At 50.2% G+C, this 143,412-nt stretch overlaps 3 protein-coding genes and 1 pseudogene across 5 annotated transcripts; 2 read left to right on the top strand and 2 right to left on the bottom strand.

Moving 5' to 3' along the window:
• Nucleotides 1–23,865: 23,865 nt before the first annotated feature.
• Nucleotides 23,866–40,313, top strand: LOC119963156 (dynein light chain 2, cytoplasmic-like). Of its 3 annotated transcripts, XM_038791854.1 has the most exons (4): nucleotides 27,922–28,095; nucleotides 28,918–29,057; nucleotides 33,527–33,703; nucleotides 39,972–40,313. In XM_038791854.1, exons 2-3 carry the CDS (start codon nucleotides 28,926–28,928, stop codon nucleotides 33,662–33,664), a joined length of 270 nt encoding a protein of 89 aa, XP_038647782.1. In that variant the 5' UTR covers nucleotides 27,922–28,095; nucleotides 28,918–28,925; the 3' UTR covers nucleotides 33,665–33,703; nucleotides 39,972–40,313. The 3 variants fall into 3 exon arrangements, with proteins under 3 accessions (XP_038647773.1, XP_038647782.1, XP_038647764.1); XM_038791845.1 differs by lacking the exons at nucleotides 27,922–28,095; nucleotides 39,972–40,313 and adding an exon at nucleotides 23,866–24,034 and having other exon boundaries at nucleotides 33,527–33,967; XM_038791836.1 differs by lacking the exon at nucleotides 39,972–40,313 and having other exon boundaries at nucleotides 33,527–33,967.
• An 8,525-nt stretch (nucleotides 40,314–48,838) lies between these two features.
• Nucleotides 48,839–49,994, bottom strand: LOC119962739 (SCAN domain-containing protein 3-like). Its single transcript, XM_038791182.1, is given in 2 exon segments — nucleotides 48,839–49,670; nucleotides 49,672–49,994. Coding segments are annotated over 2 exon segments (1,155 nt in total).
• A 26,454-nt stretch (nucleotides 49,995–76,448) lies between these two features.
• Nucleotides 76,449–122,783, bottom strand: coq5 (coenzyme Q5, methyltransferase). The gene is made up of 7 exons (XM_038791770.1): nucleotides 122,590–122,783; nucleotides 113,012–113,161; nucleotides 109,269–109,496; nucleotides 104,713–104,819; nucleotides 104,060–104,148; nucleotides 88,569–88,680; nucleotides 76,449–77,112 (listed from the first exon to the last, which is right to left on the bottom strand). Exons 1-7 carry the CDS (start codon nucleotides 122,762–122,764, stop codon nucleotides 77,011–77,013), a joined length of 963 nt encoding a protein of 320 aa, XP_038647698.1. The 5' UTR covers nucleotides 122,765–122,783; the 3' UTR covers nucleotides 76,449–77,010.
• LOC119978886 lies at nucleotides 105,414–105,623 on the top strand (annotated as a pseudogene).
• Nucleotides 122,784–143,412: the final 20,629 nt, after the last annotated feature.

The raw sequence follows: 143,412 nt of genomic DNA, 5'->3' as shown, positions 1-143,412 counted from the left end.
GGTCGATATTTAATTTCGTAACTATAGGTGGAGAGTTCGATCCTCCACTGAAGGATTTTATCGTCTTTTATTTTGCTCCTTTGCGAGTTGTCGAACATGAAGGCAACCGATCTTTGGTCGGTGATGAGGGTGAACCTCCTACCTGCAAGGTAGTGCATCCAGTGACGAACAGCCTCCACGATGGCTTGTGCTTCCTTCTCGACTGAGGAGTGTCGGAGTTCTGAAGCGGATAGGGTACGGGAGAAAAATGCAACGGGCCTCCCTGCCTGATTTAAAGTGGCTGCTAGAGTTACCTCTGAGGCGTCGCTCTCAACCTGAAAGGGAGTGGATTCATCCACCGCCCGCATGGCTGCTTTGGCGATGTCCTCCTTGATGCAGCTGAAGGCCTGGCGCGCCTCAGATGACAGGGGAAATCATGTGGCCTTAAAGAGTGGGCGGGCTTTGTCCGCATATTGAGGGACCCACTGGGCGTAGTATGAAAAGAACCCCAAGCACCGTTTGAGGGCCTTGGGGCAATGAGGGAGGGGGAGTTCCAAGATATACATGCTAAGATAAGCATACGGTCCGGATCTGGGCCCAGGACTCCGTTCTCCACGACGTAGCCGAGGATGGCCAGTCTGTTTGTGCGGAAAACGCATTTCTCCTTGTTATAAGTGAGGTTTAATTTCTGTGCCGTTTGGAGAAAACGGTGGAGGTTGGCGTCGTGGTCCTGCTGGTCATAGCCGCAGATGGTAACATTGTCCAGATACGGAAACGTGGCCCGCAGCCCGTATTGGTCTACCATTCGGTCCATTGCTCGTTGGAACACCGAAACCCCATTAGTGACACCGAAGGGAACCCGGAGGAAATGGAAGAGGCGGCCATCGGCCTCGAACGCCGTATAGTGGCGGTCCTCCGGGCGGATTGGGAGCTGGTGGTATGCAGACTTCAGATCCACCGTGGAAAATAGCCGATATTGGGCGATCTGGTTAACCATGTCTGCAATTCTGGGGAGGGGATACGCATCTGGGAGCGTAAAGCGATTTATGGTCTGACTATAGTCTACGACCATGCAAAATTTTTAACCGGTCTTGACGACCACCACCTGAGCTCTCCAGGGACTATTACTGGCCTCTATGATCCCCTCACTGAGCAGCCGTCAGACCTCCGATCGGATAAAGACCCTATCCTGTAGGCTGTATCGCCTGCTGCGAGTAGCTACTGGTTTGCAATCTGGAGTGAGATTGGCGAAGAGAGGAGGGGGGGAGATGCGCAGCGTGGCTAGGCTGCAGATAGTGAGTGGGGGCAGGGGCCCGCCGAAGCTGAGGGTGAGGCTCTTGAAGTTGCACTGGAAATCCAGGCCTAATAAGAGTGGCGCGCAGAGGTCAGGCAGGACATAAAGTTTAAATTTCGAATAACTAGTGCCTCGAATTGTGAGCGTAGCGACGGTGCGTCCTTGGATTTGGACTGAGTGGGAGCCCGAAGCGAAGGTGATGGTTTGGCTCACAGGAAAAATAGGAAGCGAACAGCGTTTTACCAGCTCTGGGTGTATGAAGCTCTCGGTGCTCCTGGAGTCAAAGAGGCATGGCATGCTGTACCCATTGATCTGGACCTCCGCCATTGAACTTCGTAGGTGCTTGGGGCGGGATTGATCTAGGTTGACCGCGTTGAGTTGCGGGCCGCGTGATGGGTGCCCGGGTAAGTCGTAGTCTTCCGAGTGGGCATCCGGTCAAGTAGATGCCGGTACGTTCTGGCGAGCTTGATGCAGGATCGCTGCGCTGAGTTGCGGGCCGCGTGATGAGTGCCCAGGGAAGTCGTAGTCTTCTGATGAGCTATCTGAGCATGGAGATGCAGATGGGGCCCGTGGATCGCACGTGGTGAGTGGCAAGGAAGATGGCGTCCAAGATGGCGGCCCCCATGAGTTGCGCGAGGCCGGCCGCGTGGTGGGGGTTTGCCAAGTTGCCAGCCCCCATGGATCGCATGTGGCGGGAGGGGGCGGAGTCGGGGCGTAGGCTGCAGCTTTTCGGGCCCCGCGGGCCCGCTGGTGCTGGGAGCGATTTGTTCTCTCTACTGGAGAGTTAGAAACTGGGGCCCTTTTCGCGTGGCACACTCTGGCATAGTGGCCTTTCTTCCCGCAGCTGCTGCAGGTCGGGGATCGGGCTGGGCAGTGCTGCCGCGGGTGCTAGCTTTGTCCACAGAAATGGCAGGCTGGGGCAGCTGAGTAGCTGGCTGGAGAAGCAGAGTGACTGGCTGGGGCCGCAGAGTAACTGGCTTTGGCAGCGCGGTAGCTGGGGGGCCGTGCGGCACAGGCCTGGGGGAGTTGTTGGTCGGGGGCCCACGATGAGGTCATGGGGTCCGCGGGAAACGAGGTGAGGCTGCGGAAGGAGATTTCCATAGTGGTAGCAGCCTCCACAGTAGTATCTAAGTCCTGGGCCCCCTTTTCTCGCAGTCTTTGGCGCACATAGTTCAATCTAAGGCCCGTTACGAAAACGTCCCGCACAGCAAGCTCCCTATGTTCAGCCGCGGTAACGGCCTGATAATTACAGTCATTAAAGAGATTGTTCAGTTCACGTACAAATTCGGCTAGCGTTTCTGTAGGCCGCTGACGGCGAGTCGTAAACACGTGGCGTGCATAAACCTCGTTAATGGGCCTAACATACATTTTGTCCAATATCGCCAGCGCTGCGGTGTAAGAACCGGCCGGATTTAGCTGTGTGGAGATTCTGTGGCTTACCCTCGCGTGCAGTAGGCTGAGCTTTTGTTCCTCCGTTGTTTCAGCGGTGCTAGCTTCTGCCAGGTAGGCTGGTTTAGCTCACTGGGCTAAATCGCTGAATTTTAAAGCAGACCAGGCAGGCCAGCAGCACGGTTCGATTCCCGTACCAGCCACCCCGGACAGGCACCGGAATGTGGCGACTAGGGGCTTTTCACAGTAACTTCATTGAAGCCTACTCGTGACAATAAGCGATTTTCATTTCATTTCATTTCATTTCAAAACATCTCAGCCAGTGGGAGAAAATTTCTTTAGCCTCTGCATCTTGCGGGTCGAGTTCTAGGCGTCCGGGCTTGAGGGCTGCTTCCATGATTTACTTCGACTGTTTCGTAAGTATATTAAATTGATGGAACCATCAATTCTACGGACACGTGCTTGTAGGATTAGAATAGCGGTTTTAATATACTTACAACAGAGCCAGCCTGTTCGCCGTTGAACTTTTGATGAACTGGCCGGCTGGCTCTGTGGCACGGATCTTTATACAGCAGCTGGAGGAGTTCTGGGCGGAGCCAAGGGGGGAGCCCAGTACAAACTCTCGAATACTCCCAGAGCTACTCCCCCTAGTGGTCAGGTAGTGCAACTGCACTTACAATATCGGTACGTATATACAATGGGAACAGAGTGACATTGGTAACTTATAATACTGTGTGAATCTCATTCACCACACAGGTGATGTCCGGCTGTGTCTCGAAAGAGATTCGGGCACGGTACACCCTAGGCCTCGATCGTCACCTCTGGCGCCCTGGCTCCGCCATCAATGTCTCCTCCTCCTCCCCCCCCCATGCTGCTCGACATCAGTGCCCGCATCCTGTGCTGTCCTCAGCGTTTGGGGGTCAATGTTCCCCTCGGCCTCCCCCGGACATACTGACCATGAGCGCCTGCGGCCTGTACGGCGGCAACGGGCCACTCCGCGGCCATTCCCTCTGCTGCTGCAGCTGCCCCTGCATCCACTGTGGGATGTTGCTGTGGACGCTGCTGGATGTCCAACTGCAGTGCAGCGGCCCCAACTACTGCGCTGAACATAGTCGTTCTGTTCGAATACATTATGGTCATCTACAGAAGGGTGGTGGGGGCAGAGAAACGACATGTCAGACGGAGGTTATTCGACACCTCGGCAGCCGCCTGCCACGGGATACCTGTGTGTCCCAGTGGCCTGGTCGCGCTGCTGACACGCGGACAGCCTAATCCCTGGTCACTTTCTGCGTCCAACGGTCAGTTAAGAGCGTCCTCCTCACCGGTGCGTCAGTGGGCTGCGCCCATCAGCCACAGGGCAACCAGCGGCCGTGTCCTCGTCACCGTCCTGCCATGGCATGGCGGCCGAGATGTTGCATCCGGGGGTGGACGACCCACTCCACTCACTCCCTCTCCCCGCCCCCACTACTCCCTCTCGCCCCCCTCCCACTTCTCCCTCTCTCCCCCCTCCCACTACTCGCTCTCTCCCCCTCCCACTTCTTGCTCTCTCCCCCTCCCACTTCTCCCTCTCTCTCCCCCTCCCACTTCTCCCTCTCTCCCCCCCTCCCACTACTCGCTCTCTCCCCCTCCCACTTCTTGCTCTCCTCCCCCTCCCACTTCTCCCTCTCTCCCCCCTCCCACTACTTGCTCTCCCCCCCACTACTCGCTCTCTCCCCCCTCCCACTACTCGCTCTCTCCCCCCTCCCACTACTCGCTCTCCCCCCCTCCCACTACTCGCTCTCTCCCCCTCCCCTACTCGCTCTCTCCCCCTCCCACTACGCTCTCTCCCCCCTCCCACTACTCGCTCTCTCCCCCTCCCACTACTCGCTCTCTCCCCCCTCCCACTACTCGCTCTCTCCCCCTCCCACTACTCGCTCTCTCCCCCCTCCCCACTACTCGCTCTCTCCCCCTCCCACTACTCGCTCTCTCCTCCCACTACTCGCTCTCTCCCCCCCTCCCACTACTCGCTCTCCCCCCTCCCACTACTCGCTCTCTCCCCCTCCCACTACTCGCTCTCTCCCCCCCTACCGCTCTCTCCCCCACTACTCGCTCTCTCCCCCCCACTACTCGCTCTCTCCCCCCCCACTACTCGCTCTCTCCCCCCCCACTACTCGCTCTCTCCCCCTCCCACTACTCCCTCTCTCCCCCCTCCCACTACTCCCTCTCTCCCCCCACTACTCCCTCTCTCCCCCTCCTCGCTCTCTCCCCCCCACTACTCCCTCTCTCCCCCCTCCCACTACTCGCTCTCTCCCCCCCCCCCCCCCCCCCCACTACTCGCTCTCTCCCCCCTGCAGTGTACACTCTGCACTGGGACTGGTGAACACACCCCGGACTGGGCCTGGTGAACGCACCCTGGATGGGGCTGGTGAACACACCCTGGGCTGGGGCTGGCGAACACACCCTGGACTGGGGCTGGCGAACACACCCTGGATTGCGGTTGGTGCACATACACTGGTTTGGAGCTCGTGAACACACCCTGGACTGGGGCAGGTGAACACACCCTGGATTGGGGCTGGTGAACACACCCTGGATTGGGGCTGGTGAACACACCCTGGATTGGGCCTGGTGAACACACCCTGGATTGGGGCTGGTGAACACACCCTGGATTGGGGCTGGTGAACACACCCTGGACTGGGGCTGGTGAACACACCCTGGACTGGGGCTGGTGAACACACCCTGGATTGGAGCTGGTGAACACACCCTGGACTGGGGCTGGTGAACACACCCTGGACAGGGGCTGGTGAACACACCCTGGACAGGGGCTGGTGAACACACCCTGGACAGGGGCTGGTGAACACACCCTGGACAGGGGCTGGTGAACACACCCTGGTCTGGGGCTGGTGAACACACCCTGGTCTGGGGCTGGTGAAACACCCTGGACTGGGGCTGGTGAACACACCCTGGACTGGGGCTGGTGAACACACCCTGGACAGGGCCTGGTGAACACACTTTGGATTGTGAGTGGCGCACGCAATCTGGACTGGCGCTGGGAAAGCACCCTGAACTGGGGCTGGTGCTCACACTTGCTGGACTGGCGTTGGTGCACACTCTGCACTGCGGCTGTTGAACACACCCTGGACTAGGGCTGGTGCACATACTCTGTACTGGCGTTGGTGCGCACTCTGGACTGGGGCTAATGCTTGCTTTCTGGACTGTGGCTCGTGAACACACGGGGACTGTGGTTGGTACACACACTCTGATGGGGCTGTGCACACGCTTTGGACGTAACTGGACTGGGGCTGGCGAAAGCACCCTGGACTGGGGGTGGTGAACGCACCCTGGACTGGAGACTGGGACTGGTGCACGCACACTGGACTGGAGATGGTACATGCATACTGGACTGGGGATTGTCATATCTGTCCAATTCAGATACTTCAACCAGTTCCTTAATTACAGAGACTGGTTTAGCACAATGGGCTAAACAGCAGGCTTGTAATAGCGAACAAGGCCAGCAGTCCATGGTACAGAGACCCACAGAACCATCTAACCCGGCGCTCACTACCAAAGTTGGTAACGCAGCGGGTACCCGGCATCAACTGGACCATTGGCTGCTGGGACCCCCTCTCGAAACAGCATTGGCAGGAAGCTAGAGAAGTTTCTGGAAAGGCGGGGAGGGATGTAAAAGTAGGCATCTCAGGTTCAATTCCCGTAACGGACTCCATGAACAGGCGCCAGAATGTGGCGACGAGGGGCTTTTCACAGTAACTTCATTGAAGCCTACTTGTGACAATAAATGATTATTATTATAATTATTAAAGTTTACCCAGATGTCTTCATTTATGAATAGAACAAAGTACAGACATGGATATAATGCAACACACTTTATTAAATATAGTTAACCCGTAAATTACCCACTATACATTCAAAAAACACCCAGGATTCCACTATACTACCCACAGAGGTGGCTTGATAAGTTGTAGATCCAATCCTTGAATCTCTTGGTTCCTCTTTGCAAAGGTGATTCTTGCTGGCTGTTTCTTGCTTGCTTCTTTCTGGTCTGATTAGGGTCACCTCGCACAAGTTTTTGCTTCGAGTCATTACCTCGAGTCTTTGCTGCTAGTCTACTGCTAATCTTCGGCTTCTGGTGTCTCTGAGATGCCTACTTTTACCTCCCTCCCCGCCTTTCCAGAAACTTCTCTAGCTTCCGGCCAATGCTGTTTCAAGCAGCCAATGGTCCGGTTGATGCCGGGTACCCGCTGCGTTACCACCTTTGGTAGTGAGCGCCGGGTCAGATGGTTCTGTGAGTCTCTGCACCATGGACGCCAAGGCAGGTGACCTTTTCTGGTTTCCCGGAGTCCTTTTGGCGAGGTCCCTGTCATGATATGCAGACATGCAGATAATGTTATACAGACAGGCACAGATAGGCAGCTAATGAACACGGAGAACAGGACATGACCAATGAGTAGGCAGGACACTCGGGGTGGTATCTCACTATAAAAGGCACAACGCACTCACACTCCACGTCTTTCCACTGATGAACATCTACAGAGTGAGCCAGGGTGTATGTACAGTGTCACACCTCCAGCACGTGGCTAAGAGCTAGTCTGGTTCAGTCAGACAGAGTAACCACACTGAGGTTAGCAGAGAGTCAAATTCATAGAGAACTGTGCTAACTGGTTCAATAAATCAGATTGAACTAACTTCAAGATCTGGAGTATCTTTTGGTTAAAACTACATCCAGTTGCAGCCTGTGTTATCCTAGAGTACATAACACGACAGTCATCTCCGACTAGGCCTTCTTGCTGATGTCCGGTGAATCGAAGCTGGAACCAGGTGGGCAGAATCAATTCCGGAGGTATAGCGTGGAGGTTTGGGGCCTGGAGTACAGGTTGTGGGTTAAGCGGTTCTGGGGGCTCGAAGATCCCCGCTAGTGTGACATAGTGTTGATGGAAGTTCTCTTGCAAGCCAAATGCCTTCATCTGGTTGCTATGATACCATCCGGCTTTCGTAGGGCTCACCAATACCTTGTATACAGAGGGGCTAGTCTTATCTGTCACTGGATAGGGTCCAGTGTATTTGGGGGATAAGAAGGTGCCTGGCTAGAAAACTCGAAGCATTAACTTTTGTCCCACCTCGTACTCAACTGGATTTACTTTCCCGTTGAAGTAGGCCTTGCTCTGCTGTTTCCGTTTGCCCACCTTAATCGCTGCAGCCTCTGGTGCTGCCTGTAAGTTTTGTATTATCCCTTTGACGGCATTCTCGTGTGTGCGGGCCGTGACTTCGGGCCCCGATAAACCTAACCCCAATAGAGGTTCGATTCCTCGCATCGGGCGCCTGGTCATTAAGATGTGGGGAGTAAAACCAGTGGAACTAGACACAGTGTTTCTCACTATCATGAGGACAAAGGGGAGGATTTTATTCCAGGAATGGTTGTTCTGCTGAACGGTCTTGCGGATCATGGCCTTTAGAGAACAGTTCATTCTTTCTCCAATGCCACTGGAGTGGGGGTGATATGCCACGTGGAATCACTGTTTTACTCCAAACAGTCCCATCACCCGCTGCATTACCTGGGCTGTGAGGTGAGTGCCCTGGTCGGAGTCAATGCTGCAGGGAAGACCCCACCTAGTGAATATGTGTTGCACAAGGATGTCAGCCGTGACCTTGGCAGTGTTGGTGCAGGTTGGAAAAGGCTCCACCCACTTGCTAAAGGTATCCACGACGGCCAGGATGTACTTGTGACCCCCTGCACCGGGTAGTAGAGGACTGATGTAGTCGATTTGGAGGTTCGTCCAGGGCCTCTCTACTGGGCGGGTGTGCCTGAGTTCTGCCTTTTGAGCATATTTATCATGGTTATTTTGGGTACAGATTATACAATTGTTGACATAATGTCGCACATCCTGTTCTACGCTGGCCACCAGCAAAATCCTAGGATTCGTTCGCTTGTGGCCCCCGCTCCCTGATGGTGATTTTGGAAAATTATTTGATTTTGGTCTCTGGTCGGAACCATGTATCTGCGATCCTTGAGGACTAGCCCGGCTTGGACGGTGATAGTGCTCCTCTATTTGTCAAAGGGGACGGGATATACCCCTTCCTGAATCTGTGTCAGGTCCTAGTCACTGCTTTGGGCCTGTTTCAGGTCTTTGACCTGACACTAACAGCTTCAATACGTTCAGTGACTGGGGGTTACCAAAATTCTCCCTATCGGGCTCCTTGTTTGGCTAATCTTTCTGCTCTTACATTCCCAAGTAGGGAGGTGCGGTGGTGGGCCTTGACTTTTATTATCTCATACTCTCTGCCTTGGGTGGTCTGGAAAATGAATCTCAATAGTGAGGCTGATGCAGAGGCTTTCCATCCGCCAAGATAAATCCCCTTGCTGCCCATAGGGACATAAAATCCAGTAAACTGCTGCAAACATACATACTATCTGAATGTATGGCTGCTGGCATGGGAAACAGGCTGACTACGCAAGCTATTGCTGCTAGCTCTGCAGCCTGGGAACTCGTGTATGCTGGAGGTTTTAGGGCTTTCTCCCTCAGGGGCTTGCCTTTGTGGTCTTCCACATAGATGCCACATCCTGTTTCCGTCCTCCATGGAGGATGCATCAGCATAAATCTTTAAGCTGTTCTGAGTCTGTCTGGCTCCCCTGCTTTCTCCCCCCCATTCGTTTCGGCAGAAAAGGCCCCTTGTCTGCCATGAAGGTGGCGGTGTGCAGGTATGTTTCACTACAATGTCCCGTCCTTGGAGCGTAAGTGCCCACCTTGCTATCTATTCTGGCTGACTGCCTTGTCCTTTATCTGCCCTTTCAGCGGCAATTGTATCAGGGTACGTTCAGTGAGGATGGTGTGAGTACTTAGGCCAACTATGTAATTAAAATGATGTACTGCCCAAAAGATCCAAAGTAGGTATTCCTCGCATATTGCGAAGCTGTGTTCCACTGGTATTAACTAGCGGGAAGCGTAGGCTACTGGGCCGAGTCATCCCTGCCATTCTTGGAGGAGCACGGGGACTAGTGTGCAGTCAGTGGCCGTTACTTCAAGGGCAAAAGAGAGTTCAGGGTTGGGTGCTTGTAAGGCAGGGGCTGTGCAAGGGATTGTTTGAGGTCTGATACTGCTTGTGTGTGTCACGCAGTCCAGACCCATGGGGTGTTTTTTCACAAGAGTTCAGATGGGGTGCAGCTTCAGTGGCAAAACCGTCAATGTGGTTCCAGCAGCACCCCATGAAGCCTAGAACTGAGCGCAGCGAGCTCACGTCCTTTGGTAAGGGAAGACATGCCTCGTGCTTTTCCTCAGTCACGACAGTACCCAAGTAAGAGACCTGTGGTCTCATGATATGGGCTTCCTTTGGATTTACCTTTAACACTAATGTAGTGAGGAGGTTCAGCAGTTCATCCAATAATTTGAGATGTTCCCCTCTTGTTTCAGTCTGTAAGAGGAGATCGTCTACATATTGTACCAACCATTCTGTTTTGGAAAATCCCTTCAAACCCTTTGCTAAGCGCTGGTGAAATATGGAGGGGGAGTTTTGAAAACCTTGTACTGTTGTCCCTGGAATGTGAAGGCAAATTTGTATTGACAGTGGTGATCGAAGGGAATTGACCAGGAGCCATTACTGATGTCCAACACCGTGTAAAATTGTGCGTGTGGGGCTTGTTTCATCATGGCTTCTGGGCTAGTCGCCACTATGGGGGCTGTGATGGGGTGGTCTGATTTTGGGCTCAGTAATCAATGGTGAGCCTCCAGGAACCGTCTGGTTTCCTTACCGGCCACATGGGGGAATTGTTAGTGGAAGTAACAAGGCGCAAGACTCCTTGTGTTAATAAACTGCTAATCACCTTGGCCACTTCCGCTTGCTTAGGGAAGCTGTACTGTCTTTGGGGTTTAGGGTCAGGACCTTCTATGATTACTTCCCCTGTTATTAAGTCGCAGTCATGTTTTGACTGGTGAACGCCTATGTGTGTTTGGCTAATATACCCTGTGCTTCAGGGTCCTTCATCATTGCTGTGGGGCTGATCCATAATTCTCCAAAAGTGGCGATTCGGTCTATGTATCTGCCGGTGGCAACCTTGACTGGGGCTTCGCGGGTAGCCGGCATGCGTCATATACAAGATTTTGCCGGGTCGAATGATGAGTTGCATTTTCTCATCACATCAGAAATCCGCCACCATATGCCCCTCATATCATTCGCCTCTCTGATTGCACGGCGGTGTATTTTGCTTGAGTGGCAGTCGGGGTCGCCACTCGGGGTAGCTGCTTGGTTGGGTGACCTGTACAACTTCCTGCGATTAGAGAAGATAAAGTTTGAGTTAAGGGGCTCTTCAGTGGGGTTTGAGGAAAGGTGGGAGATGTTTTTGACCGTGTTTGAGGGGCTGTTCGTCACGGGGGTGGCGGGGTGAGAAAGGGGGAAAATCTGTATGGACTGTATAGCTGATTGTTGGGAAGTATGTTTCCCAGGGTGTTTATTCGGTGAAACCTGTTTTGATACATGTTTGCAATAAAATACATTTTTTAAAAAATGATTGTTTTCCAGGTATGCCATGTGCAGTCGAGGTCTCGGGATGTGTTGGAGTAGTGCAGGATCCCCCTGTGTCTTGTGGTGATATGCATCACTGTAAATACACAAGGGGTTAATGTAAATACACTGCGACTAAGTAAACACTAGAGGGAGCACCAGAGTATATAACACAACATGGTACCAGTAGTGCCTGTTATAGTTCAACTCAGCAAGATCTGTGACTACCAGCAACAGCACCCAGGCAAGATGATCGAGAGTCCGGTTCCTCATCAGCTCAGGTACCACGGTAATCTCAGTGCCAACTGGCGTCCATTCAAGCAGAGATTTGAGATTTACATGGTAGCATCCGACCTACACGGCGTGGCCGATGCTGAGAAGATAGATTTTCTACTCACCATTGCAGGTGAAAGTGCAACAGAAATCTTCAACTCCTTCAAGTACTCCAAAGGACAGGACAAGAGAGACTTCCAGACAGTCCTGGACAAGTTTGAAAATTACTGTGAGGTGAACACAACAGAAATCAGTAAAACTGGCACCTATACTCACCACGAGGCAAAGGTAGGCTTGCAACAGAAGCAAACAGCAATTTTGATTGTCAGCCATCTTGCGCAAGGAGCCGCACATGCGCAGTTCCCGAGAAGACGTAAACCGGCGAAACAGTGTTTTGTGCATGTACGAGAAGCCGCGCATGCACAGTTGCGAAAAGAGTGCACAGTGAAGGAAAAGCAATCTGTGCATGCGCAATCCATTCCTACGCTCTATGTCACAAGCGTCATGACGTCAGAGGCCCCGGACCACATCCACTTAAAGGGGAAATGTCCAAAAATAGTGAAAAAAAATTTTAAAACCAGAAAATATAATTCTATTACCTGGAACGACAGCACAATGCCTGAACTTCGACCAGTAGCTGAAAGTAACCTCCGCAGAACCCTGCAACAAGCAGTTAGCACCACCATAAAAGATTATTTAGTCTTTGAATACTCCGACTCAGACGATGATTTCATTATTGGACGTAGCGACTTCAGTACCAAATCCAAACCGCAATGAGATGTGTTGTACATTGAAGCATCCGACACAGTCATGAACGAGTTCTTCGGATTTGCGGATCCTCAGCCCAGCATAGACGACATCCTGACCCATGAGTACAGGATTCTGCTGTGGCCTGACGCCAAGAGACAGAGAGCGGTACAAGCCCACAGAAAGCAGCCTGACGCCAAGAGAGTGGTCCACACACCACGAAGAGTCCCCAACTCCACACAGAGAGTGGTCCACACACCACGAAGAGTCCCCGACTCCGCAGAGAAAGCGAGACCACTGCACGTCTCCACACTGAGAACACAGAAAGACTCCACAGCGAGACCACTGCACAACTCCACACAGGGAACAATGCCAGACTCCACAGAGAGAGCGGTACAAGCCTCCATAGCGAGCTTGTTGACAGATTCCACGATGAAGCAACGCAAGACTCCAGAACACAGTCATAAGAACATAAGAACTAGGAGCAGGAGTAGACTATCTGGCCCCTCGAGCCTGCTCCGCCATTCAATGAGATCATGGCCGATCTTTTGTGGACTCAGCTCCACTTTCCGGCCCAAACACCATAACCCTTAATCTCTTTATTCACCAAAAAACTATCTATCTTTATCTTAAAAACATTTAGTGAAGGACCCTCTACTGCTTCACTGGGCAAGGAATTCCATAGATTCACAACCCTTTGGGTGAAGAAGTTCCTCCTAAACTCAGTCCTAAATCTACTTCCCCTTATTTTGAGGCTATGCCCCCTAGTTCTGCTTTCACCCGCCAGTGGAAACAACCTGCCCGCATCTATGCTATCTATTCCCTTCATAATTTTATATGTTTCTATAAGATCCCCCCTCATCCTTCAAAATTCCAACGAGTACAGTCCCAGTCTGCTCAACCTCTCCTCGTAATCCAACCCCTTCAGATCTGGGATTAACCTAGTGAATCTCCTCTGCACACCCTCCAGCGCCAGTACATGCTTTCTCAAGTAAGGAGACCAAAACTGAACACAATACTCAAGGTGTGGCCTCACTAACACCTTATACAATTACAGCATAACCTCCCAGGTTAGTCCTTGCATGGACAAGACCATGAAGGTCTAGCAACCTTATCTGAGCAACCAGCAGCAGACGATGCAAGTTTGCCACGCTCAAGTGTACAGCAAAAAAACGATGACAGTCTACCCAGATTATTTGAGCCACCAGAAGAAGACTATGACCGTCTACCCAGCTCATCTAACCGGCAAGAAGAAACTGAAGGTCTACCCACTGAATGTGCGACAAGTGAAAAAGGCTTCACAATTCCCATACAAGATGTGCGACATCTCAGCGAGACTGACAGATCTCAGCTAGTATGTACAGAGGCACTTGACAATCAAAATGAGGCTACTAGTGACTCCAGTGACACCACGCTAATTCAAGAAGCGTACCAGAGGCAACAAACACAACAACAAGAACGTCAATAACAATGACAACAATAAAATAACAACTGGTACGACATGGTACAACTCTGCCCTTGAAGGACAATGTTACTGCTCAGCTCAGAACAATGGCGAGAGTGCAAACATACCATGGCATGTTAATGCATCTTACCAATTCACGTTTGCTACACTACGGTCAAGCAAATCACCTTTCAGAAAAGATGTCATCAAGAATTGCTACCACAAGCATTAAAAAAAAAAGAGTCCACCTCAGACAATGACGTGATTTGACCATTTGAACACCTCCTGATGACTTTTTGGTTACGTAAACACCAGGACACTGACGGCGTTCACAAGGGAATGACAACATCAACATCGACACTTACAGAACAGCACAAGAAAGCCATTCGACCGTGTAAATTCATGAACTTAGGACTCATAACTATTATTTGGTATTGTATTATCCTCAATGTCATCGTAACTATTCTTTGATCTTCTATCATCATCACAGTATTCATAACATGTACATGTCATCACTTATTTACCTGTTTTTGTTAAATTTTTCTTTAACACCGTACAGAAAATATCTAACATGAAAAGGGGGGTGTGGTGATATACATCACTGTAAATACACAAGGGGTTAATGTAAATACACTACGACTAAGTAAACACTAGAGGGAGCACCAGAGACGTCATGACATGCAGACATACAGCTAATGAACACAGAATAGGACACGACCAATGGGCAATCAGGACACCCAGAGGTGACACTACACAAGGGGACATTACACAACCCATATATAAGGACAGGGCACACATGCTCTGTCTCTTTCCACAGGCGACACTTAGAGAGGAGGACAGGGGCAGATCAGAAGCATCACACCCACCACATGGCTTAGAGCAGACTGGTTAGTTAGACTGAGTTACTCTCGCAAGATTAGCAGGAGAGTCGAACTCATAGAGAACTGTACTAATGGTTCAATAAATCACATTGAACTTACTTCAACGTCTGGAGTATCTTTTTGTCAAAGCTGCATCGAGTTGCAGCCTGTGTTATCCCAGAATACATAACACAACATATCGCAAAGGAATTCAGCGAGGCGGCCTCCAACCTCTCCTTGTACTACGGGTCTCCCTACACTATCCATTTGGTGTTACACACCCAAGTCAGTGAGGCCGGGCACCGTCATGCATCGGGTCTGTGTTCCAATTGGGGATATAGATTAAAGGGGGTGTCAGAGTTTTCTAGCGGGGTTCTTGTCGGGCCCGTCCTTCGAGGTGCATGGGTCGGGGTCCATCATTGGGGAACCGCTGAGATGGTCGTGTGGGGTAGTTGGTTGGTGCCCTACAGTCCCGGGCAAAATGGTTGGGTTGCCTAGAGTTGTAACAATTTGCTTGTAGGCCTCTGAGCTTGGCTGTATACGGTTCCCTGCGTCGGGGGTTGGGCGTATGTCCTGTGTGGGCTTGTGGTTCCCTGCGTCGGCGATCAGCAGGGGTATACGGCGGCGGGTTTACTGATCCCCTGGTTCTACCTCCCCCCTCGTTTCGCCACACCGGGCTGGTATTTGAGTTGAGGCAGATGGGATTCATTTTTTATTTAGGGGTGTTCATCTGTTTGATGTCCTGCTCCCAAGCGCGAGTCTTCTTCTGGAGAGCCCAAGCCTCATTGTGTGTATCATCTTCAGGGTCGTAATTCTTGCATGCTTTGCAACTGGTGTGCATGACATGGGCTATCAGGGTCCGGATCCATGTGGATCGTTGATGTGGGTGTAATTGGGCTCTGTTTAGTGGGCCGAAAACCCCAATAAGCAGGTTCCACAACCGACCTGCTAATGCTGTCGGGTGTTACCCTTGCTTTTGTTGAGGCCGTTCACTGGGTCGTCTCTATTGTATCCTATGGTGGTCAGAACAGCCGCCTTCACTTGGGGCAAGGTTCCCCCTGTTACATTTTGGGGGTTGGGTAGGCAGAGCGGATTGTGGGACTTAGGCATAGGAGGATGAGCTTGACCTTCTCTGCCTCATCTAACCCATTTAGGATACGGTATTGGGCGATGTTCTCGAAAAGAGCATTTGGGTCCCCAGTGGGTTTGAACACCCCGATCGCTTTTCTGATGTCAGTGAGCTGGGTCACAGTGTAGGGCGTCATGTAGATGACATTGGGGTTTTGTCCGTTCTGTCTACAGGTGGCGACTGGATTCATGGGGATGGGTTCGGTTCCGGGGCCTGTTCAGGAGGTGCGGTGGGTTCTACCTCTTCAAACGGGGAAGGGCCGCCCAGTCGACATTTGGGCTTGCTATCGCATAGTCAGAAGGATCCTCTTTTAGTTCCTGCCATTTTACCCCTGGGTCACTGTCCCCGGAATTTGTGGTGAAGGCGCACATTATTCCTCTTTTAACTGCCAATTGGGACTGTAATCTGCCTATCTCGCGCAGACATTTGGTATGATCCGTAGCGCGGGTCCTGTTTTCTTTCCCTGTTAGGTGTAGGACTTTCACTGCAGCCTGCAGGTCGCTGGATTTTAATTTCAGTTCTTCTAATTGGTACCTCGGCTTCTAGCTGGGGGATTCGTGCAGCGGCGCCCACTAGGTCCTGCTGTAATCTTATTATTTGACTATCCTTGTCTTCTTTAATTTGATTGAATCTATGACAAATGACTACCACAATGGCCATCACCAGCAACATCCCCAAAGAAGGAAGGAAGAGCAGAGCCAGAGTATGACTCCAATAATATTTTCCTTGGGAAGCCAGATCCAGTTTTGGAGTTTCGCCCCACTGTACCCGCCTGGGCCATTTACTGTTTTTATATGTGTGAAGGACATCCTCCCACTTGCCACATAGTTGGTGCACACAATCTGGACTGGGGTGGTGCATAGTTTGGAGTGGGGCTGGTGCACGCACTCTGAACTGGGGCTGGCGAAGGCACCCTGGACCGGGGCTGGCGCGCGCGCGCCCTCTGGACCGGGGCTGGCGCGCGCGCGCCCTCTGGACCGGGGCTGGCGCGCGCGCGCCCTCTGGACCGGGGCTGGCGCGCGCGCGCCCTCTGGACCGGGGCTGGCGCGCGCGCTCTGGACCGGGGCTGGCGCGCGCGCGCCCTCTGGACCGGGGCTGGCGCGCATGCAGCTCCCTCTGGGACACGGGGCCTGGCGCGCCGCGCCCTCGGATGACGGGGCATGGCAGCGCCCGCCGCCCTCTGGACCGGGGGCTGGCGCGCGCGAGGCCCTCTGGACCGAGGGCTGGCGCGGCCGCTGCAGCCCTCTGGGACCGGGGCTGGCCCGCGCAGCGCGCTCTGGACCGGGGCGGCAGCGCGCCGCTCTGGACCGGGGCTGGCGCACGCACTCTGGAACGGGGTCTGGCGCACGCACACTTCTGGGACCGGGGCTGGCGCACGCACTCTGGGACCGGGGCTGGCGCGCGCGCTCTGGACCGGGGCTGGCGCGCGCGCTCTGGACCGGGGCTGGCGCACGCACTCTGGACCGGGGCTGGCGCACGCACTCTGGACCGGGGCTGGCGCACGCACTCTGGACCGGGGCTGGCGCACGCACTCTGGACCGGGGCTGGCGCACGCACTCTGGACCGGGGCTGGTTCACGCACTCTGGACCGGGGCTGGTGCACGCACTCTGGACTGGGGCTGGTGCACGCACTCTGGACTGGGGCTGGTGCACGCTCTCTGGACTGGGGCTGGTGCACGTACTCTGGACTTGGCACACTGGACTGTTAGAGTAAGGTAACCCCTCAGGCTGGCTGGTGGAAGCTGGAGAGAGGTTGCTTGTGCTTGACCTCATATAATCCATACAGTGCAGAAGGAGGCCATTCGGCATTGTTATTCATTTATTGTTTTGCATAAAGTTTACCCACAGTTAATGTTAATAAATCATTTATAGCTTAAACTACAAGTGTTCTTGTAATATAAATCAGACTATCCGCAAAGAAAATTTCAGTGTGTACACCAGCCCGTCCAGAGTGCACGCACCTGCTCCAGTCCAGTGTGCACGCACCAGCCCAGAGTGCATGCACCAGAGTGTGTTCACCAACCCCAATCCATAGTGCATTAACCACACCCAGTCGAGAGAGCATGCACCAGCCCCAGTCCAGAGTGTGAGCACCAGCCCCAGTCCAGAGTATGAGCACCTGCCCCAGTCCAGAGTGTGTGCACCAGCCCCAGTCCAGAGTGTGAGCACCAGCCCCAGTCCAGAGTATGAGCACCTGCCCCAGTCCAGAGTGTGTGCACCAGCCCCAGTCCAGAGTATGAGCACCAGCCGCAGTCCACAATGTGCGCACCAGCCCCAGCCCAGAGTGTGAGCACCAGCCCCAGTCCAGAGTGGGAGCACCAGCCCCAGTCCAGAGTGGGAGCACCAACCCCAGTCCAGAGTGGGAGCACCTGCCCCAGTCCAGAGTGGGAGCACCAGCCCCAGTCCAGAGTGGGAGCACCAGCCCCAGTCCAGAGTGGGAGCACCAGCCCCAGTCCAGAGTGGGAGCACCAGCCCCAGTCCAGAGTATGAGCACCAGCCGCAGTCCACAATGTGCGCACCAGCCCCAGCCCAGAGTGTGAGCACCAGCCCCAGTCCAGAGTGTGAGCACCAGCCCCAGTCCATAGTGGGAGCACCAGCCCCAGTCCATAGTGGGAGCACCAGCCCCAGTCCAGAGTGGGAGCACCAGCCCCAGTCCAGAGTGGGAGCACCAGCCCCAGTCCAGAGTGGGAGCACCAGCCCCAGTCCAGAGTGGGAGCACCAGCCCCAGTCCAGAGTGGGAGCACCAGCCCCAGTCCAGAGTGGGAGCACCAGCCCCAGTCCAGAGTGGGAGCACCAGCCCCAGTCCAGAGTGGGAGCACCAGCCCCAGTCCAGAGTGTGTTCACCAGCCCCAGTCCAGAGTGGGAGCACCAGCCCCAGTCCAGAGTGGGAGCACCAGCCCCAGTCCAGAGTGGGAGCACCAGCCCCAGTCCAGAGTGGGAGCACCAGCCCCAGTCCAGAGTGGGAGCACCAGCCCCAGTCCAGAGTGGGAGCACCAGCCCCAGTCCAGAGTGGGAGCACCAGCCCCAGTCCAGAGTGGGAGCACCAGCCCCAGTCCAGAGTGGGAGCACCAGCCCCAGTCCAGAGTGGGAGCACCAGCCCCAGTCCAGAGTGGGAGCACCAGCCCCAGTCCAGAGTGGGAGCACCAGCCCCAGTCCAGAGTGGGAGCACCAGCCCCAGTCCAGAGTGGGAGCACCAGCCCCAGTCCAGAGTGGGAGCACCAGCCCCAGTCCAGAGTGGGAGCACCAGCCCCAGTCCAGAGTGGGAGCACCAGCCCCAGTCCAGAGTGGGAGCACCAGCCCCAGTCCAGAGTGGGAGCACCAGCCCCAGTCCAGAGTGGGAGCACCAGCCCCAGTCCAGAGTGGGAGCACCAGCCCCAGTCCAGAGTGGGAGCACCAGCCCAGTCCAGAGTGGGAGCACCAGCCCCAGTCCAGAGTGGGAGCACCAGCCCCAGTCCAGAGTGGGAGCACCAGCCCCAGTCCAGAGTGGGAGCACCAGCCCCAGTCCAGAGTGGGAGCACCAGCCCCAGTCCAGAGTGGGAGCACCAGCCCCAATCCAGAGTGGGAGCACCATCCCCAGTCCAGAGTGGGAGCACCAGCCCCAGTCCAGAGTGTGTGCACCAGCCCCAGTCCAGAGTGTGTGCACCAGCCCCAGTCAAGTGTGCGCACCAACCCCAGTCCAGAGTGTGCTCACCAGCCCCAGTCCAGAGGGTGCGCACCAGCTCCAGTCCAGAGGGTGCGCACCTGCCCCAGTCCAGAGTGTGCACCAGCCCCAGTCCAGAGAGCATGCACCAGCCCCAGCCCAGACTGTGTGCACCAGCCCCAGTCCAGAGTGGGAGCACCAGCCCCAGTCCAGAGTGGGAGCACCAGCCCCAGTCCAGAGTGGGAGCACCAGCCCCAGTCCAGAGTGGGAGCACCAGCCCCAGTCCAGAGTGGGAGCACCAGCCCCAGTCCAGAGTGGGAGCACCAGCCCCAGTCCAGAGTGGGAGCACCAGCCCCAGTCCAGAGTGGGAGCACCAGCCCCAGTCCAGAGTGGGAGCACCAGCCCCAGTCCAGAGTGGGAGCACCAGCCCCAGTCCAGAGTGGGAGCACCAGCCCCAGTCCAGAGTGGGAGCACCAGCCCAGTCCAGAGTGGGAGCACCAGCCCCAGTCCAGAGTGGGAGCACCAGCCCCAGTCCAGAGTGGGAGCACCAGCCCCAGTCCAGAGTGGGAGCACCAGCCCCAGTCCAGAGTGGGAGCACCAGCCCCAGTCCAGAGTGGGAGCACCAGCCCCAGTCCAGAGTGGGAGCACCAGCCCCAGTCCAGAGTGTGTGCACCAGCCCCAGTCGAGTGTGCGCACCAACCCCAGTCCAGAGTGTGCTCACCAGCCCCAGTCCAGAGGGTGCGCACCAGCCCCAGTCCAGAGGGTGCGCACCAGCTCCAGTCCAGAGTATGCGCACCTGCCCCAGTCCAGAGTGTGCACCAGCCCCAGTCCAGAGAGCATGCACCAGCCCCAGCCCAGACTGTGTGCAGCAGCCCCAGACCAGAGTGTGTGCACCAGCCCCAGTCCAGAGTGTGTGCACCAGTCCCAGTCCAGAGTGTGTTCACCAGCCCCAGTCCAGAGTGTGTGCACCAGCCCCAGTCCAGAGTGTGTGCACCAGCCCCAGTCCAGAGTGTGTGCACCAGCCCCAGTCCAGAGTGTGTGCACCAGCCCCAGTCCAGAGTGTGTGCACCATCCCCAGTCCAGAGTGTGAGCACCTGCCCCAGTCCAGAGTGGGAGCACCAGCCCCAGTCCAGAGTGGGAGCACCTGCCCCAGTCCAGAGTGTGCGTGCACCAGAGTGTGTTTACCAACCCCAATCCATAGTGCATTAACCAGCGCCAGTCTAGAATGCGTGCACCAGCCCAACCCCAGCTCCAATCCAGGGTGCGTTTGCCAGCCCCAGCCCAGAGTGTGTTCACCAATCCCAGATGTGGGTACGTTTACCAGCCCCAATTCAGAGTGTGTTCACCAATCCCAGGTGTGGGTATGTTTACCAGCCCCAGTCCAGGGTGTCATAATATACACCAGTATATCATGGTGCAGACACATACTGATGGACATACACTTGGGCCAATCAACATGAACAAACACCGCAGCCAATCACCAGTTAGAACACACACTATAAAGGCAGAGGGCATCACTTTTCCCGCTCATTCTGGATGCTGCCTCTCAGAAGCACAAGAACTCATCAAGTTTAGTACAGACTCACACCACGTGCTGAGATTCAACTGGTTCGGACAGGCACAGGTCTCTAGTTAAACTAGCATTGTTTAAACCCACAGTTCTCGTATGTCTATTATTTTATAATTAGTTAATAAAATAGAGTTGAACCTTCTTCAGTGTTGGTGGCATATGTTAGCTTCACAAGTCTACACTGCCCAACACTTCACAGGGTGTGTCACAAGTCCCAGTCCAAAGTGTGTTCACCAGCCCCAGTCCAGGGTGTGTTCACCAATCCCAGGCTGGGTACGTTTACCAGCCCCAGTCCAGGGTGTGTTCACCAATCCCAGGCTGGGTACGTTTACCAGCCCCAGTCCAGGGTGTGTTCACCAGCCCCAGTCCAGGGTGTGTTCACCAGCCCCAGTCCAGGGTGTGTTCACCAGCCCCAGTCTAGAATGCGTGCACCAGCACTCTGGACTGGGACTCGTGCACGCACACTGGACTGGGGCTGGTGCACGCTCTCTGGACTGGGGCTTGTGTACGCACTCTGGGAAATGTTCTTGGTGGATAGTCTGATTTATATTACAAGAACACTTGTAGTTTAAGCTATAAATGATTTATTAACATTCACTGTGGGTAAACTATATACAAAATAATAGATGAATAACAATGCCGAATGGCCTCCTTCTGCACTGTATGGATTCTATGAGGTCAAGCACAAGCAACCGCTCTCCAGCTTCCTCCAGCCAGTCGGAGGGGTTACCTTACTCTAACATTCACTTATATACTAGTGAGACCCCCAGTGGTCAGTCAGTGAATTACAAAACAACCATGTCACTGCACTGGGGCTACTGCCAGCATAGTAATCTGGGGCAGGATTCTCCGACCCCCTGCCAGCGATTCGCCGAAGTCTCGCTCGTTCTATGCAGGTCCCTCCGACGGAAATTGGAGTTGGTCCCTTCCCGGTGGGACCTGGCGGCATGGGCGGGCTCCGGGGTCCTGAGGGGGGTGGGGGCGCGAGGCGATCTGGCCCCAACAGGTGCCCCCACAGTGGCCTGGCCCGCGATCGGGGCCCACCGATCCGCGGGTGGGCCTGTGCCATAGGGGCACTCTTTTCCTACGCGCCGGCCGTGTAAGCCTCCGCGATGGCCGGCACGAAGATGAATGACATCAGCAGCCACTGACGCTCCCGCGCATGCGTGGATCGCGCCGGCCGGTGTAGTCCCTTCGGCCCCGGCTGGCGCGGCGCCAAATGCCTTCTACACTGGCCAGCAGGGCACAAACCACTCCGGCGTCGGCCTAGCCCCTGAAGGTGCGGAGGATTCTGCACATTTGGGGCAGCCCGACACTGGAGTGGTTCACACCACTCTGTCCCGCTGGGACCCCCCCCGCCCCGCCGGGTACAGGAGAATCCCGCCCCTGAACTGAGGTTGGTGCATGCATCCTAAATTGGGGCTAGTGCACAGAGTCTGGACTGGGGCTGCTGCACACACTCTGGACTGATGCTGGTGCGCACACTCAGGACTGGGGTTGGTGTGCAACTCTCTGCACTGGGGCTGGTGCACTCACTCACGATTGGGGCTGGTGCACACACTATTGGCTGTGGCTGCGACTGTGTCTGGTGTATACACTATGTACCAGAGCTGGTGCGCTCACTATTGGCTGTGGCTGGAGTATACACCATGGACTGCGGCTGGTGCAGCACACTTTTTGACTGTGACTAATACACACACTATGGACTGGGGCTGTTGCATGCACTCTGGACTGGGGTCGGTGCACACACTCTGGACTGGGGCTGTGCACATACATTGGGCTCAGGCTGGCTCACACAGCCTGAACCAGTGCTGGTGCACACACTATGGACTGTGGCTTGTGCACACACTCTGTACTGGGGCCTTGCACACACTGTGTACTGATGCTGTGCACCCACTCTGGCAGGGGATGGTTCATGCATCTGGACTGGGGCTGATGGACGCACATTGGACTGGGGCTGGTGCACACAATCTGCACTAGGGCTAGTGCACACACTGCACTGGGCTGGTGTACATACTCTGGACTGCGGTTGGTGCACACAATCTGGACTGGGCTGGTCCACACAGTTTGGAGTAGGGCTAAAAACGAGAACCAGAGGACACTATCTCAGACTAAAGGGTCGATCCTTTAAAACAGAGATGAGGAGGAATTTCTTCAGCCAGAGGGTGGTCAATCTGTGGAACTCTTTGCTGTAGAAGGCTGTGGACGCCAAATCACTGAATGTCTTTAAGACAGAGATGGATAGGTTCTTGATTAATAAGGGGCTCAGGGGTTATGGGGAGAAGGCAGGAGAATGAGAAAATATCAGCCATCATTGAATGGCGGAGCAGACTCGATGGGCCAAGTGGCCTAATTCTGCTCCTATATCTTATGGTGCACGCAGTCTGGACTGGGGCTGGCGAAGACACTCTGGACTGGAGCTGGTGCAACGGTTTGTACTGGGGCTGGTGTACACACTCGGTACTGCGGCTGTGCACATACCATTACTCAGAATGCTACCATGATGACGAGGCGAACACTTAACTCATAAATGTTCTTCTATAAATGCTGAGGGGACCATTATGTTCCCAGCAGGTGCCATTGTGTCTTTAAGGTCAAAAGTTATTTTAAAAATTTCAGTAGACGTGAACTCTATTCACAATATAGAGAATATTTAACACAGTAAATTGCTGATAAAGTGGTTCATTCGGCCTCGTGTCCCAAATGGGTTTGTTGACATGACCATCTAGTTCTTGGTTGGACATGGACAGCCCACAGGGTCAAAGCGGACACTAACTGTAAACCATTCCGGTCACCTGCAGTAGGAAGTATTGGAAAGCAGTGCTTCTCTCTTACAGTGGACTCGGACTGTAGACTGCCGGTTGCTGGACAAGAAGATAAATAAATAAACCAGCGCGGCCATGCGGTTGCTAAGACACGTCCATGCTGCTTGACGACGACGCCACCGCAGCGCGCTGCATGCCGGTCTGAAACAAAACGCCACAGCAAAAGCCGACGGTCACATTGAGCGGCGGAGCCAATGGGCGCGCGTTGCGGCTGCGGGTCGGCCAATGGTGATAGTGAGGGGCGGGGCCGTGCCCGGGCTGCCGCTATGTGACGGTGCCCGGGGGGCACTGGCGGCTCCATTCGGCTGCACGGGAGGAGCGGACACGGCAGGGACCAGGCTGAGGAGAGCTCCGAGTATCGCTGCTCACTGACCTTAGGCGGGGATTTGTTAAACCAGTGAGTGTTCGCACAGGGTCCGATCACTGCGAGGCCCCAAGAATTTGGGGCCATGTCTTCCAAAATAAACCCGTTAAAGACAGGGAAAGAAAACCGCCGTAGGCAGGCGGGCGGGCGCGATAAGGAGATGGTGGCAGTTTTTCAATTTAGTGTTTGAACGGTTTTTTCTCCAAGTGAATGGAGGGAGGCAAAAGCCCTTCTAAGAGAGAAAGACGGTACTCTTACATCGAGACAGTGTTTTGAAAGATGTGCGAGTTTATTTGCCTTTGTGCAGGAGAGAGATGCTGATCTCTCCACCTGATTGTAATTCATCCAACAAGCCATTGATGGGCGTGAGTGAGGATCGCAGACACTCGACAGCTTCCCTTCTCCAGCAGGACTGGCACTCGGCAAGACCTCCCTGTCTGCATACCCTCACTCCACCCTCCCTTCCCCCCCCCCCCCCCCCACCCCCAATCCCCAGCCCCTTTCTCTCTTTCCCCCCCCCCAATCCCCAGCCCCTTTCTCTCTCCCCCCCCCCCCCCATCCCCTGCCCCTTTCTCTCTCTCCCCCCCCCCATCCCCTGCCCCTTTCTCTCTCCCCCCCCATCCCTGCCCTTTCTCCCCCATCCCTGCCCCTTTCTCTCCCCCCCCATCCTCTGCCCCTTTCTCTCCCCCCCCCCATCCTCTGCCCCTTTCTCTCCCCCCCCCCATCCTCTGCCCCTTTCTCTCCCCCCCCCATCCTCTGCCCCTTTCTCTCCCCCCCCCATCCTCTGCCCCTTTCTCTCCCCCCCCAATCCCCTGCCCCTTTCTCTCCCCCCCCAATCCCCTGCCCCTTTCTCTCCCCCCCAATCCCCTGCCCCTTTCTCTCCCCCCCAATCCCCTGCCCCTTTCTCTCCCCCCCAATCCCCTGCCCCTTTCTCTCCCCCCCAATCCCCTGCCCCTTTCTCTCCCCCCCCAATCCCCTGCCCCTTTCTCTCCCCCCCAATCCCCTGCCCCTTTCTCTCCCCCCCAATCCCCTGCCCCTTTCTCCCCCCCCCAATCCCCTGCCCCTTTCTCTCCCCCCCAATCCCCTGCCCCTTTCTCTCCCCCCCAATCCCCTGCCCCTTTCTCTCCCCCCAATCCCCTGCCCCTTTCTCTCCCCCCCCATTCCCTGCCCCTTTCTCTCCCCCCCAATCCCCTGCCCCTTTCTCTCCCCCCCAATCCCCTGCCCCTTTCTCTCCCCCCCAATCCCCTGCCCCTTTCTCTCCCCCCCACTCCCCTGCCCCTTTCTCCCCCCCCAATCCCCTGCCCCTTTCTCTCCCCCCCAATCCCCTGCCCCTTTCTCCTCCCCCCAATCCCCTGCCCCTTTCTCTCCCCCCCAAGCCCCTGCCCCTTTCCTCTCCCCCCCCAATCCCCTGCCCCGTTCTCTCCCCCCCAATCCCCTGCCCCTTTCCTCTCCCCCCCAATCCCCGCCCCTTTCTCTCTCCCCCAATCCCCTGCCCCTTTCTCCCTCCCCATTCCCTGCCCCTTCTCCCCCCCATTCCCTGCCCCTTTCTCCACCCCCCCATTCCCTGCCCCTTTCTCCCCCCCCGTTCCTGCCCCTTTCTCCCCCCCCCGTTCCCTGCCCCTTCTCCCCCCCCCCGTTCCCTGCCCCCCCTTTCTTCTCCCCCCCCCCGTTCCCTGCCCTTTCTCCCCCCCCATTTCCCTGCCCTTTCTCCCCCCCCCGTTCCCTGCCCCTTTCTCCCCCCCCCCCGTTCCCTGCCCCTTTCTCTCCCCCCCCCGTTCCCTGCCCCTTTCTCCCCCCCCCCGTTCCCTGCCCCTTTCTCCCCCCCCCGTTCCCTGCCCCTTTCTCCCCCCCCCCGTTCCTGCCCCTTTCTCCCCCCCCCCGTTCCCTGCCCCTTTCTCCCCCCCCCTTTCCCTGCCCCTTTCTCCCCCCCCACCCGTTCCCTGCCCCTTTCCCCCCCCCCCCGTTCCCTGCCCCTTTCTCCCCCCCCCGTTCCCTGCCCCTTTCTCCCCCCCCGTTCCCTGCCCCTTTCTACCCCCCCCGTTCCCTGCCCCTTTCTCCCCCCCCGTTCCCTGCCCCTTTCTCCCCCCCCGTTCCCTGCCCCTTTCTCCCCCCCCGTTCCCTGCCCCTTTCTCCCCCCTTCCCTGCCCCTTTCTCCCCCCTTCCCTGCCCCTTTCTCCCCCCCCATTCCCTGCCCCTTTCTCCCCCCCCCATTCCCTGCCCCTTTCTCCCCCCCCATTCCCTGCCCCTTTCTCCCCCCCCATTCCCTGCCCCTTTCTCCCCCCCCATTCCCTGCCCCTTTCTCCCCCCCCATTCCCTGCCCCTTTCTCCCCACCCCATTCCCTGCCCCTTTCTCCCCCCCCATTCCCTGCCCCTTTCTCCCCCCCCATTCCCTGCCCCTTTCTCCACCCCCATTCCCTGCCCTTTCTCCCCCCCATATCCCTGCCCCTTTCTCCCCCCCCATTCCCTGCCCCTTTCTCCCCCCCCATTCCCTGCCCCTTTCTCCCCCCCCATTCCCTGCCCCTTTCTCCCCCCCCATTCTCCCTGCCCCTTTCTCCCCCCCCCATTCCCTGCCCCTTTCTCCCCCCCATTCCCTGCCCCTTTCTCCCCCCCCCCATTCCCTGCCCTTTCTCCCCCCCCCCATTCCTGCCCCTTTCTCCCCCCCATTCCCTGCCCCTTTCTCCCCCCCATTCCCTGCCCCTTTCTCCCCCCCCATTCCCTGCCCCTTTCTCCCCCCCATTCCCTGCCCCTTTCTCCCCCCCCCCATTCCCTGCCCCTTTCTCCCCCCCCATTCCCTGCCCCTTTCTCCCCCCCCCATTCCCTGCCCCTTTCTCCCCCCCATTCCCTGCCCCTTTCTCCCCCCATTCCCTGCCCCTTTCTCCCCCCCATTCCCTGCCCCTTTCTCCCCCCATTCCCTGCCCCTTTCTCCCCCCATTCCCTGCCCCTTTCTCCCCCCATTCCCTGCCCCTTTTCTCCCCCCATTCCCTGCCCCTTTCTCCCCCCATTCCCTGCCCCTTTCTCCCCCCCATTCCCTGCCCCTTTCTCCCCCCCCATTCCCTGCCCCTTTCTCTCCCCCCCATTCCCTGCCCTTTCTCCCCCCCATTCCCTGCCCCTTTCTCCCCCCATTCCCTGCCCCTTTCTCTCCCCCATTCCCTGCCCCTTTCTCTCCCCGCCCATTCCCTGCCCCTTTCTCTCCCCGCCCATTCCCTGCCCCTTTCTCTCCCCGCCCATCCCCTGCCCCTTTCTCTCCCCGCCCATCCCCTGCCCCTTTCTCTCCCCGCCCATCCCCTGCCCCTTTCTCTCCCCGCCCATCCCCTGCCCCTTTCTCTCCCCGCCCATCCCCTGCCCCTTTCTCTCCCCGCCCATCCCCTGCCCCTTTCTCTCCCCGCCCATCCCCTGCCCCTTTCTCTCCCCGCCCATCCCCTGCCCCTTTCTCTCCCCGCCCATCCCCTGCCCCTTTCTCTCCCTGCCCATCCCCTGCCCCTTTCTCTCCCCGCCCCCATCCCCTGCCCCTTTCTCTCCCCGCCCCCATCCCTTGCCCCTTTCTCTGCCCGCCCCCATCCCTTGCCCCTTTCTCTGCCCGCCCCCATCCCTTGCCCCTTTCTCTCCCCGCCCCCATCCCTTGCCCCTTTCTCTCCCCGCCCCCATCCCTTGCCCCTTTCTCTCCCCGCCCCCATCCCTTGCCCCTTTCTCTCCCCGCCCCCATCCCTTGCCCCTTTCTCTCCCCGCCCCCATCCCCTTTGCTCAACACAGCCCCTTTCTCTTTCCCCTCCTGTACCTTTGCCCTCCACTGCCTGTGTCCCATCACCTTCCTCTGCCGCCACGCGCGCTGCATGCCGGGCTGAAACAAAACGCGGCGGCATAAGCCGATGGTCTTATTGAGCGGCACAGCCAATGGGCGCGCGTTGCGGCTAAGGGCAGGCCAATGGTGATAGTGAGGGGCGGGGCCTTGCCCGGGCAGTCGCTATGTGACGGTGCCCGGGGGGCACTGGCGGCTCCATTCGGCTGCACGGGAGGAGCGGACACGGCAGGGACCAGGCTGAGGAGAGCTCCGAGTCTCGCTGCTCACTGACCTTAGGCGGGGATTTGTTAAACCAGTGAGTGGAGTGTTCGCACATGGCCCGAATACTGGGTGTCAATCGTTAAAAGCAACTGGAAGGAAAAATAAGTTCCCTGGAGGCAGGGCGGGCGCGATAAGGCGATATTTAGTGTTTGAAAGTGTTTTTTATCCTGTAGGGATGGAGGCAAAAACCCTTCTGGGGAGAAACGGCCGCTTCGAACCACCCTGCCTCTTTCTCTTGCTCCCCATTCCTTGTCTCCCTATTCCTTGTCTCCCTCCCCTCTCCCTGACTCTCCTCTCCCTCCCAGGAAAGGGGCCCCTGCTTCCTCGACCCTCTTCTCTCAGGGATGTTTGGGTGGGTGGGGAGGAAAGAGGGGACAAGGAGCATGTTTAAGGAAGAAAGAGGGGTAAAATTCTAGAGCTTGAGGCCTTGGCAGTTCTCCTGGAGCAATTTAAATGTTGAGATATGGGATAGATTGGAACTGATTTGTTGGAGGGACAAAGAAGTGAACCATTTATTGAAATAATTTCCATTTCTTTTAAAAATACACTTGTAGAATGGTTGAACTCAATCCACGTACCTTTTTTGTATGCATTCTGTTTCTGGTGTGTTGAGAAACAGACGGCAATATCATTTTAAAATGTTTGTAACCCATCCATCTGATTGATACTCCATAGGACAGGGAGCAATCTTTTTGGAAATTAAGGATCCATGTCTGAAACGCCAACCTGTTCTCCCCATTTATGGGGACAGTGGCCAGCATTCATTTTTTCTGGCTTCTAGTGTCCACTTCGATTCTGGATACGTTCAATTGTTTGATTCCATTTGTAATTAATATTTATTTTTGGTTTCTGCCAGGTAAAACCATGTCTGAAAGAAAAGCTGTCATTAAAAATGCTGACATGTCTGAAGACATGCAGCAGGAAGCTGTGGAATGTGCTACCCAGGCACTAGAGAAGTATAATATTGAAAAAGACATAGCAGCTTACATCAAGAAGGTGAGGGCATTGCTACCATAGACTATAAGCTAATTGGGTTGGAGATAATATTGTTGAGAGCAGGCCTTTTCTGCCCCGCAGAAATACTGCTCAGATCTTGGAGTCAGCCAAGCCCTATCTGACTTCGTAATAATGGACTGCAAAATCAATTGGCAGATGTGTAAAATGTACTGGAATTGAATTTAGAATTAAAAAGTCTGTCCTAAAATAAGAGCCAAGTTGTTCCAGTATCCACCTGTAAACAGAGTTGGATTTCTAAGCAATTTGGAATTTAAAGATTTTGATGAACATTTCTCCTCTGACATGAACAGAGATATGTTTTTAGGCATTCATGAGTTCTGGACCTTGGGTGAAATTTTCTTCCTCAGTTATATAAATGACATAGGTGACTTGGGGGGGGGGGGGGGCGGAGAATCAGTAAGTTTGCGGATGACCCAAAGATTGGCTGGGTGGTTAACAGTGAGGTGGAGTGTCTTGGGTTACAGGAAGATGGTCAAATGGGCGGATAAGTGACAGATGGAATTTAACCCTGAAAAGTGTTGAGATGATACACTTTAGAAGAAGTAATTTGACAAGGAAGTATACTATGAAAGGTCTGACACTGGGAAGTTCAGAAGAACAAAGGGATCTTGGCATGTTTGTCCAAGATCTCTGAAGGCATAAGGGCAGGTGGGACACTCGCTTTTATCAATCAGGGCATAGATTACAAAAGCCGGGAGATCCTGTTGGAGTTGTATAGAACTTTGATGAGGCCACAGCTGAAGTACTGTGCAATTTTGGTCGCCACATTATAGGAAGGATCTAATTGCTCTGGAGGTGGTGCAGAGAAGATTCACCAGAATGTTACCTGGGATGGAACATACAAGTTATGAAGAGAGGTTGGATAGGCTAGCGTTGTTTTCTCTGGAGCAGAGAAGACTGAGGAGTGACCTGATTGAAGTGTACAAGATTATGGACAGGGCGGACAGAGAGCAGCTGTTCCTCTGAGTTGAAGGGTCAGTTATGAGAGGTACAAGTTCAAAGTGAGGGGTGGGAGGTTCAGTGGGGATTTGAGGAACAACATTTTTACCCAGAGAGTGGTGACAGTCTGGAATGCACTTTCTGGGAGGGTGGTAGAGGTGGGATGCCTCAAATCCTTTTTTTTAAAAAAAGTACCTGGATGAGTACTTGGTATGCCACAACATTAAGGGCTTTGGGCCAAAAGGCTGGCAATTGGGATTAGGTGGGCAGGTCAGGACATTTCATGCGTTGGTGCAGACTCGATGGGCTGAAGGGCCTCCTCCTCTGCAGTTTAATATTCTGTGATCTTCCCTTTCACACTTCAATCTATACTTCCCTAGACACTGATCTCTACTGAAGGAAATTTGTCCTTCCCATCCATTCTATCCAGGCCCCCCAGTCCTCAGATGTGATTACTCAGCCCCCTCTGTTCCAAGGAAAACACCCCCAGCCAATCTTTCCTCATAGTTGCAATTTTTCAGTTCTGGCAACCTGGTAAATCTCTTCAGTACTCTGGTACAATTAGATCCTTTCTCTAATGAGTTGACAAGAACAGTGCTCAGTACTCCGGTTATGGCCTAGCTAGTGTTTTATAAAGCTCCAGCATAACCTCCCTACTCTTGTATTCTATGCCTTGGCTAATGAAGGAAAGTATTCTATATGCCTTTTTAACTACCTTATCGACTGGTCTTGCTACCTTCGGCAATTTGTGGACATGCACTCCAAGGTGCCCTTACATCTCCACACCTCTGTTCTCCCATTTGTTGTGTATTCCTTTGCTCTGTTTGAGCTCCTCAAATGCATCACATTGCACTTCTCTGCCCACTTTTCCTCAACCAACCATGCTGCCCCTACATTTTGACAATTGTTTGATGCTAGTGTTTAACTTGCTATTAAACTAAACCATAATGATCCAATGATGCTACTTAATGCCCAAAGATTGTGGTAGGACTTCATTATTTGGAAGAATTTGCTGTCAGCAAACAAAGTGTTTTGAACTGTTTTCTTGTTCATGAAAATAGTTCAAGATTATATTGTGATACCAAGGCTTTACATTGGTACATTCATAGGACTTGTAGCTGGAGGAAATACAAATTTGCTTCCCATGATTGTTATTTACTCTATCTCTCCACAGATGTTAAATAGTCGTTCAGTATGTGTGCTTTCGCTGTAGAGATCTACTGTACCTTGTCCCACTGCCTTGATGAGCTCTGACAAAAAGTTGTCTTGGAGTACAAAAAGTCTCCAGAATTTTAAATGTGTTCTATACATTTTCGAATAGCATGAATTGGTATTTTAGATCAGTTGAGGAATAAATTACTACAGATTATCATGGTTAGAACCCCTTTGTAGCTGCCATTTAAATTTCCTCCAGTCTCTGATGGTTTGGTGGAAGCATTAGCAGCTGTTCATGGAATCTATTTCATAGAATCATAACCATAGAAACAAGCCACTTGACCCACAAAATCTGTGCCATTGTTTTATCCATGGTAAGTCCTGCAGCCATATCTCCATCTCCTGCTCACTCTATCACTGTATCAAAAGGGAAAATATTCCCCTTTTGCAATAACGTATATAGAGAATTCCACAATTAAATTACTCTGCATATATTTTTCTAATCTTCCTTTCAATTGTTTTTGTACTTTCAAAATTTTATAGGATTCTTATTACCACCTGGTCAACCAAGAGGAACAATATTACAACCTTCATTCTAAAACTTTGATCAGGTCATATCTGGTAACAATAGAGTGAATCTAAAGTAAACCTTTTTATTTTATAATAGATTTTCGCCACATACTGTACGCCTGAGTGGCCTACCAAAAGGTTCAGCAGGAACTCTTGTTCATGTTCAAAAAAACCTCGTAAATTATGTGTGCCTTTATGACCTTTGTATCTGCAACAATCAGATCCTTTACTTTTCTACTCCACTTCTTTCACCATTGCTTCCAAAGTACACTACTTCACATCATTGAACTTCACTGAACAGCTGTCTATCCATTCTATCACGGTTGCAAAACCCCCAACTTGAGAATGCTGCCTCAATTCTCACCGTGAAAGTGTATTTTGCAAATGGAGCCTCAAATTGCAGTTTACAATATTGAAATCTATAAATTGGCTGTCTTGTGTTGATGTCGGTCCCTCAGGCTTAGGAGATTCAAAAAGGGGGACAATTCAGTTAATTACTTCCATGTTTCTGTCCTCCAGCCAAAAATCCTCTGCCATTATATTTCGCAATCATGATGGTTTTGTGGGCCTATTACAGAAATCAATCACCACCTTTCTTGACCAGAACTCTTGCACATTACATACTGAAATGTGCTTTGGTGAGGCTAACTGCATCATAATTATTCTTCTCCAATTGTTACTGCATCTCCAGAAAGTGTTTTGAATAGTAATGCTAAAAATAAAACTATTTTTCATATGCAACGCAGTGCTAAATAGTTAGGAATATGATTCAATATCCAGTAACTAGCAGTTACTGGACCTGAGGCAAGGAGCAATTATTGTTCATTTTTTGGACATTATCATTTTAGATATCTACCATTTAAGCATTGAGATGAGGCAACCTATTCAATTCTACTCAAACAAGCTACTAGTTAGTGCAAGATCTGGAGAGATTTAATCAACATTTACGATGGAGTACTTGTCCAAGATGAATCATAGAATTTACAGTGCAGAAGGAGGCCATTTAGCCCATCGAGTCTGCACCGGCTCTTGGAAAGAGCACCCTACCCAAGGTCAACAACCCCACCCTATCCCCATAACCCAGTAACCCCACCCAACACTAAGGGCAATTTTGGACACTACGGGCAATTTATCATGGCCAATCCACCTAACCTGCACATCTTTGGACTGTGGGAGGAAACCGGAGCACCCGGAGGAAACCCACGCACACACGGGGAGGATGTGCAGACTCCGCTCAGACAGTGACCCAAGCCGTAATCGAACCTGGGACCCTGGAGCTGTTAAGCAATTGTGCTATCCACAATGCTACCGTGCTGCCCAAATGAAGCACGGTAGTATGTGGGCAGCCCGGTAGCATAGTGGTTAGCACAATTGCTTCACGGCTCCAGGATCCCAGGTTTGATTCTCGGCTTGGGTCACTGTCTGGGCAGAGTCTGCACGTTCTCCCCGTGTGCGTGGGTTTTCTCCGGGTGCTCCGGTTTCCTCCTTGGTCCAAAGATGTGCGGGTTAGGTGGATTGGCCATGCTAAATTGCCCTTGGTGTTGGTTGGGGTTGGTGTTGGTTGGGGTTACTGGGTTATGGGGATAGGGTGGAGGTGTGGGCTTGGGTAGGGTGCTCTTTCATAGAGCCGGTGCAGACTCAATGGGCTGAATGGCCTCCTTCTGCACTGTAAATTCTATGAAATGAAACCATTTTATTATTGCTTATGAGCCATTGTGGGGGTGGTTAATGTTTGTTTAATGCAGCTAATTATCTACCTCATGTTTCACTTTTTTGTTTTGCAGGAATTTGACAAAAAGTACAATCCTACGTGGCATTGTATTGTGGGTAGAAACTTTGGCAGCTATGTGACTCATGAAACAAAACACTTCATCTATTTCTACCTGGGCCAGGTGGCCATCCTCCTTTTTAAATCTGGCTGAAGAGGATGAACAATTTCATTTCAAATGCAGTTGATCCAAGTAAAAGACTACTTTAATTAAAAAAGTAATTTCTGTTTTGACCAACCTACAAAGGAAAACATGAGGAAGAATGTGTCCAGTGTAATTTCCAGCATGGTGAATCCAAATTTAAGCTGCTTTCTTGCCTCTTCCCCCACCCCTGCCAAAACCTCCTACAAAAGGTCGCTGATGTTTTCTGGTGACTTGTATTTATTTTCTTTGTCTTAATTTCCAACATTTCCAATTTCCAACATTTCCACTTCAATAAACCAAGTTTTGATACCACTTTTTGTTTGCAGTTACATGTTTTTGAATTTGCATTCTGCTTTCTGGTTTACATGAATGTATTTCAGTAAATTGTTCATTCTGGATTTGGAGGGCAGAATAATAAACATGCAATGCTGCTAATAACATCATAAATTCCAATTGCAGATAAAATCTTCAGTGGCCCATGAATGAAAATTAGATCACATGGCATAGTTTTGTTTTAGCAGATCATGTTACTTTGTTGCGAGGAAATACTTGTTTACAAATAATAGAAGTATTATTCTGTGTTGTGTAGATAAGCATGGTGGCGCAGTGGTTAGCATTGCTGCCTCACGGCACCGAGGTCCCAGGTTCGATCCCGGCTCTGCGTCACTGTCCGTGTGGAGTTTGCACATTCTCCCCGTGTTTGCACGGGTTTCACCCCCACAACCCAAAGATGTGCAGGGTAGGTGGATTGGTCACGCTAAATTCTCCCTTAATTGGGGAAAAATGAATTGGGTACAGTAAATTTATTAAAAGAAAAATAAATGATGGATCTATCTGGTGCTTGTCCACATATTGTGAATAGTAGTAGTCTCTATCATCAGCTGAACAGATGTTCTAATTTAGCTAGTAATTTATATTTTGTCATTGTGTAAGTTGCACATTTCTACAGGCACAGAATACAAGACAGCTTGATGTTTCACCAATTTGACATCTATTTTCCATACCATCCAGATGATGGAAATTGTTTACTAAATTCTTTAAGAATTTTTTAAAAACAAAATGGTCTGTTTTGTGTCAGTAAAGTTTTGTGTTGGTTGATAATTGAGTGGGCTCAATGGTACAATAATGCAGCAGCTAGAAGGGCCAGATGTTCCAGGGTTTTTGGATTTTACCAGCCTATCTGCATTCTGAATCTTCACCCTGTTAAACTCTCCCAAGTAAAGTAAGAACCACTTACTGCAGTGCATTGGCTGGTAGCTGTGCCCTCAGTCCTATCTGCAATGTCTGAATCTTCACCCTGTTTCAGTTTGCCTAAATTCTCCCAAGTAACGTCCACTTACTGCATTGCATAGGACTGAGAACACTGCTACCGGCTGGTGAACTGCTTGCTGCTGGGCCACCTGGAACAACCGTGCTCCTTTTAAGCCTCTGCTTGGCTGCGGGAGAGACATTTTATCTAATAACTCCTGATAGAAAGCATTGATGAAGAAAGAGGAGATGACGGTGATGCCACGATGTCTTGATTGTCATTGTTATCTAAATATATCTTAAATATATTGACTCACATGAATTGCATTCATAGTGTACATTTAACAAAGTAACTCCAGTCATGTGGTATGTCACAATGGACCAAAAACTAACCAGAGCTTATCTGAAAGCTGGGAATACACACTACAGTCGTGGAATGATGGTGTCCGTGTCAGAATTGAAGGCATATAGGGCGAGAGGAAGTTGTGGATAAATTCTGAGGAGAATTTTGGATCTAGTGATGAGTCCAATAGAGACATACAAGGTTGAACAATGGGATCGCTGGACAGAATGTAGACTGGAGGCGTACCAAGTTGGACCTAGTGTAGAGTGAAATACAGGAAGCTGGTAAAGGAATTTGGAGCCTAGAGATAAACGGGTGAGAGAAATGGTGTAGCCTTATTGAAATATTGCCATTGCCATCATCACTGTCATTTTACACAGCTTCAAAAATAGAATAAAATGCATTACTACATTCATATACATAAACAAGAGTAGTTATATTGTGATAGTTGTCCAGTTCTGAATGTAAAAGGTGTAAGTCATTCCACCTTGTGTAACATGATCTGCAGTCTGTCTAGATAGTTGTATTTTATTACGATGGCAACAAAAGCTTGGCTGGAGGAAATCGTATCTATCTTGGAACAGGTCATACTGCAGGTTTGAAATATTGATAATATGCATCATGTCAAATTAAAGAAAAATGATTTGAATGTACATTTCTCCAAAGCCATTTATGACACTGCAATAGTAGCATCACCTTAAGATACACTAACTTAAAATGACTTTCATTGCTAATTATACTCAATTATCAAGCCAAAATCAAGTTATTCAGATGATGTCTGTAAGGAGCAGTGCTCCAAAAGCTAGTGTTTGAAACAAACCTGTTGGACTTTAACCTGGTGTTGTAAGACTTCTTACTGTACAACAACATACGTAGTTCATCTGGACCTCAACATTGGATTGGATTTGTTTATTGTCACGTGTACTGAGGTACAGTGAAAAGTACTTTTCTGCAAGCAGCTCAACAGTAAAAAGTGGATCTGTTGGGGAGAGCTTGCAGAGAGTCGCCTCACTCCGGCGCCACCTTGGCGTCATCAGATCACTAAGATGGATATAGACAAGATTACTTGGCCATGGCCTATCAAATTGCCACAGAGATCTCCCATCACAGCATCAAATTCACGGGATGATTTGAAGGCTTCTGTCTAGTTTACTGAAAATGTGTTTCCTGACATACCGCTAAATTGGGCTTTTACAAGTTTGTACTTGCCATCTTCAGTTATCTTGTGGCTGCGTAACAGCTTATATAATTTTAATGTAATAAAACATCTTGGGGCATGTAACTTAAAGAATAAAGCTTTTCTAATCTTCACAGTGCCACCACTCCATGAGAGGTGCAGTTATTTTGTGGGGCAGGACTTCAGTCTGGTCTCATCTTAGCCTCATGAATCCTGGTATTCATTCATTTACTGGATGTGGATATCACTGGCCAGACTAGGATTTATTGCCCAGCCCTAATTATCCTTCAGAAGATGGCGGTGAGCAGCCTCATTGAACTGCTGCAGTCCCTGAGGTGTAGGTACACTGAATGTGCTGTTCGGGAAGGGAGTTCCAGGATCTTGACCCAGCAACAGTGAAGGAACAGCAATATATTTCAAAGTCAGGATGGTGAGTAGCTTGGAAGGGAACTTCCAGGTGATGGTGATCCCAGGTATCTGCTGCTCTTGTCCTAGATGCCCGTGGGTTTGGAAAATGCTGCCTAAGGAACTTTGGTGAGTTCCTGCAATGCATCTTGTAGATGGCACATATGATACCACTGTTTTTGGTGGTGGAGGGATTGAATGCTTGTGAAAGGATAGCATTCGAGCAGGTTGCTCTGTCGTGGATGGTGTCAAGCTTCTTGAGTTATTGCAGTTGCACTTATTCAGGCGTGGAGAGTATCCATTGCACTCCTACCTTGTAGATGGTCGTCAGGCTTTGGAGAGTCAAGTGGGGAGTTACAGAAGGATTCCTGCTCTGACAGCCACAGTATTTATATGGCTAACCCAGTTCAGCTTCTGCTCAATGGTAACCCCTGGATGTTGATTGTGGGGAATTCAGCAATGGTAATCCACTGAATGTCAAGGGGCAATGGTTAGATCCTCTCTTGTTGGACACAGTCATTGCCTGGCACTTGTGTGGCACGAATGTCACTTGCCACTTGTCAGCCCAAATCTGGATATTGTCCAGGTCTTGTGTTTGGACATGGCCTGCTTCAGTACCTGAGGAGTCGTGAATTGTACCCCCACCTCTGACATGTGAAGCAGCTGAAGATGCTTGCACCCGATGAACTTAAGTGATACTTGAGAGCTTGTGGAAGAGGCAAACAATGATTTTTCTTAAAATGGTAGGCCATTATCCTCACCAATATAAAAGCGAAACGCTGTGGATGCCGGAAATCTAAAAGAAGAACTGAAAACGCTCAGCAGGTCAGCCAGCATCTGGTGAGAAAAATAGAGTTAACATTTCAGTTTATGACTTTTCCTTCACAGACCTGAAACGCGAACTCTGTTTTTCTCTTAATAAATTCTGCCTGAGTATTTTGGATGTTAACTTTTTATTTCATACCTGCTACCTTTCCCACCTTCTCTGCTGCCCTTACCGCCTTTGTTTTCTTCTTAGCCCACTCGCTTTTCTTCTCTCCCCATTGCTTTCACCAGACTGGAATCGAGCAGCAGTAACAATCTTTTTTTAAATTTAGAATACACAATTTTTTTTCCCCAATTAAGGGGGAATTTAGCATGGCCAATAAACGTAAAGTTAGTGTTTGTACCGTTCTGCCTTGTATATATTTTTTACTGTTTTAATAAAAAGGTATGGCCAACAAACCTACCATGCGCATCTTTGGGTTGTGGGGGTGAGACCAATGCAGGCACGGGGAGAATGTGCAAACTCCATTCGGACAGTAACCCGGAGCCAGGATTGAACCCGGGTCCTTGATGCCGTGAAGCACCGGTGCTAACCATTGGGCCACCCTGGTAATGCTCGAGAGCAGTAACAATCTACCTTCTTACCCATCCTCTCATTGCAAGAGTGCTTGTTAATTTAAGAAATAATATTCACTGTACCAACAGAAATACAGTTCTCTATTCTTTTAATTTCCTCTATTATTTCAACTAACTGCTGTCCAGAAATTTAATTTAGCAGGGTGTACCTGATGCTTTGTAACATGAAGCAAGAATTGGTTAGTAGTCAGGAGATGGAATACTGTACCAAGTGTGTGGAAAAATTGCTGCCATTACTCCAACTAGATATGAATAGACGGCCTTTAAGCAGCAGCAACTGATAAGGTTTTAGTTGCGAGGGAGTCACAACAGAAGGAGGGAGAGGCCATTATGGCAGATGATGCCACAAACTGACTCCATGTAGCAGGACATCTGCACTTGATACTACAACTGCAGGTCATGAATGAATAGCCATTTCTCCATAAACAAAAGATAAGAAGACATTAGTAAATTCCAGAAATGTTAAAGATTTTCACATAATATCTAGTATTAATATCCAGTCCTAGCCAGGGTCTTAAACAGTTCTGATCCATGCGGTCCTGAGATTTAATTTACCAAATATTTATGTCAAGTCGTAAATTTTTTACATTTCAAGTCACTGTATAAGGGAGAAAACCAGCTTTAGAGGGAGCAAGGTGAAGAATTCTATATACTCTGCCCATATTCCATTTCTCCTGAATTACCAGTCATTTGTATCCAGGCATTACAGCTATTTAAATTATTTGGTCCAAAACCAGAAAATTTGTTCAGAGTCTGAAGCATTTTGGTTGGTGACTTTGGTTTAATTGTGGCAGTGGTTCACTATTTAAGAAGTACAATAACAATTTTCAAGATGCACTGCAAGTACGACAGAGGTAGTTAAGGGAGAAGTGGCTTTTTTGTTTCAAAATCTCAATTTGGGGGAATTCCACACCCTTCGTCGTAATTACTTTGATTATGAAAGTCACAACCGGTTAAGTGGCACCACCAAAAAGACCGTTGTGGCTGAATATGAAGCCCTTTGAAACGTTGAAGAAGTGTTTTAAAATGCCATTCAAATTTTTCTTTCACTTTTTAAATAGACATACATACTCAAAAAAGTTAGGAGAGTGCATTGTATGGTTTAAAATTTTTCATATCAGTTTTGAAAATTCAAAATAAATGCAGTTTTGTTTTTGCATTTTGAGCGTCTGATGGAACAAAGCGCTACATCATAATGTTACATTTTGGTATTTTTGATAAATTATTTCTTCAAAGAATTTTATAAAATAATTTAAATGTTAGGTTTTTAAAGCAAATTGTATTCAGACAGTTTTAAAAGAAACAGAAAGGTGGTTAGAATGCCAATGAGCGTAGGCATCGACACTTCTTCCCGCCCCACCCCAAGACAAGTCATTTTCATTTGTACCAGTTTCAGTTATAAAAAGGCCTTGCACCTATTGTGTCAGCAAGTCACTTATTTCTGGGAGTTCAGCAGAAGTTTTTCCACACAGGCCCATGCCTTTCTACATTGAGAAGCTCCTATTATGTCAGGCTTTACAATAAAAAGCCAATAGGATTGCTTTCACCCAAAAGCTTTAACATGCAGAAGACTGATTAAATGTTATTTTGATTAAAGTCAATAATAAGACATGGAGATTTGAGGAAATGCAGCATTATTTTGTACTATTACATGTTACCTTGAAGACAAGTTATACCCAAACATAATTACTTTATATGTTCACTTGCTATTCAAAAGATAAAGACTGCATGTTTTGTTCTAGCCTTGACGCACTGAATCAGGAACAGTCGATGCACTGAAAGACTGGAAAAGAATGTGTGAAGGAACATGCAAGACATTAACCAGTTCAAGTCTCCTGGGTTACACTATTGTACAACTACATATTGGACAGTGAGTTAGCTCTGGAATGCAAGGGATCACCTTACAGAGCACCTGCTTCCAGTGAACCCGAGCAGTTATCTACAACAACCCTGAATTTTGCAACGTATGGTCTGTCTTTAAAGCACAAAATGTCTGCCTGCTCCATGCTATCTGCCTCACTGTCATGTTCTATAATCAAAGAGTGTCTTTGATCTGCTATTAAAAACTTCTTGTCATATATGCAATTAAAAGCTTTTAGAACTGTTAAATTGTGCCTCATGTCTATGCGCAGTGGATTGGAGCTCCTTTGATGGCTTAGTGTGTTTAGTTATTCTGGTGCTTTTTGTAACTTCATTTGGTGCAATATTGTGCTTTTTAAATGATTTCCTACCATTATTAAAATTCAGCTGATCCTCAACTTGTATTTATGAATATTGATTGTCAAATCTGGAGACCCAACTTCAGAAGAAAAACAACAGGTCAAAATTGCATTAAGGCCAGTAAATTGCCAGAGGCCTGGAAGAGAAGAATGGTAGTGCAGCAGCAGTCTTTGAGGTGACGGTTATAAATTGATTAAACAAAATACCTGTTGCTGATGGAGAGACAGTGCAAACACACGATCGCTACCATCTAGAAGGACAAGAGCAGCAAATACCTGGGAACACCACCAGCTGGACATACCTCTCCAAGTCAGTCCCCAACCTGACTTGAAAATATATTGCTGTTCCTACACTTCTCGCTGGGTCAAAAGCCTGGAATTCCTCCCTAACAGCACTTTGGGTGTCCCTGCACTTCAGGGACTGCAGCGGTAGGCAGCTCACCACCTTCTGAAGGGCAACTAGGGTTGGGCAATAAATTCTGGCCTAGCCAACAACACCCACATTCCATAAATAAATAAAAACTGCCTAATCAGAAGGCACACAATCTCTGTGAGTAGAGTTGAGGAATCGCGAAGGTAAAAAGACCCTGATGGGAGTTATGTACAGGCCCCCTAGTCAGGATATAGGGCAGAAAATAAATCAGGAGATAGAGAAAGCATGTAAAAAAGGCAATATCACAATAATCATGGGCAACTTCAATATGCACGTGGACTGGGAAAATCAGGTTGGCAATGGATCCCAAGAAAAGGAATTTGTGGAATGTTTAAGAGATGTTTTTTTTGTGAGCTAGGAGGGATAGAGGCAGGTCTGTGGGCAGATGCCCTAAGCAGGGTTAATACATCCTCATCGTGCCAGGCTTAGCCCGATACAATTCAAGGTAGTCCAGTAGGCACACTTGATGGTGGCCCGGATGAGCAAGTCTTTTGGGGTAGAGGACAGGTGTGAGGTGCACGGGAAGCCCAGCAGATCATGTCCACATGTTTTGGGCATGCCTGAAGCTTAGAGGGTTTTGGCAGGGTTTCACTAAGGCAATGTTCATAGTACTTAAAACACGGGTGGTGCCGAGTCCAGAGTTGGTGATCTTTCGAGTGTCGGAAGAGCCGGGAGTTCAGGTGGCGAAAGAGGCCGATGTCTTGGCCTTTGCCTCCCTGGTAGCCCGGAGACGGATCTTATTAATGTGGAGGGACTCAAAGCCCCCGAGTGTAGAGACCTGGGTTAGTGACATGGCTGGTTCTCAGTCTCAAGAAAATAAAGTTTGCCTTCAGAGGGTCAATGGTTGGGTTCACCTGGAGGTGGCAGTCGTTAGTCTACTTTCGAGGGAAAATTAAAATGTCAGCAGAAGCAGAATTCCAAAGGTGGGGGGGGGGGGGAAGAAAGAGGGCTGGACTGTTGCTTTATGGTTGGGTGTGTGAAGATTGTGATGGGGGTGGAAATGTTTATTGTACCATGTTTATGTCGCGTTATTGTTATAAAAATTTGCAAACACTCTAATAACAATATTCTTAAAAAGAGAAATTTTTTTTGGAGCAGCATGTGGTAGAGCCCACTAGGGAACAGGCAATTCTGAATTTGGCGATGTGTAACGAGACAGACTTGATCAGGGATCTTAAGGTGAAGAAACCCTTGGGGAGCAGTGACCACAATATGATAGAATTTACCCTGCAGTTTGAGAGGGAGAAGCTTGAGTCAGATGTAACGGTATTACAGTTAAATAAGGGTAACTACACAGACATGAGGGAGGAGCTGGCCAGAGTTGATTGGAAAAGGAGACTAGCAGGGAGCAGTGGAACAGCAATGATAGGAGATTTTGGGGGTTATTCGGGAGGCACAGCATAAATTCATCCCAAGGAGGAGGAAACATGCCAAGGGCAGGACAAGGCATCCATGGTTGACAAGGGAAGTCAAGGACAGCATAAATGCTAATGAAAAAGCAAACACAGTGGCAAGGATTAGTGGGAAACCAGAGGATTGGGAATCATTTCAAAGCAAGCAACTAAAAAAGCAATAAGGGGAGAGAAGATGAAATATGAGTGCAAGCTAGCTAGTAATATAAAAGAAGATAGGAAGAGTTTTTTTCAATATATAAAAGGTAAGAGAGAGGCAAAAATAGACATTGGACCACTGGAAAACATGGCTGGAGAAGTAATAATAGGAAACAAAGAAATGGCAGACAAACTGAATAGTTACTTTGCATCAGTCTTCACGGTGGAAGACATCAGTGGGATGCCAGAGCTCCAGGAGAATCAGGGGGCAGAGGTGAGTGCAGTGGCCATCACTAAGGAGAAGGTACTGGGGAAACTGAAAGGTCTGAAGGTGGATAGGTCACCTGGATCAGGTGGTCTATACCCCAGGGTCCTAAAAGAGATAGCTCAGGAAATTGTGGAGGCATTGGTGGTGATCTTTCAGGACTCACTGAGGCAGGAAGAATCCCAGAAGACTGGAAAGTGGCGAATGTAACATCACTGTTTAAGAAGGGAGGGAGGCAGAAGATAGGAAATTATAGGCCGGTTAGCCTGACTTTGGTCATTGGTAAGATTTTAGAGTCTGTTATTAAAGATGAGATCGCAAAGTACTTGGAAGTGCATGGTCAAATAAGACTGAGTCAGCACGGCTTTGTCAAAGAGAGGTCATGTCTCACAAATCTATTAGAGTTCTTTGATGAGGTAACAAGGAAGTTAAACAAAGGAGAATCAGTAGACTTGATTTATTTAGATTTCCAGAAGGCCTTTGTCAAGGTGCTGCATAGGAGACTGTTAAATAAGTTAAGAGCCATGGTGTTAAGGGCAAGATCCTGACGTGGACAGAGGATTGGTTGACTGGCAGAGAGTGGGGATAAAGGGGTCTTTTTCAGGATGGCAGCCGATGACTAGTGGTGTGCCTCAGGGGTCTGTGCTGGGACCACAACTTTTACAATACATTAATGATCTGGAAGAAGGAACTAAATGCACTGTTGCTAAGTTTGCAGATGATATAAAGATCTGTAGAGGGACAGGTAGTATTGAGGAAACAAGGGAGCTGCAGAAGGATTTGGACAAGCTAGGAGAGTGGGCAATGACGTGGCAAATTTAATACTATGTGGAAAAGTGTGAGGCTATGCATATTGGTAGGAGGAATCTAGGCATAGACTATTTTCTAAATAGGGAAATGCTTAGGAAATCAGAAGCACAAAGGGACTTAGAAGTCCTTGTTCACGATTCTCTTAAGGTTAACGTGCAGGTTCAGTCCACAGTTAGGAAGGCAAATGCAATGTTAGCATTCATGTCAAGAGGGCTAGAATACAAGACCAGGGATGTACTTTTGAGGATGAATAAGGCTCTGGTCAGATCCCATTTGGAGTATTGTGAGCAGTTTTGGGCCCTGTATCTAAGGAAGATGAATTAATTAATCTTCTTGGTTAGTAAGGGGCTCGGGGTTATGGGGAGAAGGCAGGAAAATGGGGATGGAAAATATCAGCCATGATTGAATGGCGGAGCAGACTTGATGGGCCGGGCGGCCTAATTCTGCTCCTATGTCTTCTGGAAGGATGTGCTGGCCTTGGAAAGGGTCCAGAGGAGGTTCACAAGAATAATCCCTGAAATGAAGAGCTTGTCATATGAGGAACGATTGAGGACTCTGGGTCTGGAGTTTAGAAGGATGAGGGGGGATCTAATTGAAATTTACAGGATACTGCGAGGCCTGGATAGAGTGGATGTGGAGAGGATAGAACATAGAACATTACAGCGCAGTACAGGCCCTTCGGCCCACGATGTTGCGCCGACCTGTGAAACCCCTCTAAAGCCCATCTGCACTATTCCCTTATCGTCCATATGTCTATCCAATGACCCTTTAAATGCCCTTAGTGTTGGAGAGTCTACTACTGTTGCAGGCAGGGCATTCCTCGTCCTTACTACTCTGAGTAAAGAACCTACCTCTGACATCTGTCCTATATCTATCTCCCCTCAATTTAAAGCTATGTCCCCTCGTGCTAGCCATCACCATCCGAGGAAAAAGGCTCTCACTGTCCACCCTATCTAATCCTCTGATCATCTTATATGCCTCAATTAAGTCATCACTTAACCTTCTTCTCTCTAACGAAAACAGCCTTAAGTCCCTCAGCCTTTCCTCATAAGATCTTCCCTCCATACCAGGCAACATCCTGGTAAATCTCCTCTGCACCCTTTCCAATGCTTCCACATCCTTCCTATAATGCGGCGACCAGAACTGCACGCAATACTCCAAATGCGGCCGCACCAGAGTTTTATACAGCTGCAACATGACCTCGTGGCTCCGAAACTCAATCCCGCTACCAAAAAAAGCGAACACACCGTACGCCTCTCAACCTGAGTGGCAACTTTCAGGGATCTATGTACATGGACACCGAGATCTCTCTGCTCATCCAAACTACCAAGAATCTAACCATTATCCCAGTACTCTGTCTTCCTGTTATTCCTTCCAAAATGAATCACCTCACACATTTCTGCATTAAACTCCAGTTGCCACCTGTCAGCCCAGCTCTGCAGCTTATCTATGATAGATTGGAGATTGGGACTGTGCTCCTTGGAGAGAAGAAGGCCAAGAGATTGGAGGAAAAACTAGAACCAGAGGACACCATCTCAGACTAAAAGGACGATCCTTTAAAACAGAGATGAGGAGAAATTTCTTCAACCAGAGGGTGGTGAATCTGTGGAACTCTTTGTCGCAGAAGGCTGTGGAGCCAAATCACTGAGTGTCTTTAAGACAGAGATAGATAGGTTCTTGATTAATAAGGGGATCACGGGAGAAGGTAGGAGAATGGGTATGAGAAAGACATCAGCCATGATAGCAGAGCAGACTCGATGGGCCGAGTGGCCTAATTCTGCTCCCATGTCTTATGGTCTGATTAGCTTTTTGAAAATTTACTATGCAACATATATAACAACTTAATTTTATTTGGTTAAGGGACAATTTAATATTTATTTGGTATAAAATATACAGTATATCCACAAACTCAGCCACAAAAATGTTGCAAGATGTACGACAAAACATACACAACTAGCAAACATTTTGGCTCATTGCGTCACATTTCATTTTGTCAAACCTCAAAGAAAAGTTCAGTTCTGCCTTACCAGCAGATTAAGCATCTGCATTACCCTTTCCATCCTTAAAATATGCCAAATCAGCCAACTTGCCATGGGCATTACAACAGGGTCTACACGTTATGGGCTGTAAAGCATTTGGAGATGCTTGGTGGTCATGAAAAGCACTGCATAAACGGACAGCCTTTTTTCAGGTAATTAGACAATGTAGTGGTGCTGTACTGAAGTGGCAAAGGTAATCTGCCACCTGAATTGAACTTTCACTTGAATACTGTCAGAAAGATGGCAGAAATCATGACTGTTCCAAATTTGTTTTTCCAAAAAAATGCGTGCAATTTTTAGATGGTTTAGTAGTTACACTGATAATTCTGGTGCTGTGGTGGATTGACGAGCAATCAATAGATTGAGAGTTTAAATCTTACATTACAAAATATTAATTTGATGTGGTGTTACACTGATAAGTCTGGTGCTGTGGTGGATTGATGAGCAATCAACAGATTGAGAGTTTAAATCTTACATTGCAAAACATTAATTTGAATAATGTTGCACAAGGACAACAACTGCCTTGGTAGTAACCCCACCCCACCAATAACCAGACAGTCTACCAGCAGCACTCATGGGAAAAATGCTGGCAAGACACAGAACCAAACCCATCCAGCATGACCTTCTTCCTTCAGAATGGGGGAGGTAGAAAAATGTTTTATTTTGGCAATGTACAGCTGGATTTGCTAGTTTAATGGAATGCGCTCGTGTAGAAAGGTGCTCCATTTTACAAAGAGTCCTCAGCAATACACCAAACACCTTTACTGTCCTAGTAAAGATACATGCTTCAGTATACTTAATTGCAGTAGCAGCATCACCTCGTTCAGCCAATCTGGCGGCAAAGTGGCCAGGTAGGTGAGAAAAACAGACAGCTTACTGTATTGATGTAGCTCCTTTTAGCTGGACAGAGAACTTGAAGCCCTGAGAGCTCAGACTATTCCATTCTGACTGAATAGGTTTGCTTGACAGCAACTGAAGGGAAATGGCAAATGCCCAAGCTCATTACACATGAGCTGCTAAATTTGATAATGAGCTCCCGTTGATTCTGCGAGTTAAAATATCAAGTCTATAATACACAAGACATATGTAAAGGCAAACCCAGGTTGCCGAGACAAAATTTTATTTCCAATTCATGTAGAGTGCGAGTGGTTGCAACTCCTATTTTTTTCCCTTGCCAAGGAAGGATATACTTACCTTACAGTGGGTGCAACAAATGCTCACTGGATTGTTTCCTGGAAGAGGAGCTATCTTAAGAAAAATAGAATAAAATGGGCCAGTATTCTCTGGTGTTTGGAAGAACGAGGGCTGATTTAATTAAGAATTCCATACCTTTCAATTCTATAGGGTAGATGCTGCGATGTTCAAGTCTAGAACTGTGGATCATAGTGTCAGGATAATACTATCATTTTCAGTCCAATTAGACCTGAAAGTTCTTCACTCAGTGGATTGAATATCTTTTGAAATTCTTTACTCTAGGGGACTGCCAATGCTTAATTGAGCATATGTAAGACTGTGAGAGGGTGGCACAGTAGCACAGCGGTTGTTAGCACTGTTGCTTTACAGCACCAGGGACCCGGGTTTGATTCCCGGCTTGGGTCACTGTCTGTGCGGAGTCTGCACATTGTCCCCATGTCTGCGTGGATTTTCTCCGGTGCTCCGGTTTCCTCCCACAAGTCCCAAAAGATGTGTTTGTTAGGTGTGAATTGGGCATTCTGAATTCTCCCTCAGTGGACCCGAGCAGGCGGCATGATGTGGCGACTAGGGGCTTTTCACAGTAACTTCATTACAGTGTTAATGCAAGCCTACTTATGATACAATAGCAAGATTAGATATTTGGTCACAATGAGAGCCAAGGGATATGAGGATAGGAATAGCAAATAAAGTCAAGGAAGGTCAGCTCTGAAGGTGGAAGCTGGCTCGAGGGAATTTATGGCCACTCCTATTAATTGTACTTAAAGGTTTCACAACTTTCAGCTGAATTCCTGTGCCACATTTCTCATCTTTGGTCACCTGGTACAGTGGGATGGGGGCAGGAAGAGGAGTGTGCAGGCAGGTCGGGGGACCTTGGTGTTCTGCTCCTGGGTCTGGTAAAGGCAGCTATTCATAGGTCCAGGTGTTCTGCTCACAGGAAGTTATCTGGCTGCCTGCTTCTTTCCTGGTGTCCCTGGAAGCATCACTGATATTCCAGTAATTTTCCAACGCTAGGCTCAAACCTTCTGGTGACTAATGGATAACACGAGGCATAATTGTCCAACTGCATACACAAAATTATAATTTGGAATGATAGATTTCTTCAATTAGACTTTACATTAGAGCTGCATCCTTAAGGAGGAGGCACTTGTTGAGCAGTACCTCTAGTCCAGTGGTTCCCAACCTTTATTTGGCCATGCCCCACCTAATCACCTCTAAAATCCTGATGCACCCCCCCCCCCATGTGGTGATATATAATTCTTATCATTTAAAAAGTGAACTCCGTTTCAGCTGAAGAAGCTTAAAACGCCAATACCTTGGTTTAAACAAGCTTCAAAAGAACATGGCATCCATGAGAAGAAAAATGAAATAAACAAAAGACAGTTAAAGTTCTGAGCAAGAAATTACTTTAAAAATTGTAAAAAAAAGAAAAAAACATTAAGTGGTATTAAAATAATAATAATGATAAATATGATAATAAAAGAGTATTCACAGGTAATAAAGAGAGAGAAAATTTCTATATTAGAATATTGAAATATTTGTGGATTGTCTCATACGAAAATAGCAAATAAAGTTTCAAAACATATAATAGAGAACTGAAATGTTATACAACACAAACTAATTTGAATGGAAGCTTTTTCTGTAATACTTCGATCATTTTAATTACTGTACAATAAAGTAAAGGTACCTATCAAATGCAAAATACCATTTGAGCTCACCTCAAGATAATTAGAATAAAGTTAGTGAGACCCTTGTGCTTCATGCCTGCTGCAAAGAGATTTTATATTAGGCACTAATTTAGTCAGCTTCAGTCTCAAATCTCCTCGTTTAGTGATATCCAGTCGATTTCTTTTCTTCAGTAGCAAATCATTTACAGCACTAAAACCACATTCAGCTAAATATGAAGATGGGAACGGTAACAACAGTTTTCTTGCAAACCTGGTTGAATTTGGGTATTTAGTTTCTGTCTCATCACAAAGCCATGCCATCGCTCCTTTTATGTTGAATAAAGTTTTAACTGACTCATCATTTTGTATTTCCGAGAGTTCTTCTTGGTACTGCATTGAAACATCAGATAGATCCACTAGCACTGGCTGCATCACTCATGTTGGAAAATCAATCTGTTTTAAATCAGAAAATCTTTCTTTCAAATCAGAGGCCAATATTTTCAGATGATCCACAATGACAAGTACAGCAGCATCAGTCGGCTCACATTTCTTTAGCCAATGAAACTGGTCAAAATTTTTGTCAGAAATATGTTTTTGGCATAACTCGATAAATGAAATAAAGCCAAATATCTTCGCCTTTGCATCAACAAGAGTTTTATTTGTTCCTTGAAGTTGTTTATTCAACACATTCAGTTTTTCAAAAATATCTGCTAAATAACTCACAAACGCTTTTCCATCCACGGTTAGCAGGTGCTTCATTTCAGGCTTATCACTTAAAAAGTCACTAAGCTCATCAAATAGTTCCATGAATCTTTTCAAACAATTCCCCTTCGAAAGCCACCGTACCTCAGTGTGAAGTAAAAGTCTCACATGGTCTGCATTGTTATCTTCACAAAATTGCTTGAAAAGACGCTCACATTTGGCATTAGCTTTGATAGCATTGATAGATTTTATAACTGATTTCAGTACCTCATTAAGTACAGGAGAAATATTTTTCGACACTAAGTTCGCTCTATGAATAACACAGTGCACAAGAAGCATTTCCGGATTCTCATCTTTCATCAATTTTAAGCAGCCATTTTTCTTGCCCATCATAACAGGAGCACCATCAGCTGCACAAGATGTTATGTTTTCCATTGGTATATTATTGACATCTAAGTAGTGTTTTAGTTTATTATATATATCAGTGGCGGTAGTGGTGGTCTCTAACGATTTGCAGAATAACATTTCTTCAGCAAATTCGCCTTTATCAATATATCTTACATAGCAATAAGGCCTCACTGTCTCTCACAGTTGATTCATCCATTTGTACTGAGAATTTTCTTGATTTCAGCTTTTCAACAAGTTGTGTTTCAATATCTTCACTCATTTCATCTATTCTTCTCCTAACAGTGTTGTTACTGAGTGGCATGGCTTTAACATCTTTGTCATCTTTTTCCAGAACTGTTTTAAGAAATGCTGATATTGATGGTTTAATTAAATCCTCCCCTATAGTATGATTTTTTCCAGATTTAGCAATGAGTAAAGAAATTTCATAACTAGCCTCAAGAGTACGACTGACAGTAACAGTTTGTGCAGTGAACAGAGGCATTGGAGCGATGAGGAGTGAAGGATGAGAAGGGTCTCCATGTCTGCCTCCTCGAATCTTGAGGCGGCCCTCCGTGGCTCGACCATCCCTCGCCGCTTCCTCCGTTCTTCTGGCCGCTCGCGCCTTTTTACGGCGTGGAGCGGCGTAATTGTGGCGTCATTCGGGAGTCGCAGCCTTTTCGCGTCATTTGACGCGTGACACCCGCGGCCCCGGTCCTAGCCCATTTCCGGGGCGTGAATAGCTCGGGAGCGGGGCCGTATCGTGCGACGTGCATGAAGAGCGATGGCGCGGTGATTATGTAATAACTACACAATAAAGACCTTTTTTACCCAAAAAAAAATATTTTCTCAAAATAACATCTGAAACATAAACTACATATGTTTACCTGATGGAAAATCCAAAAAAATAAAAATCGAAAATTTGGACCCAGACCTCCTCAGTCGCGCTCAATTGCCCCCCTTAAAAATCAAATTGCAGATAGGGTACAGAGGTCGCAGCAGCAGCAACCCGGGGGGGAGGGGAGGGAGGGGGGGAGGGGGGAGGTGGGGAGGGAGGGAGGGGGGGAGGGGGGGGGGGAGGGGGGGAGGGGGGGAGGGAGGGGGGGAGGGAGGGGGGGAGGGGGGAGGGAGGGGGGAGGGGGGGAGGGGGGAGGGAGGGGGGGAGGGGGGGAGGGAGGGGGAGGGGGGGAGGGGGGAGGGGGGAGGGGGGAGGGGGGGAGGGGGGAGGGAGGGGGGAGGGGGGGAGGGAGGGGGGAGGGGGGGAGGGAGGGGGGAGGGAGGGGGGAGGGGGGAGGGAGGGGGGAGGGAGGGGGGGAGGGGGGAGGGAGGGAGGGAGGGGGGGGTGGCAACAACGGTTGTGGTGGGTTATTTACGGTTGAAATGCGGGCAAATTTGCTCGCAGTTCATGTTTGATGTTGATTGTTGCTTTGTTTGTTTTTGGGGGAGGGGGGAGGGACAACGCGCGCGTGAGTTCGGGCGGGGGGGGGATATTTGTTAAGAGGGAATATTTTGTAATATTCTATAGTTAGTTGGGGTAAATATCTTCATGTAAAACATTTTTTCAATAAAAATTATTTTTTAAAAAAAAAGGAAAAAAAAAAAAAAAAATCAAATTGCCCCCCTATGGGGCGTACGCCCCATGTTGGGAACCACTGCTCTAGTCATAGATGTTTACAGCATGGAAACAGACCCTTTGGCCCGGCTTGTCCATGCTGCCCAGTTTCTATCACTAAGCTAGTCCCACTTGCCCGCATTTGGCTCATATCCCTCTATACCCATCCTGCCCATGTAACAGTCTAACTTCTTTTAAAGGAATAAATTGTACCCGCCTCTACCACTGCTTCTGGCAGCTTGTTCCAGATGCTCACCACCCTCTGTGTGAACAAATTCCCCATTGGTCTCGTTTGTATCCCTCCCCTCTCACCTTAAACCTATACATTCTAGAACATAGAACAGTACAGCACAGAACAGGCCCTTCGGCCCTCGATGTTGTGCCGAGCAATGATCACCCTACTTAAACCCACATACCCGTAACCCAACAATCCCCCCATTAACCTTGCACTACGGGCAATTTAGCATGGCCAATCCACCTTCTAGACTCCTCGACCTTTGGGAAAAGATGTTGACTATCTACCTTATCTATGCTCCTCATTATTTTATTTACCTCTAAAAAATGACCCCTAAGCCTCCTAAGCTTTAGGGAAAAAAGTCCCAGCCTATCCAGCCTCTCCTGATAACTCAAGACCATCAAGTCCTTGTAGCATCCTTGTAAATCTTTTCTGCACTCCTTCTAGATTAACAATATCCTTACTACAATAGGGTGACCAGAACTGAACACAGTATTCCAGATGTCGTCTTACCAATGTCTGGTACAACTTCAACAAGACGTCCCAACAATATTCTGACCAATAAAACCACCCTGTCCACCTGCGACTCCACCTTCAAGGAGCTATGAACCTATACTCCTAGATCTCTTTGTTCTGTAACTCTCCCCAACTCTCTACCTTAACTGAGTAGGTCCTGCTCTGATTGTATCTACCAAAATGCATCACATCACATTGATCCAAATTAAACTCCATCTGCCATTCATCAGCCCACTGACCCAATTGGTCAAGATCTGTTGCAAGGCAGCACGGTGGTTAGCACTGCTGCCTCACAACGTCGAGGTCCCAGGTTTGATCCAGGCTCTGGGTCACTGTCCGTGTGGACTTTGCACATTCTCCCCGTGTTTGCGTGGGTTTCGCCGCCACAACCCAAAGATGTGCAGGGTAGGTGGATTGGCCATGCTAAATTGCCCCTTAATTGGAAAAAATGAATTGGGCACTCTAAATTTATTTTAAAAGATCCTGTTGCAATCTTATATAACCTTCTTCACTATCCACTATGCCACCAATCTTGATGTCATCTGCAAACTTACTAACCATGCCTCCTACATTCTCATCCAAATCATTTATATATATACAACAAATAACAGTGGACCCCGGACCAATGCCTGAGGCACATCGCTGGTCACAGGCCTCCAGTTTCAAAAACAACCTTCCAAAACCACCCTTTGACTTTGTATCCAATTGGCTACCTCACCCTGGATTCCGTGAGATTTAACCCTTTGCAAAAACCTACCGTGCCAAAGGCTTTGCTAAAGTCCATGCAGACAATGTCGACTGCACTGCCCTCATCTACCTTTTTGGTTACCCTTTCAAAAAAAATCAAATTGGTGAGACATGACTTTCCCCTTACAAAGCCATGCAGACTTTCCCTAATTAGCCCTTGCCTGTCTAAATGCCTGCAGATCCTGTCCCTCAGAATACCTAACAATTTACCCACTACAGCAGTAAGGCTAACAGATCTGTAGTTCTCAGGATTATCCCTATAGCCCTTTTTAAACAAGGGCACACCATTTGCTACCTTCCCATCTTCAGGCACCTCACCTGCGGCTGTCGATGGTTCAAGTATCTCAGCTAAGGGGCAGGCAATTTCCTCCCTAGCCTCCCACAACGTCCTGGGATACATTTCATCAGGTCAAAGGGATTTATCTATATTGATGCACTTTAATACCTCCAGCACCTCCTTCTCTGTTATATGTACACTCCTCAAGACATCACTTTTTATCTCCCCAGAAACATTTGTGCCTTTCTCAACAGGAAATATTGATGAGAAATATTCATTTAGGACCTCTCACATCCCTTGTGGATCTGCACATAGATCACCTCGTTTATCGTTAAGAGGCCCTACCCTCTCCCGAGTCACCCTTTATGTATCTGTAAAAGCTCTTTGGATTTTCCTTTGCCTTATCTGCCACTGTCAAAATAAAGATCTGCTTCAAAATGAAGGAAAATTGATGTCACTCTGAATCAGCCTGGTTCTACACTATCACTGTCAACTTGATTGTTTTATTAAAATAGTCAATGATTAAACAATTTAAGAACATAAGAAATAGAATCTGGAATAGGCCATGTCGCCCTTTGAGCCTGTTCCACCATTCAACAAAATCATGGCTGATCTTCTACTTTAACTCTACCCTTGCACAATAATATCCTTCAATTCTCTTAGTACCCAAAGGTCTACTGACCACTGTCTTGATAAGAACATACAAAATAAATGTAAAGGAGAACATAAGAACTTTACTTCTCGATTGCTATTAAAACAGTTACCGTTCTAATGCTGATCTAATCAATATAGGTAATGGTGGTAGAGTCCTGTAGCCATTTGTAATTTGAGTGCCAGAACCAAGAGTGAGACAAAGTGATGGATTCTGGCTTTCCATTTGTGCAGCCCCACTACTTCAAGAAAGTCCATTACCTTATTGCAATGTGATGACTGCATCGGAATCCTGCATACTCACACTGGCCAATTCACTATGGAGAGGCTCTCCTGTGTTGTCCACAACACAACCCAGTAATATCCACAGAAACTGCATCTTCTTTATCCAGCCTTTTCTTAAATGAAGGTGCAGCCTCTAGTTGCTGTAAAACTCCAGTCGCCTCCTTGTTCTTGGGCAAGTAGTCACTCTTAAGGCAGTTAGCATAGTTCAATGAATTAAAACGGCATTGTCTTTGTTCCCTCCTCCAATGTTCAGCTCAGTATAACTGCCCTTACCTGATGGTAACCAGACCACCCTACAGCTGCTCTTCCTGCAACACACACACTGTTCAGGAGGATCCATCCTTGGCCCATCCTCATTTAAATGCTCCCTCTAGGTGACATCATCTGTAGATGTGGGTTGGCTTCCACATGGAAGCTAATAACATCCAGTTTTACCTGTCCAATATTCCTCCCAATCCTGCCATTGTCTCTGTACTATCAAACTGCTAGACTGGGTCTCCATGAGGTGAAAAGGAAACCAAAACAGGGAAATAGGCTGCTTGACCTCATCCTACCAATCAACAAATGTCTGTCCATGATAGAATTGGCAGTAGCTAGCACTGTATTGTCTCTATGAAGACAACATCCCAACTTCGTTGAGGGGACAATTGTAGCATTACTCGGAAGAGATCTGTCAATCCAAAACAAAACATTCGAGGTACTAAGGGCCATCAAAAGCATCTAAAACTGCACATCACCACATGCTGAACTACTGTATTCCAGTCTATGTTACCAAACGTACCCCTTAAGTTTGTACACTGGGTTAATTTAAGTGCCTGCATTCGATTTCCAAATCATGTTGAAAATTGCCACTTTTGCTGAGCAGATCAACCATTTTTAAAATTTAGAGTACTCAATTATATTTTTTCCAATTAAGGGGCAATTTAGCATGGCCAATCCACCTACCCTGCACATAGGTCAATCATTTCTACTTTTGCTGCTGTTCTTGATCTGTCTGCATTGGGGATGTTTGGGTTATTGCTCACTTACTCTTTAAAAAAAATAAATTAGAGTACCCAATTATTTTTTCCAATTAAGGGGCAATTTAACGTGGCCAATCCACCTAACCTGCACATCTTTGGGTTGTGGGGGCGAAACCCACGTAGACACGGGGAGAATGTGCAAACTCCTCACGGGCAGTGACCCAGGGCATTGCTCACTTACTCAAACAGAGGATCAGATCTCACTTTGAGGAGAACAATAAACTACTAATACAAAACCACTTGTCACTGCAAGTACGCTGTTAAATCTACTTTAGAAAGTAGATATATAAAAATCAGACAATCTAGAAAAAGTGCCTTATTTAGCATTCGTATATTTGAATATTACCTGTCAGTCCTGCAATTTATGTAAAGACAAATTCCAACCACACAAAAAAATAAATCAAAGACCAACGCTAAACTACAGGACTACAAGTAAAAGTACACTCTCATGAGCTGACACCTGCAAAATCATAACATCACCTACAAAACAGTACCGGACCAAGCTCGAGTCCCAGGCTAGCCACACGGATCCCCGCCGTCTATGGCAAGGTCTGCAAGACATAACAGGGCTACAAGATGAAGGCATGTAAAATCACCGGCTCCAACGCACCCCTCCCTGATGAGCTCAACGCATTCTATGCCCGCTTTGAGCAAAAGATCAGCGAGAGCGAGCCCTCCACCCCAGAGGACGCGGATTAACTTGTATCTGAGGTCACCACTGCAGACGTCAGAGCAGCCTTCTCGAAGGTCAACCCACAGAAAGCCACTAGCCCGGTTGGGGTACCCGGAAGAACACTCAGGTCTTGCGCGATCAGGTGGCAGGGGTATTCGCAGAAATCTTCAACCTCTCTTTACAACAATCTGAGGTCCCTATCTGCTTCAAGAAAACGACCCGTACCAAAAAAAGTCTAGCAGCGTGCCTTAATGACTATTGTCCAGTGGCTCTGACATCCATCATCATGAAGTGCTTCGAAAAGTTAGTCATACCACAAATCAACTCCAGCCTCCCGGATTGCCTTGATCCACTACAGTTTGCCTACCGCTGCAACAGGTCCACAGCAGGCGCCATCTCCCTGGCCCTGCATTCTACCCTGGAACACCTAGATAACAAAGACACCTATGTCAGACTCCTATTTATCAACTACAGCTCAGCCTTCAACACCATCATTCCTACAAAACTAATCTCAAAACTCCGTAGCCTTGGCCTCAGTTCCTCCCTCTGCGACTGGATCCTGAACTTTCTAACCCACAGGCCACAATCAGTAAAGATAGGCAACAACACCTCCTCCACGATCATCCTCAACACCGGTGCCCCACAAGGCTGTGTCCTCAGCCCCCTACTATACTCCTTATACACCTATGACTGTGTGGCCAAATTCCCCTCCAACTCGAATTTTCAAATTTGCTGATGACACCACTGTAGTGGGTCGGATTTCAAACAATGACGAGACAGAGTATAGAAACGAGATAGAGAATCTGGTGAACTGGTGCGACGACAATAACCTCTCCCTCAATGTCAACAAAACGAAGGAGATTATCATCGACTTCAGGAAGCGTAATGGAGAACATGCCCCTGTCTACATCAATGGGAACGAAGTAGAAAGGGTCGAGAGCTTCAAGTTTTTAGGTGTACAGATCACCAATAGCCTGTCTTGGCCCCCCCATGATGACTGTGGTAGGCTATATTAGGGATATCGCGGTACCTAGGTGATGCACGATCAATTGCACGAAAGACTCAGATTGGTACAACTGTGGCTTTATTACAGTCAGATGTGTGGCCTCCTACTGCAGCTGGCGAAATGGCTGATCAGGAGGAGGACATGCATATTTATACGGATCCTTGTGGCCGGAGCTATCCGGCAGGGGCTTCCGGCGAACCTGTAGTGCAGGTCCTACCGTACATCCCCTAATACAGGTGCACCGTGGTTCACCACATTCACCCCCTGTTAAAAATGAGTCCGGCGGGGGTGGCGTGGAACTATATACAGTTTTGCAAATAATTTACAGTGGGGAGGGGGAAAATAAAATTTCCATTTTGATAGTCCGGTGCCCATCAGAGGTTAAGTCGATCCGATGGTTTGACAGTTCGCTGGGAGCGACATAACAGTGGCGGTGATATCGGTGCTGGCGGTGCTGGTGTCTCCAACGTCGGTGCTGGCGGTGTTGGTGCTGGCCAGTAGTCAGATGACTCTGGGAGCATGCCAAAATCTTCCTCATCCTCTAGCGTGGGCAGGGGAAGGAGGGATGGACCTGGTGGGGCTAATGTTGGGAGCACCATGGGAGGGGAGGTTGGCGCGTGGGTGCGGGAGTGTGTTGGAGTGGAACCTGAGGGAGCCAGGTCCCTGAGGGAGACAGTATCTTGGCGGGCTTGTGGAGCTGGACATGCCTAGGTAGAAGGACCAGTCCTGGAGCTGCGAGCCAAGTCGGGAGCGACACCCCAGATGTGGACTTCCTAGGGAAGGTAAAAACACGTTCATGAAGTGTGCTATTTGGGCGGTGCACAGTAGTGACCAGATGGAGTGTAGTGCATCAGGGAGGACCTCCTGCCAGCGAGAGGCTGGGAGGTTCCTGGACCGTAGGGCCAGCTGGACGGCCCTCCATACCGTCCCGTTCTCCCTCTCTACCTGCCCGTTTCCCCTGGGGTTGTAGCTGGTCATCCTGCTGGAGGCGATATCCCTGCTGAGCAGGAACTGACGCAGCTCATCGCTCATGAATGAGGATCCCCTGTCACTGTGGATGTAGGCGGGGAAGCCAAACAGAGCGAAGATTGTGTTTAGGGCTTTGATGACGGTGGCAGACGTCCTATTGGGGCATGGGGTGGTGAAGGGGAATCGTCGACCACGCTGAGGATATATGTGTTGCGGTCGGTGGAGGGGAGGGGCCCTTTGAAATCCACGCTGAGACGTTCAAAGGGGCGGGAGGCTTTCGTCAGGCGCGCGCGGTCCAGCCGGTAGAAGTGCGGCTTGCACTCCGTACAGACCTGGCAGTCTCTGGTGACTGTCCGTACGTCCTCGACGGAGTAGGGCAGATTGCAAGCTTTGATGAGGTGGTACAGTCGTGTGACCCCCCCGGGTGACAAAGGCTGTCGTGCAGGGCCCGGAGTCGGTCCACTTGTGCGCTGGCACATGTACCTCGGGATAGGGCATCTGGGGGCTCGTTGAGTTTGCCAGGGCGATACAAGATCTCGTAATTATAGGTGGAGAGCTCGATTCTCCACCGCAAGATTTTATCATTTTTGATCTTGCCCCGCTGTGTGTTATTGAACATGAAGGCAACCGACCGTTGGTCAGTGAGGAGAGTGAATCTCCTGCCGGCCAGGTAATGCCTCCAATGCCGCACAGCTTCAATGATACCTTGGGCCTCTTTTTCGACGGATGAGTGCCGAATTTTAGAGGTACGGAGGGTACGGGAAAAGAAAGCCACGGTCTGCCTGCCTGGTTTAGAGTGGCGGCGAGAGCGACATCTGAAGCGTCACTTTCTACTTGAAAGGGCAGTGTTTTCTCTACTGCGTGCATCCCGGCCTTGGCTATGTCTGCTCTAATATGGGCGAATGCATGTTGTGCCTCGGCCGCGAGGGGGAATTGAGTGGACTGTGTGAGTGGGCGGGCCTTGTCAGCATAGTTTGGGACACACTGGGCGTAATAAGAGAAGAACCCCAGGCAGCGTTTGAGGGCCTTGGGGCAGTGGGGTAGGGGAAGCTCCATGAGGGGGCGCATGCGGTCGGGATCGGGCCCCAGAAGTCCGTTTAGAAGGTGGGATGTACCTTATACTGTAGTATGAGTGGTATAACCTGCCTGCTGGTTCCGCCCAGCAGGCAGAGCATAAGATTCTGTGCTTCACCCACAGCAGTCATTCTGTACCGGAGCTGCTGGGGTAACTACTTGTTCATTAAAGCCTTCAATTGGACGACAATCTTGCTTCAGTTGTGATTGATCATGCATCAATTTAATGAACAAAATTGTAGAATGGCTGCTCTCCAAATCAACCCTCACGCGGCAAATGCAGCAGCAACTTTTAAACATTGGCTGGAATGTTTCAACGGGTACATCAGGACGGCCCCGACTACCCCCACGGAGGAACAGAAAATGCAAGTCCTCACGGTAGCATGGTGGTTAGCATCAATGCTTCACAGCTCCAGGGTCCCAGGTTCGATTCCCGGCTGGGTCACTGTCTGTGTGGAGTCTGCACGTCCTCCCCGTGTGTGCGTGGGTTTCCTCCGGGTGCTCCGGTTTCCTCCCACAGTCCAAAGATGTGCGGGTTAGGTGGATTGGCCATGCTAAATTGCCCGTAGTGTAAGGTTAATGGGGGGATTGTCGGGTATACGGGTTACGTGGGTTTAAGTAGGGTGATCATTGCTCGGCACAACATCGAGGGCCGAAGGGCCTGTTCTGTGCTGTACTGTTCTATGTTCCACTCAAGGGTGAGCCCAGAAATCTACACGCTTATCGAAGATGTGGACGGTTTTGAGGACACAATGACTTTGTTAAAAGAGCACTATGTCCGCACTGTGAATCAGGTATACGCTCGGCATCTTTTAGCTACCAGACGGCAGATTCCAGGGGAATCACTGGATGATTTTTACCGCGCATTGTTAGTGTTTGGTAGAAACTGTAACTGTCCACAAGTCTCAGCCAATGACCACACCAAACTCTTAATACGGGATGCTTTTGTTGCGGGCCTGCTGTCCTCTAAAATTCACCAGCGATTGCTGGAAAACGACACGCTAGGGCTTAAACAGGCATGGAAACTTGCGCACTACATATATGTAGCCTCCCGCAACTCCCAGGCCTACATTCCCGACCGCGTGGTACCCGCATGGACAGGGTGGACCCCACCCGCGGCCGATTCCAAAGCACCCCTAAATTCCCCACAAGCTTGTGCAGTGTGGCAACCAGGAAACCCCGGCGAGGGTGGGGGGGGGGCCCAATGCTATTTTTGCGGGCAAAACAAACATCCGCGGCAACGCTGCCCGGCCCGATACGCAATCTGCAAGGGCTGCAGGAAGAAGGGGCACCTCGTGGCAGTATGCCAGGCCCGGTTGGCCACGCTGTCTCCACAGGCGAACTGGGCCCACTGCCATTCCTCTCCTCACAGGCCATGTGCAAGTCATGGGGGCAGCCATCTTGGATGATGTCTCAGGACCCCGACTTGGCTGGTCATATCGGGTGGCCGTGTATTACCCGCCGAGATCTCTCAGCTTCTGCCACAACTTGCCCCAGTGACACTGGACCAGTTTCAGCCCCGAACAATTCAACCGCTACGACTTCGGTACTCATCAACGGGCACAAGACATCCTGCTTGATCGACTCTGGGAGCACGAAGAGCTTCATCCATCCCAATACAGTAAGACATTGCTCCCTCGCTGTACACCCGAATAAACAAAAGATCTCCCTGGCCTCTGGGTCCCACTCTGTGGAGATCTGGGGGTACTGCATAGCCAGCCTCACCGTCCAGGGCGTGGAGTTCAATAACTTCCGACTCTACGTCCTCCTCCATCACTGCGCTGCCACACTCCTGGGACTGGACTTCCAGTGTAACCTGCAAAGTTTAACGTTCAAATTTGGCGGCCCCATACCCCCCCTCACTGTCTGCAGCCTCGCGACCCTCAAAGTCAACCCGCCTTCCCTGTTTGCAAACCTTACCCCCGATTGCAAACCCGTCGCCACCAGGAGCAGACGGTACAGTGCCCAGGACCGCGACCTTCATTAGGTCGGAAGTCCAGCAGTTACTGAAGGAAGGCATTATCGAGGCCAGCAACAGCCCCTGGAGAGCTCAAGTGGTGGTTGTAAAGACCGGGGAGAAGCACAAGATGGTCATCGATTATAGTCAGACCATCAACAGGTATATGCAGCTCGACGCGTACCCTCTCCCCGTATATCTGAAATGGTCAACCAGATAGCGCAATACAAGGTTTTCTTCACAGTAGACCTTAAATCAGCCTACCACCAGCTCCCCATTCGCCCGGACGACCGCAAGTACACTGCATTCGAAGCAGATGGACGTCTCTACCACTTTTTTTTTATAAATTTAGATTACCCAATTATTTTTTCCAATTAAGGGGCAATTTAGCGTGGCCAATCCACCTACCCTGCACATTTTTGGGTTGTGGGGGGGCGAAACCCACGCAGACACGGGGAGAATATGCAAACTCCACACGGACAGTGACCCAGAGCCGGGATCGAACCTGGGACCTCAGCGACGCAAGGTGGTTGTGCTAACCACTAGGCCACCGTGCTGCCCTGTCTCTACCACATTTTAAGGGTTCCCTTTGGTGTCACAAATGGGGTCTCGGTCTTCCAACGGGAGATTATCATAGAATTTATAGAATTTACAGTGCAGAAGGATGCCAATCGGCCCATCGAGTCTGCACCGGCAATTTATCATGGCCAATCCACCTAACCTGCGCACCTTTGGACTGTGGGAGGAAACCAGAGCACCCGGAGGAAACCCACGCACACACGGGGAGGATGTGCAGACTCCGCACAGACAGTGACCCAAGCAGGAATCGAACCTGGGATTCTGGAGCTGTGAAGCAATTGTGCTATCCACAATGCTACCATGCTGCCCATAATGGTTGACAGGTACGGTCTGCGGGCGACGTTCCCGTACGTCGACAATCTCACCATCTTCAGGTACGACCAGCAGGACCACAACACCAACCTCCCCAAATTCCTCCATACCGCAAAACTCCTTAATCTATAACAAGGACAAATGCATGTTTAGCACCGATCGCCTAGCCATCCTCAGCTACGTAGTGCATGATGGAGTCATTGGCTGAGATCCCAAATGCATGCACCCCCTCATGGAGTTTCCCCTCCCACACTGATCCAAGGCCCTGAAACGTTACCTGGGCTTCTTTTCTTATTACGCCCAGTGGGTCCCCAATTATGCGGACAAGGCCCACCCACTAATCCAGTCCACGGTTTTTCCCTTATCAGCAGAGGCGTGCCAGGCTTTCAGTCGCATCAAAGCAGATGTTGTTGAAAACTCACCACTATTCTTAGAATTCCCCCTATACCAAAAAGGGCCGACATTCTAAATGGTGAACAGGGATTCTCACTCCCTGACTCCGATGCAGGCTTCGGTGGGTGCTATTCAGGTCAAACTATATTTTCAAGTTATCCCCCGGTATAACCCATACCTTCACCGAAGATTTCATCTACTTACCACTTAGTAGCATCGATCCTGGGTCCCGCATTGCTAAGTAAGTAAAGTAGACTTTAGGAATAAACCACTGTTTCAGGTTAAATTAAGTTATTTTATTATTATATTTTTTCTTTTAAAAGCTGCAATCACTTTCTTTACAGAAAGGTAAAAAGATCTTACTTCTGGATCCTGCTGGTTGGTTGAAGGGACTTTCAGGCCCAACTTGACAATCAATCTTCTTTAAAGTCTGGTCTTCTTTAGATGTATTCGCTGGTTAGCTCGGTTGCTATGTCTTGTCGATCCCATGTACTGAGCTATGAGAGCTGACTCTGCAGGTTATCTCTGAGCTGACTTTGCCTCCTCTTTAAATTCTAGTCTTCCTTCGATGTATTAGCTGTTTTAGCTCGGCTGCTATGTCTTATCTTTCCCATGACCGAGCTGGCTGTAAGCTTACTCTGCTTCTCTTGTTCCTTCTCTCCTTCTCTCTGAGTTCTGGTTCTCTTTCTAACAGTTATTAAGTTTTTATGACCTTAGTGTAAAGTAACTATTATTTCATTTTGATTGTAAAAAGTATCTTTGATCTAAACATTCTAATACAACTAAGTATTCATTTTGACATAACCTCACCTCTCAGGTCTCTGATTATATTGTTTCCTTTGTGATGTTCAAAGTTCCTTTGTGATATTCAAAAATGCTTTGGTTTCAAAAGTTGTTACTTTTAATTCCTGTCATTTCTATGGTTTTATTTTCCAATTGTGTCCCCAGCTCATAACTTTGACTTTGATTTTGGCTCTAAATTATGTTTCTCGTAGACAGGTTGTCTCCAATTTTCTTTAATTTACCTGATATCGGCAGAACTTCACACTTAGAATTGTCAGCAAATTCAACTGAACCTCATCCTTTCCTTTCCAGTTGTTTACTAAGATAGTTACTTTCAATGAAGGTGTGACCCATTGTTTTTAGCTTCATACAAAAATCCTGTTTTGTTTGTTTGGGAGAAGGAATCTGCATTTTATAATCCTGCTCTTTGCAGCTGCTATTAACCCTTTGTGGCATCTTTCCCTGTATAATCTCATGTTTCTCTCAGACCAGATATTGCCAGACTTCCATGTTTCAAATGACACATCTTTCCATATTTTCAATAACAGGCGACAATGCACACAATCGATGAGTCCTTCCCCTTCCAGGTCGAGAGCGACGCATCAGGCGTAGCTCTGGCTGCCATCCTCAATCAGGCGGGCAGACCCGTGGCCTTCTTTTCACGCACCCTCCACACCTCAGAAAACCTCTATTCCTCCGTCAAGAAGGAGGCCCAAGCCATCGTAGAAGCTGTGCGGCATTGGAGGCATTACCTGGCCGGCAGGAGATTCACTCTCCTCACTGACCAATGGTCAGTAGCCTTCATGTTTGACAATGCACAGCGGGGCAAAATTAAGAACGATAAGATCTTACGGTGGAGGATCGAGCTCTCCACCTATAATTACGAGATCTTGTATCGTCCCGGGAAGCTCAATGAGCCCCCTGATGCCCTGTCCCGTGGCACTTATGCCAGTGTACAAGTAGACCGACTCCAGACCCTCTATGACAACCTCTGCCACCCGGGGGTCACCCGGTTCTTCCACTTTGTTAAAACCCGCAATCTGCCCTACTCCGTCGAGGACGTCAGGGTTGTAACCAGAAACTGCCAAATCTGCGCGGAGTGCAAGCCGCACTTCTACAGGCCAGAGAAAGTGCACCTGGTGAAGGCTTCCCGCCCCTTTGAATGCCTCAGCGTGGATTTCAAAGGGCCCCTTCCCTCCACCGACCACAACACGTATTTCTTAAACGTGATTGATGAGTACTCCCGGTTCCCTTTCGCCATCCCCTGTCCCGACATGACGGCTGCCACCGTCATTAAAGCCCTCCACAGCATCTTTACCCTGTTCAGTTTCCCCACCTACATCCATAGCGATAGGGGGTCCTCTTTCATGAGTGACGAGCTGCATCAATTCCTGCTCAGCAGGGGCATTGCCTCCAGCAGGACGACCAGTTACAACCCCCGAGGAAACGGGCAGGTAGAGGGAGAACGGGACGGTCTGGAAGGCCGTCCTACTGGCCCTACTGCTTAAGAATCTCCCAGTGTCCCCCCCTTGCTCTTTGCACTGGCGATTGAACCTCTGGCTATGGCGTTGAGGGAGTCGGGGAGATGGAGGGGCCTAGTGCGGGGTGGGGAGGAACATCGGGTATCGCTGTATGGGAATTGGGAGGCTCCCGTTTAGGAGGGCAGTGAAGAGTTTCAGATACCTGGGGGTGCAGGTGGCCAGGAATTGGGGGACTCTCCATAAGCTTAATTTTACCAGGCTGGTGGAGCAGATGGAGGAAGAGTTTAAAAGGTGGGACATGGTGCCGCTATCGCTGGCGGGTAGAGTGCAGTCCGTCAAAATGACGGTTCTCCTGAGGTTCTTGTTCCTCTTTCAGTGCTTGCCCATCTTTATCCCTAGGGCCTTTTTTAGGAGGGTGACTAACAGCATCATGAGCTTTGTTTGGGCGCATGGGACCCCGAGGGTGAAGAGGGTCTTCTTGGAGCGGGGTAGAGATGGTGGGGGGCTGGTGTTACCCAATCTCTCGGGGTATTATTGGGCGGCCAATGTGTCGATGGTGCGCAAGTGGGTGATGGAGGGGGAGGGGGCAGCATGGAAACGGATGGAGAGAGCGTCCTGTGGGGATACAAGCCTGGGGGCCCTGGTAACGGCGCCGTGGCCGCTACCTCCTACGAGGTATACCACGAGTCCGGTGGTGGCGGCTACTCTCAAGATTTGGGGGCAGTGGAGGCGACATAGGGGAGAAGTGGGGGGCTCGATGGAGGCTCCATTAAGGGGGAACCATAGGTTCGTCCCGGGGAACATTGATGGGGGATTCCAGGGTTGGCACAGAGCAGGCATCAGACAGCTGAGGGACCTGTGTATTGATGGGAGGTTTGCGAGCCTGGGGGAGTTGGAGGAGAAATTTGGGCTCCCCCCGGGGAACATGTTCAGGTATCTGCAGTTAAAGGCGTTTGCTAGGCGGCAGGTGGAGGGGTTCCCTTCACTTCCCGCGAGGGGGGTGAGCGACAGGGTGCTTTCGGGGGTCTGGGTTGGGGAGGGGAAGGTATCTGATATCTACAAGGTAATGCAGGAGGTGGAGGAGGCGTCAGTAGAGGAGCTGAAAGCTAAGTGGGAGGGGGAACTGGGGGAACAGATCGAAGATGGGACATGGGCTGATGCCCTGGAGAGGGTTAACTCTTCCTCCTCATGTGCGCGGCTTAGCCTCATCCAATTCAAGGTGCTGCACCGGGCCCACATGTCCAGGTCTAGGATGAGTAAGTTCTTTGGTGCGAAGACAGGTGTGTCAGGTGTATGGGGAGTCCAGCGAACCATGCCCATATGTTCTGGGCATGCCCGCCACTGGAGGAGTTCTGGAAGGGGGTGGCGAGGACGGTGTCGAGGGTAGTAGGATCCAGGGTCAAGCCAGGCTGGGGACTCGCGATTTTTGGGGTTGGGGTGGAGCCGGGAGTGCAGGAGGCGAAAGAGGCCGGTGTGCTGGCCTTTGCGTCCCTAGTAGCCCGGCGGAGGATCTTGCTACAGTGGAAGGATGCGAGACCCCCAAGCGTGGAGACCAGGATCAACGACATGGCGGGTTTTATTAAGGTAGAGAAGGTCAAATTCGCCCTGAGAGGATCGGTACAAGGGTTCTTTAGGCGGTGGCAACCTTTCCTCGACTTTCTGGCTCAACGATAGGGTACTGGGACAGCAGCAGCAGCAACCCGGGGGGGGGGAGGGGGGACGATGACTATGTTTGCTTATTTAATTTTAATTTATTTTAAAGTTTTCTTGTTGTTTATTGGGTTTGGGGGGGGGGGATGTGATACATGCGTTGATACGGTCTTGGGGGTGTTACAGTTATTAGGGAGTTATATTGTTGCTTTGTATTGTTTGTTATATTTTCTGTAAAAAATTCCAATAAAAATTATTTTTAAAAAAAAAGAATCTCCCAGTCTCCCGATGGCAGGAGGTCCTCCCCGATGCACTTCACTCCATCCGATCACTGCTGTACACTACTACCAACGCAACACCTCATGAACGTCTCCTTGCCTTCCCTAGGAAGTCCTCCTCAGGGACCTTGCTCCCAACATGGCTGGCAGCCCCCAGATCCGTCCTACTCCGCAAACACGCACGGGCACACAAGTCAGACCCACTGGTCGAGAGGGTACATAAGAACATAAGAACGTAAGAACGAGAAGCAGGAGTAGGCCATCTGGCCCCTCGAGCCTGCTCCGCCATTCAATTAGATCATGGCTGATCTTTTGTGGACTCAGCTCCACTTTCCGGACCGAACACCATAACCCTTAATCCCTTTATTCTTCAAAAAACTATCTATCTTTACCTTAAAAACATGTAATGAAGGAGCCTCAACTGCTTTACTGGGCAAGGAATTCCATAGATTCACAGCCCTTTGGGTGAAGAAGTTCCTCCTAAACTCAGTCCTAAATCTACTTCCCCTTATTTTGAGGCTATGTCCCCTAGTTCTGCTGTCACCCGCCAGTGGAAACAACCTGCCCGCATCTATCCTATCTATTCCCTTCATAATTTTAAATGTTTCTATAAGATCCCCCCTCATCCTTCTAAATTCCAATGAGTACAGTCCCAGTCTACTCAACCTCTCCTCATAATCCAACCCCTTCAGCTCTGGGATTAACCTAGTGAATCTCCTCTGCACACCCTCCAGCGCCAGTACGTCCTTTCACAAGTAAGGAGACCAAAACTGAACACAATATTCCAGGTGTGGCCGCACTAACACCTTATACAATTGCAACATAACCTCCCTAGTCTTAAACTCCATCCCTCTAGCAATGAAGGACAAAATTCCATTTGCCTTCTTAATCACCTGTTGCACTTGTAAACCAACCTTCTGTGACTCATGCACTAGCACACCCAAGTCTCTCTGAACAGCGGCATGCTTTAATATTTTATCGTTTAAATAATAATCCCGTTTGCTGTTATTCCTACCAAAATGGATAACCTCACATTTGTCAACATTGTATTCCATCTGCCAGACCCGAGCCCATTCACTTAACCTATCCAAATCCCTCTGCAGACTTCCAGTATCCTCTGCACTTTTCGCTTTACCACTCATCTTAGTGTCATCTGCAAACTTGGACACATTGCCCTTGGTCCCCAACTCCAAATCATCTATGTAAATTGTGAACAATTGTGGGCCCAACACGGATCCCTGAGGGACACCACTAGCTACTGATTGCCAACCAGAGAAACACCCATTTATCCCAACTCTTTGCTTTCTATTAATTAACCAATCCTCTATCCATGCTACTACTTTACCTTTAATGCCATGCATCTTCATCTTATGTACATCGCCTCCATGCTAACCCCCAGTACGCCATGTGGTGCACCCCGACAGGACATGGTCTCCCTCCGGGATCTGGCCCCTGCTGGATCCCCACCCTCACCCCAACCATTTTTTCACCAGCGCACACCACCGCAGCCCCCTTCCCAGGAGGATCCGTCCTCCCACTGGCCGCATCCGGATGCAATGAAGCTGAAGACGACATGCTCCCAGAGCCAAGGATGCCCGAGCCAACACCAGCATCACCTCCGGGACTGCGACGATCGCAGAGGACGACAAGGGCCCCCGACAGGCTGATAGTTTCATTGTAAAATGAACTTGTAAATAATTGTCTGTAAATATGTGTATTGCACGTAAAGGCACTGAAGGGTACCGCTATAACCTCTACCATTGTAAAAGCAAGGCCATCACCCCCGCTGGACTCTTTTTTTAAACAGGGGGTGAATGTGGTAGGCTATATTAGGGGTATCGCGGTACCTAGGTGGGATGTACCTTATACTGTAGTATGAGTGGTGGAACCTGCCTGCTGGTTCCGCCCAGCAGGCGGAGCATAAGAGTCTGTGTTTAACCCACAGCAGTCATTCTGTACTGGAGCTGTTGGGGTAACTACTTGTTCATTAAAGCCTTCAATTGAACTACAATCTCGCTTCAGTAGTGATTGATCATGCATCAACGACACTATAGTTAAGAAAGCCCACCACCTACTCCACTTTCTCAGAAGACTAAGGAAATTTGGCATGTCAGCTACAACCCTCACCAACTTCTACAGATGCACCATAGAAAGCATTCTTTCTGGTTGTATCAAAGCTTGGTATGGAGCCTGCTCTGCCCAAGACCGCAGGAAACTACAAAAGATCGTGAATGTAGCCCAGTCCATCACGCAAACCAGCCTCCCATCCATTGCCTCTGTCTACAATTCCCGCTGCCTTAGAAAGGCAACCAGCATAATTAAGGACCCCACGCACCCCGGACATACTCTCTTCCACCTCCTTCCGTCAGGAAAAAGATACCAAAGTTTGAGGTCACATACCAACCGACTCAAGAACAGCTTCTTCCCAACTGCCATCAGACTTTTGAATGGACCTACCTCTTATTAAGTTGATCTTTTCTCCACACCTTGCTATAACTGTAACATTATATTCTGCAGTCTCTCCTTCCCTCCCTATGTACGGTATGCATTGTTTGTACAGCATGCAAGAAACAATACTTTTCACTGTATACTAATACATGTGACAATAATAAATCAAAATCACTGTATAGGAGTAGAATACACCAGAAGTCCCAGAACTTAGGGCATCACGATAGCATAGTGGTTAGCACAATTGTTTCACAACTCCAGGGTCCCAGGTTCGATTCCCGGCTTGAATCACTGTCTGTGCGGAGTCTGCACGTTCTCCCCGTGTGTGCATGGGTTTCCTCCGGGGGCTCCGGTTTCCTCCCACAGTCCAAAGATGTGCAGGTTAGGTGGAGTGGTCATGCTAAATTGCCCTTAGAGTGCAAAATTGCTCTTATTCTTGGCTGAGGTTATTGGGTTATGGGGATAGGGTGGAGGTGTGGGTTTGGGTAGGGTGCTCTTTCCAAGAGCCGGTGCAGACTCAATGGGCCGAATGGCCTCCTTCTGCATTGTAAATTCTATGATAACTAACCTGTCAGTTCTTGCCATTTATAACTATATGCCCTCCCAGTGCCAAAACTAGTTTCCTTTGAAGGCCACTGGAACTCAAAATCAGTCACCAAACATCTCAGGACAGTAACGTGCAACATATTCTGGTGAAAAGGGGAACTGTGATACATTTGTTCTGTCTCATTTAGATTTGATAATCTACACAGTTTGCATCAAGCAACATCTTACTTGCAGGGCGATTGGAATAACAAATACTTGCCTACAATAGATCCTGAAGGCCCGGAGAAGCGGAGTCAGCGTCAGGCGGTGGGTGGGAGGATTTGGAAACACTTTGTGGATCCACAAACCCTTCACAACCGGATTTCCGGTGGTGGTGGGTAGGAGGAAGCCGCATGTTGGAGGGCTCCCGCCCGAGAATTGATTTTTTGTAGTTTTGATGTTCCGTCCCAGTAGCAACTTTTGATTAAACAAGGCATAGAGAAGAGAGATGCCCAAATCTCAAAGAAAAACGGCCGTGAAAAAGGGGGCTAATGAAGGTCTGCTGTTGGGTGGAAAGGTCAGCGCAGGAACTGGAAGGAAGGCGGATGCTGGGTCGCCGGGTGAGGCCACACTGCTCACAGCAGAAAGGATGACCAAGGCGATGGCCATGGAACTTGAAAAAACAGTTCACAAAGCACATGGAGGCGATGAGGAAGGAGATGGGGGCGGTATTGAAAGTGCTGGTGGAGGAGGCGATTGCCCCGGTGAGGGCGGCGGTATCGAGTGCAGCAGCGGAGGTGCGGGAGCAAGGTGAGGCACTGAAGGAAGTGGAAGAGGTATTATCGCAACACAGTGATCAACTCACCTCGATGGGGAAGGAGCTGCGGAGGGTGATAGAGACCAACAAGGGTCTGCGAGCCAAACTGGAGGACTTGGAAAACAGATCTAGGTGGCAGAATCTGAGGATCGTGGGTCTGCCCGAAGGGGTGGAAGGCTTGAGGCCGATGGATTATTTTGCCAGGATGTTGGCGGAGCTATTGGGGGAGGGGAAAGATCCCTCTCAATACGAACTGGATCGGGCTCATAGGTCGTGGAGGCCTATGCCAAAGGCGAGTGAGCAGCCAAGATTAGTGACGGTTTGTTTCCGTAGGTAGCGCATGAAGGAGAAGGTCCTGTGCTGGGCAAAGCAGAAGCAGTAGGTGCAGTGGGCTGGAGTTAGTATACACATTTACCAGGACTTTACGGTGGAGCTGGCGAGGAGGTGGGCGGCCTTCGGCCGAGTGAAGATGGCACTGTATATCAGTAAGGTGCGGTGCGGCACAGTGTACCCATCTAAGTTTTTTTTTAAATAACTTTTATTGGAATTTTTTACAGAAAATATAAAAATATAACAAGTAATAATATGCAACAAACTGCCCCATAACACCCGCAACTCCCCCCAAACCGTAACAACACATGTATCCCACCCCCCCCCCCCACCCCAACAAGAGAACTTAACCATGAATTAAAATTAAATAAATCAAATTTAAATAAAATAAACAAACATAGTCATCGTCGTCCCCTGCCCCCCCCCGGGTTGCTGCTGCTACTGTCCCAGTACCCTATCGTTGAGCCAGAAAGTCGAGGAAAGGTTGCCACCGCTTAAAGAACCCTTGCACCGATCGTCTCAGGGCGAATTTGACCTTCTCTAGCTTAATAAAACCCGCCATGTCATTGATCCAGGTCTCCACGCTTGGGGGCCTCGCGTCCTTCCATTGTAGCAAAATCCTTCGCCGGGCTACTAGGGACGCAAAGGCCAGCACACCGGCCTCTTTCGCCTCCTGCACTCCCGGCTCTACCCCAACCCCAAAGATCGCGAGTCCCCATCCTGGCTTGACCCTGGATCCCATCACCCTTGACACCGTCCTCGCCACCCCCTTCCAGAACTCCTCCAGTGCCGGGCATGCCCAGAACATATGGGCATGGTTCACTGGACTCCCCGAGCACCTGACACACCTATCTTCACCCCCAAAGAACCTACTCATCCTCGTCCCAGTCATGTGGGCCCTATGCAGCACCTTGAATTGAATGAGGCTAAGCCGCGCACACGAGGAGGAAGAATGAACCCTCTCCAGGGCATCAGGCCATGTCCAGTCTTCGATCTGTTCCCCCAATTCCCCCTCCCACTTAGTTTTCAGCTCCTCTACTGACGCCTCTTCCACCTCCTGCATAAGTTTGTAGATATCGGATATCTTCCCCTCCCCGACCCAGACCCCCGAGAGCACCCTGTCACTCACCCCCCTCGCGGGGAGCGCAGGGAATCCCTCCATCTGCCATCTAGCAAATGCCTTTACCTGCAGATACCTAAACATGTTTCCCGGGGGGAGCCCAAATTTCTCCTCCAACTCCCCCAGGCTCGCAAACCACCCATCGATAAACAGGTCCCTCAGCTGTCTAATGCCCGCTCTGTACCATCCCTGAAATCCCCCATCCATGTTCCCCGGGACGAACCTATGGTTCCCCTTTAACGGAGCCTCCATCGAGCCCCCCACTTCTCCCCTATGTCGCCTCCACTGCCCCCAAATCTTGAGGGTAGCCGCCACCACCGGACTCGTGGTATACCTCGTGGGAGGGAGCGGCCATGGCGCCGTTACCAGGGCCCCCAGGCTTGTATCCCCACAGGACGCTCTCTCCATCCGTTTCCATGCTGCCCCCTCCCCCTCCATCACCCACTTGCGCACCATCGACACGTTGGCCGCCCAGTAGTACCCCGAGAGATTGGGCAACGCCAGCCCCCCCCCCATCTCTACCCCGCTCCAAGAAGACCCTCTTCACCCTCGGGGTGCCATGCGCCCAAACAAATCCCATGATGCTGCTGGTCACCCTTTTAAAAAAGGCCCTAGGGATAAAGATGGGCAAGCACTGGAAGAGGAACAAGAACCTCGGGAGAACCGTCATTTTGACGGATTGCACTCTGCTCGCCAACGACAGCGGCACCATGTCCCACCTTTTAAATTCCTCCTCCATCTGCTCCACTAGTCTGGTGAAGTTAAGCTTACGGAGAGTCCCCCAACTCCTGGCCACCTGCACCCCCAGGTACCTGAAACTCTTCACTGCCCTCCTGAAAGGGAGCCTCCCAATTCCCTCCTCTTGATCTCCCGGGTGCACTACAAATACCTCGCTCTTTCCTAAATTTAGCTTATAGCCTGAGAAGCCCCCAAATTCCGCTAACAGCTCCATCACCCCCAGCATTCCCCCCTCTGGGTCCGCCACATATAACAGCTACACTCGCCATCGGAGCCGCGTAAAGCAGCCTCACCCATTTGATGAATCCCTCCCCAAATCCAAACCTCTCCAGCACCTCCCACAGGTACCCCCACTCAACTCTATCAAACGCTTTCTCTGCGTCCAGCGCCACCACAATCTCCGCCTCCCCCTCCACTGCCGGCATCATGATAACATTGAGCAGTCTCCGCACATTCGTGTTGAGCTGCCACCCCTTGACAAATCCTGTCTGATCTTCGTGAATCACCTCTGGCACACAATCCTCTATCCTGGTAGCCAGGATCTTCGCCAGCAACTTAGCATCTACGTTAAGGAGCGAGATAGGCCTGTATGATCCACACTGCAAGGGGTCCTTATCCCGCTTTAGGATCAAAGAGATCAGTGCCCGCGACATCGTCGGGGGCAAAACCCCCCCGTCCCATGCCTCATTGAAGGTTCGCACCAGCAGGGGACCCGTCCGGGAACCCGTCCGGCCCCGGGGCCTTACCTGACTGCATTTGTCCGATCCCCTGACTAGCTCCTCCAACTCTATCGGCGCCCCCAGCCCCTCTACCAGCCTCTCTTGAACCCTTGGGAAACATAGCCTGTTAATGAAGCTCTCCATCCCCCCTCTCCCCATCGGAGGTTCTGACCGGTACAGTTCCTCGTAAAAGTCCCTAAAGACCCCGTTTACTTCTGTCCCCTTCTGCACTACATTTCCACCCCCATCCTTCACTCCACCAATTTCCCTAGCCGCATCTCGCCTACGGAGCTGATGCGCCAACATCCTGCTCGCCTTCTCTCCATACTCATATATCGCGCCCTGCGCCCTCCTCCACTGTGTCTCCGCCTTTCTGGTGGTCAAGTCAAATTTGGCCTGCAAACTGCACCGTTCTTCCAGCAACCCTTCCTCCGGTGCCTCCGCATATCTCCTGTCCACATCCAGGAGCTCTTCCACCAGCCTCTCCCTCTCCTTCCTCTCCCTCCTTTCCCTGTGGGCCCGGATGGAGATCAGCTCCCCCCGGATCACTGCTTTCAGAGCCTCCCAGACCATCCCGACCCGGACCTCCCCCGTATCATTGGTATCCAGATACCCCTCAATGCTTCTCCGAACCCTCTTACACACCTCCTCCTCCGCCAGCATCCCCACATCCAGGCGCCAGAGCGGGCGCTGGTCCCGCGCCTCTCCCATCTCCAGATCAACCCAGTGCGGGGCATGGTCCGAAATCGCTATGGCCGAGTACTCGGCATCCTGCACCCTCGGAATCAATCCCCCGCTCAGGACAAAAAAGTCTATCCGGGAATAAACCCTATGGACATGAGAGAAAAAGGAATACTCCCGTGCTCTCGGTCTCCCAAACCTCCAGGGATCCACCCCTCCCACCTGGTCCATGTATCTCCTCAGCACTTTGGCCGCCGCCGGTCTCCTACCCGTCCTTGAACTGGACCGGTCCAGTGGGGGATCCAGCACTGTGTTAAAATCTCCCCCCATGATCAGGCCCAGGATGCGGCCCAACAATCGCCTCATGAAGCCAGCATCATCCCAATTCGGGGCATATACGTTCACCAGCACCACCTTCTCTCCCTGCAGTCTACCCTTCACCATAATTTATCTGCCCTCCTTGTCCGACACCACCTCAGCCGCCTCGAACACCACCCTCTTCCCCACCAGAATCGCCACCCCCCGGTTCTTCGCGTCCAATCCTGAGTGATAAACCTGCCCCACCCATCCCTTCCTCAGACAAACCTGGTCCGCCACCTTCAGGTGGGTCTCCTGGAGCATAGCCACGTCCGCCTTCAACCCCCTCAGATGGGAAAATACCCTGGTTCTCTTAACCGGCCCGTTCAGCCCCCTCACGTTCCAGGTAATCAGCCGGATCAGAGGGCAACCCGCCCCCCTCCCCCGCCGACTAGCCATAGCTTATCAGATGTTCACCCCAGGCCAGCACACCCCGCCCGACCCGTTCCCCATGGCGATAACGTCTCTCCTCTTCCCCCCCGGCCCCTTCCTAGTCATTCCAGCAGCCCCCCGGTAGCGGCAGCGGGAAAGAAGACCAGTAGAGGCCCCGCCCCCACCGCCAGCTCCACCCCCCCCGCCCCGCAGCGCGGGAAACCAGAGGAAAGCCCGTGCTTTCACACTGCCACACCCCACCCTTCTGACGCAGTTCCCCAAAATCCAGCTTCACCTCAATCCCCAGCCTCGTACAGAAGAGAACATATAAAACACAAACCCCCAACATTCCCCACCTAACCCACAACCATACCCAACAAACAAACGCACCCGTAAACAGAGCAAACAGAAAACCAGCATACATAACACACATGTCGAAGTTAAAAAAGTTGAAACAAAACAGCAACAGCGGAAACAACGACTGCCAAAGTATGTCCCCAGACCCTAGTTCGAGTCCAGCTTCTCCGCCTGTACAAAGGCCCACGCCTCCTCCGGGGACTCGAAGTAATGGTGCCGGTCCTTGTATGTCACCCACTGGCACGCAGGCTGCAGCATTCCAAACCTGACCTGCTTGGCATGAAGCACCGCCTTCGTCCGGTTGAACCCGGCCCGCCGCTTAGCCACCTCCGCACTCCAGTCCTGGTAGATCTTCACTACCGAATTCTCCCATTTACTGCTCCTCTCTTTCTTGGCCCAGTGCAGCACGCACTCCCGGTCACTGACTCGATGGAACCGCACCAGCACCGCCCTCAGGGGCTCATTTGCCTTGGGCCTCCTGGCCATCACTCTGTGAGCTCCCTCAAGCTCCAGGGGCAAATGGAAGGACCCCGCTCCCATCAACGAGCTCAGCATCGTGGTCACATACGCCGGGAGATCCGACCCCTCCAGCCCCTCCGCCAGGCCCGGGATCCTCAGATACTTTCGCCTCGTGCGAACGTCCAGCTCCTCCAAGCAGTCCTGCCACTTTTTATGAAGTGCCTCGTGCAACTCCACTTTCCCCACTTTTTAGCATCTACGTTTTTTTTGGGGAGCTGCTGCAGCTTCTTTCTTCGTCCCACTCCGGGTGAGCACCATATAGTGTGGGGCAAGTTCCTCCAGGCACCTTCCCCCACCGGGATGCGTTAAAACAGCGCTGTTTGGGGCCCTCGAAACGGCCCAAAAGTCCCTAAATAGCGGGAGCTGCCGAACGTGTGGCTTAGCTCCGCATAGCCGCAACCGGAAGCCGTACCCATCTAAGTTGAGGGTGACCTACAAATCCAAAGACTTTTATTTTGAGACGGTGGAAGTGGCGGAGGTGTTTGCGAAGGCAGAAGGGCTGTGGCAGAATTGAGAAATGGGACTGAGGACTGGTCTTGTACTGAGGGTAGGGGGTTGGTTGGAGAGTATGTAGCTTTATCTTTTCACTGCACGTTGTTGTATGTACGAAATGAACCGAAGCTGTCCATTTGGACAAGGCAAGAGTTGGGACTTTACTTTGCAATGATGGTTCTTTGGGACTTGTGTGCTTATGCTGGGGTTGGGTGTTAAAGGGGATTTCTTTGTTTTCCTGGGACCGGGCAGGGGGCCTCCACATTGGCTGGTTTAAGGCGGCCAGTATACGGGAGTGAGGTGTGGGGAGGGGCTGCGGCCATCAGAGCCTGGTGAGGTTTCGATGAGCCTAACCGGGGTGAAAAGTTGGAGGAAGGGACCGATACTGGGTGAGATGTTTTTGAGAGGAAGTGGAGGGGAGGAGTCTTGGGGGGGGGGGGGGGGGGGGGGGGGGGGGGGGGTTTGCAATTCATGAGTGTCATTCATCATTGTACACCTTCGTGGATTGGATGGCCTTGAATATTAGCGGGGGGGACCAAACGTTAATGGTGACCATGGGCAATTCCAGATTCCTTTTTTGGGCTTTTTTTCTTTGATGCTTATATTGTCATGCGGGTTGTTGTTTGGGGTTGGTGGGAGGATCGGATCGTTGTTGTTAATAAGGGGTTTGACATTGTATCCGTTACCGTTTACTGTTTATTGGTGGGGTAAATTTTGAAGAAAATGTGAAAAAGGATAATAAACATTTTTTAAAAAAAACAAATAATAGATCCTGAAGTTCTCACTCGAAGGCTTTTAAGGTGAAGTGTGAGAGAAAATCTGACCAACCTAAAACAATTTTTTGCACTGGAGGCAGGTGAGAAAATAAATGCAAGTTTCTATAGAGTATATGTCACAAAAAATATGAAATGGTCAAATCCTTGATTTCTTAAAACACACAAATTCGGCAGTCTAATTTAATAACCAGTCTGCAGCTGGCAAAGCTTGGATATCAAATATATTTATTTTTTTTCATGCAAAAGGGCTTTATACACTTATTAGTACAAATTTGAAGATACTGAAACTACATCCTCACAGAGGAAAACCACACAGAACAGGAGCAGACAAGGTGCACCTGCACTTTTTACACTTCAAACCAAGGTTAATATAAATCAAATGATGTTGCAGCACAGTCCCATCATCTCACTGATAATTGTGTGGCTATTAAGTGACTAACAGATATATCTGCTAATGTTCTTTTTCAAATTAAATTTATTATTATTTTTTAAAGAGCATCCAATTTCCTCCCCCCCCCCAAAATTAAGGGGCAATTTAGCGTGGAAAATTCACCTACCCTGCACATCTTTTTGGGTTGTGGGGGTGAGGCCCAAGCAGCCACGGGGAGAATGTGCAAACTCCACAAGGACAGTGACCCCGGGCCGGGATCTGCCAATATTTCAGTAGCTTGGCAGTGGTGTGTGCTAACTCACAGAGATTGCGTATCTGAGTCAATAGAAGCTGGGTCTCACAGCAGGCAGCTGTCAATTTCCTTTAGGCAACTTTAAATTTAGAGTTTAAATCCAGAGTGAACAGCCACAATCCCTGACGTCAAGTTGTTGTATTCCGCCTTGTAAAACCCTGCATCCTCAATCATTCCTTTGAACTCGTCCTGGAAAGACACAAAAGATACAAATGAAAGCAAACCCAGGCAAACATTAGATGTTCTGCATCAAAACGTGACATGGCCTGAGTGTGGAGACAAGGCTCCTCCTAGGAAAATAAAACACCTCACCACTCCCCATTGTGAGAGAGCGGGTGTCTTCTGACACTGTTGCACACCTCCCAGCTGGCAGTTAATAAACAATACTGATAAAAGGAGGTCAGCTGTCACTCAATGGCAGCATTCACCTCAAGTCAGAAGGTTACGGCGTCAAATCCCATTCCAAGGACTGGAATGCAAATTCCAGGTTGATACTCCAATACAGTACTGAGGGAGTGCTGCACTGTCAGAGGTTTCAGATGTTCGGAGCCTAGGAACAGGAGGAGGCCATTTAGCTTCCCCAAAACTCCAGAGATCCAATAATGCCCCATATCGCTTTTTAGTTTTAAAAAAATAATCACAGATTTAAAATTACTGACTGAGCCAGCATCACAAACTGCTGTGTTTGTGGAAGAGAGTTTCAAACTTTCTGACTCTTAACATGTAGGCTTTGTCCTTTTACACCCCAACCAACAAAAATAGTTTATTTTCTACCTACTCTATCAATTCCCATTAATATCTTTTTAAAAATAGATTTAAAGTACTCAATTATTCTTTTCCAATTAAGGGCAATTTAGCATGGGCAATCCACCTACCCTACACATCTTTGGGTTGTGACGAGATCCACACAGACACGGTGAGAATGTGGAACCTCCACACGACAGTAAACTGGGGCCGGGATCGAATCCGGGTCCTCAGCGCCGTGAGACAGCAATGCTAACCACTGCGCCGCTGTACTGCCTAATTACCATTCATATTTTGCAACTGCATTTATTGATTTCCTGCATTTAAAAAGTACTTCACTGACAGTGAATTGCCTTGGGGTCTCGAGGTTGTGAAATGCGGTATATAATGCAGGTTCTTTCTTATTGATGAAAACACCCATTCAGCTTCTAAGTTTGAATAGCAACAGTATGTGGCTCAGGAAGCCTAGGACAAAATAATTAACAATGTCTCTACCACTAGAATAGTCTGCCTCATTCTTCAAGTGTAGTTTGACCTTCATCTTAGCAAAGGGTTGACCTCCGGCGGCGGCCATGGACTAAGTGGTTGCACACAGGGTGGCTCCTGCTTGAAAGTGTTGGTTTTGGCCATCTTCACATGTGTTTTGGGTAGATTCGGCAGAAAAGTGGAGCGGAGAGTGTAGGGGAAGAAGTTCTCCTCTGGCTGGTCATGTTTACGGGCTACCAGACCCAGCCAAAGACAGTGAAAGACCTGGTGAAAGAGTTGGAGGAGACTCGTGGCGCAGCACCAATTACAAAAATAACAGAGGTGGGAAAGTTGTCGTCAATGGGAAAGCTACAGATGGAGCAATTGATGGGCTTCATTAAAGAGGAGTTTCGGCAGCAAAAGAAAATAAATGCAGAGCGACTGGTCAAAGGCGATTGAGGGGGGCAGTGGCGCCTCTTCGCGGGTCTCTGGGTCAGGTGGAAACGTGCCTTGAAACAGGGGGTGACGATACAAGAGTTGGAGAAGGTGGTGTCCAACCAGAGTGACTGTATTGTGTCTTTGGAGGTGAAGGCAGCGATCCTGGGAAATCTGTTCAAATCGCTGCCGTCGAAGGTGGAGGAGCAGGAGAATAGGTTGAGGCGACAAACCATGCGGATTGTCGGTCTGCTGGAGGGAGTGGAGGGAACGAACGCCACATACTACATCGCAAGGATGTTGGCCAGGTTGGAGGAGGAGAAGGCATTGGACAAGGCCCCAGAGGTGGACCGGGCTCATAGGTTCTTGAGGCAGAAGCCAAGGGGAGCCGCTGTGGGCAGTGATTGTGTGGATGCACAGGTTTCTGGACAAAGAAAAGGTCCTGAGGTGGGCCAAGGTGAAATGGGTCTGTGAATGGGAAGGGATTGAATCTGGATTTATCAGGACATTGGAGCGGAGTTGGTCAGGATGCGAGCAGGTTTCTACAAGGACAAGGCAGTGCTGTACCAACGACAGATTCCATTTGGGCCAGACTTTGGGTAACCTAAAATGGCCGGGAATATTACTTTAGGAGCCCGGAGGAAGCGAATGACTTTATCAGGGATCATAAGCTGGGGGAGAGCAGAATGGTGACTTTGGATGGCGGAGTTATGTGGTTGATGTTGGTAACATGTATGCACCTAATTGGGAAGATGTTGGTTTTGTAAAGAGGTTACTTGGAGCGATTCTGGACCTGGACTCTCACCAGTTGGTCATGGGGGAGGGATTTTAATTGTGTAATGGAGCCAAGGTTGGACAGGTCAAGCCCAAAGGAAGGTCGAGAATGGCGAAAGAGCTGGGAGGGTTCATGGAAAGGATGAGGATGGTGGATCCGTCGCGGTTTGGGAATCCGGGGGAGAGGGAGTATGCCTTCTTCTCATGTGTATAGTGTGTTTTCTAGGATTTATTTTTTTCTTTGTGAACCGGGCAGTGCTGATGGGGACAGTAGGGGGCAAACATGCAGAGATAGTGATCTCAGACCATGTGCCACACTGGTTAGATTAGAAGCTATTAGCACGGTGGCGCAGTGGTGAGCACTGCTGCCTCATGGCACCAAGGTCCCAGGTTCGATCCCGGCTCTGGAGCACTGTCCGTGTGGAGTTTGCACATTCTCCCCGTGTTTGTGTGGGTTTCGCCCCCACAACCCAAAGATGTACAGGCTAGGTGGATTGGCCACAATAAATTGCCCCTTAACCGGAAAAAAATTAATTGGGTACTCTAAATTTATTTTAAAAAGATGAGATGCAGTGTTTAGAATAGGTGCAAAGACCGGGGTGGAGTTGGACTTGGGACTTTTGGCTGATAAAAGAGTTTTGTGGGAAGGAGAGAGATGGTGAAGTGTCAGCAGCTATGTTTTGGGAAGCCCTGAAGGCTGTGGCCGAGGGGAAATTATTTTGTTCAAGGCCCATAGGGATTGAATGGGGCGAAACGAGCACAGGTGGTTACTGGACGAGATAGTGGAGTACTCGGCATCCCCACGAAGGAGCTGTTGGCAGAGGAAGTTGCAGCAGCAGTTTGACCAGTTGACAACAGGTAAGGCAGTGGGGCAGCTGTGGAGGGCGAGGGGGTGCAGTAAGATTATGGGGAGAAGGGGAGTCAGATGTTGGCTCACCAATTGCGGAGTCAGTCAGCGTCCAGGGAAATTTTGCAGGTGAGGGCGGAGAAGAGAAAGGTGGAGTCGGAGTTGGAGAGGATAAATTAGGTGTTTTAAGGTTTTCTATGAGGGGTTGTATAGGACTGAACCAGTGGGGGAGGCGGAGAATATGAGGCAGTTTAAAGGAGGTGTTGGAGTGTATTAGTAGGATGTAGTGGAGGAAGGAACCGGGGCTGGATGGTTTCCTGGCGGAGTTTTACAAGTAGTTTGTGACAGAGTTCACCCCCACCTGGCGGGTATGTTTAGTGCAGTGATGGAAAGAGGGGCTTGCCAGCAAGTTAGCCCAGACGGCAATTCCTTTTTTAATAAATAATTTTTATTAAAGTTTTCACAAAATATCAACAACAAAAATATAAAGTACAAAATGTAGAAAATGTAAAAGCTCAGTAACAGAAATAATAAATTAACACCCGCCCAAACACATAGCAAATATATACACCCCCAGACAGATCCTCCAATAAATAGAAACAAAACTGAAATAAAACCCCCTTCCCCCTCTCCGGGTTGCTTCTGCCACTGTTCATTGTCTACCATTCCGCCAGGAAGTCTAGGAACGGTTGCCACCGCTTGAAAAACCCCTGTACCGACCCCTCAAAGCAAATTTCACCTTTTCCAATTTGATAAACCCCGCCATATCATTGATCCAGGCCTCAACGTTTGGGGGCCTCGCATCCCTCCACTGAAGAAGAATCCTCCGCCGGGCTACCAGGGACGCAAAGGCCAGAATACCGGCCTCTTTCGCCTCCTGCACTCCCGGCTCCTCTGCAACCCCAAATATTGCGAACCCCAGCCCAGTTTGATCCTGGATCCTACCACCCTCGACACCGTCCTTGCTACGCCCTTCCAAAATTCCTCCAGCGCTGGGCATGCCCAGAACATACGGGTGTGGTTTGCTGGGCTCCCTGCGCACCTAACACACCTGTCCTCACCGCCAAAAAACCGGCTCATCCTTGTCCCGGTCATGTGAGCCCTATGCAACACCTTGAACTGTATGAGGCTGAGCCTCGCACATGAAGAGGAAGAGTTGACTCTCCCTAGGGCATGTGCCCAAGTCTCCTGCTCAATCACCTCCCCCAACTCCTCCTCCCACTTACCTTTCAGCTCTTCCACCGAGGTCTCCCCCTCCTCCTGCATCACCTGGTATATTGCCAAAATCTTCCCCTCTCCAACCCACACCCCCGAGAGCACCCTATCCTGTACCGTGCGGGGTGGCAGCAGAGGGAATCCCACCACTTGCCGCCTAACAAATGCCCTTACCTGTAGGTAACTAAAGGCGTTTCCCGGGGGAGCCTGTACCTCTCCTCCAGCTCACCCAGGCTCGCAAATTTCCCATCCATGAATAGGTCCCCCAACCTTCTTAGGTCCACGCCGAGGCCCCCAACTCCCCCCGTGCCGCCTCCACTGCCCCCAGATTTTGGGGATAGCCGCCACCACCGGGCTCGTGGTATACCTCGTTGGAAGGTGCGGCAGCGGCGCCGTTACCAGCGCCTCCAGACTCGTACCCACACAAGACGCCGCTTCCAGCCTCTTCCATGCCACCCCCTCCCCCTCCAGCACCCACTTGCGCACCATCGCCACATTAGCGGCCCAGTAGTATCCACAGAGATTGGGCAGCGCCAGCCCCCCCCATCCCTGCTCCGCTCCAGGAATACTCTTCTCACCCTCGGAGTCCCATGCGCCCATACAAACCCCGTTATGCTCCTGTTGACCCATCTAAAAAAGGCCTTCGGGATAAGAATGGGGAGGCACTGGAACAAAACCAAAATCTCGGGAGCATTGTCATTTTCACTGACTGCACCCTACCCGCCAAGGACAGCGGGAGCGCATCCCACCTCTTGAACTCCTCCTCCATCTGCTCCACCAGCCTCGTGAAATTATGTCTATGCAGAGCCCCCGAGCTCCTGGCCACCTCAACCCCCAAATATCTAAAGCTCCTCTCCGCCCATTTTAGTGGGAGCTCACCAATCCCCCTCTCCTGGTCCCCTGGGTGAACCACGAACAACTCAATCTTCCCCATGTTGAGCTTATACCCTGAAAATTCCCCAAGGATACTCATTACCTCCAGCATCCCCCCCCTCCGGGTCTGCGACATAAAGTAGCAGGTCGCCGCACAGAGCGATACCCTATGCTCCTCCCCGCCCCGCACCAGCCCTCTCCAGTTCCTCGACTCCCTCAGTGCCATAGCCAGGGGTTCAATCGCCAGTGCGAAGAGCAGGGGGGACAGGGGACACCCCTGCCTCGTCCCTCGATACAACCAAAAGTACTCAGACCTCCTCTTGTTCGTGGCCACACTCGCTACCGGGGGCTCATACAACAACCTAACCCACCTGATGAACCCCTCCCCAAACCTCTTCAGCACCTCCCACAAGTACCCCCACTCTAACCGATCAAAGGCTTTCTCAGCGTCCATCGCCGCCACTATCTCCGCCTCCCCCTCACTTGCCGGCATCATAATGACGTTCAAGATCCTCCGTACATTCGCATTCAATTGCCTCCCCTTCACGAACCCCGTCTGGTCCTCGTGAATGGCCTGCGATACACAATCCTCAATTCTCGAGGCTAAGACCTTTGCCAGCACCTTAGCATCTACATTTAACAGCGAAATCGGCCTGTAAGACTCACACTGCAGGGGGTCCTTGTCCCGCTTCAGGATCAAGGAAATAAGTGCCCTGGACATCGTCAGGGGCAAAGCCCCACCCTCCCTTGTCTCATTGAACGACCTAACCAACAACGGGCCCAGCAAATTCACATACTTTTTGTAAAATTCGGCCGGGAAACCATCCGGCCCCGGTGCCTTCCCCCCCCTGCATGCTCCGCTATTACACCGTGGTCAGTTCCTCCAGCCCAATCGGAGTCCCCAGACCCACCACCAGTTCCTCCTCCACCTTCGGGAACCTCAGTTGGTCCAGAAAGTGGCCCATTCCTCCCTCCTCTAGTGAGGGCTCGGACCGATACAGTTCCTCATAAAAGTCCCTGAAAACCCTATTGATGTCAACCCCACTTCGTGCCACACTCCCCCTCCTGTCCTTAACTCCCACAATCTCCCTAGCTGCGTCCCTCTTCCGAAGCTGAAGCGCCAGCATCCGGCTTGCCTTTTCCCCATACTCATAGATCGCCCCCTGGGCCTTCCTCCACTGCGCCTCCGTCTTCCTGGTGGTCAACAGGTCGAATTTGGCCTGGAGGCTATGCCTCTCCCTCAGCAGTCCCTCCTCCGGCTCCTCCACGTACCTCCTGTCCACCCTCACAATCTCCCCCACCAGCCTCTCTCTCTGCTCTCTCCTCTCCTTATTGGCCCTAATGGAGATTAGCTCTCCCCGACCACCGCCTTCAGCGCCTCCCAGACCGTCCCCACTTGAACCTCCCCGTCGTCGTTAACCTCCAAATATCTCTCTATACTACCGCAAACCCGCTCGCTCACCTCCTCATCTGCCAACAGTCCCACATCCAAGCGCCACAGTGGGCACTGATCTCTCTCCTCCCCCAGCTCCAAGTCTACCCAATGCGGGGCGTGATCTGAAATGGCTATCGCCGAGTACTCGGTATCCTCTACCCTCGTGATCAGCGCCCGACTCATAACGAAGAAATCGATCCGGGAATAGGCCTTATGAACATGTGAGAAGAATGAGAATTCCCTAGCCCTCGGCCTTGCAAACCTCCAAGGATCTACCCCTCCCATCTGGTCCATAAACCCCCTCAGTACTCTAGCTGCCGCCGCCGGCCTCCTGCCCGTCCTGGATCTGGAGCGATCCAGTGTCAGATCCAACACCGTGTTGAAGTCTCCCCCCATTATTAGGCCCCCCCACTTTCAGGTCCAGGATTTGGCCTAGAATGCGCCGCATAAAACCCGCATCGTCCTAATTCGGGGCATAAACATTGACCAGTACCACCCTCTCCCCTTGCAACTTACCGCTTACCATTATGTATCTGACGCCATTATCTGCCACAATGCTCGATGCCTCGAACGAAACCCTCTTTCCCACCAGAATCGCCACCCCCCAATTTTTTGCATCTAGCCCCGAATGGAACACCTGGCCTACCCACCACTTCCTCAATCTTACCTGGTCCGCCACCTTCAGGCGTGTCTCCTGGAGCATGACCACATCCGCCTTCAGCCCCTTCAGGTGCGCAAACACCCGGGCCTGCTAGCTGCGTTGCTCCCCCCATTGCACTCCCGCAAGTCAGCCGACTCCTGCTGACCCCAGCCGCTCCTGCCTCTCTTTCGACTCCTCCCCTTGTGGGACATCCCCTCCCCCTCCGTTGCCCACCCACAGGGTCCCCACCTCCCCCTTCATCCCAAGCGTGGGAAAAAGCCCGCGCTTCCCCGCTCTGGCCCCGCCCCTTCCAGCCTCAGCCTGGGGAAAAAAGGCCACGCATTCCACCTGCCCGGCCCCGCCTCCTCTGGCGCAGCTCCTTCCACAGGCCCAGTCCTCTCACCCCCATCTTGGGCCTTCCCCTTCCCCGCGGGGGCCCCGTCCCCCCTACCGACCCTCCACCCCCCACTCCATTTATTTGCCTCCCTTCACTAACCCACCCGACGAGTCTAAACAAATCAGTGCCCAACTCACCCCAACCATCCACCTTAAATCGTGGGAAAACAAGAAAAAAACAAGAACAGAGAACGAACCAAACGAGCGGCAGCTCGTTAGCCTTGGGCCTCCCTGCCAGCACTCTATGGGCCCCTTCCAGCTCCAGGGGCTCCTGAAAGGACCCCACTCCCATCAGCGAGTTTAACATAGTGACTACATAGGCCCCCACGTCCGACCCCTCCAGCCCCTCCGGGAGGCCCAGGATCCGCAGATTCTTCCGCCTCGACCCATTCTCCATCTCCTCAAACCGCTCCTGCCATTTCTTGTGGAGCGCCTCGTGCGCCTCCACCTTTACCGCTAGGCCCAAGATCTCGTCTTCGTGCCCCGAGACCTTCTGTCGGACCTCGTGGATCGCCACCCCCTGGGTCTCCAGCAATGGAAGCCTTCATCGGCTCCAGCAGGTCCGCTTTGAGCTCCCTGAAACAGCGCTGGAGAGCCACCTGCTGCTCCTCCACCCACTGCATCCACGCTGCTTGGTCTCCGCCCGCCGCCATCTTGCTTTTCTTCCCTCGCACTTTCTTTGGCTTCACCACCATTTTTTTTAGTCGCCCCGCTCCTGGTCCAAGCCATACACTATCGGGGGAATGTTAGAAACTCCTTCCCACACCGGGAAATGTCGCAAAATTGCCGATGGGGGCCCTGAAAAGAGCCCAAAAGTCCGTCTAAGCGGGAGCTGCCGAACGTGCGACTTAGCTCTGCATCGCCGCAACCGAAGTTCCCCCAGACGGCAATTCCATTGATCCCAAAAAAAGGGGATGGACTCACTGGAGTGTGGGTACCACAGGCCTATTTTGTTGCTAAACATAGACATGAAAGTCCTGGTGAAAGTGCTGGTGTGTAGGTTGAAGGGGTGCACCCCAGAGGTGGTTTTTGATGACGAAATGGGTTTTGTGAAGGGGAGGCAGTTCTCTAGTAACATTAGGAGGGTGTTGAAAGTAATTATGGCTCCGTCAGGGGTACTGGACCAGAGGTGATTGTGTTCATGGAAGCGGAAAAGGCATTTGACCGGGTAGAGTGGAGGTACATGTTTTTTTAAAATTTAGAGTACCCAATTATTTTTACCAATTAAGGGGCAATTTAGCGTGCCCAATCCACCTACCCTGCGCATCTTTGGGTTGTGGGGGTGAAACCCACGCAGACACTGGGAGAATGTGCAAACTCCACATGGACAGTGACCCAGGGTCGGGATTTGAACCCGAGTCCTCAGCGCCGTAGGCAGCAATGCTAACCAATGTGCCACCGTGCTGCCCAGGATGGAGGTACATGTTTCAAGTTCTGGGAAGGTTTGGACCGAAACTTGTGGCATGGGTTCGATTGTCGGAGGCGTCTCCCATGGCAAGTGTTCGAATGAAAGAGACAAGTTTAGGGTATTTTGGGTTGCATAGAGGGACGAGGCAGGGGTGCCCACTGTCGCCCTTGTTATTTGCATTGGCAATTGAGCCCTTGGTGATGGCACTTTGGGCGTCGGCTGAGTGGCGAGGGCTTGTGTGGGGGTAGGGAGCATCGGGTATCACTATATGTGGATGACCTGTTGTTTGTGTTGGACCGTTAAAGTTTGGGTAAAATTATGGGCTTGTTGATTGATTTGGGAGTTTTCCAGCTATAAGTTGAACATAGGGAAGAGTGAGGTGTTCCTGGTGAACGCGGCGGGGCGCAGGGGGGGGCAACTGGGGGCGCGCCTATTTAAGGTGGCAAGGGTTTAGGTATACGATTCAAGTAACGCACAAGTGGGCGACAGCGCTTGGGGGAACTTGGAGAGGTTAAGGGGGACTTTAACATGTGGGATACATTGTACTTGATATGACAGGGAGGGTGCAGGTGGTAAAGATGAATGTGCTGCCAAGGTTCCGGTTTGTTTTTCAGTCCCTCCCAATTTTTCTCCCCAAGGCCTTTTTCTAGAAGGTGGAGGTGCTGGTCTTGGAATTTGTGGGGGCAGGGAAGGTACCGAGGATGAAGAGGGCTCTGCTCAGGAGGAATCCTGTTGGGGCTCACGTTTCAGGACATTCCCAAACCGACATTCCCAAACCACCGGAGTACACACTGTTGGAGAAATTGTTGCTCCCAGATGAGGTGGGGAGGGCACGGGGATATAAACGGGTGGTTGGGAGAGCAGGGTAAAGCACTGGTGGAAAGGATTCAGTGGAATGGGAGGAGGATTTGAGAAGGGAGATAGGATGGGGTCTCTGGTGTGAGGCGAGGTGGCGAGTGAATTCAACTTCCTCCTGTGCTAGAACGAGCTTGATTCAGTTTAAATTGGTGCACAGGGTTCACATGACACAGGCTCAGATGAATGGGTTATTCCCAGGGGAAATGTGCGGATGTGCAAAGTGTGTTGGGGGGGGAGAATCATGTTTGCATCTTTTGGGGTTGTTGGAAGTTGGATAGTTTCTGGGAGGCGGTGTTTGGGATCGAGGATAGTGAGGGCTGAGGTGAAACCTGACCCCTGGTGGTGATCTTTGAGGTTTCACAGGTGCCGGAGTTGTTAGAGGGGAAGGGGACCAATGTCACAGTCTTCACATCTCTGAAGACCTGTCGACGGATTCTTTAGAATTGGAGGTCAGATATGCCACTGAGAGCAGCGGCTTGGCTGGGAAAACTGTACCAGATTCTCTAGTTAGAAAAGATTAAGTTTGCCTTAAGGGGGTCAGAAGAGAGCTTCGAGGTAGGGTCGAGGCTGTTCAAGAGAAGCTGGTCGTCACAGGTGGGGGGGGGGGGGGGGTAATTAAAAAGGGAAAAATGTACACTGTTATCTTTTTGTTGGAATGTGGTATTGTTGTTATTGTTTACGTTCGGAATAAAACATCGGAAATTCGGCACGTCCAAACTGACTCTTCTACAGATGCACCACAGAGAGCATCCTATCTGGCTGCATCACATCCTGGAATGGCAACTGCTCGACCCAAGACCGCAAGAAACTTCAGAGAGTCGTGAACACAGCCCAGTCCATCACACGACCTTGTCTCACATCCATTGACTCCATCTACACCTCCCGCTGCGTGGGGAAAGTGGGCAGCATAATCAAAGACCCCTCCCACCTGGCTTACTCACTCTTCCAACTTCTTCTATCGCGCAGGAGATACAAAAGTCTGAGAACACGCACAAACAGACTCAAAAACAGCTTCTTCCCCGCTGTTACCAGATTCCTAAATAACCCTCTTATGGACTGACCTGATTAATACTACACTCCTGTATGCTTCACCCGATGCCGGTGAATATGTATTTACATTGTGTACCTTGTGCTGCCCTATTATGTATTTTCTTTTCAGGTACTAAATGATCTGCTCGCAGAAAAATACTTTTCACTAAACCTCGGTACACGGCGACAACAAACAAATCCAATCCAATCTTTAAACAGAAATCTTAGCAGAGGGTCATTAGCTGGCAGGTCTTTTGAGGAGAGGAAAGAAAAAAGTTTACACCGTAACCATTGTGGTTTCAAGCAATTTGAAGTTGTGATATTTTCTCAGGCCCATTCTGTTTAGAGTCATATTTACAAATCTATCCTTGATTGAAACAAAGGCCAACTACAATGCAGGGAATTGTTGCAGAATGAAAAGTAACAATCTGATAAAGAAAAAGTAGGTGCAAGTAGATCAAAGAACAATGGCAAGTGCTCGAGTCTGATAAACATTTAAAAAATATCTGATTGACATTAATATTACCTGATCAGGAAAACGTCGGATACTTTCTACCAGGTATTGATAAGATTTCCAATCAGCAGCAATGACCTCGCCCAGCACAGGTATCACTTGAAAACTGTACAAATCGTAGAGCCTGGACAAAAGAGAACAGGTATTCTGTACCATTACAATAAATACAAAACAGTCCTAAAATAAAGAGAGGAAAGGAAAATCAATTCTTATGAAAAAGAAAAGAGGATGCTTTGTCCAATGAGTATCCAAATAGGAGTTAAACTAGCTCTCACATTCACAAAGTCTGGGATATTGACAGGAAAAATGGTCAGAGTTCTCGGGTACGAATATCAGCTGAGCAGGATTGGGCTCAAATATGGCTGAACCGTCAAATTCAGAGATAAAGAATGGCAAACTGATCAAAATTTTTAAAAAAACATTTACATGATGTGGGTGTTGTTGGTGAAGCCAACATTTACTGCCCATCCCTAGTTAACCTTCAGAAGGTTGTGGTGAGTTGCCTTCTTGAACCGCTGTAGTCACTAAGGTGTAGTACACCCACTATACTGCTAGGGAGGGAATTTTAGGATGTTACCCCAGCAACAGTGAAGGAACGGCGATATATTTCCAAGTCAGGGTGTTGAGTGACTTGGAGTGGAACCTCAAGGTGTTGGGGTTCCCAGGTTATCTGTTGCTCTTGTCCTTCTAGAGGGTATGGTCATGCGTTTGGAAGGTACTGTCTAAGGAACCTTGGCGAGTTACTGCAGTGCATCTTGTAGATGGTTCACATGGCTGTCACTGTTCAGCGATGGAGAGTTTGTATCTTTGTCCCAGATGGTGTCAAGTTTCTTATGTTGTTGGAGCTGCACTCATCCAGGCAAGTGAAGAGTATTTCATCACACTCCTGACGTATGCCTTGCGGATGGTGGACAGACTTTGGGGAGTCAGCTGCATTACTCGCCATTGGATTCCTAGCCTTTGACCTGCTCGGTAGCAACAGTATTTATATGGCTAGTCCAGTTCAGTTTCTAATCAATGCTAGTCCTCAGGATGATGATAGTGGGAGATTCAGCCATGGTAACGCTATTGAATGCCAAGAGGTGATGGTTAGATCCTTGCTTGTAAGAGATAAGAGATAGTCATTGCCTGACACTTGTGTGGCACAAATATTGGAGGATGAAGGTTGCCTATCGAACCACAGCCCAACGCCTTCTGTTGGCGGCTATGAGGGAGTAGGTCGCACATTTGGTGGCTCCCGTCTCAATCGGACTTTTGGACTTTCTCCCCCGACTTTTTTGCGCTTTTGAGCGCGGAACTGGAAAGCAGTAGTACTCAGGCACAGGATCTACACAGAATTGTATGGACCTAAGAAGCCGGAGGGACTGTAAACAGAAGAAGTGGTTGAGTAAGGGCACAGTGGAGGCTGTGAGAGAGACCAGCATGACTGGTGTTCAGAGCAAGGCGCCTACAGCCCAGCCCACAATGGAGCAGCTGCTGCAGACTATGCACGAGGGCTTTTTGGCTCTGAAGCATGACAACTTGGAGCCGCTACAGAAATCGATTGACCGGATGGGAAAAAGGCTGGATGATCAGGCTGTGAAGCTCCAGCAGTTGCAGATGTCAGTGGAGGAGCAGGCTGACTTTCAAACGGTGGCGGATGTGGAGATTCAGAGGTTGAGGGACCAGCAAAAAGTGCTTCTGGAAAGGCTGGAGGACCTGGACAACGGATCTCGCCGGCAGAACGCAAGAATCGTGGGCCTCCCGGAGGGGGCAGAGGTGCTGGACACTGCTGCGTATGTGGAGGGCATGTTTCAGAAGTTGCGGTGGAACAAAGTATTTCCGCGCCCGCCGGTGGTGGACAGCGCACACAGAGAGCAGGTGAGGCAGCCGCGACGAGGGGGTCCCCCACGAGCGATGGTGGTACGCTTTCACAGGTACCTGGACAAGGAACAGGTGAGGCAGCCGTGACCGGGGGGGGGGGGGGGGGGGGGTTCCCCACGAGCGATGGTGGTACGCTTTCACAGGTACCTGGACAAGGAACGGATTTTGCAATGGGCAAAGAGCACAAAAAGCTGTACTTGGGACAATATCACCCTGCATTTTTACCAAGATTTGAGCCCTGAGGTGGGCAAGAGGAGGGGAGGCTACAGGCAGGTGAAGGAGATACTGTATAAAAACAAGGTGAAATTCGGGCTGCTTTTTCCGGCGCAACTGTGGGTTACGTATAAGGATCAGCACCACTATTTCGAGGAACCCGAAGAGGCGATGGACTTTGTTAAGAAGCAAGGATTGACCCTGAGCTGAGGGCGTTTGGACTCATGTTAGAACTTTTAAGTATATGTGGTGTCTCTCCCGTTTGGGTAGTATATTTGGGTCCGTTTTTGTCGTTTCTTTGAGCGGCTTCTGCGTGGTTTACCTGAATGTTTCCAATTTGGGCTCTTTGATTAGTTGGAGCTTGGCTGGGCGGCGGGGAAATAATATAGAAAGCTGATAAAAGGGTTGGGTGAAGATGGATTCTTCGGGGGAACTTTGTGCAATATTTTTCTGTGTCTGTATGGGAAGGACTGTGAGTGCCCGTTATTTCTGATCTCTTCCTTTTTTTTTGTCTTGTTTAACTTGAATTGTGCTATTGTGGGGGTTGTTTATGACTTATATAGAGTGTTTGCTTAAGTAGGGCTGATCTGGGGAAGTGGTATGGAGGGGTCGGGGTGACTGGGAACAATGGGTGGGAGATGCGCTGGCGCTCGTGGCTGGGAGCCCCAGGCTAGCTGAGTGGGGCTAGTCAACGGAAGCAGAGTTGGAGGATGTGCACATAGTTAGATTAGAGCAGCGGTTAGGTGATAGGATGATGTTGTTATGGGGGTTGGGGGGGGGGGGGGGGGGGGGGGGGGGACTCGTTCTGCTGACGGGGATGGAAATTGGACATGGCAACAGTGAGGAGGTCATGGGTGGAGCCGGTCAGGAGGTGGGCCAGATGAGGCGCGACACATGGTTGGGGGGCTGGCGAAGGAAAGAGGATGGCTGATCGGCAAAAGGGGCGAAGTGCCCCCCAACCAGGCTGATCACCTGGAATGTTTGAGGGTTAAACGGGCCGTGAAGAGGGTGTCTGTGTTTGCGCATTTGCAGGTTCTGAAGGCGGACATAGTCATTCTGCAGGAGACGCACTTGAAAGTGGCAGACCAGGTTAGGTTAAGGAAGGGCTGGGTCAGTCAGGTCTTTCATTTGGTGCTTGATTCTAAGACGAGGGGGTTGCGATCCTGATTAATAAAAGGGTACAATTTGAGGCGGAGGGTACAGTCGTGGATGGGGGTGGCAGGTTTGTTATGATGGGGTTAAACCCGAAGGGGTGAGAGTAGTCCTGGTTAGTGTGTATGCCCCTAAATGGAATGATGTGGATTTTATTAGGAGGATGCTAGGGAAGATCCCCGACTTGGACTTGCATAAGCTGATCATGGGCGGGCACTTTAATACAGTCCTGGACCCGAACCTGGACCGGTCATGTTCAAGAACAGGCAGGTTGCCAGCGATGGCAAATGAATTGAGAGGGTTCATGATGCAAACGGGAGGAGCAGATCCGTGGAGATTTAGCCGGCCGACGGCGAGGGAGTTCTTGTACTACTCCCACGTCCACAAGGTGTATTCCCGAATTGACTATTTTGTTGTGAGTAGGGACAGGCTGGCCGGAATGGTGGGGGCAATACTCGGCAATTGCCATATCGGACCGTGCTCCGCACTGGGTAGACCTGCAGTTTTGTAAGGATAGCTTTCAGCACCCACCATGGAGGCTGGAAGTTGGATTACTCGCGGATGAGGCGGTATGAGAGGCTGAGGAAATGCATGCAGGATTACCTGCAGGTGAACGATACTGGAGAAGTCTCGGCAGCGGTGCTCTGGGAGGCACTGAAGGCAGTGGTGAGAGGGGAGCTGATTTCACTCCGGGCGCACATGGACACGACAGACAGGGCAGAGACGGACCGACTGATTAAGGAAATTCTATGGACGGACAGGAGTTACGCGGAATCCCCGAGGCCAGAGTTACTCAGGAAACGACAGAGGCTGCAGGCTGAGTTTGGGGTGCTGACTACAGGCAAGGCTATAGCGCAGCTTAGAAAGGTAAAAGGCGCGATTTATGAGCATGGGGAGAAGGCCAGTAGAATGCTTGCACAGCAACTGAGGAAGAGGGAAGCAGCTAGGGAAATAGGGAGGGTAGTGGATGGGGAGGGTAATCTAGTGGGTGACCCGGCAGGGCTGAACAAGGTCTTTAGGGACTTTTATAGGAAGCTGTACACTTTGGAACCTCCCCCCCCCGGAAAAAGGGGGGGGGGGGGCAATTCCTGGACGGACTGACCTTCCCAAGAGTGGGGAGGGGGTTGGTGGACGGACTGGGGGCCCTGGTCAGAATCGAAGAGGTATTGGGGGGGGCCTGAAGGTCATGCAGTCGGGTAAAGCCCCGGGGCCGGACGGGTATCCGGTGGAGTTTTACAAACAATTTGCCGGGATAGTGGGGCTGGTGCTGGTCAGGGTCTTTAACGAGGCAAGAGATAGAGGGAGTTTACCTCCAACTATGTGGCAGGCCACCATCTCGCTTATTCTGAAACGGGATAAGGACCCGGAGGCTTCTGGGTCATACAGGCCGATCTGTTTCAGCAACGTAGACGCCAAGTTACTGGCCAAGATCTTGGCGACCAGAATTGACGACTGTGTACCGGATGTAATTGTGGAGGACCAAACCGGGTTTGTAAAGGGAGGCAGCTGGTGGCCAACCTAACAAGGCTGCTCAACGCGATTATGATGCCCCCGGAGAGTAGGGAGGTAGAGATAGTGGCAGCCCTGGATGCTGAAAAGGCTTTTGACCGGGTCGAATGGGATTATCTGTGGGAGGTACTAGGACGGTTCGGGTTCGGGGCGGGGTTCATCGACTGGGTTAGGCTATTATATCAGGCGCCGGAGGTGAGTGTAAGGACGAACAGGACGACATGGGACTACTTTAGACTGCACCGTGGGACAAGACAGGACTTCCCTCTCTCCCCGCTGCTGTTTACGCTGGCCATAGAGCCGCTGGGGGCTGGAAAGGGTAGGTCTGGGGAGGCTGTGGAACATGGAGAGTCTCGTTATACGCAGATGATCTGCTGTTATATATATCGGACCCAATGGTGGGGATGGACGGATGGAAATCCTGAGGGAATTTGGCCGGTTCTCAGGATATAAATTGAACATTGCTAAGAGCGAGATGTTCGTAATTCAGGCGAGGGGGCAGGAGAGTAGGCTGAGGGATGGCCGTTCAGGCTGGTGGGGGAGAGTTTCCGATATTTGGGGATTCAGGTGGTGCGGGACTGGTGCAGGTTGCATAAGCTCAATCTGTCCCGACTGGTGGAACGAGTGAGGGAGGAGGTCCGGAGGTGGGATGCGCTCCCGCTGTCATTGGCGGGGAGGGTGCAGACTGTTATGATGACGATTCTCCTGCGGTTCTTGTTTGTTTTTCAGTGTCTCCGCATCTTTATCCCGCTGTCCTTTAAGAGGCTGAATAAATCTATTCTGGGATTTGTATGGGCAGGGAAGTCTCCGCGGGTGAAGAGGGTGATGCTTGAAAGGAGCAGAGGAGATGGGGGGCTGGCGTTGCCGAACATCAGGAACTATTACTGGGCGGCCAACATAACGATGATAAGGAAATGGATGGTGGGTGCGGGGTCGCTTTGGGAGCGGGTGGAGGCTGCTTCGTGCAGGAGCACTAGCTTAGAAACCCTGGTCACGGCGCCTCTGCCGCTTCCGCCAGCACGGTACTCCACCAGCCCGATAGTGGTGGCGGCTCTTCGGATCTGGGGCCAGGGGAGGAGGCATGTAGAGGAGGTAAGAGCATCAGTGTGGACCCCAATCTGCGGCAACCACCGATTTGCCCGGGGAACATGGACGGGCGGTATCGACTGTGGAGGAGGGCAGACATTGTGAGGATAGGGTATCTGTTCCTGGAAGGGAGCTTTCCGAGCATGAGGGCACTAAAGGAGAAGTTTGGGCTGGCAAGAGGGAATTACTTTAGATAGGATTTTGTACACAGACTGGTGACGTCCTTCCCACGTCTCCCGCCGAAGGGTAGGCAGGACAGGGTAGTTTTTTGGGGAGAGGTAGGTGAGGGTAGAGTCTCAGATATTTACAAAGAACTAATGGGAGCAGAGGATACACAGACTGATGACTTGAAGCTGAAGTGGGAAGAGGAGCTCGGGGGCAGGGGTGGGGTGGAGGACGGTATCTGGGCAGAAGCCCTGAGCAGCGTAAACATGACCGCAACACGCGCCAGGCTCAGCCTGATCCCGTTTAAGATCATGCACCGGGCCCACATGACGGGGGCCCAGGTGAGCAGATTCTTTGGGCTGGAGGACATGTGTGCTAGATGCGCCGGAGGGCCGGCTAACCATGTACGCATGTTCTGGTCGTGCCCTAAACTCAGCGGGTACTGGCAGGGATTCGCAGATGTCATGTCCCGGGTATTGAAAACTGAGGTGGTAATGAGCCCTGAGGTGGCAATCTGGGGTCTCGGAGGACCCGGTAGTCCAGGCAGAGAGAGAGGCCGACGTTCGGGCCTTTGCTTCCCTGGTAGCCCGGTGACGAATACTATTAGCTTGGAGGGACTCAAAGCCCCTGAGGGCTGAGGTATGGCTATCGGACATGGCGAGCTTTCTTGGCCTGGAGAAAGTCAAGTTCGCCTTGAGAGGTTCGCTATTAGGGTTCGCCCGAAGGTGGCAGCCATTTTGACTTCTTCGCAGTGGAGTAAGCGTCAGGAGACAGTTAATTGGTGTACAAATATACTGTACTAGAGAATCATATGTGGAATTAGAGGGTGTGGGTTTGTATCCATTATTTCTCGTGCACTGCACTAACCTTTGGACATAATATCGGTGTAACAATGGAAAAAGGGAGAGAGATTTATTATATATTAGATTTTCACCAACTTACTGCATTCAATAGAAAATGCTCGGAAAAACTCAGTAGGTAGTTTCACTCTCCATAGGTGCTGCCACACCAACCAAATGTTTCCAGATTGCCAGCATCCACAGCACTTTGCATCATGTAGTGTTAAATTATGGATTTGATGGGTCCAATAGGTTCACACCTCAAACAAGTTGAAGTTGAATGTCAATATACTGAAATCATAATGAATAAGCAGTCCAGGCAATTTCCCAGCGGTCCCACCTGCAAACCGCTGATTTATGCTGGCAGTTTAAAATAGGCAACTCGGCTTCCAAGGGAATATCGAAACCGATTAACAAGAGATCCACCCAACGGTTATTGTTTAGGTGTATTCCTGAATATTTTGCTTTTTGTTTTTCAAAACTGTTACTTTGTTGGTCAGATGCCTTTAAGCAATGGTTTTGACAAAACTGTAACAGCAATGGCACAATGCATTTCCCCACTGAATTCTCCTGTACTAGTTATGTTTGGAATGAAACATGGATAATTCTCTGCAATTAGGTCACTTCCAACTCCAGCAGAATTGCACTTGTTTCTTATTGTTCTGGCCGGAAGTTCGCAAGGGCCAGAACACATTACCTATTGAGTTCCCACAGCAGCTACTTCATCTAAATCCCAAACAAACAGGTAAACCTCATCAGATGCCAGCAGAGTAAAAATCTGATCATTGTCTAATGCTCTCTGAGCAGCTGGCCCATGAAAAGCACTGGCTGTTGTAGGCCACTACAGAAACTATTGACCTGCAAATTTCCCAACATATTGAGAAATGCCTAATAAGATAAGACTGTTTAAGTCTATTGGTGCAAACGCAGGCAGAGTTACAGGTGTAAGAAATCTACAATCAAGTTCAATTTAATACACCAGTTTCCCCCTCAGTAATAGAGTAACTGCAACCAGCTGCACCCTCAACTAACACTAAACTACAGCAGCCAGTTTGTCCCTCAGCAATACTAAACTACAGCAGCCAGTTTGCCCCTCAGCAATACTAAACTACAGCAGCCAGTTTGTCCCTCAGCAATACTAAACTACAGAAGCCAGTTTGCCCCTCAGCAATACTAAACTACAGCAGCCAGTTTGTCCCTCAGCAATACTAAACTACAGCAGCCAGTTTCCCCCCTCAGCAATACTAAACTACAGCAGCCAGTTTGTCCCTCAGTAATACTAAATTACTGCAGCCAGTTTGTCCCTCTGTAATACTAAACTACAGCAGCCAGTTTCCCCCTCAGTAATACTAAACTACAGAAGCCAGTTTGCCCCTCAGTAATACTAAACTACAGAAGCCAGTTTCCCCCTCAGTAATACTAAACTACAGCAGCCAGTTTCCCCCCCTCAGTAATACTAAACTACTGCAGCCAGTTTCCTCCTCTGTAATACTAAACTACTGCAGCCAGTTTGCCCCTCAGCAATACTAAACTACAGCAGGCAGTTTCCTCCTCTGTAATACTAAACTACTGCAGCCAGTTTGTCCCTCAGCAATACTAAACTACTGCAGTCAGTTTGTCCCTCAGTAATACTAAACTACAGCAGCCAGTTTGCTCCTCAGCAATACTAAACTACAGCAGCCAGTTTCCCCCCTCAGCAATACTAAACTACAGCAGCCAGTTTCTCCCCTCAGCAATACTAAACTACAGCAGCCAGTTTCCCCCCTCAGCAATACTAAACTACAGCAGCCAGTTTCCCCCTCAGCAATACTAAACTACAGCAGCCAGTTTCCCCCCTCAGCAATACTAAACTACAGCAGCCAGTTTGTCCCTCAGTAATACTAAACTACAGCAGCCAGTTTCCCCCTCAGCAATACTAAACTACAGCAGCCAGTTTCCCCACTCAGCAATACTAAACTACAGCAGCCAGTTTGTCCCTCAGTAATACTAAACTACAGCAGCCAGTTTCCCCCTCAGCAATACTAAACTACAGCAGCCAGTTTCCCCACTCAGCAATACTAAACTACAGCAGCCAGTTTCCCCACTCAGCAATACTAAATGACAGCAGCCAGTTTGCCGCTCTGTAATACTAAATTACAGCAGCCAGTTTGCCCCTCAGTAATACTCAATTATCGCAGCCCGTTTCCTCCTCTGTAATACTAAATTACAGCAGCCAGTTTGCCGCTCTGTAATACTAAATTACAGCAGCCAGTTTGCCCCTCAGTAATACTAAACTACAGCAGCCAGTTTGCCGCTCTGTAATACTAAATTACAGCAGCCAGTTTGCCCCTCAGTAATACTCAATTATCGCAGCCCGTTTCCTCCTCTGTAATACTAAATTACAGCAGCCAGTTTGCCCCTCAGTAATACTAAATTACAGCAGCCAGTTTGCCCCTCAGTAATACTAAATTAGACTTCCAGTTGCGGCTATGCGGAGCTAAGCCACACATTTGGCAGCTCCTGCTATTTAGGGACTTTTGGGCCGTTTCGAGGGCCCCAAACGGAGCTGTTTCTACGCATCCCGGTGGGGGAAGGTGCCTGGAAGAACTTGCCCCACACTATATGGTGCTCACCTGGAGTGGGAAGAAGAAAAAGGCTGCAGTAACTCCCCCAAAAAAACGGGGGAAGAAAAACAAAATGGCGGCCGGCACTCCTGCTATTTAGGGACTTTTGGGCCGTTTTGAGGGCCCCAAACGGCGCTGTTTCTACACATCCTAGTGGGGGAAGGTGCCTGGAAGAACTTGCCCCACATTATCTGGTGAAAAAGGCTGCAGTAACGCCCCAAAAAAAAACGGGTGAAAAAAAACAAAATGGCGGCCGGCGCTCCCGCTATTTAAGGGCTTTCGGGCCGTTTTGAGGGCCCCAAACAGTGCTGTTGCTACATATCCCGGTGGGGGAAGGTGCCTGGAAGAACTTGCCCCACACTATATGGTGAAAAAGGCTGCAGAAACGCCCCCAAAAAAACGTGGGAAGAAAAACAAAATGGCGGCCGGCGCAACACCCGAGGACTGGTGGAAGTGGGCGCAGGAGCAACAGGCCTCGCTCCTACGTTGTTTTGCTGAGCTGAAGGCTGAGCTGCTGGACTCCATGAATGCAACTGCGACCAAGCTGCTTGGGACCCAGGCGGCATAGGAGGAGTCTATTCGGGAGTTGCAGCGGCAGGCCGTTGAAAGAGAGGAGGAGGCCGTGGTCCTCGTTGGGAAAGTGGAGTTGCACGAGGCACTTCATAAAAAGTGGCAGGACCGCTTGGAGGAGCTGGACGTTCGCACGAGGCGAAAGAATCTGAGGATCCTGGGCCTGGCGGAGGGGCTGGAGGGGTCGGATCTCCCGGCGTATGTGACCACGTTGTTGAGCTCGTTGATGGGAGCAGGGTCCTTCCATTTGCCCCTGGAGCTCGAGGGAGCGCACAGAGTGATGGCCAGGAGGCCCAAGGCAGATGAGCCCCCGAGGGCGGTGCTGGTGCGGTTCCACCGATTCAGTGACCGGGAGTGTGTGCTGCGCTGGGCCAAGAAAGAGAGGAGCAGTAAATGGGAGAATTCGGTAGTGAGGATCTACCAGGACTGGAGTGCGGAAGTGGCTAAGCGGCGGGCCAGGTTCAACCGGACGAAGGCGGTGCTTCATGCTAAGCAGGTCAGGTTTGGAATGCTGCAGCCTGCGCGCCTGTGGGTGACATACAAGGACCGGCACCATTACTTCGAGTTCCCGGAGGAGGCGTGGGCCTTTGTACAGGCGGAGAAGCTGGACTTGAACTAGGGCCTGGGAACATACTTTGGCCGGCGTTGTTTCCACTGTGGCTGTTTTGATCCAACTGTTTCAACTTTTTCAACTTCGAAATGTGTGTTATGTATGCTGGTTTTCTTTTTGCTCTGTTTACGGGTGGGTTTGTCTGTTGGGTATGGTTGTGGGGTAGGTGGGGAGTGTTGGGGGTTTGTGTTCTATATGTTCTCTTCTGTACGGGGCTGGGGATTGAGGGGAAACTGGATTTTGGGGAACTGCGTCAGAAGGATGGGGTGTGGCATTGTGAAAGCGCGGGCTTTCCTCTGGTTTCCCGCGCTGCGGGGCAGGGGGGTGGAGCTTGCGATGGGGGAAGGGCCTCTACGGGTCTTTTTTCCCGCGCTGCAATAATGCCAAGGAGGTGTGGCAAGAGGGGGATGACCCCAAGCCGGGAGGGGATAGGTTTTGGCGGGAGCTGCCGGGGTCAGCAGAAGTCAGCTGACTCACGGAAGTACCATGGAGGGTGCGTCGCGGCTAGGAGGGGTCCTAGCCTGGGGGGGGGGGGGTACCGGGTTGCTGCTGGAACGACTAGGAAGGAGCCGATGAGCGCCGGGGGGGGAAGAGGAGAGGCGCTATCGCCATGGGGAACGGGTCGAGCGGGGTATGCTGGCCTGGGGCGAACATCTGCCAAGCTATGGCTAGTCGGCAGGGGAGGGGGGCGGGTTGCCCTCTGATCCGGCTGATTACCTGGAACGTGAGGGGGCTGAACGGGCCAGTTAAGAGAACCAGGGTGGTCTCCCATCTAAGGGGGTTGAAGGCGGACGTGGCTATGCTCCAGGAGACCCACCTGAAGGTGGCGGACCAGGTCCGCCTGAGGAAGGGGTGGGTGGGACAGGTTTATCATTCAGGATTGGACGCAAAGAACCGGGGGGTGGCGATTCTAGTGGGGAAGAGGGTGGCGTTTGAGGCGGCTGAGGTGGTGTCGGACAAGGAGGGCAGATATATCATGGTGAGGGGTAGGCTGCAGGGAGAGAAGGTGGTGCTGGTGAACGTATATGCCCCGAATTGGGATGATGCTGGCTTCATGAGGCGCTTGTTGGGCCGCGTCCCGGACCTGGAGGCAGGGGGCCTGATCATGGGGGGAGATTTTAACACAGTGCTGGATCCCATACTGGACCGGTCCAGTTCAAGGACGGGTAGGAGACCGGCGGCGGCCAAAGTGCTGAGGGGATACATCGACCAGATGGGAGGGGTGGATCCCTGGAGGTTTGGGAGACCGAGAGCGCGGGAGTATTCCTTTTTCTCTCACGTCCATAGGGTTTATTCCCGGATAGACTTTTTTGTCCTGAGCAGGGGGTTGATCCCGAGGGTGCAGGATGCCGAGTATTCGGCCATAGCGATTTTGGACCATGCCCCGCACTGGATTGATCTGGAGATGGGGGAGGCACGGGACCAGCGCCCACTCTGGCGCCTGGATGTGGGGATGCTGGCTGATGAGGAGGTGTGTAAGAGGGTTCGGAGAAGCATTGAGGGGTATCTGGTTACCAATGATACGGGGGAGGTCCAGGTGGGGATGGTCTGGGAGGCTCTGAAAGCAGTGATCCGGGGGGAGCTGATCTCCATCCGGGCCCACAGGGAAAGGAGGGAGAGGAAGGAGAGGGAGAGACTGGTGGGAGAGCTTCTGGAGGTGGACAGGAGATATGCGGAGGCACCGGAGGAAGGGTTGCTGGGAGAACGGCGCAGGTTGCAGGCCAATTTTGACTTGTTGACCACCAGAAAGGCGGAGACACAGTGGAGGAGGGCGCAGGGGGCGGTATATGAGTATGGAGAGAAGGCGAGCAGGATGTTGGCGCATCAGCTCCGTAGGCGAGATGCGGCTAGGGAAATTGGGGGAGTGAAGGATGGGGGTGGAAATGTAGTGCAGAAGGGGACAGAAGTAAACGGGGTCTTTAGGGACTTTTACGAGGGATTGTACCGGTCGGAACCTCCGAGGGGGAGAGAGGGGATGGAGAGCTTCATGAACAGGCTATGTTTCCCAAGGGTTCAAGAGAGGCTGGTTGAGGGGCTGGGGGCGCCGATAGAGTTGGAGGAGCTAGTCAGGGGGATCGGGCAAATGCAGTCAGGTAAGGCCCCGGGGCCGGACGGGTTCCCGGCAGAATTTTACAAAAAATATGCAGACCTGGTGGGTCCCCTGCTGGTGCGAACTTTCAATGAGGCGTGGGAGGGGGGGGCTTTGCCCCCGACGATGTCGCGGGCACTGATCTCTTTGATCCTAAAACGGGATAAGGACCCCTTGCAGTGCGGATCATATAGGCCTATTTCACTCCTTAACGTAGACGCTAAGTTGCTGGCGAAGATCCTGGCTACCAGGATAGAGGATTGTGTGCCAGAGGTAATTCATGAAGATCAGACAGGGTTTGTCAAGGGGCGGCAGCTCAACACGAATGTGCGGAGACTGCTCAATGTTATCATGATGCCGGCAGTGGAGGGGGAGGCGGAGATAGTGGTGGCGCTGGATGCAGAGAAGGCGTTTGATAGAGTTGAGTGGGGGTACCTATGGGAGGTGCTGGAGAGGTTTGGATTTGGGGAGGGATTCATCAAATGGGTGAGGCTGCTTTACGCGGCGCCGATGGCGAGTGTAGTCACAAATGGAAGGAGATCGGAGTATTTTAGGCTTTATCGTGGGACCAGGCAGGGGTGTCCCCTGTCCCCCCTGCTCTTTGCACTGGCGATTGAACCGCTGGCCATGGCGTTGAGGGAGTCAGGGAAGTGGAGGGTTCTGGTGCGGGGGGGGGGGGGGAGGAGCACCGGGTATCGCTGTATGCAGACGACCTGCTGTTATATGTGGCGGACCCAGAGGGGGGAATGCCGGGGGTGATGGAACTGTTAGCGGAATTTGGGGGCTTCTCGGGCTATAAGCTGAACTTAGGAAAGAGCGAGGTATTTGTAGTGCACCCGGGAGATCAGGAGGAGGGAATTGGGAGGCTCCCCTTCAGGAGGGCAGTGAAGAGTTTCAGGTACCTGGGGGTGCAGGTGGCCAGGAGTTGGGGGGCTCTTCATAAGCTTAACTTCACCAGACTAGTGGAACAGATGGAGGAGGAATTTAAAAGGTGGGACATGGTGCCGCTATCGCTGGCGGGCAGAGTGCAATCCGTCAAAATGACGGTTCTCCCGAGGTTCTTGTTCCTCTTCCAGTGCTTGCCCATCTTTATCCCTAGGGCCTTTTTTAAAAGGGTGACCAGCAGCATCATGGGATTTGTTTGGGCGCATGGCACCCCGAGGGTGAAGAGGGTCTTCTTGGAGCGGAGTAGGGATGGGGGGGGGGCTGGCGTTGCCCAACCTCTCGGGGTATTACTGGGCGGCCAACGTGTCGATGGTGCGTAAGTGGGTGATGGAGGGGGCAGCATGGAAACGGATGGAGAGAGCGTCCTGTGGGGATACAAGCCTGGGGGCCCTGGTAACGGCGCCGTGGCCGCTCCCTCCCACGAGGTATACCACGAGTCCGGTGGTGGCGGCTACCCTCAAGATTTGGGGGCAGTGGAGGCGACATAGGGGAGAAGTGGGGGGCTCGATGGAGGCTCCGTTAAGGGGGAACCATAGGTTTGTCCCGGGGAACATTGATGGGGGATTTCGGGGATGGTATAGAGCGGGCATTAGACAGCTGAAGGACCTGTTTATCGACGGAAGGTTTGCGAGCCTGGGGGAGTTGGAAGAGAAATTTGGGCTCCCGCCGGGAAACATGTTTAGATATCTGCAGGTAAAGGCATTTGCTAGACGGCAGGTGGAGGGATTCCCTGCGCTCCCCGCGAAGGGGGTGAGTGACAGGGTGCTCTCGGGGGTCTGGGTCGGGGAGGGGAAGATATCCGATATCTACAAGCTTATGCAGGAGAAGGAAGAGGCGTCAGTAGAGGAGCTGAAAACGAAGTGGGAGGGGGAACTGGGGGAACAGATCGAAGACGGGACATGGGCTGATGCCCTGGAGAGGGTAAATTCTTCCTCCTCGTGTGCGCGGCTTAGCCTCATCTAATTCAAGGTGCTGCATAGGGCCCACATGACTGGGACGAGGATGAATAGGTTCTTTGGGGGTGAAGATAGGTGTGCCAGGTGCTCGGGGAGTCCAGCGAACCATGCCCATATGTTCTGGGCATGCCCGGCATTGGAGGAGTTCTGGAAGGGGGTGGCGAGGACGGTGTCAAGGGTGGTGGGATCCAGGGTCAAGCCAGGATGGGGACTCGCGATCTTTGGGGTTGGGGTAGAGCCGGGAGTGCAGGAGGCGAAAGAGGCCGGTGTGCTGGCCTTTGCGTCCCTAGTAGCCCGGCGAAGGATTTTGCTACAGTGGAAGGACGCGAGGCCCCCAAGCGTGGAGACCTGGATCAATGACATGGCGGGCTTTATTAAGCTTGAGAAGGTTAAATTCGCCCTGAGAGGATCGGTGCAAGGGTTCTTTAAACGGTGGCAACCTTTCCTCGACTTTCTGGCTCAACGATAGGGTACTGGGACAGTAGCAGCAGCAACCCGGGGGGGGGGGGGGGGTTGATTATGTTAGCTTATTTTATTTAAATTTGATTTATCTAATTTTAATTTATGGTTAAGTTCTCTTGTTTGGGGGGGGGGGGGGGGGGGGTGGGGGAATGTGATACATGTGATGTTACGGTATGGGGGGAATTGTGGGTGTTATGGGGCTGTTAGTTGCATATTACTGCTTTTTGCTATACTTTTTGTTATATTTTCTGCAAAAAATTCCAATAAAAAAATTAAAAAAAAAAAAAGTAATACTAAATTACAGCAGCCAGTTTGCCCCTCAGTAATACTAAATTACAGCAGCCAGTTTTCCCCTCAGCAATAGTAACTTACTGTAGCCATTTTCCCCCAAGTAATACTAAATTATTGCAGCTACCATCCTACTTTATAATCCTAGTGTACCTGGAAATGATTGGATTCTGTACTTTGCTGAATTCCAAACACAGGAACCTGCCACCTGGTTTCAGAACACGATAGGCCTCTTGCAACACCTGGTAAGAAGGAGGAAACAGGCAGTCAGGGTTTCTTACATGGACATTTTCTTGCATTGTTAAAAGTTGAACAGAGGAGGTTTTAGAGGAAATGTGTCACAACAGACAAGTTGCAGTAAAACCCATTTTCTAAATCAAAGGCATGTTCAAATGATGGAAATAAACTTATTGGTTTCATTAAAAAAATACACTTTCAGGCAGCACGGTGGTGCAGTGGCTACCACTGCTACCTCACGGCACCAAGCACCCAGGTACGATCCCGGACCCAGGACATGGTCAGTGTGGAGTTAGCACATTCTCCCCGTGTCTATGTGGGTCTCACCCCCACAGCCCAAAAAGATGTGCAGGCTAGGTGGACTGGCCATGCTAAACTGACCCTTAATTGGGAAAAAAGGAATTGGATACTCTAAATTTATTTTTAAAAATACACTTTTCAACCTCTGAACCTCAAAGTGCACGCCGTAATGTTGGTGGTGGGATGGAGGGAGGAAAAATAGCAGTCAGCAACATCTTCATTAGAATTAATCACAAGTGATTTACAGATTATGCACTGCATCTACTCACATGATCAACATGAGTAACATTTCTAATTCCAAAGGCAATTGTATAAACATCAAACTTGTCATCGTCAAACGGCAGCTCTTCTGCATTTCCCACCACCCAGGACAGGCCTACAGGGAACAACCAGAGAACAAGTGTGAGCACACAGTATCCGTAGAAACTTAACAGGACATATTCCTTTGGACCATTACCCCACATCAATTCTGTGCAGAAAGGAGAAATAAAGACATAATTTACAATCTGACTGTTATTTGGTGCTGGAGTGTGCAATTGTGAATATTAGAGAACAGCATTAAGTTTGTGACGCTCAATCTAGGCTCACGGGAAGAATATCAATTTAGCAGAAAGACTGAGGAACAGTTCAAAGTCCAACATGAATTTGCACCTTTAGGAACAAGTGGAGGCCAGAATCTTTGGGGGCATGGGGAAAGAAAAATATTTAAAAGAAAGCATTTACAGGGCAGCATGGTGGTGCAGTGTTTAGTACTGGGACTATGGCGCTGAGGACCCAGGTTTGAATCCCGGCCTTGGGTCACTGTTTTGTAGACTTTGCACATTCTCCCCATGTCTGCGTGGGTTTCGCCCCCACAACCCAAAGATGTGCAGGGTAGGTAGATTGGCCATGCTAAATTGTCCCTTAATTGGAATCAAATGAATTGGGTACTCTAAATGTACATTAGATTTTTATTTATTTATTTTTAAAAATCACTTCTCAGCCTTTTGGCTAAGATCAAGTGTAGTATCTGCTCAGCCTTTTGACTAAGATTTGGTATGTCTCTCTTGTGGGGACCATGAATTGAATTTAATTTGAATTTGAATTTGAATTGGTTTTTGGAGCAGGCAAGGAGCTGAATTAGGGGTTCGGCCCTGTCCACAGAGCGCTGGCTTTGTAACTCAGAAAAAGTCATTTTTTTAAATGAAAGCATTTATTACTAATCACATTGCATCAGTTGACTTTCTCACTTCATCACACAAGGAATTTGTACAATGGAATGTGGATTCAACCCAATACAAACTGTGATCCAAGCACCTCTTCAGCCATTACAACTTGCATTTATATGGTACCTTTAATGGAGAATATCCAAATATATTTCACACAATTAGAAATAGACAGGTGCTTAGCTAAGCTTGGCCCACAAGGAAGATCTAAAGGGACAAAGATAGCGTGGCTTAAACAGGGAATTCAGTTCTAAAGCCATAGCGAGAGGTGCAGCCACCATTGCAGAGGTAAAGGGAGAGAGGAGCCAACATCGGAGCAATGGAGGTGAATGGTGGGAGACGGCACAGAGATTGGATTTGTTTATTGTTACATGTACCGAGGTACATAGAACATAGAACGATACAGCGCAGTACAGGCCCTTCGGCCCTCAATGTTGCACCGACATGGAAAAAAAACTAAAGGCCATCTAACCTACACTATGCCCTTATCATCCATATGCTTATCCAATAAACTGTACAGTGAAAAGTATTTTTCTCGAGCAGCTCAACAGATCATTAAGTACATGGGAAGAAAAGGGAATAAAAGAAAATACATAATAGGGCAACACAAGGTATACAATGTAACTACATAAGCACCGGCATCGGATGAAGCCTACAGGGTGTAGTGTTAATGAGATCAGTCCGTAAGAGGGTCATTTAAGAGTCTGCAACAGCGGGGAAGAAGCTGTTTTTGAGTCTGTTCTTGAGTGTTGACTTCTGGATCTCCTGCCTGATGGAAGAAGTTGGAAGAGTGAGTAAGCCGGGTGGAAGGGGTCTTTGATTATGCTGCCCGCTTTCCCCAGGCAGCGGGAGGTGTAGATGGAGTCAATGGATGGGAGGCAGGTTTGTGTGATGGACTGGGCAGTGTTCACAACTCTCTGAAGTTTCTTGCCTGGGCCGAGCAGTTGCCATACCAGGCTGTGATGCAGCCAGATAGGATGCTTTCTATGGTGCATCTGTAAAAGTTGCTGAGGGTTAATGTGGACATGCCAAATTTCCTCAAGTTTCCCGAGGAAGTATAGGCGCTGTTGTGCTTTCTTGGTGGTAGCGTCGATGTGGGTGGAGCAGGACAGATAATTTTTGGAGATGTGCACCCCTAGGAATTTGAAACTGCTAACCATCTCCACCTCGGCCCCGTTGATGCTGACAAGAGGTGCGTACAGTACTTTGCTTTCTGAAATCAATGACCAGCTCTTTAGTTTTGCTGGCATTGAGGGAGAGATTGTTGGCGCTGTACCACTCCACTAGGTTCTCTTTCGCCCACCTGTATTCTGACTCGAGTTATTCGAGATCCAGTCCACTATGGTCGTATCGTCAGCAAACTTGTAGATGGAGTTGGAACCAAATTTTGCCATGCAGTCGTGTGTGTACAGAGAGTAGAGTAGGGGGCGAAGTACGCAGCCTTGCAGGGTCCCGGTATTGAGGACTATTGTGGAGGAGGTGTTGTTGTTCATTCTTACTGATTGTGGTCTGTTGGTCAGAAAATCGAGGATCCAGTGGCAGAGTGAGGAGCCAAGTCCTCGGTTTTGGAGTTTTGATATGAGCTTGGCTGGGATTATGGTGTTGGAAGGCGGAGCTGTAATCAATAAATAGGATTCTGATGTAGGAGTCCTTGTTGTCGAGATGGTCTAGGGATGAGTGTAGGGTCAGGGAAATGGCATCTGCTGTGGACCGGTTGCAACGGTATGCGAATTGCAGTGGATCAAGGCGTTCTGGAGCCGGGAGGTGATGCGCTTCATGATCAACCTCTCAAAGCACTTCATTACGGCTGAAGTCAGGGCCACCGGACGGTAGTCATCGAGCATGTTGCCTGGTTCCTCTTTGGCACCAGTATGATGGTGGTCTTCTTGAAACAGGTGGGGTCCTTGGGAGTGGAGTAGGGACAGGTTAAAGATGTCCGCGAACACCTCTGCCAGCTGGTCCGCGCAAGCTCGGTGCACGACCAGGGATTCCATCCAGGCCCGTCGCCTTCCAAGGGTTCACTTTCAGGAAGGCCGATCTGACTTCGGAAGCTGTGATAGTGGGTATGGGTGAGTTATGGGTTGCTGGGGCACTTGACAGTGGATTAGACAATAAGACATAGGAGTGGAAGTAAGGCCATTCGGCCCATCGAGTCCACTCCGCCATTCAATCATGGCTGATGGGCATTTCAACTCCACCTACCAGCATTCTCCCCGTAGCCCTTAATTCCTCGCGACATCAAGAATTTATCTATCTCTGCCTTGAAGCCATTTAGCGTCCTGGCCTCCACTGCACTCTGCGGCAATGAATTCCACAGGCCCACCACTCTCTGGCTGAAGAAATGTCTCCGCATTTCTGTTCTGAATTTACCCCCTCTAATTCTAAGGCTGTGCCCACGGGTCCTCGTCTCCTCGCCTAACGGAAACAGTTTCTTTGCGTCCACCCTTTCTAAGCCATGTTATCTTGTAAGTTTCTACATGGCTTAGAAAGGGTGGACGCAAAGAAACTGTTTCCGTTGGATTGTTGGTTACCTGCTCGAATCAAGCATAGAATGCATTGAGTTTATCGGGGAGGGGTGCGCTGCTGCCGGAGATACTGCTTGGCTTCGCTTTGTAGCCCGTTATGTTGTTTAGGGAATGATGAGGCCATGGAGGAATTTAAAAAACAGAATGTGAAATTAAATTTGTAAGCACTGGCGGATGGAACCCAGTGTAGGCCACAAGTGATTTTTTTTTTTGCTATATGAAAATTGGTAGTTTCCTTAAAAAGGCTTTTAGATTTATGCTTGATATGGACGTATTTGTGGGCTGTGGGCTAAGAGGAGGGAAAAGGACTAATTTGGCAAGGTGGCAAATGGCCTCCTCCTGTGTTGTATCATTCCAAGGTGTTTGTTGAGCAGAACTTCACCTGTACCTTTTGACACAGGAACAAAATGACAAATCTGAAATACAACACAAACACAGTAGACACTCTTCAAGCTGGGGACAAACCGGAGGTCAGCTTTTATATTTTTTATAAATTTTGTGGACCCAATTCATTTTTCCAATTAAGGGGCAATTTAGCATGGCAAATTCATCGAACCTGCACAATTGCGCCACCCCTGCTGTCCCCAGAGGTCAACTTTTATTAGAGATTGGCTCAGGTAGCCATTTTACTGTCTTTATTTAGACAAATAACTGTATGACTAGTTTTTGAAGATGCTATTTTCATGCCAAATGTTTAATTTTCCATCAAAATGTGACAAAACTTTGCCAAAAATTGTCAAATCTCAGAAGACTGCTTCAAATTGCAACGGCCATTTTTGCAGCTGTCTTGTACTCCAGGATAGAATGCAAAGAAAATTCTCAGTCTCCTACTCCAGCCTATTCTGTTCTAAGATTCCTGTCATGCACTGCCACTTGGGACTTCCAGTTTCAGATTTAACAAGAAATCTCTTTGAGGCTTCAAAAGAACTGCTGAACAGACTGAAAAAGCAGAATCCTCAACGATTATCAGTTTAATCTTAACCTTTCAATCACTTTTCAAATACACCAGCAACAGCAGAGCTGTTTGTGGAGGTCCCCAGTCACTTTACACATCACATCCAACATGGAGGAAAATATTGTCTAAGGAGCACCTACCTTCAGTATAGTTCAATTGCTCTGCCTTTTGCTTCCCAACTTTTAACATTTCCTTATTGATGTCACAGATGACTGCCTTTGATCCCAAATCAGAATCAGACTTATTCTGCTGTTCATAAAAGTCACTGATTTGTTGCCATGATGGGCTCTGGCAAGATTTGATCGCTTGTCGACTCTGTCTTTCGTGTTGCAATCTCAAATAATCCATAAACCTGAAGGCTATATCCCCTGCAGAAATTCAGAACAATTTTAGTTATTTCACATTATTTTAACTGTAGCTGTAAAGAACAATCCCAACCATGGAAAGAACCACACCAACCAAGAAAGTACTTGTTTCAAACACCAGCTTGTGCATAGAATCCCTACAGTGCAGCAGGCCATTCAGCCTATCAAGTTTGTACCTTCTAAAGACCACCCTACTTAGGCCCAATCCCTCACCCTATTCCTGCAACCCCACCCTAAGAGACAATTTAGCATAACCAATCCACCTAACCTGCACATCTTTGGACTGTGGGAGGAATCCGGAGCACCCGGAGGAAACCCAGAACAGGGAGAATGTGCAAACTCCACACAGACAGTCACCAAAAGTCGGAATTGAACCTTTCAAAGCAGTTGAGGATGTTGGTCAAGCAAGAATATTCAAATCTGGATCAATCCTGACTGCTTTTAACCAAGTTAATCAATTCCAGCATTTTACATGGGACACAAGGTTGTCCACTGGCAGGAATAGAAAAGCACAACATTATTGAAATGGAGATCCTTTTGTGAGTGAATCTAGAATGAGGGGAGGCAGTTTCAAAATAAGGGGTTTCCCCATTTAAGATGGAGATAAGATGGAATTTCTTGTTGCAGAGGGATGTTAGTCTCAAGAATTCTCTACCCAATCATGAGGATTCTAGGGGAATTTGGCCGGTTTTCGTGTGTAAGCTAAATATGGGGAAAAGTGAGATGTTTGTGTTCCAGGCGAGGGGACAGGAGAGGCAATTGGGGAGCTGCTGTTTAGATTAGTAAGGGGAAGCTTTAGATACCCAGGCATTCAAGTGGCGCGGGAATGGGACTGGCTACATAAATTAAATATGGCCCGACTAGTAGACCAAATGAAGGACGATTTTCAAAGGTGGGACGCGCTTCTGTTGTCGCTGGCTGGGGCGGTGCAGACGGTGAAGATGACGGTCCTCCCGAGATTCCTGTTTGTATTTCAGTGTCTCCCCATCTTTATTCCGCGGTCCTTTTTTAAACAGGTCAGCAAAGTGATCACTGGCTTTGTTTGGGCGGGCAAGACCCCACGAGTAAGGAAAGTAATGTTTGAGTGGAGTCGGGGAGAGGGCGGGCTGGCGCTGCCAAATTTTAGTAACTATTACTGGGCAGAGAATATAGCCATGATCAGGAAGTGGGTGGTGGGGGAGGGGTCGGCATGGGAGCGTATGGAGGTGGCTTCATGCAAAGGCACCAGTCTGTGGGCGTTGGTAACTGCACCTCTGGTGGCCCTGAGAGTCTTGGGGCAATGGAGGAGACATGTGGGAGCAGAGGGAGCATTGGTCTGGTCCCCAATCTGTAATAATCACCGGTTTGCCCCGGGAAATATGAATAGGGGGTTCCGGATATGGTGGAGCGCAGGTATCGAGAGGATGGGGGATATGTTTATAGAGGGGAGCTTTCAGAGTATGAGGGAGCTGGAGGAGAAGATTGGGTTGGCGAGGGGAAACAAATTCAGGTATCTGCAGGTGCGGGACTTCCTACGTAAACAGGTGTCAACCTTCCCGCTCCTACCGCTAAGGTGGATTCAGGACAGGGTAGTTTCCAGAGGGTAGGTCGGAGAAGGGAGCGTCTCTGACATTTACAAGGAACTTATGGGGTCAGAGGAGACGCAGACCAAGGAACTGAAGCGCAAGTGGGAGGAGGAGCTGGGAGGACAGATGGAGGATGGTCTGTGGGAGGACAGACGGAGGATGGTCTGTGGGCGGATGCGTTGAGTAGAGTCAACTGTGCCATGGTCAGCCTGATACAATTCAAGTTCGTTCATCGGGCTCACGTGACAGTGGCCCGGATGAGCAGATTTTTTGGGGTGGAAGACAGGTGTGCAAAATGTGCAGGAGGACCAGCGAACCATGTCCACATGTTCTGGACATGTCCAAAGCTTAGGGGATTTTGGCAGGGGTTTGCAGATGTCATGTCCACGGTGTTAGAAACAAGGGTGGCACTGAGTGCAGAGGTGGCGATTTTCGGAGTGTCGGAAGACCCGGGAATTCAGGAGGAGAAAGAGGCAGACGTTCTGGCCTTTGCTTCCCTGGTAGCCCGGAGACGGATATTATTAGCCTGGAGGGACTCAAGCCCCCCACCCCCCCCCCCCCCCCCCCCCCCCCCCCCCCCCCCCCCCCCCCCCCCCCGTCAGAGACCTGGCTATTGGATATGGCTAGCTTTCTCTGTTTGGAGAAAATCAAGTTCGCCTTGAGAGGGTCAATGTTAGGGTTCGCCCAGAGGTGGCAACTGTTCGTCAACTTCTTCGTGGAAAATTAATCATCAGCAGAAGGGAGGGGTTAGTTTAGCTTAGAGTAGGGGGTTAATAAAGGTGGGACCTGTAAGGAAGGGAGACGACTTTTGCACTATGTTTATGGTTTCATGTACATTGTATATTTTGTTGTTGTTACATTCCAAAAATACCTCAATGAAATGTTCATTAAAAAAAAAGAATTCTCTACCCCAAAGAGCAGTGCAGGATGGGTCATTAAACATATTCAAGGCTGAGTTTGACATGTTATTAATATACAAGCGAGTCAAGGGTTATGGGGTATCATGTGAGAGTACCTTTCAGAAATGGGTGTTTATCAAATAGCTGCAATGATGTCAGAGTGTGGGTGGAGCTGGACTGTCTGATTTTACTTCCATTTGTGAGCTGGCAGCTACAGTGTGTGTTTGGTTTCGTTTTCAGAGTTGGAGCTGCATCCAGCCAAACAAGGTGTAAATTGAATCTCTCTCTCTACATGAAAAGAATGTCTTCAGATCACTTGCTAATTTAAAGGTGATAACTGCTCTCAGTAGAGAATTGTATTCTGCTGTCTTTGTTAAAGAGGGTATTTGTCTTATGGATGTTGCTCAGAAATATTAAGGGTTGCTTATAGAGTACTGTATTCTTTGGGGAGAGTATTTGAGTTGATAGCTGCTAAGATGTTTACTGTGTGTTTATAAAATGTTAACTGGATTCATATAATAAACATTGTTTTGTTTTAAAAGTTTAGATCTCTGTTGCATCACACCTGTAGAGTGGGCCCTTGTGCTCCCCATACCCAAAATCTATTCAAAGTTGTGGGTCAGGTGAACTCCATGATACACTTTGGGGTTCTCTAAACCCTGGCCCGTAATAGGGGGCAGGCAGGAAAATGGAGTTCAGGCCACAATCAGGTCAGCTATGATCTAACTGAATGGTGTAGACGGTTCAAATACTCTATTCATGCTTTTATTTCTTATATTCTGTGTACAAATTTCACTTTCTTTTATTGATAAGGCTCTTCAGTGCCATATTTAATGGCAAGGTAAAATCACTCCTCGGGACAGAGAGATGATCTCAACCCGGTCAACTAGTGCAGAAAAAGTGACCCGTTCTACCTTGCTTATAATATCAAAAACGCAAGAGTATTTGAAGTCAGGCAAAGGGGGAGGAGCAATCAGGAACATAAGGTTCACAGCGTTTTCTTATATCCAGAGCAGCAGTAGAGCATAGGAATAGATCTGAGTAATTATTGTACCTGTCCCTCCAGCCACATCAAGCAGTTTTGTTCCTGGCAGTGGGTTCATCATACGAATAAGAGCATCTTTCCACAATCTGTGGATGCCAAGGCTCATCGCGTCGTTCATTATATCATAGTTTTTGGCAACATTTTTAAAAACTCTGTAAACTATAATTAAAAACAGTTATAAATTATTCTACAATAAACATCATATGCATACGTTCGAGTCCCATGAGGACTGAAAGGAAAACTTACATTTAGGGAAATGTTACAAACTGCTTCAAGCTCAAAGACAATCACACACTACTATTCTGTTTTCTGTACCACAGGGAATTTTACATCCTCATGGCCAATATCCCTTTAATACCATTGGTTTTAATTTTGCAAGTAAGCTTAGTACATGGTACTGTGTCAAATTCCTTTTGAAAGTCCACATTTACATCAACTGCACAATCTCATCAACTTTCTTAGTTATTTCAGCAACAAACTCAATTGTGTTAGTCAGACATGATCTGCCTTTAACCACACTGTGTTGGCTGTTTCTTAACCCATGTTTGTTCAAGTGACAATTATATTTCGTAGTATTGTCTCCAGAAGGTTCCCTTCCATCAATGTTAGGCTAACTTGCCTTTCGTTATCTGTTTCAACTGTCTCCCCCATTGAACAATAGTGTAACATTTGCTATCCTCCAGTCCCCTGCTGCCAGAATTGAATGATTGCAGACAGAAATTCCAGTTTATTTCTATGTTCAGTATCCAAAGATGCCTCCTATTCATCCAGGGTGATTTTTTTTTTTCTACTTTTGAGCGCTGCCATTTTTTAAACTGGTCTCGATCACTTTATCTTATCCAATTCTTTTACCACCACCTCCTTTATTGTAACAGTGGCATCTTTTTCAGTGAAGAAAGATGCAAAGTACTCATACAGTATGTCAGCCATACTCTGTTTTATGCATGGGCTCACCCCACAACCCAAATATGTGATGTGCAGGGTAGGTGGATTGGCCACGCTAAACTGGCCCTTAATTAGAAAAAAAAGAATTGGGCACTTTAACTTGATTTCTTAAAAAAACATACTTGGGCAGCACGGTGGCCTAGTGGTTAGCACAACCGCCTCACGGCGCTGAGGTCCCAGGTTCGATCCCGGCTCTGGGTCACTGTCTGTGTGGAGTTTGCACATTCTCCCCGTGTCTGCGTGGGTTTCGCCCCACAACCCAAAAATGTGCAGAGTAGGTGGATTGGCCACGCTAAATTGCCCCTTAATTGGAAAAAATAATTGGGTAATCTAAATTTATAAAACAAAAAAAAACATACTCTGTTTTATTAAGGGGCAATTTAGTGTGGCCAATCCACCTACTCTGCACATCTTTGAGTTGTGGGTAGAGACCTACACAGACATGGGGAGAATGTGTAAACTCCACACGGACAGTGACCCGGGCTGGGATCGAACCCGGATTCTCAGTGCCGTGAAGCAGCAGTGCTAACCACTGCGCCGCTCATGTCAGCCATACTCGCTCCACAAGATTTCCCTTTTTTTGGTGCATAATTTTCCCTGCCATTCCTTTTGACTATCCTTTTACTCATGTTTGCTAAATAATGTAATATTCGCAAAGTTTTTTCTCAGACATTTGCTTTGTCAATTATTTCTTTTCAGCTTCCCTGCATTCAGATCTACAATGAATAGTAAAAGGTAAAAGAGTAGCGAGGGGCAGATTGGGGCTGATTAGGGTGACATTTTTAAATGAATACTTTGCATCTGTCTTTAATAAAGAAGAATTTGCTGCCAAGATCAGTGTCTAAGGGGTGGCAGCTGAGACCCACAAATTGAAAAAGAGGTTGATAAGTCACCAGGACTGGATCAGAAGCTCCTGAGGATACGGAGAGAAGCAAGGCTGAAAGTTGTAGAGGCACTGGCCATAATCTTCCAAACCTTCTTCAAAGCAAGACTGGTGGCAGAAGACTGGTGAATTGCAAATGTTGTTCCCTTGTTCAGAAAAAGGTTGCAAGAATAAGCCAGATTTTCAGCAACAGCTGAAGGAAATGACAGGTGATCCCTTCTCCTCGAAGTCTGAAAACCACCACTCGAATGCCATCCACTCCTGCGGCTTTTCAATTCTTTGTGTTTTTTTTTATGTTTTATTCTCCATTTTCACATTTTCCTCCAAAATTCACCCCCCACCCCCAAACAGTAAACGATAACAAATACAAAGTCAATCCCCTTAACAATAACAACGATCCCATCCTCCCACCACCCCACCTGTCAATATATGCATCCAAAGAAACAAACCCTCCCACGGTGGAATCAAAAAACAAAAGAGAAAAAGAGAAGGGAGTCCGGGACCGCCCATGGTCACCCTAGAGTCCACTCGTCCCCCCCCCCCCCCCCCCCCCCCCCGCCCGCCCATGGTCACCCTAGAATTCCCCCCCCCCCCCAACTCCCCATACTCAACGCCGTCCAACCTCTGAAAGAGTACCGTATGTGATACCCAAGATTTGTAAACCCTCCCCTCCAACTCCTCCCGCCCACTGCCTCTTGTAAAACTCCTCCCCCCAACCTCGGTTCCTTCCCCCCAACTTTGCACCCCGGCTAGACCACTCTGATCCTGTTCTGCCAGGCTCCGATGGCTGCAGCCCCTCCACCCACCTCACTCCCGTTCACTGACCGGTTTAAACCGGCCAGCAAGGAGGACACCGCCCGGGTCCCTTTCCCCCTTGCCCGGCCGTAGGAAAACCCAGAAATCCACACATACCCCGCAAATCCACCTACACCCCAAAGAGCCCTCACTTCTAGTGCAAGTCCCATCACTTCCCTTGTCCAAATATATACATTGGCTCCTTTAGCCCATACACCGGCACGCAGTGAAACAAAAAAGAGACAAAGAAGAAGAAAATACAGTCATGAGGTTACATCGGCACATGGCCATCTCTCAATTTCCCAGTTCTGCCACAGTCCTTCTGCCTTCGCAAACTTCTCCGCTGCTTCCGCCGTCCCAAAATAAATGTCCTTGAGCTTATAAGTCACCTTCAGCTTCGCTGGATATACAATGCCGCACTGCACCGTGCTGATGTACAGGGCCCTCTTCACCCGGTTGAAAGCAGCCTGCCTCCTCGCCAGCTCCGCTGTAAAGTCCTGGTATACACGTATACCAGCTCCAGCCCACTGCACCACCCGCTTCTGCTTGGCCCAGCACAGGACCTTCTCCTTCACACAGTACCTACGGAAGCACAAGGTCACAACTCTTGGCGGCTCCCCCGCCTTTGGTACAGGCCTCCCCAACCGATGAGCCCGATCCAGCTCGTATCGGGAGGGATCCTCCCCCTCCCCCAATAGCTTCGCCAGCATAGCAGCAAAATACTCCGTCAGCCTCGGCCCTTCAACTCCTTCGGGCAGCCCCACAATCCTCAGATTCTGTCACCTGGACCTGTTTTCCAGGTCTTCCAATTTTCTTCGCAGATCCTTGTTCACCTCCATCGCCTTGCGCATCTCCTTCCCCATCGAGGTAAGTTGATCACCGTGCTGCGCCACCGTGTCCTCCACTACCTTCAGCGCCTCTCCTTGCACCCGCACCTCTGCCACTGCACTCGCTACCGCCTTCGTCACCGGGGTAATCGCCTCCTCCACCAGCACACTCAAAACCTCCCTCATCTCCTTCCTCATCGCCTCCAGGTGTTTTGTAAACTGACTTTCGAATTCTGCAGCCATTACCTTAGTTATTTCTTCAGCCTTCAGCAATGCGGCCTCCCCGGTGTTCCAGCCTCCTTTTTTCCTGGTGACCCCGTGGTGACCTCTCCTCTCCCCGACGGGCCCTCAGCTGTTCTTTTGACGGCCGTTTTCTTACTAACCCTTGACATCTTCTTCTGCTGTGCCCCCTCTGCGCCTCCTCCGTGTCTTTGACGCCTTCGTGGACCTTGGGACCGGGCTTAAAGCCCCGAAAATGCCATTCCTGATCGGGAGCCCTCCGTCAATTCTTTGTGTTTGATGGCAGCTTTGACTTCGTCCATGCTTGGCGGGAGTCCAACATCATCTGATGGGGAGTTGGGGGATTTACTCAAAACACATCCTCATCTATGATTGTATCACAGTTTAGGAGTTCACTCCATCCAAGGCTGATGGACCCTTTGTCCCTCAAGAGGGTTTGATCCTTACTCTGCACCGGTTTGAGGCCTATGGTATTGGGTCCATACATTGCTTTGGTGGCACTGAAGACCACCCGGGTATCATGCTGGTCAGCGAGGAGTTGCAGCTCCTTAGTTTCCTAGTCCACCATCGGTTTTTAATTTCCCTAGCTCTCCTCTTTGTCTTGCTGGTTATGTTGTTTTGCCAGACATGAAGAGCTTTCCTTTTTTTGTTGATGTGGTTCGGATGGTGTGGTTATTCTCATTGAACCAGTCTTGGTGTGGTCGTCCTCAATGAACCAATCCTGGTGTTTCCTGGTCTTGTAGCTAATGGTTTCTTCACAGCTTGAAATGATAGTGGTCTTCCAGTTCTTTCCAGTTTCCCTCCACTCCGTTAGAATGGACACCAAGGAGATTTTGGAGAAGACTGTTGGATGTTCACTGGCATGCTAGGCTCTTTAGGCTACTCTACATTGATTTTTTTGCTGAGCTGTTTCTTCATCTTCTGGGAGAGTTTGATGGACATAGAGGAGCAGAAGAGCCGGTGGTCTGTCCAGCAGTCATCTGCACTGGTCATTTGCACTTGGCAATGAGGGCATACTTTTGATCTCGGGATCAGATAATCATGAATCGATCATGTGCCAGTGCTTTGAACGCGAATGTCTCCAGGAAGCTGCAAATGTCTTTTTGGCAGAACAGCGCGTTACTGTTGAAAGGCTGGTGTTCCACACCTTAGGTGAACAGGAGAATCCTGTTGGAGTTGCAATTCCCAACTCCTTCCTTTCCGATGGTTCCTTTCCAGATTTGGGAGTTATTTCCAACTCTGGCGTTGTGAGTGCTGGTTTCCTCTATGTAGATGCCTGGTGCAGGATATCTTTTGACACAGGTATGTTTTTGCACATCATGAGAACCTCTAGAGGGTAGATCCAGTTCCAGTGGCAAGAGAATCTCGATGACTAGGAATCTCCTGACTTCTGTACCCTTCGTCCGCCATCGCAGCTGTTGATACCATACAGGTATCTTCAGCCTGATCCACTATTGATGGACATGTTTCAGTTTGCGCTTTGTCGGATTCTTCCCCTCTGACCTTATTACAGTGGTTTGCACTGCTGCCTCACAGTGCCAGGGACCCGGGTTCAATTCCAACCTCAGTGCCTGTGTGGAATTTGCACATTCTCCCCATGTCTGCGTGGGTTTCCTCCCAAAGTCCAAAGATATACAGGTTAGGTGTGTTGGACATGTTAAATTGCCCCAAGTGTCCAAATGTTGGATGGGGTTACAGGGATAGAGTAGGGGGAGTGGGCCTCAGTAGGGTGCTCTTTCAAAAGGGTTGGTGTACACCCCAGGGGCTGAATGGCCTCCTGCACTGTAGAGATTCTTTGACTGCATTGCTCTCGGGATCAATGGAATGTTCAAGCCTCCACCACGGCATGGCGACAATCAGAGGAAAGGTGCTCAGAGGTAACTAGGACATAGATGAAGGTTTCTGCAAATGAGTTGAGGCAGGGGCAAAGTCAGATGATAATACCCTGGTAGAAATAGGTTGCCTTAGTGATGGAGCAGATGGTGGTCAGAAACACATCACAGGGTGAGACATGACACCAGTTGCAAAACGCTCAGATAGTTGCCAAGGAGACAGAAGAAGTCAGTTGTTAAGGACAGGAATTCGGGACTTCCGGTGGTGGCTGTGAAGGGGTAAGTCGCACATTTGGTGGCTCCCGCTCTGGTCGACCTTTTGGACCTTTCCCCCGTTTTTCTACCGAACTTGAATTGTAAAACGGATGTTAGTGGCAATTGTTTACTGAATTCCCACTTAGGTGCATGGAGAGAAGGACTAGAAGTGTTCGTAAGGGCAGAAACAAAAAGATAGAGAAGGCTTGGGCTGTAGCTGCAAAAGAAGACACCATGGCAGAGGTTCGGACCTCTGGCTTGTCGACCCAGCTGTCTATGGAGCAGCTGATGCAAGTCATTCAGGAAGGCTTTGCTATGCAGAAGCAGGACTGCTTGGACCCGATAAGAGTCGATTGAGCGGTTGGAGCATAGATTGGATGTCCAGGATCAGGCGATCCAGAAGGTGGAGAAGGCGCGGGCTGAGCAGGAGGAACATCAAACTGCAGTGGAGCTGGAGGTGGGAATGCTGAGGGACCATCAAAAGCAGCAGAAGCTCCTGGAGAAGGTGGAGGACATAGAAAATAGGTCCCATCGGCAGAGCCTAAGAATCGTCGGGCTCCCAGAGGGGTTCGAAGGAACAGACACTGGGGCATACATCGCAGACATGTTTGTGAAGCTGCTGGGGGATGGGGCATTCTCCCAGCCCTGGGAGGTGGATAGGGCTCACAGAGCACTCACCAGGAGGAGAGCAGGCTTTAACCAGATCAGGTCGATCTATTTTAACAAAAAGGTGAAGTTTGGACTGTTATACCCAGCCCGTCTCTGGGTCACACATGAGAATCAGCACTTCTACTTCGAGTCGCCCGAGGACGCGTTGGACTTTGCGAAAAAGAAAGGGCTGGTGATGGATTTTTACGAACTTTTGAACTTAGCTGCAACGTTCATGTTTTTGCTTTTTCTTTTTGTTTCTGTTTTTGAAAAAAGTTTCTCGTTTTGTGTTTCATGGAAGATGTTTGTGATGCCATTTGCATTGATTTGGAACCAGCGGTAGAGCTGAATTAAGGTTTTTATTTGCACTGTTGGGGGATGGAGGTGTGCTTGTTTTGATCTTGGTGTTTTTCTGTTGGGTAATTGTGTGGGGATTGTTCACCAGCCCTTTCTTTTTCGCAAAATCCAATGCCCCCCCCCCCAAACGATGTCACAGGCAACAATTTCGCTGATTCTTAAGCGGGACAAGAACCCGGAGCTGTGTGGGTCCTACAGGCCCGTTGAATGTAGATGGAGCACAGGGTTTTGCTCTATGCGGATGACCTGCTTCTGTACGTTTCGGACCCAATTGAGGGGACGGAAGAAATCATGAGGACTCTTAGGGGAATTTGGCCAGTTTTTGGGGGGTATAAGCTTAATGTGGGAAAGAGTGAGATGTTTGTGGTTCAGGCGAGGGGACAGGAGAGGCAACTGGGAGAGCTGCCATTTAGGTTAGTAAAGGGAAGCTTTAGGTACCTAGGCATCCAAGTGGTGCGGGAATGGGACCGGCTGCATAAATTGAATCTGGCCCAGCTGGTGAACCAAATGAAGGACCATTTTCAGGGATGGGATGCATTTCCGTTGTCTCTGGCCAGGAGGGTGCAAATGGTGAAGATGACGGCCCTCCCGAGATTCCTATTTGTATTTCAGTGTCTCCCCATCTTTATTCCGCTGTGGGCGGCTAATATGGCCAGGATCAGGAAGCAGGTGGTGGTGGTGGGTGTGCGTGTGTGTGTGTCGGCATGGGTGCATAGGGAGGCGGCTTCATGTAAGGGCACCAGTTTGGGGGCATTGGTAACTGCGCCTCTGCTGTTCCCGCCAGCACGGTACTCCACCAGTCCAGAAGTGGTGGCGGCCCAGAGAGTTTGGGGCCAGAGGAGGTGGCATGTGGGAGCATCGGTCTGGGCCCCAATCTGTGATAATCGTCGGTTTGCCCCAGGGAATATGGAGGGGGCATTCCGGATATGGCGGAGAGCGGGGATTGAGAGGATGGGGGATATGTTCATAGAGGGGAGCTTTCCGAGTATGAGGGCGTGGGAGGAAAAGTTTGGATTGGCGAGGGGAAACAAATTCAGGTATCTGCAGGTGCAGGACTTCCTTCGTAAACAAGTGTCAACCTTCCCACTCCTACCGCTAAGGCGGATTCAGGACAGGGTAGTTTCCAGAGGGTGGGAGGAGAAGGGAGCATCTCGGACATTTGCGAGGAGCTTATGGGGTTGGAGGAGATGCAGAGGAGCTGAAGCGCAAGTGGGAGGAGGAGCTGGGAAGTGAGATAGAGGATGGTCTATGGGCAGACGTGTTGAGTGGAGTCAATGCGTCTGCAACATGTACCAGGCTCAGCCTGAACAATTTAAGGTTGTTCACCAGGCTCACATGACATTGGCCCGGATGAGCAGATTCTTTGGGGTGGAGGACAGGTGTGCAAAATGTGCAGGAGGACCAGCGAACCATGTCCACATTTTTGGACATGTCCAAAGCTTAGGGGATTTTGGCTGGGGTAAGCGGACGTTATGTCCACGGTGTTAAAAACAAAGGTTGCGCTGAGTCCAGAGGTGGCGATTTTCTGTGTGTCAGAAGACCCGGAAATCCAGGAGGAGAAAGAGGCAGATGTTCTGGCCTTTGCTCCCCTGGTAGCCCAGAGACGGATACTATTAGCATGGAGGACTCAAAGCCCCCAAAGTCAGAGACCTGGCTATCGGACATGGCTAGCTTTCTGTTTGGAGAAAATAAAGTTCACCTTGGGAGGGTCACTGTTAGGGTTCACCCGGAGGTGGCAACTGTTCGTCGACTTCTTTGTGAGAAATTAATCGTCAGCAGACTTCGGGGAGGGGAGGGGGAAAGAGTATTTTAGATTAAAGTAGGGGGTCAATAAGGGTGGGACCTGTATGAGAGGCAAATGGCTTTTGCACTATGTTTATGGTTTCATGTATATTGTTTATTGTTGTTGTTCCTATATTGAAAATACCTCAATAAAATGTTTATTTTAAAAAAAGGATAAGAATTCAGAGCAGGGACCAAGGACAGTGGTTTAAATTTTCCCACCATTTAAAACTAAGCAAACCTCCTAATGCACTACAGGACATCAGATAAGCAGCGTGACAATTTAGCAACAGTGGAGTCATCAAGAGGCCTGGTGAGAAGGTAGAGCTGAATGTTGTGCTTTCAGATGCCAAATGAAAATCCACCACTTCCTCCACAAGTAATCAAAAAGTGCAAGGCTCAATCTGAACAGGAAAAGGAAAAACAGATCATAGAACAGGCATCATGGTCGCACACATGGCTAGCACTGTGGCTTCACAGTGCCACAGTCCCAGGTTCGATTCCCCACTGGGTCAGTGTCTGTGCGTAACCTGCACATTCACCCAGTGTCTGCATGGGTTTCCTCTGGGTGCTCCGGTTTCCTCCCACAGTCCAAAGATGTGAAAGGTTAGGTGGATTGGCCATGATAAATTGCCCTTAGTGTCCAAGAAAAAAAGTTAGGAGGGGTTAGTAGGTTATGGGGATAGGGTGGAAGTGAGGGCTTAAATGGGTCGGTGCAGACTCGTTGGGCCCAATGGCCTCCTTCTGCACTATGTTCTGTGTACAGGACTTAATGTGCTCTTCACCAACCTTCAGGCACTGAGGTCAATTGCATAAACCTGGCTACCACCAACTTTAGCAGACCCTCACCCCATATCAGCCCGTTGGAGCTTGGGACCATCCCGGTTTCTATGGTTCAGTGTTCACAATTATTAAACCCGTCAGGTAACATCACAGGCTCAGCAAGCTGCCGCCCAAACCCCAGCAAGCTGCCGCCCAAACCCCAGCACCGCCCGAGCGCTCCCTGGGCCGTGACACTCGCACCTTTCTCTGCCTTCTCCGACTCGGGCACGCTCTCGAAGCCGAAATGAGTATGTTTTTCCTCGGCACTGCCGGAATGAACTCGGACAGAAATGCAGACTGCAAATTTCCGCCTGCAAGTGAAGAGCCCGCTCCAGGGACCAGCTCCAAACGACCTTAGTGACCGACAGACAGCCATCTTTCTACTGACCCGCCAGTCTTCTGGTTTCCGCTTCCGGAGCAACCCGTCTGAGTCACATGAGAGAGCTGGGATTGGTTGTTCTTACCTAGCATTGCTCTTGTCTAATATACCTCAGTATTAAGTTACTTTAGGCTTTATAGCTTAAAGCACAGGCCAGATTGTGAACCCATTTACACATTTGGAGCTGTGCTTACTTTTTTAATTAGTGAGTGAAATACAGCAACATGTATAAACCAAAATTACTATGAGTGTTAGGTTCAAAAGAAATATAGTCTTTCTCAGAACTGCCCCTTTTAATTTATCCCTTAATTAGTTTCAGTTCTTCTAATTAGTTGATTGGCCCTATAAAACATCAAAAGAAATACCTGGCAGGCTAAAAATGGAAAATGCTATAATTACTTGCCACCTCTGGCAGCAAAAGTTTCTCCTGAGAAAAACAGAATTAACATATTAGGTCAACAGCCTTTGAAAGGTCGTAACCTAATTTTTTTTCCAATTCGGGGACAATTTTAAGCTGTGAGGTAGCAGTGCTGACCACTGCACCTCTGTGCTGGTCCATAACCTAAAATGTTAAATCTGTTTCTCCTATGCCTCCGGACCTGCTGCATATATTTTCTGTTTTTATGTCATATTTCCAGCATCTGCCATTTTTTGCTCCTGGCTCTTGATAGAGATGGCCCAGGAAAGCCAGGTTCTAATGTGTTGTCCTTGAAAAAGGCTACATACACTGCATAGTGCAGACCTCTGTGTCTGCTATTGGTGCCACATTAAAGCTCTGTAACGTTTCCACCAAAGACAGCTGAGATCCATCACAAAAATTTGATGGCAAGACAAAATCACAGGCCGCATTGTGCGGGGCTCAAACAATATGGGGAGTGCGCTCCAGAAATGTCAACTTTGATGGGCACATCTCCTGTATGGATTACTACAAAACCCCAAGCAGATATTTTAAAGGTAATTGTCTCAGGGCAAATTAAATTAAGATGGTCAGTACAAACAATCATAGAATTTACAGTGCAGAAGGAGGCCGTTCGTCCCATCGAGTCTGCACCGGCCCTTGGAAAGAGCACCCCATTTAACCTCATTCCAACCTATCCCTGTAATCCACCTCACCTAACCTTTTTGGACACTTAGGGCAATTTAGCACAGCCAATCCACCTAACCTGCAGATCTTTGGACTGCGGGAGGAAACCAGAGCACCCAGAGGAAACCCACGCAGACAAAGTGCAGACTCCGCACATACAGTGACCCAAGCCAGGAATCAAACCTGGGACCCTGGTGCTGTGAAGCCATTGTGCTAACCACTGTGCTACCATGCTGCACTGCTGTACCGTACCATGCCAATGCAAGAGCATTCTAAAAAAGAACCTTACAAACTTCTGCATTTCAGTCCACCACTCTTTGGAAATGACTTCAGCCAACTGGCTTATCCATATACATAGAAGCACTGAAATTTGTTTTGGCATGTTTCAAAGCCCATCTCCGCAAACTCATAACATCTGATGTGGGCAGAGGAAGTTCAGAGGTAGCCCACACAGATTCAGAAGTTTCTTCAAGTATCAACAATGACAACACAAACTGCAAATTGTGTGGATGTCTATGCTGATCTTGCATCGTATTCATTAGTTGAGAGGACACACAGAAGGCAATTAAATCACTTACAGCTTGGATAAATTCTCCCCTTCCCTTTCCTTTTTTAATCTATGCCCCACTTTACCCCCTGCCCGCCCCCTCTCTATTGGCTGTTGGCTACAAACAGCTCCTGGAACAAGTTGGTGAATGAAATGAAATGAAAATCGCTTATTGTCACAAATAGGCTTCAAATGAAGTTACTGCGAAAAGCCCCTAGTCGCCACATTCCAGCGCCTGTTCGGGGAGGCTGTTACGGGAGGCTTCCACGTCTTGGGGAAGCCCTCTTCCGACCTATGGATGTCGAATTTGATTTTCTCCATTTGGAGAAATTCTGACAGGTCGGACAGCCAGTCTGCAGCTTTGGGTGGTGCTGCTGATCACTAGCTGAGCAGGTGTGTTCGGCAGGTGATTAGGGAGGCAAATGTTAGGGCATCGGCTCCCCTCCCATAAAGAGCTCTGGCTGGTCTGATACAACAAAGAATGCCACTTTTGGGTGTGACCCCACCCTTATCCCCACAACCTTGGACATTGCCTTGAAGAAGGTTGTCTATAACCCGACATGTCTGGGGCATGATCAGTGGTTAGCATTACTGCTTCACAGCGCCAGGGAAGTTTGATTCCTGGCTTGGGTCACTGTCTATGGGGAGCACACGGCCCCACTCTACAGGTGTGGTACAGCAGAAATGGAAAAGTATTTTTTAAAGCAAAACAATGTTTAGTCCATGAACTCAATGTTTTTGAAACATACAGTGAACATCTTAGCAACCATCAGTTCAAATATAAATTCAAACACGTGGTATCTACCACAAAGGGGCTGCTACATCCCATACTTTCTGATGTAGATGTGAGTGCTACCAACTGAATTAAGTTGCTAGAAAGGTGATTCATCAAATCTAACAGAAGGAACTATGTGTGCTGGTTGAAACAAATCACAGAATAATAAAGTGCAGATGAGACCCTTCAGACCATCAGGCCTGCACCAATGAATAAAAGGCCCCTGACCTGCCTACCTAATCCCATTTGCCAGCACTTGATTCATAGCCTTGATTATTATGACAAGCTAAGTGCTCATCCAGGTACTTTTAAAAAATAAATTTAAAGTACCCAATTCATTTTTGTTTTCAATCAAGGGGCAATTTTGCATGGCCAATCCACCTACCCTGCACATCTTTGGATTGTGGGGGTGAGACCCACACAGACATGGGGAAAATGTGCAAACTTCCCCCCCCCACCCCCCCTACCCCCCCCCACCCCCCCACCCCCCCTACCCCCCCCCCACACACCCCCACCCCCCCCTACCCCCCCCCCACCCCCCCCACCCCACACCCCCCCACCCCCCCCACCCCCCCCCCACCACCCCCCCACCCCCCACACCCCCCACCCCCCACCCACCCCCCCCCCCCCCGCCCACCCCACCCCCCACACCCCCCCACCCCCACCCACCCCCCCCCCCCCACCCCCACCCCACCCCCCCCCCCCCACCCCACCCCCCCCCCCCCCACCCACCCCACCCCCCCCCCACCCACCCCACCCCCCCCCCCCCCCCCCACCCCCCCCCCCCCCCACCCACCCCCCACCCCCACCCCCCACCCCACACACACACACACACAAAGGCAGTGCATTCCAGACTGTCACTACCCTCTGGGTAAAAATGTTTTTCCTCAAATCCCCCCAAAACCTCCTGCCCCTCACCTTGAGCTTGTGTCTCCTCATAACTTACCCTTCAACAACACGGCATAGCTGCTTCCCAGCCACCCTGTCCATGGCCCTCGTAATCTTGTACACCTCGAGCAGGTCACCCCTCATTCTTCTCTGCTCCAGTGAAAACAACGCAAGCCTATCCAACCTCTCTTCATAACTTAAATGTTCCATCCCAGGCAACATCCCGATAAATCGCCTCTCACTGAATCATAGCTATTATATTGAATGTGTTAATTAATTCTGCTTACCATTTATGATGTCAATATCAGTAATGCAGCCTCATATTATTTCAATGTGTAATTCTAAAGACTTGCTCGAATAAATGTTTTTATTGGTTCTCACATTTCTACGCAACACATTTCAGTTCGTACGTTAAATTACAAGTGTCATAATCGCATGTAATATCAAACAAAAGCAACCAAGGCAAAATTAAAATGGCAAAAGAGAGTTAGACCAAAAAGCGAGAAAAACAAAACATAAACAATTAAGGATCACTGTACATATTTACGTCTACATATTCTGCCCCCCTCTGTGGTTGTGGGCCCCATTTGGCCGATCTGCCTCAGTTGTCCTGCTTGGTGTTGGCCCTAGCATGCATTTCCCTGCATATTGCTGCTCCCTCTGGTTCTCGGATTGCCCTTGGGCTTGTCCGCTGCAGCTATGCCCCTTGTGTCCTGCGTCTTTTTTATGGGCTTTTGCCCCCCTCCCCTTCCCAACCCCCTTCTCCCCTTCCCTTTCCTTTTTTATCTATGCCCCACTTTACCCCCTGCCCGCCCCCGCTCTATTGGCTGTTGGCTACAAACAGCTCCTGGAACAAGTTGGTGAATGACTTGAAATGAAAATCGCTTATTGTCACAAATAGGCTTCAAATGAAGTTACTGCAAAAAGCCCCTAGTCGCCACATTCCAGCGCCTGTTCGGGGAGGCTGTTACGGGAGGCTTCCACGTCTTGGGGAAGCCCTCTTCCGACCTATGGATGTCGAATTTGATTTTCTCCATTTGGAGAAATTCTGACAGGTCGGACAGCCAGTCTGCAGCTTTGGGTGGTGCTGCTGATCACTAGCTGAGCAGGTGTGTTCTCAGGTGATTAGGGAGGCAAACGTTAGGGCATCAGCTCCCCTCCCATAAAGAGCTCTGGCTGGTCTGATACAACAAAGAATACCACTTTTGGGTGTGACCCCACCCTTATCCCCACAACCTTGGACATTGCCTTGAAGAAGGTTGTCTATAACCCGACATGTCTGGGGCATGATCAGTGGTGAGCATTATTGCTTCACAGCGCCAGGGAAGTTTGATTCCTGGCTTGGGTCGCTGTCTGTGCAGACCCTGTACATTTAAAAAAAAATCTTGACTGTCACAAGTAGGCTTACATTAACACTGCAATGAAGTTACTGTAAAAAGCCCCTAGTCGTCACATTCTGGTACCTGTTCAGAATTCAGAATGTCCATGTTACCCAACAGCACCTGTGAGAGGAAACCAGAGCACCCGAAGGAAACCCATGCAGACACAGGGAGAATATTCAGACTCCGCACAGACAGTGACCCAAGTCGGAAATCGAACCTGTGACCCTGGTGCTGTGAAGCAGCAGTGTGTTGTGGGCCAGGGTTTAGAGAACCCTAAAGTGTATCATGGAGTTTACCTGACCCACTTTTAATAGATTGTGGTATGGGGAGCACACGGCCCACTCTACAGGTGTGGTACAGCAGAAATGGAAAAGTATTTTTTAAAGCAAAACAATGTTTAGTCCATGAACTCAATGTTTTTGAAACATACAGTGAATATCTTAGCAACCATCAGTTCAAATATAACCCCCAAAGAATACAACACAAAGTAATCCTTAAGCTGTCCTTTTAACATCCATAAGACTTTAAAAAAACCTTTAAACAGAAGCACATCACTTTAAAGTCACTACTGAGAGCATTTATTAGTTTTAAATCACCAAAGGATCAATTTACAGGCTTTAGATTACAGAGAGAGAGTCATACACCTTCTGGCTGTGACTGCAGCTATCCAGCTCTGAAAACAAAACTAAAATACACCCTGCAGCAAACAGCCTAAAACGAAAGTAAAAAGCTAACAGACAGCCCAGCTCCGCCCACTCTCCGACATCACTGATAAACACCCATTTCTTAAAGGTGCATTTCTTAAACACCCATTTCTTAAAGGTACTCTCACATGACAAGTGCTAACCACTGTGCTACTATACCGCCCTTTCCCCTGTCTGTGTGGGTTTCCTCCGGGTGTTCCGGTTTCCTCCCACAAGCCCCGAAAGACATGCTGTTAAATGATTTGGACATTCTTAATTCACTCTCAGTGTACCCGAAAAGGCACCGGAGTGTGGCGACTAGGAGATTTTCACAGTAACTTCATTGCAATACTAATGAAAGTCTACTTGTGACACTTTAAATAAAAAAGTTTTTTTCAAATTTAGGGTACCCAATTCTTCTTTTCCAAATTAAGGTGCAATGTAGCATGACCAATTCTCCCACCCTGTACATCTTTTTTTTCGGGTTGAGTGGGTAAGATCCATGCAGACACGGGGAGAATGTGTGTGGTAGTCGCCACTGACGTATATATTAGGTGATTTGTGGTAAGGCCCTTTATTACAGGTACAGGGGTAGTTCCTTGCCTGCTGGCTCCGCCCAGTAGGCGGAGTATAAATATGTGTGCTCCTTGTACAGCAGCCATTTCACCAGCTGCTGTAGGAGGCCACATGTCTCAGTGTAATAAAGCCTCGATTACATCCTACTCTCATCTTTGCGTAATTGATCGTGCATCAATGTATTACACTAAGTTTTCAGAAGATGGACCTCCGCATCAAGCCGGATCACCTGCAGCTGGATCCGCAGTCAGACAACACCAAAAAGGACTTTCAACATTGGCTAGCCTGTTTCGAAGCATACATCGGGTCTGCGGCAGACCCAATTCCTGAAGCTCAGAAGATTCAGATCCTCTACACGTCTTTCCGCTTATCCAGGATGCACCGACCTACACAGAAGCCATGGCGTTACTGAAAGAAAACTACGCTCAGCACATCCTCTCCACTCGTCGTCAACTTCCCGGTGAGTCAGTGGAAGATTTCTGGCGTGCCCTGATTCCCCTAGTTAGAGACTGTGACTGTCAGGCCGTCACGGCCACGGAACACTTGAACTTGCTCATGAGAGACGCTTTTGTCACAGGGATAGGGTCCGATTAAATCCGACAGCCCCTCTTAGAAGAGGCCACGCTCGACCTCGCGGAGACTAAAAAGCTAGCGCTCTCGCGCAACATTCAGGCCTACCCCCCGGCCGTGCGGACCACCCCTCCGCAGATGGCCGCCCCATCGTGGACCTCACCAGCGACCCTCCTCAGCCAACCCCACACCTGTGCCGCGCGGCAGCCAACCAACCCCGGGGGACCCAAATGTTACTTCTGTGGGCAGCCTAAACATCCCTGACAACGCTGCCCGGCCCGGAGCGCCCTTTGCAAGCGGTGTGCCAGTCCCACGCAGTCGCCGCTATTATTCCGACTCCCCCCACGTGCGACCAGTGGGCGTCACCATCTTCCCCTCCTCGGACCACGTGCGACCAGTGGGCGCCGCCATCTTCCCCTCCTCAGACCACGTGCGGCCCGTGGGCGCCGCCATCTTACCAGGACCCATGCTACCTGGGCAACTCATCGCCTGCCACCATCGACGACCAGCCACATCTCGCCTCGGTCATGATTGACCAGTCTCGCCCACACAACCTGTCAACTGCTTCCACCAACGTGAACATCGATGACAACGAGACTGCCTGTCTGCTGGACTCCGGGAGCACCGAGAGCTTCATTCATCCCGATACGGTAAGGCGCTGCTCTCTCGCGGTACACCCCGCCAACCAGAGAATCTCCCTGGCCTCCGGGCCCCACTCCATGGCGATCCGGGGGTACTGCATAGCCACTCACACCGTCCAGGGGGTGGAGTTCAGGGGCTTCCGCCTCTATGTCCTCCTCAACCTCTGTGCTGCCCTGCTACTCGGCCTGGACTTCCAGTGCAACTTCCAAAGCCTAACACTGAAATTCGTCTCCCCTTACTGTGTGCGGCCCCGCGACCCTAAAGGTTGACCCACCTTCCCTATTTGAGAACTTAACTCCGGATTGCAAACCCGTCGCCACCAGGAGCAGACGGTACAGTGCCCAGGACAGGACCTTCATCAGGTCCGAAGTCCAGCGACTGCTTCGGGAGGGTATTATCGAAGCCAGCAACAGCCCCTGGAGAGCCCAAGTGGTACTGGTGAAAACTGGGGTGAAACACAGAATGGTCGTGGACTACAGCCAGACCATCAACAGGTACACGCAGCTCGACGCATACCCCCTCCCACGCATATCTGATATGGTCAATCAGATTGCACAGCACCCTGTCTTCTCAACTGTGGACCTGAAATCCGCCTACCACCAGCTCCCCATCCGTAAGGCGGACCGCCCATACACGGCCTTCGAAGCAGATGGCCGACTTTACCACTTTCTCAGGGTTCCCTTTGGCATCACCAACGGGGTCTCGGTTTTCCATCGGGAAATGGACCAAATGGTTGACCGGTACGGACTGCGGGTCACCTTCCCGTACGTGGACAATGTCACCATCTGCGCCACGATCAGCAGGACCATGAAACTAACTTTGCCAAATTTCTCCACACCGCCACTCTCCTCAACCTAAATTATAATAAGGAGAAGTGTGTGTTCCGCACGAACCACTTAGCCATCCTCGGCTATGCAGTCCAGAACGGAGTTCTGGGGCCCGATCCTGACCGCATGCGCCCCCTCATGGAGCTTCCCCTCCCCCACTGCCCCAAGGCCCTCAAACAATGCCTGGGGTTCTTGTCTTATTACGCCCAGTGGGTCCCAAACTATGCGGACAAGGCCCATCCACTCATTCAATCCACTCTGTTTCCCCTGATGGCCGAGGCTCACCAGGCCTTCAACCGTATCAAGGCCGACATCACCAAGGCCGCGATGCACGCAGTCGATGAGACGTTACCATTTCAAGTCTAGAGCGACGCATCAGACATCACTCTAGCCGTCACCCTCAACTCGGCAGGCAGGCCCGTGGCATTCTTTTCACGAACCCTTCATGCCTCCGAAATTTGGTACTCCTCCGTCAAAAAAGAGGCCCAAGCCATCGTTGAAGCTGTGCCGGCAGGAGATTCACTCTCTTCACTGACCAACGGTCAGTAGCCTTCGTTTTTAACAACACACAGTGGGGCAAGATCAAAAATGATAAAATCTTGAGGTGTAGGATCGCGCTCTCCACCTACAATTACGAGATTTTGTATCGCCCTGGTAAGCTCAACGAGCCCCCTGATGCCCTATCCTGAGGTACATGTGCCAGTGCACAGGTGGACCGACTCCGGACTCTGCACGACAACCATTGTCCCCCAGGAGTCACACGTTTGTACCACTTCATGAAGGCCCGCAATCTGCCCTACTCCGTCGAGAAATCAGGACAATCACCAGAGACTGCCCGGTCTGTGCCGAGTGCAAACCGCACTTCTACCAGCCAGACAGTACGTGCCTGGTGAAGGCCTCCCGCCCCTTTGAACGCCTCAGCGTGGACTTCAAAGGGCCCCTCCCCTCCACCGACCGTAACACGTACTTCCTCAGTGTGGTCGATGAGTACTCCAGATTCCCCTTCGCCATCCCATGCCCCGATATGACGTCTGCCACCGTCATCAAAGCCCTCAACACCATCTTTGCTCTGCTTCCCCGCCTACGTCCACAGCAAAAGGGGATCCTCATTCATGAGTGATGAGCTGCGTCAGTTCCTGCTCAACAAGGATGTCGCCTCGAGCAGGACGACCAGCTATGACCCCCGGGGAAACGGGCAGGTGGAGGGGGAGAATGGGATGGTCTGGAGGGCTGTCCAGCTGGCCCTACGGTCCAGAAATCTCCCGGCCTCCTGCTGGCAGGAGGTCCTCCCCGATGCATTGCACTCCATTCGGTCGCTCCTATGCACTGCGACTAATGACACACCCCATGAACGTCTCTTCGCCTTCCCATGAGGTCCACCTCCGGGGTGTTGCTCCCGACGTGGCTCGCAGCTCCAGGACCCAGTCTCCTCCGTAAGCACGTACAACTCCACAAGGCGGACCCGTTGGTTTAAAGGGTACAGCTACTCCACGCCAACCCACAGTACGCCTATGTAGTGTACCCCGACGGCCGCCAAGATACTGTCTCCCTCAGGGACCTGGCACCATCAGGTTCCCCACTCACACATGCCTCCAGCCTGGCACCACCCTCCCCTTCCCCAGCGCACCCAGCCGCAACTCCCGCCCCAGGACAATCCGTCCTCCCCCTGCCCACGCCCGAGGATGACGAGAATTTCGGCACGCTCCCGGAGTCACTGAGGACCAGAGCAACACTGGAATCGCCGCCACCGCTGCGGCGCTCCCAACGGCAGATCAAGGCTCCAGACTGACTGAACCTGTAACTTGATTGGGACTCTTAAAACATCATCCTTCTGTATAATTCTCCTCCACCCCGTCAGACTCAATTTTGTTTTTCTCTGTATTTTAAAACACGTACTTGTATATAGTTCTCCATCACGCCGCCGGACTCAATTTTAACAGGAGGTGAATGTGGTAGTCACCACTGATGTATATATTAGGTGATTTGTGGTAAGGCCCTGTACAACAGGTATGGGCGTAATTCCCTGCCTGCTGGCTCCGCCTAGTAGGCGGAGTATAAATATGTGTGCCCCTCGTACAGCTGCCAATTTGCCAGCTGCTGTAGGAGGCCACACATCTCAGTGTAATAAAGCTTCGATTGCATTCAACTCACGTCTTTGTGTAATTGATCGTGCATCAATGTGCAAACTCCACACGGACAGTGACCCGGGGCTGGGGTCGTACCCAAGTCCTTGGCGCCGTGATGTAACAGTACTGACCACTGTGCCACCGTGACACCCTAGCCTACTTGTGACACTAATTTGTTTCAATTTTTAAAAAAATGTAGAGTACACAATTCATTTTTTCCAATTAAGGGGCAATTTAGCGTGGCCAATCCACCTACCCTGCACATCTTTGGGCTGTGGGGGCGAAACTCAAGCAAACACAGGGAGAATGTGCAAACTCCACATGGACAGTGATCCAGAGCCGGGATTGAACCTGGGACCTCGGCGCCGTGAGGCAGCAATGCCAACCACTGCGCCACCATGCTGCTCTAACTTGTGACATGAATAAAGATTATTATTAGGACATGTGGGTGTGGGTGTCCGGACCTCCCTGGCACCGTTCACATTTATCCTCACCTCAGGGAAGAACCTGCGCATTCGAATTCTGGTTAGGTGCGCTCTGTGTACCACCTTTAGCTGCATTAGGCTTAGTGTTGCGCATGTGGAGGTGGAGTTAGCCCTGATCAGTTTTCACTCCAGAGACCCCACCCTATTTCTAGCCCTAGTTCTTCCTCCTATTGTAGTGATCTGCACATCTATATATATACACAAGGGTTTAATGTAAATACACTGCAACTAAGTAATCACAAGAGGGAGCACGAGAGATGTAAAAATAAGCCGACGAAAGCCAGGGTTTCACTCTTCACAGACAACTAAGTAATCACTAGAGGGAGCACTAGAGATGTATAAATAAGGAGATAACTACACCTATTTTGCCCTTTTTTCATCCTGCGGGGAGTGTGCCTCCCTAATAGTCGCCCAAACAAGTCCCCACAGTTCCCCTTCCCTAAGCTGCCTTCGTCCAACTGCTCCTCTATCAGTAAATGGCCTCCGTGGGTATGATGTTGTTTCCTTACGGAGAAAGTTTTTGATTTGTATGTGCCATAATTCGTTCCTTTTGGGCAGTTGAACCCTCCCCGCATATAGCGTTGCTAGTCTATTGTCCATGTAGAAGTAACAAACTGTCAATGCCCCCCTGTCCTGTCTCCACTTTTTAAAGATGGCACCCATTGTGGCTGGCGTAAACCTATGATTGTTGAAAATGGGGGCCATGGTGGACATTTCGGTCAGGCTGAACTGCTGCCTTAGCTGGTTCCATGTCCGGAGTGTGGCTGTGGTGATCTACCACTGTATATATATGTGTATGCTTGCATTAGGGGATGTACGACAGTACCTGTATTACAGGATTTCCGGTAAGGCTCTGCCGGCTAGCTCCGCCCACAGGGAGCAGTATAAATATTCATAAGATTCCCTGAGATGCCATTCTACAGCTGCAGCAAAAGGAATAGCATCTCACTGTAATAAAGCCTCTCTTGTACCGATTCGAGTCTTTGTGTGCAATTGTTAGCGCCACAGTGGCTATTACCACTGGGCTTGCTGAGTGCTTGGCTGGCAGGGATGGGAGCGCTGCTGTGGGCAGCTATGGAATGTCCCTAAGCAGGAGCTCTCCTTCATCCTTATCCATTCTGCTTCTGTCTCCCTTACCCATCCCTTCACTCCACAGCGGTTCAAGATGGCAACTCAGCACCACCTTCTGAAGAGCAACTAGGATGGGCAATAAATGCTGGCCTAACCCGTGATGCTCACATCCTGTAAATAAATAAAAAAAATAAAAATTTAGAGTACCAAATTCATTTTTTTTTCCAATTAAGGGGCAATTTAGCGTCGCCAATCCACGTAGCCTGCACATCTTTGGGTTATGGGGGTGAAACCCACGCAAACACGGGGAGAATGTGCAAACTCCACACGGACAGTGGCCCAGAGCTGGGATCGAACCTGGGACCTCGGCGACTTGAGGCTTCAGGGCTAACCCACTGTGCCACCGTGCTGCCCTCCATAAATAAATTTTAATAAAAGTATTTCTGTTGTGGCTGACCAGTGGTAGTATTACAAATTTGGGAGGGCCAGGCCTCCCATGTTTCAATTTCTTTGCAGGACTTTTTTTTGGATCCTTGGATTCTCCCCCCCCCCCCCCCCCTCCCCTGCCCCCATGATAATTATGTCTACTGTGTTAAAATAGGCCTTGGGGATGTAGATTGGTATGGATCTGAACAGCATCTGAACAGGACGAGAAACCTGAGCAGTACGTTCATCTTGTGTACTCGATGGGCCGAATGGCATCCTTCTGCACTGTATGTTCCATGTCTGCACCCTCACCACCAGCGAATGTCGGAGTTTGTCCCACATCTGAAGGTCCTTCTTTACTTCATGCACCAGACCTGCCAGGTTCCATTTGTGGATCCGTGTTTAGTTGTGGGTAATTTGTCTGACTCTATGCACTCTATAAGTGATAATCTCGCCCCAGATCCTAGCCTTCAGCACCTTCCAGAATGTGGAGGGTGAGACCTCCCCATTCTGGTTATTGGTAATATACCCACCTATGGCCCGTGTTAGTTTCTCGTAAAAGGCCTTGTTGGCAAGGAGGGCTGTGTCTAATCCCCATGGTGGGGGGGAGGGGGGGGGGGGTTGGACCCAGCCCGTCTCCAACCTCATGTCCATGTAGTGTGGTTGGAGATTACGATCACGTAGTATTGCATGTTTAGTATCCCTGAAAGCCCTGCTTTCCCCACCACAAAGAAGTCAATGCGTGTATATACCTTCTGTACATTGTGGGAGAAGAAGGAAAACTCTTCTCCCCTGGGTGTGTAAACATTCATGGTGTGTTCCATAAATGCGCTTAGTTCTTTCGCCATATTTGAGGTCTTCCCCGATTTAGGGTTTGATCTGTCCATCCGTGGGTTCTGTACACAGTTTAAGTCTGCCTCTTACGGGCAGCACAATGTCACAGTGGTTAGCACTGCTGCCTCACAGCGCTGAGGACCCGTGTTCAGTCCCGGCCCTGGGTCACTGTCCGTGTGGAGTTTCCACATTCTCCCCATGTCAGCATGGGTCTCACCCCCACAACCCAACAATGTGCAGGCTAGGTGGACTGGCCATGCTAAATTGGCCCTTAATTGGAAAAATTAAAAATAAGGACCACTGGTGCCCCTTCCAGTTCGCCGCTGACCATGATGTATTGTACGGTAAATCCTGTCCTCTTACTAAGCAGTATGGCTACCCCCTGCCCCTCATTCCGTAGCAAGAATGGCATGTCTGACCCATTCACCCCTTTCTTACCTGCAGTCGATCCTTCTCCCTCAGCTGTGCCTATTGGAGGAAGTCTATGTCGGCCTTCATACTTTTCAGCAGGGCGAAGACTCTGGATCTTTTCCCCGGGCTGTTAAGTCCCCTGACATTTCAGGTGACTATCCTGATGGGGAGAGGGTATCTGTTTTCCCTCCCCCCTCTCCCTGCAGGATCAACCATACTTACCTTGTGGATGTGCCCCTGAACTCCGAGGTTTACCTTTGTTAGGGGGCAATCTGAAATTGCCACGGTCACCATACTCACCATGTGGGTGAGCCCGTGCCCTCCGGGGTTTCCCTTTGTTTGGGGACCCTCCAAAGTGGCTGTCTGCGGTGCCATTTTGTTTCTTGTTGCCACATGCGGCCTGTTGTAGCCATCCTGAAGCCCTTACCCCCCTTTTCCCCCCTATGATTCTGATTCTACCCCTCCCTACTCCTCCCTTCCTGTTGTTCTCTCCCCTCTGTTCTCCCCCCCCATTTATCCCCCTAATTATCCCCCTGTTGGTGGTATATACCACCTCCACCGTCACCAGGCGCTCTCTTCCTGGCTAGAGATGCGCCGTGGCCCCATCACTCATACCTCCTGGCACTAGCTTTCCTGCCAGTGTGGTAGCCCCCACCTGGGGTTGGTCGAAGTCTACCTGTCGCCCACTACTTTTCTTCCCCCTCTTCCTCACCCTCTTCTGTGCTCTGCTGCCCTCGCCTCCTCCTTTCTCCATTTTAGCTCTCAGGTTCAGAGCAAGGCAGTACATTCACACGCAAATTACGTTTTAGTGTTTTAGTTTCTCTGGGTGACCTTTTCACCATTGCCTCTGTTGCTGCCTTCCCAGCCCGTTCTCAGCTGAATTTGTCCACTTCCACAGGGACCATAAAGTAATGCTCCCTTTCCTGGAAAGCAACCCATAATTTGGCTGGGTACAGCATCCCAAAGAACATCCCACTTTTGTATAGGGCTGCCTTTGCTCTGTTAAACTCCGCCTGGTGCTTGGCCAGGTCTACCCCAATGTCTTGGTACACCTGAATCTGGTGTCCATCCCAGTTGCAACTCTTTGACTGCCTGAGTCAGCGCGGGATTCTTTCCCAGTCCTGGTGCCGGTGCATCTTGGTGATTATGGCCCGAGGCTGCACATTGGCCCTGGGTTTCGGCTGGAATGACCAGTGGGCTCTTGTTTATCTCTGGCGGGTTGGGTAAGCTGTCCCTTTTTGTCAGATATACCAGCATCTAGGGGTGGCACGGTGGTGCCGTGGTTAGCACTGCTGCCTCACGGCGCTGAGAACAACGATTCGATCCTGTCCCTGAGTCACTGTCTGTGTGGAGTTTGCACATTCTCCCCCTGTTGTGTAGGTCTCAGCCCCACAACCCAAAGATGTGCGGGGTAGGTGGATTGGCCATGTTAAATTGCCCCTTAATTGGAAAAAAAAATTGAGTACTCGAAATTTATATTTAAAAAAAGGTTTCCCAGCATCTGGGCCACGTTGTGAGGTTCCTATCTTTGGTTCCCTCTGGCAGGCCCAATATTCTCAGATTTTTGCACTGCGACCAGTTCTTCTAGTCCTCTATCTTCCCCTTTAAGTTCCCCGTGTCATCACCGACCTCGCTCTCTCCGTCTCCAAGGTGACAATTCGGTCACTCTGGTCTGTTGAGGCCTTTTCCAGCTCTTTTATGGTATTCCCCTGGACCTCTAGTTGTCTCACTTCCTTGTTCAGGGCCACCTGCATGTTGGCCAGAGCTTCTGTGACCGCCACCCTGAACACCACTTTAATGTTGGCCATGGTGTCCTCTTTGAGCTCCCTGATGAGGAACTTCTTCCATTTGCCCTCTGGCGAGGCGGAGCTCCGTGTGTGGCTTGTTGGTCCCCGTCTTTCGCGTGTAACTGGAGTTTCTTCACTTCATGGGTCCGCTGTCCCGTTCGCTTGCTTCTCCTGGCTTCAGCTGGTTTTTGACCCTTTTTGGTCTCTGGAGCTGCTGTTGTTTGGCATCACTGTGTTTCGATTGGAAGGGATGAGGAGATGCTTTTTCCTCTATTCTGGCGGGCTATTTTGACTAAAATAACCTAGTTTTGAGTTCTTTGGAGGCGAGCCACCTTTCATGCTTCTGCTCAGCATGTCCCCATCATTGGGAGTCATCAAGGTTTGCTCTTTTGACCATGACCATGATCGAAAAGTCAAGAGTTGTCATCCTATTACCTTCCCTAAACCGAGATAGGAAAAATGATGCTGGGATGCTTGGTGGCACAGTGGTTAGCACTGCTGCCTCACAACAGGGTCTTGGATCCGGTGGGGGTGAATGGGGTGTTTGGGGATTTTTATAGGAGGCTGTATGAGTCGGAGCCCCCAGCCGGAGTGGAGGGAATGAGGCAATTTTTGGATGGTTGGAGTTCCCGAGAGTGGAGGAAGACCTGTTGGAGGGGCTGAGAGCCCCCTTTGGGCTGGTGGAGGGTCTTGGGGCGATGCAGGTGGGGAAGGCCCCAGGCCCGGACAGGTGGGTCCTACAGGCCAATTCAGAGCAGTGTGGGTCCTACAGGCCAATTTTGTTGTTAAATGTGTGTACCAAGCTACTGGGCAAAACTCTGTCCTCAAGGCTCGAGAACTGTGTTCCGGGGGTGATAGTGGAGGACCAGACGGGGTTTGTTAAGGGGAGGCATCTGTTGGCCAACATCAAGAGGTTACTAAATGTTATAATGATGCACCCGGAAGGATGAAGTGTGGAGGTGGTGATCGCCATGGACGCAGAGAAGGTCTTCGATTGGGTGGAGTGGGATTATTTGTGGGAGGTACTAGGGCGGTTTGGGTTCGGACAGGAGTGTGCGGACTGGGTCTGGTTACTGTACCAGGCACTGGTAGCGAGTGTGCGGACAAATCAGATGAGCTTGGAATATTTCAGGCTGCACACTTCAGGCAGGAATGTCCACTCTCCCCATTGCGCTTTGCCTTGGCTATAGAGCCATTGGCAATAGCTCTGAGAGCGTCAAGGGATTGGCAGGGGATAGTATGGGGGGGGAGAACATAAGGTCATGTTATATGCGGATGACGTGCTGTATACCAGACCCGTTGGAAGGTATTGGGGGGATTATGAGGATTTTGGAGGAATTCGGCCGGTTCTCGGGGTATAAATTGAATATGGGGAAGAACGAGGTCTTTCCGATCCAGAAGAGGCTGGGTGAGTTGTCATTTAGGTTGGTGGGGGGGGAATTCTCGGTACTTGGGCATTCAGGTGGCTTGGGGATGGGAGCAGTTACACAAGCTGAATTTGGCTCGGCTGGTGGAACAGATGAAGGGGAATTTAGGATATGGGATATGCTCCTGCTGTCATTGGCGGAACGAGTGCAATCGGTGAAGATGATGGTCCTCCCGAGGTTCTTGTTGTATTCCAGAACCTCCCAATTTTTATTCCTAAGGCTTTCTTTCGGAGGGTGAATGTGATAATTTCAGGGTTTGTTTGGGCGGCTATAACCACGTGGGTGAAGAAGGTGCTGCTGGAGCAGGGTCGAGGTAGGGGGTTGGCTCTCCTGAACTTCATGAATTATTACTGGGCGGCGAACATAGCTATGGTTATGAAGTGGGTAGTGGGGGAGGGGTCCGAGTGGGAGTGGATGGAGACAGCCTCTTGCAGGGATTTGAGTTTGGAGGCATTGTTGATGGCGCCTCTGCTGTTCTCGCCGGCCAGTACTCCACAAGCCCGGTGGTGGTGGCGGCCCTGAGGGTGTTGGGACAGTGGTGGCAGTACCTGGGGCTGGAGGTGGCCTCGGTTTGGGCACCGATTTGTGGAAATCACCAGTTTGTTCCAGGGGGGCTGGATCGGGGATTTGAGGGGTGGCATCAGTTGGGGATCGAGCAGTTTGGGCATCTGTTCATTGACAGTGGCTTTCCAAGCTTGGAGGAGTTGGAGGAGGAATTTGAGCTGCCTGTCGGGAATGAGATCCGGTATCTACAGGTGAGGTGTTGTTCGTTATGCTTTCCTTAATTTGCTCTGTTTTAATTACCTTTGCTCAAGAGTCGCCAGGTATCTTTCTGATACCACCACAAGGTTCAAAACCGAATACTGATCAATGACTCGATACACCAGTTAGTAAGTTTGAACTCAATGCACATTTATTTACACACACAGTCAATTATTACTCATGCACAAACTCTACTCACTAAACTACAACTACTACTAAAAGCCTATACATGGCTTCGGGCGCCCACTCAGTCAGAGGAACAATGGCCGTTGTCCGGTTCTGATACTGCTGGCTTCGAACTGGTATAGAATAGTAGCTAGGAGCGCCTATCTCGGAGCGTTCGGTGACCTTAGACTTACTTGGCTGGTGCTTGGTGGGCCTCTCGTCGCTGAGAGCCAAATGCCAAGGTGAAGATGAAGAGTTCAAGAGTTCTTAAGCGCGCTCTGATCTTGGGGACTCTGTTTTATATCCCAAAGGGTTTCGCGCCTTTCTGGGCGGACCCTGGACTTGGTCCCAATTAATTGGACCATGTCCCAATCGTTTGAATCGATTCTCTCCAATAACGAGGTTGTTCCTTGATCGCTGGGCGGGCCCTAAGTAACTGTTGGCCTGCCTTTGTTTTAGTCTCCACTGGCGCCGGGGAGTCTGCCCTGGTACCGATTGTTTAAATGTTTCTCTTTTGTCCCCGGAGATAGCTCATTACTATGCTAATGGCTTGTAGTTTCAGTTCTGTCTGGTCTCTGCAAGTTCCAATCCAAATTCCCTGTACTCTTTGTGAATGTCCATTTTGGAATCGGGACGTGGCCACCCCAGGTGGCTACAGAGGGACTTTGTTTTGAGGCAGGTATCGTCCTTTCCTCACCTGCCGCTCCAGGGGCTACAGGACAAGATGGTGAACAGGGGTTGGGGAGGGGAGGATATCGGAAATATATAAGGCACTGATTGAGTGGGAAGGGGTTCCAATTGGGGAGGTTAAGCTGGGAGGGGAGTTGGCAGTCTGGTTATGGGAGAAGGCCCTGAGGAGAGTCAATGCATCCTCGTCGTGTGCCAGGCTTAGCCTGGTCCAATTCAAGGTGGTCCACAGGGCTCATATGACTGTGGCCTGGATGAGCAGGTTTTTTGAGGAGGTGGAGGACACGTGTGGGCAATGTGGGGGAGGTCCTGCAAATCATGTACATATGTTCTGGGCGTGTCCGAGGCTGAGGGGATTTTGGCAGGGATTTTCAGATATCATGTCGGAGGTCCTGGAAGGGAGGGTGACTGCGAGTTCAGAGGTGGCAATATTTGGAGTGTCGGAAGATCCGGGAGCCCAGGGGGAGAGAGAGGCCGACGTTTTGGCCTTTGCCTCCCTGGTGGCCCGGAGACGGATTTTGCTGGGATGGAGGAACCCGGAGCCTCCAAAGTCTGGGTTTGGGTCAGTGACATGGCAGAGTTTCTTAGGCTGGAGAAAATTAAGTTCGCCTTAAGGGGTTCAATACAGGGGTTCGCTCGGAGGCGGCAGCTGTTCATCGACTTCTTCAGGGAAAATTAATCATCAGCAGGAGAGGGGGGGGGGGGGGGTGTGGAGGAAGGGGAGGCATGGAAGTGACGAATAAGGGCATGGAATCTAATGTATGGCCAGTTAGGGTCTAGGGCTGGGGGGGTAGTTGGTATGTTATTGTGGGTTTTTTGTGTGTGTTGGATCTCTTTGTTGTTTATTATAAATGCTTCAATATTTTCTAAAAAAAAAAGAACAGGGGTAGGGGTGGGGAAGGTGTGGGAAATTTACAAGGAGCTGATGGATTGGGAAGGCGCCCCGATAGGGGTAGTGAAGCGTAAGTGGGAGGAAGAGTTGAGTCGGGCGTTGGAGGCTGGGCTGTGGGAGGAGGCCCTGAGGAGGATGAATGCATCCTCATTGTGTGCTAGGCTTAGCCTTATCCAGTTGAAGGTGGTCCACAGGGCACATATGAGTGTGGCCAGGATGAGCAGGTTTTTTGAAGGGGTGGAGGATCGGTGTGGGCGGTGTGGGGGTGGGCCCACAAACCACGTCCATATGATTTGGGCATGTCCGAAGCTTGGGGGATTCTAGCAGGGTTGCCGACATTATGCCGGAGGTTCTGAAGGTGAAGGTGGTCCCGAGTCCATAAGTGGCAATCTTCGGAGTGTCAGAAGACCCGGGACCCCACGAGGCGAGAGAGGCCGATGTCTTGCCCTTTGCCTCACTGGTAGCCTGGAGACGGATATTGTTGGAATGGAGGGACTTGGGGCCCCCAAAACCAGGGGGTTGGGGGTGGGGTGAGTGATCTGGCAGAGTGCCTCAGGATAGAAGAAATAAAGTTCACCTTGAGGGTTTCTGTGGAGGAGTTTTCCTGGAGGTGGCAGCCGTTTATCGACTTCTTCGAGAAGAGTTAATATGTCAGAAGTGTGGGGGATTGGGGGGGGCTATTTGTTTGTTTTGATTTGTGATTATGTTTGTTGTGTGAAAATATAAACGCCTCGGTAAAATATTATTTTAAAAAAAGTACTGCTGCCTCACAATGCGAGGGACCCGGGTTCAATTCCGTGTGAAGTTTTCACCTTCTCCCCGTTTCTGTGTTGGTTTCCTCCGGGAGCTCCGGTTTCCTCGCACAGTCCAAAGATGTGCAGGTTAGGTTGACTGGCTGTGCTAAATTGCTCCTTAGTGTCCAGGGATGTGCTGGTGGGGTTACGGGGATAGGGCCGGGTGAGCAGGGAGTGGACCTTGGTAGAGTGCTCTTTTGGAGGGTCGGTGCAGACTTGATGGGCCAAATGGCCTCCTTCTGCACTGCAGGGATTATGATATATATTCTGGAAGCAATAGCTTTCAAATTAACTCTGTTTCTTTTGATAATGTAATAATTTCAGGATTCTGTCAATGACAATACATTGGAAAAAGCAAAGAGTGCATTTGCATTGTGCCTTTCTGAGCTCAGGACCTTGCACAGCGCTTCACATTCAAAAGTACTTCGATATGAAGTCACAGCTGTAATGAGAACTGCAGTAGATTATTTGTGCATAGCTGTATCCCACAAATTTATAAGATAAATGACCAGATAATTTTGTTTGTTAAGGTTCATTGCGGAATAATCTTTGGCCAGGATACTGGGTAAACTCTAATGCAAAAGAAAAATACTGCGGAAATCTGAAATAAAAACAGAAAATGCTCGAAATACTCGGCAGGTCAGGCAGAATCTGTGGAGAGATAAACAGAGTTAATGCTTCAGGTTAACAATCTATCATCAGGTTCTGATGTCAGGTTATTGACCTGAAATGTTAGCTAGGTTTCTCTTGGGGCAGCACGGTCACACAAGTGGCTAGCACTGTGGCTTCACAGCGCCAGGGTCC

The sequence above is a fragment of the Scyliorhinus canicula genome, chromosome 1 (genome assembly GCF_902713615.1).
Source record: "Scyliorhinus canicula chromosome 1, sScyCan1.1, whole genome shotgun sequence".
Taxonomy (NCBI): Eukaryota; Metazoa; Chordata; class Chondrichthyes; order Carcharhiniformes; family Scyliorhinidae; genus Scyliorhinus; species Scyliorhinus canicula.
Note: the sequence above shows the minus strand (reverse complement) of the source record. Positions and strands in the feature narration are given on the sequence as shown.

Bases quoted from the DNA above. Each gene is read 5' to 3' on its own strand.
- coq5 (XM_038791770.1), bottom strand. From the start codon at position 122,764: ATGGCTGTCTGTCGGTCACTAAGGTCGTTTGGAGCTGGTCCCTGGAGC. The intron at 104,149-104,712 runs GTGAGTAGATGC...CCTTCTTACCAG, and splicing joins ATGTTACTCATGTTGATCAT to GTGTTGCAAGAGGCCTATCG. The intron at 77,113-88,568 runs GTAATATTAATG...GTGTCTTTCCAG, and splicing joins TCCGACGTTTTCCTGATCAG to GACGAGTTCAAAGGAATGAT.
- LOC119963156 (XM_038791854.1), top strand. From the start codon at position 28,926: ATGTCTGAAAGAAAAGCTGTCATTAAAAATGCTGACATGTCTGAAGAC. The intron at 29,058-33,526 runs GTGAGGGCATTG...TTTGTTTTGCAG, and splicing joins TAGCAGCTTACATCAAGAAG to GAATTTGACAAAAAGTACAA.